We start from the raw sequence: 144,179 nt of genomic DNA, 5'->3' as shown, positions 1-144,179 counted from the left end.
CCTATCTCTACAAATACAACTATATTAGGACCTTCTAAATATTATACAAATATTTTAAGAAGAATACTATCTTACTACTATAAGTTGAGTTTTTATTTTTGAAAAAAAATTGATCACAAGCTTAATCCATGATATTTGTTAAAAATTAATAAATATTTATATTAATACTAATCAATAGTTGGTATAAGTCATACATTAAATAAATAAGCAATTTTTATTAATAGAATAAATGTAACATAAAAAATATGAATATGAATATTATATTTTAAGATTTTAATATTATAGTAAAATATTAATAAAATGATAAAATGTTTTTTAAAAAATTAATAAACATATAATAAGCATTTTAATGAACAATTTAATTAAAAGTCTCGATATCATATAAAAGTTTTTTGAGGGAAGATATGTTGTTCCAATTTAAACAGAAAAAGGCTTTCGACTCAAAAAGAATAAAATATTTGTTTAATACTAAGTCATAAAATTCATGTTGACTTTCTAATTTAATTTATTCATTTTGTCAAAAAAATTATTTTACTTTTGAATACTTAATAGATATTTTTCGCTTTTTGTTCCTCATCATCAATCATTGAAGGGTATAACTGAAAAAGCATTCAATACTCTATTTCTAATGTTATAAGTTCCTTGTAATTTGCGTTTGCGTTGGCGCATAAACTGCATTTCTATTTCTAGCTTCTCTGGTTGTGGTGCATATTTTGATGTGACACACTCTTATAAAGAAAATGAAGACAAAGAAATACCAAAAGTGAAGGGACAGAAAATTAAGCCAAAGAAAGAAAAGACTCTCTATTTGCTGAGTGATGTAAATTATTAAATTTCTATTTAAAATAAATAAATGATGAGAAGTAAGTGGTGGAGATATTTAAGTAAATTTAATAAAAAAGATAGAGAAAGAAAGTATATTTAATAATTATGAGAGATATATTTAACCATTAATAAAGTAAAACACCAAAATTAAGCCCATTTGGCCAATAGAGACATGCAACCTGCTCCTAAGAGAAGGGAAATATTTGCCCCTAGTTGGAGCTTCAAATTTTTCTGCAACCTTGGGCTCATAAAATCAGCTGCTAGCAAATCCACCAATGCCATGTAAATCAAAATTCCAGCAGAAGCAGAATTGAAAATCCCTTCAACAGTTAAAGCAGTAGGGCTATTCTCTTTGTACACACTTGACACCCCCATTCCAATTGCTATCCCAATTGGGGTTGTCAGTGAGAAAAAGGTTGCCATAATTGCCATAGACTTGGACTCAAACTTTGCCTGTCACAATTAACATAATTCTATTTTAGCATTGATGCTTATAAAAACATATAGGTGGTGTTTTTAGTTAGTCCCTTAAATTTAGAGTTAGTCATTTTTTTTTATAATCACAAAATAATTTTTTTATCCCTCCTACCTTATTTTTTTGGGTTTAGATGCACAATCTGTAACGGATTTTGACAGGCAAGAGAGACTAAAAAAGTATTTCACGAATTTAAGGAATTGAAAAATATAATTTTAATTTAAAAGTTAAAAAGACATACTCCTAAATTTAAAAAATTAAAAATATATTTAAGCATTTTCTTTTTAACACAGTAACCAACTTTAAAGTTATGTGAATAATTTAATGTCAGAACCAACCGAAAGCATGTCTTTTAAATCACTAGTGACTGTTTGGTCTTTCTCTTTTTCTTTCTTCATGAGCTAAAAAGGTTGGTTAGATGAAAATATAAGGATGTTGTCATCATGGCAATATTTTACAAGCCGGTGTGCTACTTTCCAAACTGGACATAAGACTCCACAGTCCACACTGAACTCAATTTTCTCTTCAGCTTGAAATTTATCACATATTAGTAATTTATCTTATATTAGTAAATGAATTCAACTTCATCTTTCAGTGTTTGTTTTCTAAACTACATGTATCGTTTGATAAGAAAAACAAAGACCTGAAAATTTAGTCCATGTTTATTAATAAGTTTTATCCTGAAAAATACTCATTTATTATTTTGTAAAAAACAATCTAAAAGAAAGTTGGAAAAGAAAAAAGAGATTATTCTTTCAAGATAAAAGTAGGGTCTTAATCATTTTGTAAGGAGCATGTAAGATGTATGAAATTATTATACCAACCAAATAGCAATACCTGAGATATGCAACCACCAAGCCCCATACCCTCAAAAAATTGATGGAAAGACAGGGCCACGAGGAGAGGCTTTATGGTATCAATGCTGCCTGCAGTACCCAATGATATTCCAATGATCACTGAATGGATCACTATTCCTATCTCCAACACCTAGCACACAAACCAATAAACCAAACTGAATATTGCCAACACAAAAAAACTCTAGTCCAACATATATAGGAGTATATAAAAAAAAAGGTACATATCAATAACTAAGGACTTGTTTGATTTTTAGTTAGGAAATTTTGAGCATACATTTAAAAAGTAAAGCCGAAAAAACTTTTTTAGCTTTCAGTTGGATCCCATTATTAATCAAAATTTGCTTCAATTTGTCTTAAAACTCAGAAGAGTTACTTTTGCAGACTCAGTTAGCAAAATAAAGTTCTTTCGAATTTAAGTTTGTAAATTTTAATCCAAACGTGCACTGAGTGATCTTACTTGTGATATGATGCGCTGCCTTATTACATCAGATGTAATTGAACCCTCAGAGGACACAGCTGATCCATGAGCATGACCATGTGTGGCATGTGTATGAACATGTATGTGACCAGAATGTTCATCTCCCATTTCCTCATCATCAGCAGGAACCTGCTTAGAGGGGTTAAAATGTTGCCTATGATAAAACCCTGTGGCAAATGAGTCCACCATTAAGGTCCCTATGGAGGACAACATGGCAACAAATCCAGTGAAGGGAAACTTGCCCCATGGATTTTCCTTAAGGCAAGGTGAAGTTAGGCTCTCATATGCCTCTGGAAGTATGTGCACAAACCCAGTTGCAAGAATCACCCCTGCAGCAAAGGCCTTAACCATGAAGAATATGTCATTCTTGGGGTTAAGTGTTGGGATTCTCTTGCTCAACAATGGGAGGCTCACCCCAAGAGCCCCAGCAACAAGCACAGAAGCAATTGAGCCAATTTTGTAGTGGAGGACTTCAATTGAGTCACTCTTTGTGGCCTCTATTGTGTCACAAGTGCAATCTCCTAAGGCCATGGTTGGTAAAAGGACAAAACAAACATAGAACAAGTTTGAGATGGTGTTTGAACATGCTTGAAAGTTCATCATTCTGATGGGAATTGAATTGGGATTGTCACAATTAAGTGAGTGAAGGAAGCTAGAGAGAGGGTTATGGAACTGTTGGTGCTACTAGCTATAAGTCTTGAGAAATGTTTTCATGATTGTTATTTTAAAGGGGGAAAAGCTAAGTTTGTACATTGACATTATGTTCGTTGGATGGGATCAAAGATCGCAATATATAAAAGACAAAAGGAGAGAAAATAAAAGCCACTCTGAGAGGCTTAAAACTTGAGCATCTTAAACAGCCAATGTCATCATATGTCAAACATAAGTCTCGATAAAAGGCCACACGCATACTCTCTTTTTCTGGAGAACACAGGTATTCTATACGGTAAATTTTGTTCAAGTAGGATTTTTTTTTTTTTTTTTTTTTAAATTTTGACCACAGATATCCTCTTGAAGGCTATCATGCATGTTGGAGTTGGGTAAGATTATTATGAGCAACAAAACTCTTATCAAATTACATAAATAATCTGGTTAAGCTGAAACAATCTAGCTCACATCAGTTAATCTGACACTCTTATATGTTCAAGTCAGATTATTTTGATTATAAAAAAGCATAAACATTTCAATTATTTAGTACATATCATTATTTGGAACCAACCAGATATTAATGGTCTAGTTGAAAGAATTTCAATGGCTCGCAAAGTTGTATATACGTATGATTCTATTTTTACTGAGAGAGACACTTTCCTTATTCAATTATGCTTCAAGTATGATTCTCTTCTGTCATTTGAAACTGTTTATGAAAAAGCATTAGTAAATCATTATACTTTCCTTAAATATGGTTGGTTTATAATGATTCAATTATTATTTAATAAGATATGTAAATTACTTAAGTAATAACTTTATTTTGGCATACTTAAGGAATAACTTTTGTTCAACTAATATTTGAGGTAATGATCAATTAAAATATATACGGTTAGTATTTAAAATAGTTAAATGTTAAAAGCTTTTTTTTAGCACCGAAGGGCATTTTAGTCCTTTGGAGTGATAGATAGAGGTAGAGTCAGAAAAGCAAAAATGGGGTCATAGAATGGAATGACGTGCATCCATAGGGGGAAAAGATGTCGTCTTACCTATAAAAAATAGACTGTGTGGACAATATGTTGTCATGCAAAGCCCATAACATGTGTAATTTACCTAGGATTGGTTCATTCTTGGTCTTAATTTACCTAAGATTGGTTCATTCTTGGTCTTAATTTGGTTAATATGTCGATATTATGTCCTAGCACCTCCAACATCTTGAGCCTCTTCCCCATTATATAAAGCTTCTATTGTTGATTTGATTATTCAGTTATAGAGAAAAAGTTGATGTAGCACGGCTCTTTTTGGATAGCTATTAGAAAAGTTATCATAGCAATTTATTTTTTTCCATTATTTTCACCAAATATTACTTTAAAAAAGATTTTTTTAACGGAGGGAGTTAAGAGATCAAGAAGATTTTCACTAATTGATCATACTAGTATCATATAATTGAATTTGAAAGCATCTTTAACTTAAATTTTCAAGACATTAGGTTTATGGGTTTTTTTTAATTATATATTATTCGACTTGATTATTTATACTAAATATGAGACTTCATATTTACATTTGTTCTCTAATAATTTTTTTAGTGAAATATAAATGAGATTTCTTTTTTGTTAGTTATTTTTTTCATTCTCAAAAAGATATACAAGTGAAAATAAATATCCTCATATTTATTAGAAGTATATGAAAATATATTTTTGAGTATATTTTATTTTTAAAGGAGTCACGTTCTCATGTTTTAAGTATCTCATATTTTCATGGACTGACATTCTTGGTCCTATAGTAATTGTCGTATGACAAGTTCATATGGGAGTCGGGTTGAATGTTGGTAACATTAATTTTTTTTTCCCATAATTTCGCAGAAATGGATGTTATTTTTTACAATAACTATCTATTCGTTATTTTATGTTTCATATTTCTTTTTTCACTTTGATTTTATATTCAACTTGTAATTAAATATATTTTATTTTATTTTCTAAAATTACTAAATGCTAATTAAATGTGTTCATGGGAATAATATTCCTATGGCATAATATTTTTAAGAATGTGATTTTTGATAATGTTAAAATTTCTCCCATCCACTGTTCTTCTTTTTTAATAGTTTTAATATTTTTAAAATTACAAATTTTTAGATGGTTATTCATAATTGCAGGATGGAACCTGGCTTGAAGAACGTGAAAGAGGGGTGGAAACGATGGATTTGCTCTCATCCAGTGATCACTATTCCTTATACGAAAATGGATGGTTCACAGCTTCCCAGAGGTATAGTATCAAAGCAAAGTGCTCCACAACGTCTATGTTTCTTTCATTTTCTTTTTAATTATAATTTAATTAAATTCACTTAAACATATTAAAGTTTAAAAACTACTTTCTCTTTTGATTAAAAAAGAAACAAGTATAGACCAAAAACACTCTATACATTAGGATTGTACAAAACTTGATCCAACCTGATAAAAACTGTTTTGACCCAAAGATTTTAAGCGATGTATGAATTGAACCCAAGAGAAAAAGGAACAGAAAGACAAACATATTGGAAATCTATCCTTAAGTTGGGTTAGGAGCAGATTAAGCCTCAGGTTCTCCTTTATTTGCTCCTTAAGTTATTATTTAGCAGGATTGTTCTAGTTCGACTTTTGTTGACACACATGATAGAATTTTATGATGTTAAGGATCAAGTTTTTGAGTCTAAAAATTGTTTAGCTTAAAATTTAGAGTCTGGTAAGAGATGCACACAACGTGCCTCAATTCAACCTATATGGAGTATGGACACCCCTACATATACATGTAACTTTATTTTATATTCAGTTTTATATTCAGTGGTTCATAAACTATTATATCATGCAATCACCCTTAAACAATAACTCATCTTTTGATTGGGTTGTGTTGTGTCCTAATTTGGTTCGTCAATATTAATTATGTCTTTGCTAACCCAATATCTCACACTTCATGTTCATTATAAAAAACTTTTATGGCATAAATATTTTTTTCCCTTCAAATTTGGGTCTAGTTTCCTGTTTGGTTTTCTAAATTTAAAAGGATTCTTTTTGTCTTCCTAATTTCAAAAGAGTCCCTTTTGATCCTACAGTGTTATTTTTTGTAATCATTTTGGACTCCCGATAAGGACTACAAGGCTATTTTTTTCCAAATTATGAAAATGAAAATAATGACTTTTAAATTTTGGAGACTAAAAAAACTTGGCCCAAATTTGAGAAATCAAAAGATGTTAAGTCAATTTTTTTTTTATTATTCAATTAGTATTGAGTTAAAGCAGAAAAAATAAAGCATCTGCTTATAAAATGAGTCAAGTATCATAAAACATATATCTAAATTTGCATTTCACCACACTTCATGATTTACTTAAATACTTACAAAAACCTACTAATAAAAGTAAGATTAAATAGTTCATTTTGATATATAGAATATATTTATGATTTATTTGAATTTATCTTTTAACACGAGTAGTTGTATAAATATTTAAAATAACTTATAAAAATCATTTATAATATGTTCATAAGTTGTCGTCAACTTATTTTAACAAGTTTTTCGGTATAAATGATGAAAACAACTAAATCTTATAGGAAAATAGTTTAACTCTATTTCATTTTTTATTATAAAATGAAATTACGAGTAAATGCTTACATAATAAATACTTATGCAATTAATAGTCCTTAAGTTATTCTATAAGTTACAACAAATTTACTAATTTTTGTAATATATCTTTATAATTTTAAAAAAAGTTTAAATTACTCCATAGATCTCTGAACTATTTAAAAAAATTTAATTAGTTAACTATTTAAAAAAATTAAATAGTTCCTTTAATTATTTTTTTAATTGAATTCTTAAATTTGTATTTGCTTTTAAATTAAGTCCTTCCATCTAACTGTAGTTATATAAAATTAATTGTTTGAGACAGTTGTGTGAATTCACAACAAGATTATTGTAGAGTGGAGCCTCGAGCGGAAAGACTTATAAAATAATATTTAAGTTGAATGAACTTGTACGGATGATAATACATGTTAAAGAACTAGATTGAGAATACTTGATTTAGAACATGTAGAGGTGACAATATTATATTTAAGGATTAATTATGCTTTAATAGTTATTTTTTGTCATGTCAAATAGACGAAATGATTTAATTAAAAAAATCAATGACTCATTTTTTTTAAATAGCTCAAAGACATAATTAAAAATTGTCAAATAGTTAAAAAATTTACGAAATAATTTAACTTTTTGATTTTTTTAATTAACTCTTAATATTTCTAAAATTTTAATTGAGTTCTTACTCATCAATAGTAGTTAAAATTCTATTAACTTAAATTATAAGAATCCATTTGAATATGTGTGTGGGTTTTGCTAATATATATCCTTATTTTTTAATATGTTAATAAATGTTTGTGGAATTTGTTAATATATATATATATTCTTATTTTTTTATATGAGTATGTTAGAATATCTTAAAATGCACCAATAAAATAATTTGCTAACACATTCATACTATAAATAATAGTGTATCCTTCAAAAAAAATTGTTATTAATTTCTATAAAGCAAAAATAGTCACATATATTAATAACAAAAAGACCTCATATCTTGGTAAAAAAGATTTAATGTAAATTTCTCTTAAATTTAATTTAAATCTCACTTGCTGTTGCACCATTCTTGCAAAAGTTAACATGTAATGAAAAGATGCCTCATTAAAAATTTAAAGTATTAATACGATATATATATATATATAAAGTAAACATAGCTTTATATAGTGGGAGTGATGTATGAGATGTTGGAGTGGCAAAGACATAATGTCGGCATATTAACAAATCTAGCTAAGATACATATGAATCATTTTATTTAATGAAAATGGTATCACCTCTTTTATTTTATTAATGTTGTATATTACATTATTATTGCACACATCTAATTAAACATGATATTCCTAAATGAGTTTAACTTAGTTGGTTAAACAAAATGTGTAAATTATTATAAATATTTTAATATTATTTTGGATTTCTATGGATAAAAAAATATAAGACCAATTTAGGCAATTTAAAACTAATAAATTTTAAGTTATCATAATTCATAATATAAATGAATATCATTTATTATAGTAAATGAAAAAATAAGTGTTAATATAACATTTATTTAACGGAAATTATATAAATTAAACAACATAGAAATTAATTCACTGGGTCCATTATTAGTAAGGGAGATGAGCAAAATTTACATGAGATTTTATCTCATGGCTGTCATTGTGCTTCTTACTTCTAAGTTAGTCTATCATATTATTGTTGAAATTTTATATTTGAATAATTAATATAAACTAATATTATAAGATAATTATATTAATTATTTATTATTAGCATAATTTATTTTATTTTTTCAAATTAAGTATGTTAGATTACTAAATAAGATGATATGAATTTAAATAAACATATATAAGTGTTGATCCATTGAGGAGGTTAATATATTATAAGAAGACTATGATATCTCAATATACTAAGCCATCACACATAGTTTCTCTTCTCTCATTTGATGAGCTACAAAGGTCTTGTTGTTGAATAAAGAGACTTCAATTCAGAAAGAATCTCAAGGCTGCTAGCTATATTATTCATTATATTATTCATTGGTTGTTCATGATTCATATTGTTAAAAAATACTTAAATCAAGAACAACTACAAATTCAAGTATTAATCATAATTCTTATCTTTAATAATCAAATATGTCATAGATCTTAGGACCTTTGGTAAATTGTTCTAGGTTTACACTTAGGACCTTTGGTAAATTGTTCTAGGTTTGCACTTACATTCTTTTATTCTTTTGACTTTTTTTTATGATTTTTAATTTCACATGAGAACTAGATAAATCTTTATTTCAATCATTGCAGTCACTCTTTTTATTTTATTTGTTGGGAAATGAGCCCCAATAAATAAGTATGAAAGCTATAATTGTAAATCACAGATAAATCTATGAAAGAATTGGTTTATACATTCCTCTTAATCTCAACATTAGGAATTATTTTTTTCCTTATCTTTTTTAGAAAATCCTCTAAAGTTTCGACGAAAAAAGGTTAAATAATTTTTATTTTAGTTTTCCCATAAAGAACAAAGAATAGTAAAATAAGGATTAAAGATTAAGATTTCTAACCATTAGTATCAGAAGATGTCCTCATTGTTTGGTGTTTAGGATTCAAGTTTTTCAATTTGATACCTGGATAGTATTTTTTTTTTCTTGAATTGATCCAGCTATGAATACGGTTTCGGCATCGAAAGCTTTTCTTTTACATTCCTAATAAGTCGTAAGGGACTGATACAATATTTGAAGTTTTTTTATAAAGGGGCTATATACGGTGGTAATTTGTTTTTTTCCAGGGATGTGCGATTCCTTTTTTTTTTTTTTATGTTATATTAATTAAAAAAAGGAAAGAATTAAAAAAGGGTTTGATGAAGGATTGAATCTTTTACAGATTATTTTTGTACCATCCAATCTTATAAATATTATATTGAATCAGGTAGGTGGATTATGCATATGGAAAACATATTTGCCATTGGGAAATTTATTGTTTTTTTTTCCATCGCATAAAGCATGTTAATTTTCCATGAAGATTGCTTCCACCTTTTATTTACAAAAGACAATTAGTCATTCTGTATAGCAACTATTTTATGAAATATCAGTGAATATTCTCTTACGAGATTTACGATTTGGTAAGTATATATCGTTTATATGTAATCACAAATCTGTGAAAGTGTTTTTCGTGATTGATAAAAATATATCCAGTATATTGTTGATTCTATCTTGTAATCTTGGAAATTTAGTTCGTGGTGTTTTTCTTACTGCATCCCACGAAAAAAAATATTTAAGATAAATATTTTTCTCTTGAATTTCCTTTTTTTTCTATGATTTCAGTATTAAGAAATTGACGTTAATGGATTATGATATATCACATTAATTTATAATAAGGTTATTTGTGATCACCTCAATGATTTGGGGTGAAATTGAAAATAGTTTTTGAGATATATCTCTCACTTAAAGACGGTTAGATGATGATGTGTGATCTTTGGATTGTGATGCATATATACAATTTTGGGTTTTGCACTTACCTATAAAACTTGTATAAATTTAAGACCTTTTATTTTAATTAAATTGTCTAATATTTTTTGTTGAATTAAATGAAATAATATGTTGTCAAAGTAACATTTGTTGTGTAGGTTAATTTGATTGAATTTACATAGATGATGCGAGAAATTATTTATGCGAATTGTGCTCGGCCTAAAGTAAGACGTAATTTAGACAGATAACTACATGTTTGCAATGGTAAACATGTAATGATTATAAGAATTGATTTTTCTTGTGAATAATGAACTATCCAAAGATAGTCATTATTTGACCGGATTTATTACCTAGTTAATTTTCCATACGAACAATGGAGTGTCCAAAGACAATCATTGTTTGATAGGACTTATCACCAATGTTTGATCATTATGTTGAGAGAGCACCACTTGCAGTTAGACCTTTCAATTCAAAGATTGGAGAATTAATGGGGTGTTAGACATCTTGTTTGAGTCTTTAAATTTACCATAAAGATAAATTATGCATTGTATGTTTATTGTTCTCTCATTAGTAGTTGTTGCTTCCACTCTTATTTTCACAACTAATATTTTTGGAATCTCAAACCAATTTTTTTTAAGGAATCAGTTGAGTATATTCTCAATTGCATGGGATTGGACGAAAAACTCTAATAGGGTTTTATTTATCATGTGCTAGATCAAACTAGGTTGTTCTTTATCGTGATCCTAGACCAAATCAAGTCATTCTTAGAATAAGAAGAGGAATAGAGTTGATGATATATATTGCATAAAGTTGTTCTCAATTAGAGAAGAAATAGAAGTGTAGGATAAGAAATCTACTTATTACTTTTGTAAAAAGGTTGGACATATGAAGTAAACTTTTCCCAAGTGCACTGTTTTGTATGTGAAGAAGGATAAATTTCTCATTTTGTGTTTGTTCTAAAGTTAATTTAGTTTTCCTATCCAAGGATAATTAGTGGGTAGATTCTGATGCTATTACTCCCATAAGTATGTTTTTGCAAGGTTGTTTATGGAGTCATTTGCCAAGTGATGCTGAAAGAATAATCTATATGAGACAATGACAATAAAGTTGCAATTGAAGTTATAGGAACTTTAAGATTACTTTTAAAGACTTATTATTTGGATTTAGTTGAGATGTGTTGCATATAGTCTGTTAGACAAAATTTAATTTCTAGGGAGATATGTGAATAATCATGGTATGTGACATTAAAAGGTAGTAAAGTGCATAATGTGTTATTTGAAGAGAACAAGAAATTACATGTTTACATATCGAAAGTCTAAAAATTTAGAGATCATAAGGTATTTTGACTCTGATTTTGTGGGATGCCTAAATAGTACAAACTCCACATTAAGATAAATCTTTAACCATGATGGTGGAGTTAATATCTTGCTAAGGCATCAAATCATATTATATGATTACTAAATTTTGTCATTGGCTTACGTATTGTTACAAACATCATGAGGTCATTAAGTAGTTATTGTGACAATAACTCAGTAGTGTTATACTTCAACAATAATAGGAGTTCGAGTAGGTCAAGATTATTGACATAAAGTATTCTTTTTGTTAAAGAAAGAATTTAGAAAATAAATATTTTTTTATAGAACATATATAGGAAAAGACAATATGCTAGCCCACTAACTAATAGTTGACACTTAAATCTGATCATATGTATTGCCCGTATGGTCTTATTTTAGTTGTTGCCTTGGTTTAATGAGAGTTTTTATGTTCTATGTTTGGATTCAGATTTCATGTATTTGATTTTCCACATAAATAAAGATTACAATTTATAAGTTTATTATGAAACTTGTTTATTTACGTGCAATATTTAAATTGTACTTAAGGATTTAAGATTGATTTCGCTATGGACTTAAGTTGGACCAATTGCAAATAGACATCATTGAGATCACATTGCATGTAATTTCCATGTTGTTCATCCATATTAATCTATGTCATTGACTGTATTAATGTGGTGGTCATTGGGGTCTAATCACATTTGTTGTAGTGATGAAAGCCATAGTGATTCCATTATTGATATATGAGATAGAACAGATTGTTAATGTGGAAGTTTAAAGATAAATAGCATACAAATGTGCGCCTAAAGAATTATGATATAACTGTTATAATATGTAGCCCAAGTAGAAAATTATTGGATTTTCTATTCCAATAATTAGTGTAAGCTTATATTATAAGACAATTATATGAGCTATTTATCATTAGTGAGCTTTATTTTATGTGGTCAAACTAACTGAACCCATTAGATTACTAAATAAGATGTTATGGGTTTAAATGAACATGTCAGTGTTGGTTCATTAGAGGATAATGAAAAACCTATTAGGTTAACACGCTATAAGAAGGTTATGATTTCCAATATACTGAGTCGTCACACATAGTTTCTCTTTTCCCCATTTGAAGAGTTACAAAAGGTTCTATTATGGAATAAAGAGGCTTTGGTTGAAGAGGAGTCATAAGGCCGCTAACTACATTATTCATCAGTTGTTTGTGATTCAACAATTGTCAAATAATGCTTAGATTGGAAACAACTACAGATCTAGGTATTTATCTTAATTCTTATCCTTGATAATCAAACATGTTGTAGATCTTAGGACCTTCGGTAAATCGCTTTAGGTCGACACTTACATTTTTAGCTTCCACATAAAGAATAAATAATATTGAAATAAGGACTAAAGATTAAGATTTCTAACTATTACCTACGTACAAGGCTAAGAAAACATGACTTCTTGAAGAAAAAAAAACACTTATGACATGTTTGTCGGGAGATAAATTGGATAAAACTCACACTGCAATTGGTCCTTTGCATGTTTTGTTCTCCTCTCTAGTTAGGTGGATGCAAATTCTTAAATACAACTATAAGTTGTATCACAAAAAATCCTTGTTTGTATGTTAGGAAAATAGTTACAAGGCATAAATTTATATCACTTAGTCTTAGACATTTGATTAGGAAATTTAATGAAATTGTGTGATGAATGGTGTCATGACATGAGCCTTGAATTAGTACCAAAAAAGAAGCGAATGTGCAAAATCCGCTGAAAATGTTGATTATTGTGGTTGTGATGTTCTTCAGGTTGAATACAATAGTGAGAGTGAGATAGACTAAAAGATTAGCTAAGGTGCTAATGGCTCTAAATTTCTCAAAAGTTTCATTTCCTAGCAATTAGTCATGCCATTCAAAAGATACAACTAAAAAGTAAAAACACCCCCCCCCACACACACACAGAACACTGGCAATAACCAAGCCAAAAAACCTACTGCAATAAATTATAAGAATGCATATCACATCCATGTGTATAGATGTATGGAGAGAGAGTGAGAGCAGGGATCCACTTAGAGTTACTCCTCATCCTCACGTTCATTCTATTAAAATCTAATTATTGTAACAAGTAGCTAATCTTAATCATCAAATCTAAAAAAAAATGAATGGTGAGGATAAGGAGTTATTCTTGGGGTAAATGAATATCCTCTTACACACACACACACACAAATGAATAAACTATTGCCTTATGGCACTCCATCATAACATAAATTTATACAACATCAGAGCAACAAAAATTTCTTTAAAACATGCATATAAATGTAAATAACTCTATACAGATAAACTACCTAGACTTTGAGTTGGTTAACATTATACAAGATGCTAAGAAAGAAACAACATACAGAATCATGTATTCTCATCTAGGTACACAAATCCACGAAGTCTCCAAAGACACGAGATTACCTCTTAGCCATCTGCTTCCCACTATGTCAGATACGGGATCATCACAGGCACGAACCACACGTGCAACAGTGCAAGGGTAAGCTTACCAAAAATAAGCATACTAAAATGGAATAAAACTTAACAATTAAAGCATACACAATTACCATCATAAATAGAACATAATATTCAAAAATCATACATAAAGCATAAATTTTATAGTTTTCATGACAGGACATCTCATAAGAATCATTAGTTCATCAACCATCACTTAAAGATTCAATCATCATACACTATCAATCAATCAATCCTCATCACCATGATTTAACCATCATCCATCATCATCATCATCATCATCAATGATTGAGCATTTTTAGTTTAGTATTTTTTTTTCTATTCTTCATAGCTTATTTGACCTCTCTTTGACTTATATTTTCTCACCTTAACTCAATTTTGGTCTTAGGAAAATGATTGAGCTCAATTGATAATTGTGGCTTATTTTTGGATTTTTGTGCTTGCTTTATATATTTGTCTTGTGTAAGGCCTATAAGACACTAAAGAACTCCAAATGGTGCGTGTGAGTAATCCCTAGAAAGCTAAGAAAAATATCTTTAATATTGTCACAATAAGCTTGGGCCAATTATGCCATTTTGAGGGCCAAATTGGGCTTGGAAGTCAGAACCTCTGCACTTAAATAATAGGGCTGTGAATTTGGGCTTTGTTTTGTATAATTAGTTTAATTAGATTAAATGAGCCTAATCAAGGCCCATCTCTTCCTTCTGGGTAGTAACTGTATATATTAGTGGAAGTTAGTTAGTTAGTTACTTCATTTTGTACAAAAACAAATTTAGTTACTTGTTGTGCAAGCTTTATGATTAAAATCTTTTCTCTCTTTTTCTCTCAATTTCTCTTCATTCTTCTCCCTCTTTTCACTTTTGTTCTTCCTTTTTCTTGCACAAATTTCATAGCTTTTCCACTGGTGATGATCATGGAAGGCTAAACACTCAATCAATCCAAGGATCCACTCTAAGCAAGGCTGAATTTGAGTTCTGGTTTAGTATTTCAATTCTGTGTGAATGTTCATCTCTTTCTTCAATCTTATTTTCTACTTTCATGATTATGAATAGGTTTAGGATTGAAAACAAATTAGATTATGGATTCATTTCTTAATTTTGAAATTTAATCACAGGTTGTTTGGATGATATTCCAACCTAATTTGTGATCTCAATGAATTTAGGGATTAATGCGATTGAACTAACTCTAATGACATTGATTGAACCTTCACAACTTGATCATTCTTTGCAGAACTATGATAATTCGATTAGCATTGGTTTGGTGAATTGGATTGATGATTTCGAATTTTTTTTACAACCTATTTGTGCAATTTTATTTGTGTTCTACAACTAAAACTCTATTTCAATTTAGATTTTGCATTTTTGTTAGGTGTTTTCGCATTTCTTTCAAGTTCCTACAAACTATTTGTTGAAATTTCCCTTGTTGTTTATAAGTGAATTAAAGTACTAGAGCGATTCAACAGTCATTATCAATCAGTCAATCAATCATCACCATGATTCAACCATCAAACACCATCATCATCAGTTCATCCATCATCGACATCAAAGATAGACTCGACTCTATGGAGATTTTCACCACATGAGCGATTAACCCAAATGCACCCCTTAACATAGTCATCTTCCTGACCTTTGAAGAGACCCCGATTTAATCCTATAGAGGACTTGTAGTTTTATTGAAAATAGATAAACGTGGATAGTGGCTTATCTCAGTAAGGTATGCATTAACCTTAAACCTCGTTAAGAGTTTACCCACCCATCTATTCTATAGGCCTCTTCGAGACTAACCACCATGAAAACCTTCACCACTAGGTTAAAGGCCTACCAAGCACCCACAACTTATGTGCCTACACAAAACCAATAATTACACTTAGATTCCTTGAGGTTTTGAGATCTCACAAACCCAAGTTTTACCATCCACAACATTTCATCCCATATGTACCAAAAGAGTCTCTAAACCCCTTGGAAGGTAGTTCTATATACTTTAGCACACCATTTCAAATCAAAGCATAGAGGTGATATTAGGGAAGATATCTCACTAGGAGAGACCCATGGGTCACTTTAGTGAAGCGGTGTTCTAGCATGGAACTCACCCTCCCAAGTATACCATTTTCTTTTCAAAAAAAAAAAAAAAACCGTCCCAAAGACCATAGTTAACCCTTCCACCATGTAAGGATGGTTACAAGGAAAGATTATCCTCCATTATCATCGTCTTATCAACATCAATCCATTCATCTCATTAAACAATATTCATATCATCATCAAGAAATCAAACAACACAACTCAAGACATTCATCAATTAACATAATTACCTCACCATCAATATAATCATCAAAACTATAACAATATTTCATCAAATTATCATATCATAAATTCATCAATAATTCATTAAGATCTCAAAACCCTTGAAGTTCCTTCAATTATGAATAACGAGAATCCTTTTCAATACCAAATTAAGAGCATTTCATACTACAATAATTAAAACATACAATTGTATCATCACTTCAACAATTAGCATTTATAAGTCCTTATGTACATACATTTACTCAAACATAACACAATCATCTTATAGTAGTTCATAAAACAATGTTAATTACATTTGTGTTCCATTTGGGAAATCATATTTAAATATGTAAGATAAAACTAATTTCACTTTAAGTTTTGTGCTTAAGCCCCAAAAATATCATGCTTAAGCATCGCACTTAAGTGCCAGCTGCCTACAACCATCCCCTTGTTACACTTAAACACCACCCTAGGTGTTTTTAAGTGCGACAGGTCTGCAAGGTCGCATATTCCTGCAAAATCTCTTCCAAAGGATCCCAATTGAACTCTAACTCAAAATCTTTCATTGTTAACACAAATATCAAATTAAAACACATCTAACGGACATATATCAACAGACAACAATCAAACTCATTAAACATAAAATAAAGATGGTTTAAGCTTCCCTTACCTTTACAAACCTAGGATTTAACTTTGAGAAGGAGAAAGTTAAAAAAAGATGACTTTGGATCCAAGATAAGGGTTTTCCTTCACTCTTACAATAGCACACACCAGCAGCAACACCCAAACCCCAAAAACAAGTAGAATCAACATCAAAACTTCAAATATGAGCACTTTTATGAGCTCTCAAAGGTGCTCATGGAAGAAAAACGAAAATGAAAAATAAGAGGGGAAAGAAGAGAGTTTCTTACTACTGACTAGCCCACAAACTCAAAAGAAACACAATCGCAAGGTACCTTGAGCAAGGGAGATAAAAATCTCAAGCTTTCAAATGGAGGGTTCAATTGAAGAGGAAGAAGGGAGTGAAAATGAGAGTGTTTTAGAATTGGTTCAGATTTATGAAAGGTTTGTGAGGGTCATAAGACTATGTAACTTCCCTTTCCTCACATCCCATACTTTTCTGAACTCACCACCCTTTTTCATGACCCAAGACCCATCCACATAAGTTCAAACACTTTAAAACTCATCAAAACACTCATACAATATGTCATATACATAAACATAACAGACCATCATCTCATAATGCACTTAAATTAAATTTAATTACTCTTGCAATCTAATTAAAGACACTTAATTAAGCATTATGAAAAAACACAGTGTTACAACTTGCATAGTGTAACACCCTGAAAATTAGAACTCATATTATAGAAAGTTTTGCGTTGTGTGATCTATAGAAATATAATTGACATTGAAAATTAATTACAATGAGAATTTAACTCAAGTAGTTAATTTAAAATTTTCAATTATACATATGTTATTTTATATGATAAGTTTAGTAGGAATTAGAATTGCATTAGAACATGATTTTTACACCGAGTAAAATTACATTATGCAAGCTTAAACATTCTAAATTCACATTCTGTAGATTTACTCTGTATATGATTAATTGTGTTTACTCCTTGATCTATCTAATTAGCACCATTGTCTAGGTTAATTAGCTAGATTTTTACTTTTTTTGGTAAAAGCAAAGTTTCCTTTTATGCCTAATCCTATCTTAACCATCTATGGCAACATTTTCAAAAGTGAAACTAGCCAAAAAAATGGCTAGAGTTGCACGACCCACTTCACTCTTTCTTCTTCCATCATATTTCCCCTCAATCAAAGTGACTTGGTGACATGAGGAGGCTTAGGAACCAATGGGCACTTGAGACCCTTACATCTAGGGTTGTCCTAGACTTCCTTAACACTCCAAGTTCACTTCATTTGTGCCTAGATTACTATCATTTTAATTTTGGTCTTGGATGAGCTTTAGAGAAAAAGAAGAGAGTGCTTGCTAGGACTGCTTGTTTTCTGAGTTTTGAGCTTCAAGTCCTTCATCCTCCACCATTTTCATGCTTCAAGCCAAGGTATGGAGGAGTTATGTTTCTTGCTCTTGCTTGTTCATGGAGTATTCTCCATTAGATGTGTTGTAGGAGCATAGGAAGTTAGCTCTCCATAAATCAACACTTTAGGTCCTTTCTTTTACATGTGTGGAAACATGTTTGACATGATTGGGGTCTTATTTGGGTTGATTTGGAACCCATTGAAAATGAAAAACTACATTTTTGAAGCTCTGGGAGGTCGTGACCTTAAGTGAAGAGTTGTTCACGATTAAGCGAGATGACCAGTAGGGAAAATGGGCTATTCTTTTTCAAGCTTAAGCGTTGTTTGAGTCAGGCTTAAGTGTGACCAAGCCTAAGCGTAGGCTGGACCAAGCATAAGCAAGATGACCTACAAGGGAAAATGAACTACTGGATTTCAAGCTCAAGCATGGAGTAAGCCAAGCTTAAGTATAGGCAGAGCCAGGCTTAAGCATGAAACCTTGTAGAATGTGTATGAATGGCTTCCAAATGGATTTCAATTGGAATTTTCATAGTGTATAAGAATTATGAGATGCATAAATAGGTTTTTAAGGGTATGTTAGGAGAATCTACCTTTACTAAGTATTTATGAGTTAAGAGTTGAATGAATTTAAGTATGAATTCATTGCACTTTAATTGATATTATTGAATTGTTATTGACTGAATTAAAGACCAGGATGACTTGTGATTCTCAGGAAAATATTGTGATGGAAACCTTGATTGGTGTGCGCTTGTATAATGACTTTGAAAATTATTGGTGTGACTAAAGATTATGAAATCCTTGAGAGGGGATCAAAATGACTCAATGCATAGGTGCATTTGTAGAAACTAGAATTCAATTCTAGTATTAATAAAGATTCATTGTGATGAACAATGAATAAAGATTTAACAAGAGTGTGAATCTAATAAATTAATTGAACTTAGTAAACTTTAGATACCCTTGCACATTGGAGTACATTATTATGAAGTGGACTTAGAATAAGCCTTAAGTCATTTTCTTGGAGAACATAAATTACGATAAACCCCACTTAATATTAAGAGAAGAAAGGCTTGCATAAAACTTAATAAAACGTGGGTTGGGACATGGATACAATTCCTGGAAATGTGTGAGAATGCCTTGGGCATTTGCTTGTGGTTTGTGATGTGTTTGAGATTATTTAATGTCTTGGTTGGAGGAAAAGAAGGAGAAGTCTTCTTTTCCTTAACGATGTGAGGATCATGGTGGATACACTATACCCATGAATGCATGACAAATTGGGTGCCACTTAGAGAGGACGCGTGGAAGTAGTCACATGGGAAGTTATGCTTATGTTAACTGTGAATGATGAGAGGTGGTGTTGGAATAATCACCTAGTGTGGTGATTCTTTATCTTTGTGTTAAGGAGTCAAAGGAGAGGCTTCAAGCTCATATTCTGTTCTCCAACCACCCTAAGTACATGTGATTGAAGAATACCACAAATATTAATAGAGATAATTCGAGTGAGGAGGTTTGTTAAGGAGTTAGTCCTCAGAGATTGGATGACCAGATAGATTGTTACCTGAGGGATTAATCACTGGCTAGTTGTTTCATGGGGGTGTGATGTTGAGTTTGTGGTCATGTTTCCACAGTCCCGACTTAGCAATCCCAAAAAATGCGTGAAATATCAACAATCACACAGAAAAAGGGTTGATCGTCCACTGGAGTTGTGAAATATCAATAATCAAAGATAAGAACTTTTTCATAAATAAAGAGCTTTATCACAAGTTCAGAAAGATATATGCACTGGTGTCGTCCACTGATAAGGAAAACCAAGTTTGATCAAAATAAATGTTGATCGTCCAGTAAATATAAAGCAATATTTTCAAAAAGGTTTCAGATAAACACTTGATGAGAAAATAGTGACAAAGTAGGCTAAGAGAATACTTAATAAAATTGTTTAAGAGAGACATAGAAATACTTGATTTATTTTGATTCACTTAAACAAAGCAATGTTGGTTCTTCTTTAGGCAACTGTAAAGGGTTCCACTAATCAAAACTTTGATTACAAAATAAGTATTCAATCATGTCACTCCTAGCTATACAAGTATTCTTCTAGCCACTTTTGGCACACCGTTAGACTCCCCTTGAATCTAAGAACACCTAAGTATTGTTTAACACTAAGTCACTCCTGGCTTTCATAAACAAAATTTTGAATGAATACAATGATTCAACAACACTCAAAGAGTGAATAAACAATTTTAGCTCAAATACAAATAACTTTTTTTAGCAAAAGATAGACAATATAATCTCAAGTGTATTGTCAGGTGATTTCGTAGAGTTTCGCTTCAAAGATTTTGTTTGTTTCTTTAATGATTTTTCTATTTTTTGCTTTCGAGTACAAATTTCCTTTTATAGATTTCAATGAAGGATCCCTTATGGGATTAGCGTTGAGTCTTGATATGACCGTTGTCTCACATTTGGAGACGAGCCAATGTGGCACGCTTTGATTATAAAGGAAAGGAATAATAGTACAAACAACAACATGTGCTCTTATTCCACGTCGAAGGCGCCTATAGAAGAATATTATGTAAATAATTTTTATTCTCTTCTATTTTATCCTTTCCTTAAATTCAAATGTTAAAAATTCAAATAAAGAGAGACAAAATTGAATTTCGTAAAAAAAGATTGTGCACTTTTGTTTGTGTCTAACATGGTCTTTTCATACTTGGTTGGATGTCACTTTTAAGAGTATAAAATGAGTAGGTAAGTGATATATATTAATTAGATGCGAGTAATAAACAAATCAGTGTATAAACATTGGTTTTCACAATAAGTGGACGCGATTGGTTTTACAACGCATTAGACACTAGATATATTAACAAAATGTTTTTCACTTTAAGTTTGAACTCAACTTACTAGAGTTGTAGATGTTGATATAATAACGATTAAGCTCTTTTACAAATATGGTCTTGTGCACCTAACAACAACTAATTAGTTTATCAATAATTTATACTTTTGTAAACATCAAAACTAAGGTGTGGTAGGTCGTCCAATTTAGTGGATCATCCAAACCTAACAATGCAAGTCATAACCATGTTAGTGAGAACCCTAACCCTATCATTGTACCGTGACAAAAGGTATATTCTGAATAGTCATCTATCTTAAATGTGTAAGACCACTAAGTTTTGGATGTTCCAGTGGCAGCGGGCCCAAGATACGATGAAATAAAAATTAGTTAAACATGAGTCAAGTGACAAGTGAAACTGTGAAAGGACTACCTTATGGTGGTTATCGCATCTGTGTTTGTGACCCGAAGGTCATTTATGTGTGGTTTTAGAGGAGATGGGTGACTCACTCCATACACTCTTTTGTTTTTCAGAGGAAGATAAAGGACTTGATGTCAACAATAAAGATCAGGTGAAAAAGTTACAATGAGCACTAAGGAGGTGATTGTACATGTTCCAGAAAAATAAGGATCCATTGAGGATTCCTTGAGAGTTTTGAAATGGGTATAAAGGGTTGGGTTTTCATTGAGTCATTACTCTGAGTTGTAGTTTTTTCTTGTACAAAAGAGGGTAGATTAGGTTTTAATCTTATTTTGTTATCATTATTTTGTATGTGACTCAAATGTATTAAGTACCTAATTTCAGGAATGTAAACATGTATTATAGTTGTATAGTGTAGTTGTTTAATGAGGTATTATCGAGAATGTACAAATGAGCTTTTATTGTTTTATATTAGTTTAATGGAAATCAAGTATTTTATAAATTAAATTATTTCTTATTGAAAGATATGATGTTGATGGACACCTTATTTGACTTATAATGGGTATTATCTCAATATGACTTTTTTTATAAAGATCCCAAGTGATGACTTTTTAAAGAAAAGGAAATAAAGTTATTCATGATTTAGAAAAAAGGTAGTTGGAAAATTTGTCTTAAGTAACTTTTTTATTCCATAATTTTGAAAAAAAAAATTAAGAAAAATTATAATAGTAACGAAAAGTGTTACACAAACGCTTAGAGAATACTGGTTGTAACAGCTTGTGGAGGCTTCAACAAAGAAAGAATATGACAATTGAGTGCTTGGTCCAAGTGGAGAAAGCCTACAGGTACAGGAACTGGACGTAGCCTAAGTTGAGTGAACCAATATAATTCCTTGGTGTGATTGTTTTCTTCCCTTCTACTTCTTGTTTATTTATGTTTTGTTTGCTTAATATTTGTTTATTAAAAACCTTGTTTTGAAAATTTTAAACTTTATTTTTTATCAAAAGGTTTTCATAAAACTATTTTATTATTCAGAAGCAACATCTACATTGAGAAAGGAAAGTAAAAAACAAAAATTGTTGTATAACAGAAATTGTAGCTTTGAGAGTATGTTCTGAAGCAATAGAACACAAGATTACTTGGAATTATTTACCTTAAAATATTATTTTATCCATGTACTTATAAAGGAAAAAAATTATACTCTTGTAAGTCATCTGATTTTCAAGCACGAAGCTTGAGAAGTAGAAATAAGAAGCAAGTGTGCTTTCGCAAAAAAAAAAAAAAAGAATAGCCTGATCGTTTATTGTGTCACTATTCAACCCCCTTCTAGTGATTGAATGATTCACTTCAGTAGGTATCAGAGCTTAACATTTGTGAGTTGAGCACGCCTAATAGTGTAGGATGAAAGATCCTGAAGAAGTGATGGCTAACACAAGCACAAGAGTATTCATATTAGAACTCTAGAAGGAGCATCCACAAATAGACTTCCAAGCTTTGATGCAAGAGAAGACTATTACTTGAAAGACAAAATGAAGTTCTTCGTTGAGCCTCAGTACATGGACATATGGAAAATTGTCCAAGAATGTCCATATATTCCAACGAAGAGAAATGCATAAAGAGTAATGCAAGAAAAACCTAAGGCCGAATGGAGTCCATATGAGAAGTAGAGATATCTTTTCAACTCCCGAGCCAAATATTTTCTTCTATATGCACTCAATAGAAGTGAGTAAGATAAACTTGTTAGCTGAGACAAAACAAATATGGGATACACTACGAATGACCCATGAAGGGACTAAGTGAAGGAATAAAAAATAAAAATCTTAACACAACAGTATGAGTTGTTGTTAGATCCTTGGCAAGCATACCAAGTTGCACAAATTGTATAAAATGAAAGTCCAAGTATCGTATCCACAGGGATTCGTGTAATACTCAACAAAATAGCAATGTTCACTATCTATGACTATCAGAAGAATGATTTAATTGGAATGCAAATAATGTAAAAAGCAAGAACATGAAGAAACATGAAATTAAAGAGCAAAAGAACAAGAAACTCTTTTTGGTAATTTTTACAATCACTTGGAATGTAGTAAAAAGTGGTAAAATAACAAAGAATAAAAGAGTTGGGGTTGATTTCACTAAACCACCCCCTCATGCATGCAAAGATCACTCTGCTAGTTCAAAGTCCAATTATTATCATCAACTCACAAAAATACTCAATTCCTAATCCATTTCTAAGTTCATTGGCATTTCCCAATAACAATTCAAACCACAACATCAAGCAAAGGGTGATCAAGCCCAAGCAAGCATTAATGCATAGAAGAGAACACTTAATAATAAACAATAAACATAGATTAATAACCAAAATGTATACACAAAGATGGGGAGCAAGGGTAGAGCTTCCTAGCCTCCACCATAAGCCCTAAATAGTCTCCCCAACCAAATTTGTCTTCAAATCCTTAAAAATTTCCTTTAAATAGGCTCTGACATGTGCTGATTTGAAAATTGTCACGTGCAATCTGGTGCTTAAGCATAATTTTTTCCATGCTTAAGTGCCACTTTACTACTGAAAATTTGAGTCTATGAAGCATGGGGCTTAAGCCCCCACAATAGCCATGCCTAAGCTTGACATGGAATGTCATGCTTAAGCCTCAAAAAAGTCATGCTCAAGCCCCAAGTGATGTGTAGTTCTTCAAGATTTTCTTGCTTTGGTCCCACCATTAGCTATTGCTTAAGTCCTCTTGCTTCTTTATTCAAAATAAACAAAAAATTAAGATGAGAAATTACCAAAATATGCATGTTAAGGTTATTCTAATTTATTTACATATTAAATGTTAAAAAGGGCAAATAAAGTTTAGAAGCCCTAAAATACTAAGATAATTGCCTCAAAATCAGTCAAACAAGGTTCACTAGGTAATTATCAATTGTTTAAGATGGAAGAAGCCAAATCTATTAATGAGATGTTCAGTAGATTTACAATGATCATAATATAAGTATTACTCCCTCAAATAAATTTTTTGTACTAGTCACTGGGTACAACTTTATTATTGTACTCTTTAAAAAAAACTTTATTAATGTAAATGTCTAAGATTTTTGTTGAAAGTAAGATATTTTCATAGCTGGAAGTCACAAGACTATCCTCAAGACGTATAGATCACTCAGGTGGATTATGTCTCTTCCAATTAAGTCTTCTCCATGCACAAGGTCTAAGAATAAATCTATGTCAGCAATTTTTTTAATGTAACATTCTTCTTTTTTTTGTCTAGACCACAAGTATTCCCTGTCGGATAGGACAACTACATGTAACTCTCCCTCTATGTAATTAACATAACTGCATTCAGCAAGACCACTAGTTAAGTTGAAATAATATCTCACAACAATTGATCCACGTGACATGCTTGGTGGTATATATGTAACATTTTCATTACAGAGTATATTGATGAGATAACATATGTCAATACCATGGTTTCATAATAAAATAAAAACTTACTATCGAAGATACTTTGTCCATTACGTCTTTTATTTGGTTAATTTATTTTGTGTGTGATAATGGCGTCAATGGGATTTGGATATAAGAGCTTATACAAATGACCTAAACTTCTATTATTAGGCCGACTCTAGTGATTGAATTATATAAGTGGCAGTAATTTTTAATACTAATAAGAAATGAAACAAGAGAGCAAATTTCCATTTAATTTCTCTTTTTTGTCCCTTAAAATGTGATTCAAAGTAGAGAAAAGTTTCGAGAAAAGAAACCAGAAAAAACACTTCAGAAGCTTAGAATTCCTCAGCTTTTAAGGAGTATGCATCTCTTTAAAGTTAATTGCATTAAATGAAACCTAATTAGACATTCCTTGGCATTTTCATGGTAGCAAGCTCACACGCTATCTCTTTGTTTTGAGACTGAGTCTTGTCTGGAGTAGAATGCATCTCAATATATAAATGTCCACAATTTCTTATCCTTAAATATCCTACAAGTGAAATTATCTACATCAAAAATTAAAATTTGTAGTAATTAATTGCAAATAGTTTCTTATATTGTTATGCAAAAGCCCAAATATTGTGACCACGAATGAGACAAATTTCATTTTGATGCTTTATCCTACATATTTAGATAGTACATTGCATTATTTTATTAAAAAGAGATGCTGCAATCTTGTTTCTCTACTTCTGTCCACTGTTAAACTTCACGAGACCTCAGATGCAAAATCATGTTTTGCAACCATGTTTTCTTTCACATTATCATACATCACAAAAAAGTCAAAAACATTAAAGCCAAAACATGAAAATAGACAAATTCCAAATAACCATAAGGGAATAAAAAAAGTAAAAAAAAAAAAAAAACAGAGAGAGAGAGAGAGAGAGAGAGAGAAATTCCCAAGGTGCTTATGAAAAAAGGAAATTTAATTGTCCATTAGGAACGTTCGAAGAAGCTGCCGTGAAAACCAGAATAATAGTTAAGATTAGAGAATGCATATAAACATTCAAGTTTGAAAATACAGAAGACTTTCATGTAAGAGTAATGATTCAAAGATGACATATGTCTGGGTTTCCATTTAGAGAGTGTTCAATTACATTTTGTTACAAGTAAATAGCCACTTTACTCCTTAAACTTTCTCACTGTATTCAAATCAGTCCATGTACTCAAAACACACCATCTCAGGTCCTTGTCACTAACATGACTTACTGTTTGATAGTTTGAGGACTTAAATGACCATTCGCTCATTACATTTTTTACTTCTAGATAAGTTTGCACTCTTAACAAAAATGCACACACCAATGGATTTCGAAGTAATAAGTTTCTAAACTTTTCAGAATGAAAATCGACAAACCATTTTTTGTTCTAACTATATGCAGTCAAGTGAGATGAAAACATCCAAATCATTGGGATATACTATTTTATAACAGAATTGCAAAAAATGTGGATAATGTACTGTTTCAGGTTATATCATAGTCAAAATAGGTATACAAGTTCTTTGACAAGTGAAAGGAACTATATGTGTGGCCTATGTATCAAGTAGAAAATGGAATCAGGTGTACATATCTGACCAACAATAGTCCAAAAGAATTTGGAAATAGGTAAAGATTTCTACAGAACAATTTATGTCGTTTTACCATTTCTAAATAAAATTTTATTAAAGAACAAATTAGTGTCCAATCCTAAGTCATAAACTGAGTTTCAAACATTCGAATGGAAATTGCCAATACAAAACCAATATAGTACAAGTCTAGAAGAGATTATAGAATGTCCCCTTTAAATAAGGGTGATCCATAATAAGGTCCAACCATTATATGAGAAAAAAGAAAGACAAGATTCAATTCTGTTCAACAACTATTAAAATTAATTTCAGAAGATTACCGCATATAGATCATCTGTATTTGGCTATAAGCTTACCAAACATAGGAATCCCCATTTCCTCCAACAACAAAGTGTGCAACTTGAACAATTTTGCATCCCTGCCTTTCTATATACACTCTTGTCCTTGAAGAAAAACCATTTTATGCTATGGATCAAATTCTTTATATTTATACCTAACCTATTAAACACTAATGTATACATAATAACCTATGAAACATTAAGTGCTAGCTCATACATAGCTATGAACATGTAGCTAGACCATCTTGTGGTAGCAAACTCCTTTCTTGATCCAATGTGTCCCTAACTGCCTTGTAAAAGGCTATCCATGAAGAAGAGTATGCATCAACAGGACCCCACAAAAAGGTAGGATTTGGACTTGCAGGGCATGCAGTAACCAAATCCAAAACTGAAACTGGTTTAATATTCTGAGGGAAATTGAATGCCAAATTATCAACTTTGTGTTCATAAATTTTTCCATTTCTGTCCAATTTGTACCTTGAGGTGCCCTGAAACTCTCCTTTGGCCTCCCAAGGAACCCGTGGCACACCCCTAAGGTTCCACCTGACCAATATCACATTCTCTGATGGCTGCCACACCCTGTACACATCAAGTGCTATCTCACGGAACAAGATTTTGCCATGAAACCTCAACGCCCAGAAGACCAATTTGTACTTCTCAATCCCAGTAAATGTGTTCAAGGGATCCATGAATGTTATGTCATCCCTGAAATGACCAAATTTCAATGAAAACCTCTTTAAAAAGCTAAAGCATTCAGAAAAAGACAAAGGATAAAACTCAGATACATTACATCTATAACAATTATAGCTATGTTTGGATTACTATTGGAATTTCATTGGAGGGTATTCAACGTACTTTTGGAGAAGGAACTCTATTGTATCTTTTACTCTCAACTTTCTTTTGGACTTTTACTCTGTATAAGCTCACCAAACATACACTATAATAGCAATACTCTCTTTTGGTCTCTATATTTTCTTGGATCTTTTTGTCCCTTAACTGATATTGCAAATCATTCCACTATTCTGTTTCAACCTCCCACTCAATTAATTTTCTTTAATTGAACTACTCAATATAAAAAAAAAAAAGAAAATTGCACTAACTGCATATAAAGTCCAATTCTAAACAATAAAGTGTGGACAGACAGACACTAGTGTAAACAATTACATTTGAGATTTGGCTCCTCTAAAGTTAAAGAGGGTAACGTATCTAATCTCAGTGTTGATGAATTAATAGTTAATGGTCTAACATGTTTATGATTTATTATGCATATGCACTTAATATCAACTGTTGATTTTTTCTTTAACGACTGAGATTACTTATTTTAACTCTGGAGCTAATTGTTCAAGGGCCCTTACTTTTGATATTATTTTCCTATCAAATTCGTTTTTATATCAAGCTAATCACAACCAAATTTAGTTACCAAAACAAAGACAATGGTTGCCAAGATTAAATGACAAGTTTAATTGAAAAATGGTCCTAAGTCTTAACACAATCCTAGAAACTGTATTTGAATTTTGTTTCTTGTCCAAATAAGAAAGAAAAAACAGCACAGAGAAGAGAAATTGAAGACAAATATGGTCACATGGGGTGAGAAAGAATGAAACAATACCTATAAATGTCATAATTGAGGTCTTTGACGAAGACCAAAGGAAGGTCCTCACGGATGGTCCTGACAGCAAGGCCAAGGTTGAGGTAGAATTCATCCTTTGGCTGTTGCTGCTGCTTGTCTTGTGGTGTGCTGACCTGTGCAGCTTGTGCAGTTTGGAGAGAAGAAGAGGAGCATGTGGTGGAAGATATAGGAAACTGAGAAGTGGGTTTTTGAGGTGAGAGAGTTTGGTGAAGGTTTGCTTTGTCTTTGTTGGATTTGGATTGAGCTAAAAGTGAAGGTTGGAGGTTGGGGAGAAGAAAAGCCATGGCCTTAATGGTTTGCAGAGATATTATTATTGTTAGCTTTTTTTCATTTGTGTGCTTGTGTCTGAGAGATAGAGAGAGAGAAGAAGAGAAGAGATTTGAGTTTGTGTTGTTCTGTTTTGTGTCTGTGAGCTGTTTCTGGTGCTGATGCAAATTGAGGCTGTTGTTAACTTAGTATTTTGTGTTTGAGTGGCTTCGAACATGGCCATGAAATTTAGATGAATAGAAACAAATGTTGCCAATTTTGCGTATTGACCCCCTTGCGTTTTATAATATTGCATTTTATTGGCCAAAACACAAAAGGTTAAATGAACAATCTTCTTCTTTTTTTCAGTTTGCTATTTTATCTTTTAAAAAATTTAAATTTTATTTTTTTATTTTTTTTAAATTTATTTGGTCTTTATCTTATCTTTTATATAGTTTGATCTTTTATTTTTTATTTTTCAGTTTAATTCTTCAATTTATTTAAGATTAACTTTGTTAATTATTTTTTCAGTTTTCTCTCCTTTTTCTTCACTTCATTTTTTAAATATATATATATATATATATATATATATATATATATATATATATATTCTTAAATGATTAACCATGTTAATTTTAAATAAATTAAAAAATAAAACTGAACCAAAACAAATTCACAAAATAAATTTTAAAAAAAATAAAAGATTAAACTGAAATAAAAAAATAACATAAAAACCATTAGACTTTTTAAAAATATAAGATTGAATAGGAAAAAAAAAACACCAAATAAATGGTTTGGCCACAAAAGCATGTTCTTATAACTTATAAGTAGTGTTGTTAGTCGTAACTCGTAACTACTTAGCAAAGACTAAGGAGGGATATATTGAGATTGTACACGGCCCACGTGCGCATTTATTTACCGAGTTATACCAATTCTTGCCTTATTTATTAGATAATTTTATTTAAAAATATATTATTATATCAAAAATTAGTATATAAATTATATTTATAAAAATTTATATTATTTTAAAATTATTTAATACTCCATTAATATACATTAAAATTGAAATAAGATATGTTTTTAAATATATAAAAACATGAACTAATAATTTGATTATCTATTTATAATTTCTCAATTTTAACAAAATATTGTACAAACAATCAAGAGAATACATATTTATAATTTAATTGTTTTTTCTTTGACAAAATTTATAATTTAATGATAGGATTAAAAAAATCACACTAATTAATGATGTGTGTACCGTAAGAGATGCTCATCTTAATCATATAATCATTTCTATAAAAAAAATCATATAATCATATATAAATAATTAAAGTTGTTGAAAGTGTGAATAAAAACCATTCATTAAATAAAGATGGACATATTGAAAGTTGAATAATATACCAATGGTAATTAAAGAAATATATATATAAAATATGTCTTGAGGTTTAAGTTAGATATGGTGTCAAATTTAGTAGCATTGTTTGCTCATGATTCATTAATATGTAGATTTTCTCAATATCTTACCCCCTTTTCATTCATAAAAAATATTTTATTTAAATATATATATAATCTTTATCATTATTTTGATTATATGTGCTTTCTTTCTTTAGTTGATATGCTTAGAGACACACGTTTTGGATGAGCTAGATATATAATCACACATAAATACTGCATTTTGGATCCATATATATAAGTGCTAGTTCTTTAGGACGGCTCAAGCACTCCATAAGTAGTAAACATAATATCATAAATACTTATTTATGCGCGCAGCCACGTAAGTTAAACCTAACAAACCTTCTCGAAATCTTTAAACGTGATTCACAAAGTTTGTGATTAAACCAATATAGGTTTAAAAATTACTTTTATATGGTAGTACAATTTAATAATTAACCCATTTTAAAATATGGTCGATTAATACTACACGTGATAAACGTTATGTTATTATTATTGTAATTTTATTCTTTTGAGAGCGTAGGTTACACGTAAAAAGGGTAGCAACACATTTCTATCTCTAAATCCTTATCCCGTAATTAAATAAAAAATGAGGGTTCATCCCAAGTTTTTACGATCAGTTCAAAGGTACTTTTAAGGAAGGAACACGTACATTTTTCACCATCATAATATCATTCTAGTACTTGTACAATTAGTTATGTTCACATATTACAGAACTAATTTCAATTAACGGTTATATTTGACCGTTGCTTGCTAATTCAAATCGTCTTTTTGCTTCTTTGTCTATATAAATTAATTTAATCTGCAATATATGTGATCAAAGTGTTGGACATTTTAGTGTAATTGATCTCTTTATTATGTTAAAATAAGAGTGCACGCTTGTTTTAATGTAATAACGAGATATTCGGTTTAGGCAAAGGTTGGAAATTACATGGAAGTTACTAAAACATCCATCAACGGTTGGAAGTTACATGGAAGTTACTAAAACTTCCATCAACGGCAGTTTTTAAAAAGATAAAACTTCCATTAACCGCCAACAGTTTTTATAAAAATAAAACTTCCAACAACCGCCAATAACCACCTGTTCTTTGATCATAAATAATCATTCCGGCTCAGAAAGCATAACGGTGTGAAAAAACATACAAGAACAAAACAAAACTCTTGAATTATAATCTTCTGATTTTATCCGATTGAACAATTTTGGTTGAACTCCGAAATTTGATTCAATTTGAAAGTGTTATACACGACTTCAGATTTATCCAGTATCATCTCGATTTTCAAATTAACCAACACAAAGCACTACATAAAATGTTAAATTCAAACTTCAACACTGGAAACTTGTATCCTTATTCATACTTCGAGAAACAAGAATTAGGTTTTGCTCCTTTCTTTACTAGGACATCATCATAAGTATTGTTATTGTTTTATGTATGAGACTAATTTAGGTAAGGTTAAGATTAGTAAACCTTTATTTTTGTTTTGGATTTAGTCCTTAAATTTATTATTAAAAAAAAAAGAGGGATCAAATTATACTGATGTAACTTTGATAACTATTACATTATTTTTATAACTTGATATAAAATGTAATCTTTATTGATCCAATTATTGAATTATATTTACAAATTATCAAGATCGTTGTGTCAAATTTTGTCAAAATTGAACAACAAAAAGAAGATAATCAAATAATTCATATTTTAGTATATTTTGAAATGTTTATATTAATTAATTTTAATCTATCCAAACAAGATAACAAATAATTTTGAAATAATATAAATTTTTGCATATATGATTTATGTGAAATAAACTTTCAATCCAACGGTGAGTTTTAAGAAAACATCATTCAATTAAAAGTTATAAAATTATGTAATAGTTATCAAAGTTACGCACATATAATTTGATCATTCTTCATACAAATATATTTTATAAAATATTATAAAATCATATATTTTAGTATGTTTATTGTATTTTCCCCTATATCCATTCTATATAAAGAAGAGAGTGTGTTTTGGTATACACATTTCATACTCACTTTATCTCTATGACTACATTTATAAATTATTATTTTATCCTTATACCTTTACAAATCATTCGTTAATTTTTATTATCTTTCTTTATATTTAAAAAAATATATGAAAAAACAGTTAGACACGGAATGTCGGTTTTCCTTAGTTAACGTATAAAATGAATGGTATTTAATAATAATAATAATAATAATAATAATAATAATAATAATAATACACAAAATCAACGACTAAAACAAAACTTTTGTAAAGTTAAAAGCTAAAATGACTTACACTTTTTTAATCTCTAATTCTAAAGTGAATATTTACTATTTTACCAATAATATTACACAAAGTATGCACTTTGATATTTTCCTTGGATGTGTGTCGTTTATTATATGTCCAACTCTTGTTGGTTTTTCGCCTTCTCTCCTATTCAAAGGTGGAACATTTTCTTCTAATTCGTTTTCTTGACTTTGATACTTTAGTGCTTAGAAATTAAAATAATTCACATGTTTGAAATTCTTTTTTGATTTCGTGTTGTGGATCAACAAATCATCAAAAGGAGTGGTGGATATAATATTTGAAGCACGAAATTCTGCTCTACAGTTCATACGAGGAAACAAAATCTACATCATTAAACAGAATAGCCACTTTTTTGTTCTAAATTAGACAGAGTCAAGACATGCATGAATTTGATGTTTTGCCCAAAAGCTAAACATCCCACAACAGATTTCGTGAATCATTTTGTTTAAAAAGTAAAGAACGTGTTCTTTTTTTTTTAACAGCAACAAATAATTTTATTAAAAGATCCAGTTGAAACATAAAGACTGTGTTCTTTGATTTAAAGGAGGAAAGAAAAGAATCTGAAATAGTCAAATTCAAACACGTTCTATAACTATTATTATCCTAAAGATAAAAGTAAATAATGTTTCAACGAGTGGTGTTGAGTAGAAAAAGTATTCCTCAAATATGAAATAAATAAACACACACTTCTGATTTGAGAGTTTCTTCGACTAAATTGTATAACTACTCCCCAAATTCCAAAAAAGCTATCTTATGCTAAAATGTCAAAGAAAGTGCTAGTAACGCTTTTAAATATATTTTTTCATTGGTTAAAATTCACATGAATCCTACTAGTTTACGAATGAGATTCATCAAATAAAGAATGAAATCCATGTAAATTTCACTTAATAAGAAAAAAAATGTGTTAAAAAAGAGTGTGTGTTATTAGCAATTTAGCATTTCTTATTGTGAAATAACTGTCATTGATTTGTTGATGTGAGGGGTGGGCTCCGGTTGCATGCTGTGTATTGGATTGAAGGGTAAGATGCATAGCATGCTAATGCTGTTTTAGATAAGGTTTCGTAGTATTGAAAATGAAATGACAAAATAAACAAAAATGTAGCAGAGGGAAGAATACAAAGAGGGTCCTTCCCCAAAGGAATTCTGAAGTGGATATTCTTCAAGGTTCTGAATTCTTTTCAAGAGCCAATACAAAAGAGGGAGCACATTCCTTTTCTGGATACCACGTATTATAGCATCTTCCTTTCTTTTGTTATAGCATCTTTTTCTTTCTTATAGGTTCTAATGGAACTCTATTGTTATTTAATGGTACCCAAGAAAGAACGAGAGAACAATATAATTTATAAGAGTACAATTATATGAACCTATTTCAATAAACATCTCTTAATAAAAAATCCTTACATAAATTTAAATTAAAATAAACTTATACATCTCAACTTTTTCATAAACTCATTCGTGCAAATTTTCCGCAAACTCTAATAATAAACCTTGGCAATTTTAAGGTAGAAAAAAAGTCTTGAACAATGGGATATTACAATAGAAAAGTTCTGGTGAGTTAGAAACTAATTAGGGTAATAGGGTGTGTTTGGTACGAAGTTTGAACACCTAAATTGAGATCGACCCTCATGAAAAGTTATGTTTGCTTGTTTGACAAACAATTTTTTCAGTTTGGTTGAGGTGACTTTCACCCAAACTAAGATTTACCTTAAAACTACTCTCTTCCTTTTCCCTTGAACTTAGAAAACTTCAAACATAGATTAAGTTATATTAAACAACTGAACATAAGTTTACAAAGTTCAACCATACTACACTTCCATAACCGTAATCCAAACACACGCTTAGTAGTCCATCTCCTAGCACATTCAACGTCAAAACTCAAAACTGCATCCAATTCTTGAATTGGATGTAACTAGGGACACCTTATCTCTTGGGCCAAGTATACATGTGTTTTTAAATTGTAGTTTTGGATCAGGTGTCAAGCTTCAGATTTTTCGTATTGAAATTGCCTCCAGCATTGATATTGTACAACATAATTTGTTTAAGCAAAAGGACTTTAACCAGGACCATTACATAATCATGATCTCTTTGTAAACTTAGCTAATGCGACAAATATTTTGATTAATAAGAAATCACCTCATGCAACCAACTTAGCCATGATTTTGAAATGTCCTATGTGCCAATATATGAACAGAGCTAGTCCCTACTTTACAGTTCTACACAGTACGGATGAAAAATGAGTTATCAGCACAATTCTTTATTACTTGAATTTCGTAAATAAAACTCACAAGTGAATCAAAATCTCTTAACCAGAAACAGGGCTAGTGACAGTTCTCTAATCAAATGTCATCTGTTCTGCCTCTTGTCTAATGGACTCAAACAATGGAGAAGAGAGGTAGCGCTCTCCAGAACTAGGGAACACCACCTGCAGCAACAAAAATTATTAGAAGATGGATTAATGAGGATTCATGATACAGATATGATTAAATTTTAATACATCTGTCCCCAGTGATATGACTAAAGACCCTTGTCACCAGATCAATGCACATGAAGGTTCAAGTATTGTCCGTGGTGTGTGCCATTATAAAAACATACAATGCACCATGCTTTTCCAAGTAATATATACAGAATAATGACATGAAGTTGTAGGGTACTTTAATTGAATGCTAAACAATATATCATAATCATAATACATGTCAATCAAGAATCCAGATAAGTAGGCCTACAACGATGAGTTTGTCAGCATTTTCTGGCCTCTTTCCCAGTTTAATTGCTGCTGCTGCTGCTGCTCCAGATGAAATCCCTACCTATTAGAAGTGAAAACAGTTTACAGTCAGCATAACTAGATAGAAATAGTTGAATAGCATTGAAGTTCCACAGTTATACACATAATGGCCAAAAGAAAAATATCGTAATACAATATTTTAATTTTTTAAAAAAATGGAATATAGCTGTAGCCATACCAGCAAACCTTCTTTCAGGGCTAACAGCTTAGCAGTTTCTATAGCTTCCTCACTTGATACCTGAAAAATATTAACAGATAGAAAACCAAGGGTCAAATCCTTCCACAGAAAAATAATCATAAGGAAAGTTCCAGAAAATTATTTGCAGTTTTATGTTTTATAAGAATTTATAACCTTCAGTGAACATCTAAATAATGAAAACAAATGTATAAAATTTGTTTGAATCTCATTTACATTTGACAAAGGGCTAGGAAAAAATGAGATGATCTTAGTGAATTGCTTGAGTGATTTGAACTTGGCAGGCTGTATTTGTATGCCTCAAAGAATAAGCACATCCTATATTTACAAGAGTGAAAAATAGGAAGGAAAATATTTACGATCCAAAATTTTCAATCCTTCATTTAAACCTATTCTTTGTTATTTTTTACAATATAAATTTTATAATCCTAATACTTCATTCACATTACTAAACACTAGTTCAAACACCATCACAGCTAACACTTTCGCATCTCTATATAATCAATGTGAGACCTCACAACAGTTCCCCACAAGCTGGTGAATGGATATATTCCTGGATTGCAGCTGACATTCTGAAACTTTTAAGTGACATGCCTACTAATTGAAAATTTGAGAAAACAAATGTAGTAGCAATCAAAACACTATTTAATTTCTACTTTATGAAGCAGCAAACAATCTCATTTTTGTTTTGTCATGTTGAACTAGATTGTGAATAATACAAATAAAAGATTTATTAACAGTCTCATGGGAACGCATTTTATCCAAAGTAATTCAAAAATTCCTTGTGCCATGGCTTGAAACTCAGCCTCTACACTTGACCAAGCCACAAAGTTTAGTTTTTCAATCCTCTAAGTTTGTAGGTTCCCAAAAAGAAACATATAGTAGCTGGAGTTTGACCTCCTATTTATAACCAAGCCATCATAACAAGTGTCAGTATACGGTATACCCATCCATGGATAAATCCTCAACCCTTCTTGAATAACAACCAACTTTCAGGGGTAGTTTTAAGATATTGAAAAATTCAGTATACTCTTTCTAGGTGCCTTTCCTACATATCATGTATAAATTGACTAACAACTACAATAGCAGTGGCTAAATTTGGTTTGTCCTAGACAAGTAAATTAATCTTCCAGTATGTCTCTGACAGCCTTATAACCAATATGACTTTCTGTTAGAAACCAAGAAATGAAATAGCAAAGAAAAGAAAGAATTTTATTGAATAGGATGAGAAGAACAGAAAACGGGAGAGATAACTCTCCTCCAAGGGTTTCCCCTTCACAAAGGATTTCCCCTTTCACAAAGAGCTACTGCTCAATCTACAAATTAGCAGATCTCCCTCTCTCCTATCCATCCTACCCTATTTATATCTAATAATGCCCTCTAACTAACTAACTAACTCATTAACAGACTAATTATCTTTACTAATCTTTCCTTCTCCTTATATCCTAACAATACACCCCTCCTAAAAATTGACCTTGTCCTCAAGGTTGGAATTTGAAAACTGGAACTACACACCGAAATGACACACATCCTCAAGTTTTCCCCAATTGCTGGAAGACAATTGCACTCATTATAGCTTAACTGGGAATGACCTACTTCCTTGCATGCGGGTAGAGGTGGAGGTTGGGATGAAAGCAAATTCTGATTGGACCTCCATGGCTGATGCAGCAATCTTTTTCCACCTCTTCTCTATAATCATGTCATCAGCTAAACCGGCATCCAAGTTTAGTGGTATAAATCTTGCCACCCATTTTAAACTCCAAGTTTCTGGTTGGAAATGTGGAAGCTGGATCCCATGGCTCATCTTCATCACCATGATCTTCATCTGCCTTTCCAGATAGCATTTCGGTGCTTTCCTGCCATAGGCTTGGGATCTTCCAATTAAATCCCAGAATGAGTTTGGTTGGCATATTATCCAATTTTCTGCTCCTCTTTTATGTATCACATATCTACAACCCATTTAACCCTGACCCATTATGTAAAAAGTTGGACATACTTGGTAGAATTCCAAAACTTCCCTTTCCTCTTTCTCATCCTTCAGAACTCAATCATTTATATGAGCCTCTTTGCTGTCCCTCCATGGGGATCAACTATGAACCTGCTGGCCACTTCATGCAAACTCAAATCCGGTGGCTTCGATAGTGGTGGGGATGAGGGTGAACTCCCAGGAAGTTGAATCATCATGACTGTCTCTGTACCTCCCTTCTGCCTTGGCTCCATTGTCAAGCTATCATCCATAGACACAACAAAATTTAACGCTAAAAGCTCACCCAGCAAGTTGACATTCCAAGATTCCAGCACCATCGATGTTCCAACCACCTTCATGAGCGATTTATGCTTCATCATAACAATCTTTGTATGGAAATCTGAATCTTGAAAACAATGAGGCTTGGTTGCATCACCAGCTTCAACTTCCTTCTTGATCAAATCTGTTATTGGGTTATCAAGAAAACCGTCTTCGCACCCACATTCGTCACTCTATTTTCCTTGTGCTTCTCCCTCTTTATCAATGGATCAACTTCTTCCTCCATAACCTTTTCAATCTTTGTTTCTCTTGCTAATTTTGCTTCATCATCTTTGGTTTCTTCTCCACCACAACGGGTGTGGTTCTTGATTATTGAACCTTCTTTACTTCTGTTTTCTGATTTCAAGAACTGCAATGGGTCACTGTCACACTCAAAACTGCTACCCTTTAAATCAGTTCCCCCTTCTATGCTTCTATCAAAGCTGGGTAGTTCCACCTTTCTTGTCAAAGAACTAGCCTTAGCTCCACTGCATTCTGACCCACTTCCGTCCATGCTATTTCATTCAATATCTTGCGCACATGTGTTTCAGCTCTGAAATGTTGGTCCTCTCTTTCAGGAACTCTATAGAAGTCTCCCTTTTTTGATGTGGGTTTCCATTTCAATTTGCTCTTCTTGATTCAAGATACTCAATCTTTCAAAGACATGGTTACCATAGCGATCTATGAATCTTTTGATCAAAGATGTGGAAAATGACTCCCAATCTGAATCTGGGCTCTTTTGGCTCCAAATGTATAACCAATGTGTCACAGCACCCTCCATTCTCATTTTTGTGGAAGATCGCATCTTTAGATTTGAAAACCTGATGACTAGAAGGGTGATCAGTTACACCCTTTCTTGGAAGGTGAATAACCAAGGACAACACACTTGACACTAAGTATGCCAAACTTACTGTGATGCTGTTTGCAAAAATGAACAAAAAGCATTTGAGCAGATTGTATTAACTGAGCAGTCTTGAGTTATACCCACTCAGCAGACTGTATTCACATACATCTAAAATGAATACATATATCTACAAGAACAATAAAGGGGAAAGATTATTTCATATGATCCTAAATTTCCAACGCTTTGTTAACCCCTATTTTTTGTTGTTTTTTCAAACAGTGACTGTTTCATGATCGTAATACTTACGATGTAACACTAAATACTATCTCTATTTTCAACACAACAAGCATTAACAGTTCTGTATCTCCATAATTTATAGGAGACCTTATAACGTTTATCCTTCCACTACAATATATGATAATCTATAAGAATCATAACACTCATGTAACCAATTCCATTGGCAATTACACAACTTTCAACAGAATTGTAGTACTAAAATCCAATATATCTATAGTAACCTGAAGAATTTCATCAAGCAGATTCACATCCAGCACAGCAGGAACAATACCAGCACCAATTCCCTGAATCAGATGCCCTCCTTTTACACATTCATGCAACATGTCCAGTTAGTATAGCATTAGCATAATTCAGATGTCAGTCTGAAAGTAAAATACTAAGTGGTGTACTGCCTCACAAAGTTGAAAAGAAAGGAATACCAAATGAAATTTGCCTCAAAAAGTTGATAGGGGAAAAAATTAATGCTCTTAAAAAATATCAGGAACGAAATCATAATTTTATTTGTGATAGAAGTAATGATGCATAAATGGCATCACTCTCTATAAATGATACCAAAGAATATTAGTAAAACGTTCCTAATCCAATTAAATAGATGAAGAATGTGAGAGGCAGTAGGCTTTAAATAGTCCACTGTGAGCACAATTTAAAGGGACAACTCACTGAACTCAGTCAATTGCACCAACTGTTGGCTGGGTCATGGGTGTTCTAACATACTAACTAAGATACATACTGGCTTACAATCTGAAGATCATTTGAAATGCAGATATAAAAAGTCAACAAGAGATTAAAATCTTATGAAGTGACCACATAGAAGATTTTGATGATTTCAAAAGGTAAAAGAGTTGAAGTGATGTTGTAGACGTTACACATGGAGAGAAAATGGGACAAGAAAGAGCAATAAGATAGGTACACCATTTACAAAGTCAGTAACATACCTGGCTGGCCTCCACTCAAGACTGCACTTTCAACTGGTTCCACTCCATAAACCTTGATGAAAACACACAGCATTAGCAATGAAAGTAATTACATGCATTTAGACTCTCCTCCATTCACAGACAAGTGTTCACAAGAACAGGAACCTTGATTTTTGGGTTTCTCTCCTTGAGGAATTTCCCTGCACCTGTTATTGTACCACCAGTTCCTATACCTGCTACAAGGGCATCAACTTTACCTCCAGAATCTGTCCATATCTCAGGGCCAGTGGTTTCATAGTGAATCTACAAGAACACGACAGATTTGTCATCAGAAGATCACATACTATATCTCAATACATTCAAGATAAATTACCTTTGGGTTTGCAGGATTTTCAAATTGATGAGGCATGAAAGCATCAGGTGTCTCCCTCAGCAGCTCCTCAGCCTTTTGAAGACTACCTTTGAAGCCCTTAGCAGGATCAGTGAGATGCAGCTCAGCTCCCAAAGCACGGAGCACAACTCTCCGCTCGAGACTCATTGAAGCCGGCATTGCTAGGATTAGCCTATAACCTTTAAGTGCTGCAATGAATGCCAATCCAATGCCAGTGTTTCCACTAGTAGTCTCAACAAGCACAGTCTTCCACCAGTTTAATTTAACCATGTCCACAACCATAAAAAAAAAAGAAAAAACCTCATTGATTATTTGGGGGAAAATGGCACAAAAACTATGGGTAAAATTTCTCAATAAATACTTGTAGGAGAAGAGAATAAAAGGGTAAAGCAAATTAAATTTCTTCCATAAGTTAAAATTAGCTTATACAAAAGTTAAAATCGGCTTTTGGAGAAGTTAAACGAGAGGACTTCTATAAATTAACTTATGCATAAGCTAATTTTAACTTATGGGAGAAACTGAATTCAATTTACCATATTGTTTTTTTCTCAAATACTTACTGAGAAATTTATCCAAAGAGGACCTAAATTCATAAATAGTGTCATGCTAGAGTTCTATTACCAACCTTTCCTGGTGTAATCAGTCCCTTGTCCTCAGCATCCTTGATCATACTTAATGCTAACCTGCACCCCAAATGAAACAGTTAGAAATTCTATTTCTAAATAAAGTCCCAATGATAGTAAGGCATACCGATAGAACAGTATAGCCAGCCTCTTTAGCATTTCACAAAGAAAAATCACTTCACCAACATCTATTCCCATTACACAACGATAATGCAGGAAATTTTCAAACATCTTAAACATAGAAAAGAAACAATGCATCATTATTTATGACAGAGAAAAACAGTAAACTCCTTTGCACCTGTCTTTGACACTTGAGCAGGGTTCCATTGATTCCAACTTGGCAGCAATGCGGGCCACACAACCTTCCACAACTTTGTTCAGATACACCATTGGAGTGTTTCCAATTAGCTTCACAAAGCAAGAACTAAGGGTGAAGCAATTATGTTCATAACCAGAAGAGCTAAAAGAGAAAGAAAGAAAAATTACTTCAGTAACATCTTGTTTTATTGCACACTCCATTTCGATGTTATCTTGGTATAGATAAGCACTTGAAAATCGGATTTTGATGGTACAAACTGGATTGTGAGAACGAATCCGAGTCTGAAAGTAAAGTTGAAAGAGAATCACAGCAGAGTGAATATTATTAACAAGTTGGTATGTTGAACATGAAAATACTGGTACTTACAACTTACAAGAATTTAGCTACAACAAGAGGAGCTTCCTTCTTTGCTTGAAATAGATCTTGTTTCACTCTACTTCGGACCTGAGGTTCAACACGGTTTGATAATGCACACTTGTCATTTCCAACTTTTTCATTTTTATATTTACTTGTAATTTTATTTTATTTTATTCTTTGGTTTCAAAGAGAAAACTTGTAATTTAATTTAAGCGTATTTAATTTAAATTAAACGCAATTAATAAAATATGTGAATATGTCAATAGAAAAATTAGGAAATATAAATCTTCAACATAATTAATAATTATTACTTTAGAATTGTTATTTCCAACCTACTTTTAATTATTTACTTAAAAATTAACTACTTGTTAAATGCAAACTTTATTTCAAAATATCCTTTGCTCACTTAAGTTGATTAGGGTTTTTCTTATTATAGTTTTCCTAGTGTTTAGCTCCTTGTAACATCCCATTTTTTTCGTAAATAAAATTTTAGAGAATAATGATGTTTTATACTTAAATAAATAAATAAAAATAGATATAATAAAATAATGATTTGAGAGAAACTAAAAAGGATATTTTATTATTCATTTGATGGAGAATAAAATAGAGTTTCTTTTTTTATAAAATAATAAAAATAAATAAATAGAGTAAAAAATAGGTTGTGAATACCCCTAGCTATAAATAGCAAGCTAGGTCAGTTTTGAGACTGACTCCTCTACTTCTTAATTTCTCTCTCTTCCTCTCTCAAAACCCTCTTTTTTTCTCGCAGACCACCAAACCTGTCTTAGAAAAATGACGATCTCGGACCCATTCACCGTTGAATCGTTGTGAAATTTAAACAACATGTTCGCAACCCAATTCCGAGCATTCTCACCGTTGGGAATTTCGGTATCATGTCTGAACAAACAGAAATACCCCTCGCATTGTAGTCTTTTCCTTTCCCACAGAAACCCAGAGTTGTCTCGGTAAAATTATGATCCCGGTTTCGTTAACCGCTGGATTGTCGTGAAAATTTTCTATGTTGTGAGAAATTCAATTGCGCACACCTTCACCATTGGGATTTGCGAAATAATATTTGTGGAGGGACAAAAAGGAATCGCACGAAGATAGTACAAATGGAGGCTTCAATCTCTTCTCATTCTCTCTAACGTTTGAGAACCCTATCAGAGCAACCAGAGGAAGAAATTGAGGTAAGGGATGAGTTATTCACAATTGGGGATTAGTGAGAACATGTGTAGGGATCCTTAGAGGATTAAATTGGGGTTTTATTTTGAGATGTTTATTAAATTGTAATTTTTCCTTTATAATTATAAATAAAATATTGATGTTCTGATGAGAATTGCTTGATAAATTGTGCTCTTGATATTTGTATATTTTGACCTATGATTTTGATATAATTGTGTAATATTATTTGAGGGGTTTTAGTCCCCAGGTTGTGATAGTCTTTTGTATAAATTGTTATATTGAGGATATGAAATGATGATTCAAATTATGAGTATGTGGTGAATTGAACATGTGATGAATGACGGAATACATGTATATTGACATGTGTATTGTGTTGTGAGTTATGAATTGTGCAATCACACAACTGTAAGACCCTTTAAGGGCGATGAGTATTGTGATGGGATCCATTGTGGAAACCCGACGAGTTTAATCACAAGTGCGACGAGTTAAAATGATTTTGAAAATAATTGAGTAGTTGTGTGTATTGCATAGTTCATAGGTAAAGTGAATATGATTCATGAGGTGTGATAACATGCTATTTTGAGATTATACCATTGTAATTGAGATCGAGTGTATGTGATAAACTGAGTATGCACGTGATTGAGATGTTGTGTCTATTGAGATGTTGTGTGCATTGAGTTGTAAACTATGGATTGTACAATCACACGACTTTAAGACCCTTTAAGGGCGGTGAGTTAATTATAAGACCCTTTAAGGGCGGTGAGTTAATTATAAGATCCTTTAAGGGCGGTGAGTTAATGTTAAGACCCTTTAAGGGCGACGAGTTAAAACTATTTTGAGAACAATTGAGGAGTCGTGTGTTTTGTACAGTTCATAGATAGAGTCTGTGTGCTAAAATATTTTTTGGATTGGACCTGAATAAGGAGGGAGAGGACTCTTCGGAGTGTAGGCCTTGGGGGTCACACGGTTTGAGTGCTCCTTTAAGCCTATGTTGATCCCATATGGTTGGAGCATTCTCGTAAAACACTGTGACCCTGACTGGTCTCCCTATGATATTACCTAGTGAGAGTGACTTGACTTGCTAGTGTGTGGTTTGTCTTGTCATGTACTCCTAGGCACCCGACGAGGTTTTTCACTGACATGGTACCACATTGCATATAGGCTTGAGTCTTAGCATAATTGTTGCATACGCTTGCTAATTGTTTATTATGAAATTGATGTGTTATTATGTCTTGATCGGAGTGTTTGATTCTTGTGTATTGTGATTGATGATTAAAAGGTGTGATTGATGATTGAAAAGTGAATTTTGAATGACAAAGTGATGAAATAATGTGAGATGTGCTAAGTAAATTGTATTTGGCTACTATATGTTGTCTTGTTTCTCTCTAGTAGTTAGGAATGTGATAACACACTCCCGGTTTGCTGTTTATGTTTGGATCCTGTGATAATCTTGAACTTTGTGTTCAGGGGAGCAGATGAATAGGTGGATGACTATGAAGAACCTCATGCTAGAGGACACAGGAACACAACGCTCTGATAGGATGTGACATTAGGATATAGGTTCTATATTAATTGTATGAAGCTTAGACGGCCTTGTTTGAGTCAAGATGACTTTATTATTTATTTGAACAAGTTTGAATATGATGTAGAAGAAAGTGAATGTGAGCCTTTTACCCCTTTGAAAGGCTTGTATTTAAAAATGTTTTAAAAATACTTTCAATTAATATTTAAATTTTTATTTCTTTATTAGTATATATGTGAGGGGTAGAGGGTGTCACATTACTTGTTTGGGCCTCATTCGGATTCATCTGTATTATCACATTAATATTAAGTAGTTTGTGACCCATGTAATGTTCGATTATAAAAATGAAATCATTGAAAAGTTTATATATTATTAATAATAATATTATAAAAATTATTTTACAGAATATAAATAGATTTCGTGTAAAATTTATCAAACAGTGATTATGTTGATATTAATTACATTGAATATTTAGTAAAAAAAAATATATTTTTAGCTCTTCAATTTGATTTGAGTTGTGTGTAATTTTGGTTTTAATGTTTTTTCAAACCAAATTAAGTAAATATGCTTTTGAGTATCATTAATTTGTTTTGCCTAGTAAAATATATAGATTTGCAAGATATTTATACTTCTTTTCACATACGGAAATATGAAATTCAGACTCATATGACAAGCTATGGTTATGAAAGAATCACTAATAAAATTCCACATCTAGAAGCCCATTTACTCAGAAATTTAGACAAAAATGGAATTGTGATCATTTTTTTCTACTCAAAATTTTCATAAATTAAAAGGTAAACTAAGTTTTTAGTCCTTGGACCTTTTCAAATTTTGGGTTTTAGTTTCCAAACAAAAATTTGATTGATCAAAGTTTCTAAATTTCTGTGTTGTTATAACTTTTAGTCTTTTCCATTAGAGTGCATTGTTAAGTGATTATTGAAAACCATCATGTGTCTTTTTTTAGTTATTTATTATGGTTCATTTTCTTGTGGCTAAAAGCAGCTAGAAATTGCTTCTCCAACATCTGCAATCCTTCACCCTCACATTAAACCAAAACCATAATCACATTCTCCAAGTCTTCTATGCTACAGAAGCTTTAATACTCTTTATGTTGCTCATAATCATATTCTCCATTACAAGACCAAGTATGTGAAACTGGACTATTTTTTGTAATTGAAAGACATTCAACAAGTTATTGGTCATTCAACAAGTTAGGATTTCACATGTTAGGTCCTGACATAGAGAACGTGATTATGAGTAGAAGAAAGTGCACTATAGAAGCCAAGTGTATACTTAAGAGACATTGCTAAAGTAAAAGATGGCCTAAACCAAAGAATAGGTACCTAATCTTCAAGATGATGTATTGAATGAATTGCATTAGTTTTCCTTAAGACTAATAAATAATTTATAAATCATGTATGTTAATTTTAAACAAAAAGAAAATTTGTTATTTATTGAATACATTATCTTAAATTACAGACATCTATATTCTCCTATAGGTCATCTTTTAATTTAAGTTCATGAAATATATGTTTAGCTTCTACAACAATCGTGCTATCATCCTCATTGTTATAGATGCTTAGCTTCTAAAGTACTATTTCCCTAGCTCATAATCACATAGGACCAAGAATGTGAAGTTGGACCATTTTTTGGGTCTGGAAAGGCATTCAACATATTGTTGGTTGTTGAACATGTTAGAATTTTACTTTCTTGGTCCTAGCATGAAGAACATGATTATGAGCAAAGGAAGTGCACTATAGAAGCCAAGCATCTACACCAATGAGAATGGTGCCATGATTGTTGTAGAAGCTAAACTTATACCTCATGACTTTTGATGGATTAAAGATGGCCTAAACCACATTATAGGTACTTGTTCTTCAAGATGATGTATTGAATGAATAACATTGATTTTCTTGAAGATAATAATAATAATTTATAAAGTTTGTACGTTAATTTTAAACTGAAAGAAAATTGTTTTTATTCATTAATACATCATCTTAAATTACAAGCATCTATACTCTAGTCTTAGTCATCCTTTAATCTAAGTTCATGAAGAATAAGTTTAGCTTCTTCAACAATCTAGCTCATGATCATGTTCTCCATGCTAGGACCAAGCATGTGAAATTGGACTATTTTTTGTGTGGAAAGGCATTTAACATCTTGTTCGTTGTTTTAACATATGTGTAGAAGTTAAGCTTATACTTCACAAACTTTGCTAGATTAAAAGATGGTCTAAACTATTTTTTCATGAAGACAATAATAATACTAATAATTTATAAATGTATGCCTAAACTAAAGTATAAATATTTGTTCTTTTCCGTAGACAATACTAATAATTTATATGTTAAATTACTATTTAGGTCTTTTAATTTATTTTCAATATTCAATTAGATCCTCTATTTATTAAGTGGTTTAGTTAAGTCTTTTAATTATTTAAAATAATTCAATAAGATATTTTATGTCAATTAAGTGTTAATGTTAACAATATTTATACTTAATTGACAAAAAGATCCCAACTGAATCATTTTAAATAATTAAAAGATCTGATTAAATCACTTAATAATTAGATGACCAAATTAAATATTAAAAAATAAATTAAAGAATCTAAACAATATTCCTTATTCTCTGCAATGGCTCAAGAGGGATTGAGAAAGTCTCTCTCATCAAAAGAGATAAAATTGAAGTCCCTCTCGTCAAAAGAGATGTGTCTTGCCTTTAGCCCATTCGTGCATAATCTATATATTAATGGTAGACTTCGTATTCGTATTAGAGAAGATCTTCTAAGCAAAGCATAACAAAAGGTTGATGAACTTAATACACAAAACTGTTTTACATTTTTTATAACTTATACGGGTTATAATTGGATTATTGTTCGAAAAAATTTAATCACATGCAATTATCTCTATTAATTTCATTCTTAACCTAACACAAAATAATATAAGTAACATTCCAATTAACCTTTTATATAATCTCCATTATGTTTTTATTTTCTACTTTATTTTTTAATTACAAAACTATCTTCTTTTGTTCCATTTTTAATTGTATATTGTTTCTAATCCTTTTAAAAAAAATTGAAATAAATAATTAATCTTTTTCCTATTTTTAAGACTTAGATCCGGTCTCCGATCCTTATAAAAGGATATTAGGTTAAATATAATATTAATCTTTCAATTTTGTTTAATTCCAAATTTTAATCCATCAATTTTTAAATAAAAATAGTTGATCCCTCTATTTTAGAGATAATTAATCTTCTTATTTTACAAGATATCAACAAAAACAATTTAGTAAAACATAAATAAAATTGAAAAGTGGACTAAATTAACATTTAAAAAAATATAAGGATCAAAATTAAGATTTTTTTAAAATAAAATGACCAAATATATTTATTTGAAAATATGAGAACTATAATCATATTTTTTAAAAAAAAGTAGAGAAACCAAACATTTTTATTTTAAAAATAATAAAATCAAAATTGTTTTTAAATAAAAAATATTTAAAAAAATAATAATATTTAAGTACTAAAATAAATTTTATATTTAAAAATATAGGATTATCACAATAATGTAAAACTTTATTTCCATTCACATATAAAAAATAATCTATTGAAGAAAATAATTCAATTCTCTTCACGAACAAATAAGACTGCAAACAATAACACAACATGAGCCGATTTAGTCTACGGTGGCCTCTAACACAAGACAAATGGGAATAATTTTATTAAATATACTAACATAATAAAAATTAAAATTTTCAACGCAAAATAGAAAAAAATTATTCGTATATTAAACAAAATATTTTCATCAAAAAGTAAAAGGAAAAAACACTCGAAAGGGAATTTTAAAGGAACAATTGAAAATATAGGAACATCTGAATGCACAAGCCTAAGAAAAATAAATGGCCAATGCCAGAATCTCAGTTCCAAATCGTTCTCGGCAACGTACAGCACTGAAAGCGCCATGGGTTAGGCGAATCAGAGACTCTAATTTGTTGCCTTTTCCCTGAAAATGAAATTCAATTAAATGAAAAAATAAAATCGAAAATTGAACACAAAAAATTGAAGGTACAAAAAAAAAATGGCTCTGCAAAAATAGATGGCATCAACGAACTCGATTTAGCTCTCATAGTTTGATGGTATGTATAAATTGGTCATCACTGCCCCAAAAATCGAGAGAAGAAAAGAAAAATCAAAGCTTGGAACAAAAAATAGAGAGAAATTTTAGGGATAATCTGCAGGGGTTTTGGAAATCTTTAATGAAGAGAGATTGAAAGTTGTGACTGAACGAATTGTAGAAAGAAAGAGAATGCTGGGAATAAATAGGGAATAGCAGCAAAACCCTAATTTTTCTAATTCATGAAATTACGATTATGTCCAATATGTTTTGGGCCATAAGGCCCACGACATACAATCGACGCCTCTGCTTTACACTTTACAACCCGTAGAATCCCCACACAATAAATACTAGTGCTAGAAAATATTGTAATTAAATTAGGATTTTAATTTCTACAAACGTGTTTGATAAATATTTTTTTGTATCTACAATTACTTAATTGGATAAAATAAAAATCACTCTATTATTTTTTTAATGAATGAAAAAATATTTAATATGACTTAAATTTAAAAATAATAATGATATTTTAAATAGAATAAGATTTATTAGAACATAAAATAAAATAAATTTAATTTGGATTTTAAAAAATTATAATAATAAAAATAAATAATGTTTTTCAGTTTAAATTTAAAAAAATAAATGTTATAATCAATTATTATTATTATTATTATTAGGAAAAACACAAATGTTAATACATCAGGGTGTCTATATTTTTAGTGAGCTAAATTTGTTATGTCGTAACATTTTATCTTATTGTGTATTAACATTTATATTTATTAGTATAATATGAGAAAAAAAATTAAATTATTAAATAAAGAATAACATAAAAAAAGTAGAAATAAGTAAAAATAAATTAATACTTCAAAATTAAGATACATGTCAAATGTGTTAATAAAACAAACTATATACACTAAATGAACATTTTCAAAATGTGTCCCACCTTTCACCAACTGTAGATAGATCTTATAACTTTTTTCTTTCTATAATTTTACATCATTCATTTGCTTTGTATCATACAAGAATATTGAAGTTCAATTTAAAAATCAAAGTTATATCTTCAAGTTCTTGTAATTCCACCTTTTTGTATTTAAGAGTCTGAAGTGTAAACGACACACAAATATAAAGCAGAAAATAATAAGTGTGTGTTACTTATTACTGGTTCAATTCTTCCACTCCAAGTTATACAACTCAAAGCTTACAAAAATGTTACTCAAAAATTTTCATGAGAGAGCTGTGATAAAAAAGGAAGGATGTTGTTGACCACTTGAACACTATTAAAATCCTTCTTCTCTACATAAAAATACAAAAAAAAAAAAAACCTTCTTTTGCTTTGGCCATTCTTTCATTGTGCTTACCTAAAATAGATCTGTGAATATTTTTATTTTCCAAGGAAATGGTTTTGTTAACCAATCATGCATCACACACATAAAATTATAATATAAAAAAAGCAAATTAAGTAAAGGCCAATTTATGACAAAATTAAATATAAAAAATAACTTGATTGGAAGATAGTCTTCTAAAGAATTTAGAGAGTTCAAATCCTTTAACTTACTCTAAATCTCTTCATCTTCATTAAGTAAAGGCCAATTTATGACAAAATTAAATATAAAAAATAACTTGATTGGAAGATAGTCTTTTGAAGAATTTAGAGAGCTCAAACAAACCCTTTAACTTGCTCTAAATCTCTTTGTCTTCATCATATAATACTAAATGATGGTTATTAGTATATTCAACACAATAAAAAACGTTTTGAAAAAACATGAAGCATTACACAACCCGAATGGACAAATTTGATTAACATTAAAAAAATTAAAAATTAAAGTTTTAAAATCAAAATTTGTTTTAAATTTTACAAATATCTAAAATCAAAATGAGTTTCAAAATTAAATTATTCAATCTTAAAATCAAGTATCCTCAAGGAAGCTAGTGGAGCGGGAGGTGAATATCAAGAGTGGTCGTAGTCAAGGAAAATCTAGAGTTCACAGATCGCCTTGGTCCAAATTAAGTCGTTATACTCTGCTAACAAAGATTTGAGGCCAAGTACTAGAGGAATTTTGTAGCACCAAGTTGATCTAGTTGTCGACTAAGAATCGACCTCCACCTGGAGCAAACAAATCCAAGTATTGCTTATATCATTGAGTCGCTGGTCATAACACTAAAGATTGCACTATCCTTAAAGACAAAATAGGAAATTGATCCAAAAGAGGCACCAATAGATGTTCGCCAAAGACCCATCACATGATCAGGACAATGAAAGGGAGCAAGATAGAAGCCGAGAACGCAACAAGACTCATGAGACAACAAAAGCACAATGTCATAACGAGAATCCCCACCCGAAACTTGGCTTCAAGGGTTTACCTCATGTTCTACTTCCTTATTTATGCAAATATCTTTGCTAAGTCTTTTGCGTGAAAGGTGGTGCTTGTTTTTTTAACCACCATGTCATCTACATAGACTTTCAGGTTCCTTCTGAGTTCGTTCATGAATATCTTGTCCATCAGCCTCTAATAAGTTGCTCTAACATTCTTAAGACCGATTGGCATAACCAAAAAGAAATAGTTAGTCATATTAGTCATGAACACAACCTTCTCCTTATCCTCCTTCAACATCGTAGTCAGGTTATACCCAAAATATGCACCTAAAAAGTTGAGGATATAGGAAATTTGGATGCTCCGTCAACTAGGCGATCCATACTCAGAAGCGAGTACGAGTCTTTAGGGCAGGCTTTGTTTAGATCTATGTAGTTGGTGCACACCCTTCACTTCCCATTATATTTCTTTACCATTATCACATTAGCTAACCATGTGGTGTATTGCACTTCTTTGATGAATCTTGCATTCAAGAGTTTCCTTGCTTCTTCAACCATAGTCTTTCCTTTTTTAGGGTTGAGTTTCCACATTCTTTGCACGAATGGTCTAGCCTTTGGACAGATGGCTAGCCTGTGACCATGGAACTCGAGATCGATTCCTAGCATGTCTGATGCTAACTATGCAAAGAGGTTGGCGTTTTTTGTCAATACTTGGGCTATGGATTTCTACCTTCGTACTCATTTGGCATCCTAATTTGGTGTACAAAGATGGTTTTTTACCGACTTGGAAAGGATTCGCTTCTTTAGTGGGCTTTACCTTCAACTCTACCTTTCTTAAGTCGAGCGTTGTTTTACCTAAGTTGTTGTTGATAGAGGTGCATGCTACTAGCTTTACTTGCAGTTCTACCACCTTCTTTCCTATAGAAATATTAAGGCCTGCAACGTTACATTCCAATGTCTTTATCTGGTAGACTCTAACAGCGTTAGTTTTGTCATCCTTACTTAAAAACTTCATCACCAAATAGGAAGTCAAAATGATGCTCCTTAACTCGTTGAGCAAATGACATCCTATTAATATATTATAAAAGGTTAAAGCATCGACTCTAAGGTACTTGATCATGATTGACTTTGACCCCCTTCCATCTCCAAAAAGGGTTAGCAAGTACGCATATTCTATCGTGTCAGTTGTCTCTCCTATGAAACCTATGAGTTGCTCCAGGAATGACTTAATATGGCTTTCTAGTATGCCTAGTTGTTTAAAGGTCAACTAGTATAGGACATCGACCGAGCTCCCATTATCAAGTAGAACTTTGCACACTAAGTTAGCAACCTCTATCTTGACTACCATGGGATCATTGTGACATCACTCTATCCCCTCAAAATCCATGTTTGTGAAAGTCATTAGGGGGTAGGCTCCTTGTGACCTCATTTTTGGCCACGACTAAGTTGACAGACTTATGATCAATCATAAGTGTTACACATGAGCCATATTGGGCCTTGATCAATCATTAGTGTTTCTCTTAGGCCTTGGTTAATGATAAGTGTGTTTTGGGACACTGGAGAATCAAAGGATCAGATTCACAAGAAGTTTCTTTAAAGGATCATATGCAGTTGAAAGAGCTTCAAATTTGCTACCTTTTATTTTTTTTATTGAAAACAATATAATATTGGTCTATTGTGTGTCGCAGTGTATAAGAAGCAGTGCCTGCAACATGTCATCTTCCATTTTGGTGAATCAAATTTTTCTTTACAGCATTATCTGAAATTTCAACACACCCTATTCAGCTAAGTTCAGAAAAGCTAGAGCCCTACCATAGGGTAATAAGCTAAGAGGTATGAATTTGACTAAAAAAAACTAACTTTATTGAACATTGGGTCCTAGTATGACTACGGTAACCAAAGCATTGACAAATACAGGCTTCAAACTTAACCTACCAAAGGAGTTACTTTTTGAACTTAATTTTAGGCATAAGTATCCTCTTGTAACATTAACCTGCCAAAGGAGTTCTTTTTTGTATAGTGATCTTCACAAATGAAAAAAAATCATATGATATGGAGTTAGTTAAAAAAGGTGCAATTAACAAAAGAATATCACTCAAATTATCATCAAGAGCACTCTTTGTTCAAAATGTCAACCCGTTAAATGATTTTGAACACCAAAGACACTTACCCTCAACCTGTTTCATCTCTCAATCCCTTCTCAACAAGGCTTGTGTCTCGGAATGCAAAATTTGCACATCGGCTGCTTCACTTACATGAGCATAATGCTATTTAAGGTGTTCATGCTTTTATGGTGCACTGTGCGATAAAAGTAAAAGAAAACCTGTCATCCTAAAAAAATGATTGGTCAATTGAAGAAGAAGGACAAGGATAAGAAGAGTACAAAGGTGAAACAAGTCGTTGACATAAACTCATCTAGGTTTGATTCTTATTTTCAATTTACTTGAAATTTAGTTGAATTTGTTCTAAAAGAAAAACATATGTGTTATACTTTCGGATTCAATTGTTAAAGGCTTATAATATAACAAATACACATACATACATATATAGTGATTTTGGTATGAATATAAGGAGTATTAACCCCTTAATAGATATAGTGTTAGGTGTTTTGAAATTTCAGTTTATGTGTTCGCTTCATTATTTACTTAACCCTTTTAAAATATTTATTTTTTTTCCTATTAAGTTATATATGAAATGTATTTAATAATAACCCCTATATGTCTCCCTCCCTCAATAATATATTTTTTTTGGCTGAATGAGTAGAAAGATACAATAAATTACATAAAATGAAGACAGAAACAAGGCCAAATATAACAAATGATGTAATAAAAAATATAAAAAAGATAAGAAGAAAAATAAAACGAACAAGAGATATATTTGCACTGTGGAATCTTTTTATTTGATATGTCTGTAATTGTTAGTACAAAACAAATGATTTTCAAATGTTTTTATTAATATTCATTTCAACTGTAATTATTAGCAATGTGAAGACAATTCGCAACGCCAACATGAATGATAACAATTCATGTAAATCTCCAATTGTTGAACCAACCCCAAAGAAGTTTAAGGTGAGCCTTCTTTTTGTTTCACTACAAAATGATTTTTTTTAACATAACAAATATTGTGATCCAAACTAGTTGTGTCCCAATCCAGTTTGGGTAGTCAAATTACTATAGGTGAACAACCCAGTGTGTTCTTCACTCCGACAACTAAAAAAGAAGCAAAAATCATTGATTGAATCTTATAGGTTTCAGCAACAACCCAAAAGTTACTGGTGAAGAAAAAACAATTGGGTTGAATGAAGAGGACTTCAAGAAAAAATTGTTTTCATAAACAATCACTAGGAAGAAGTTTGGATTTTCCCCAGTTATGAATCATTTCCATAATGTAATTTTTGATGGCATGAAGAAGGTTGCTAAAATCACAAATGTATTAACAACCATTTAATAAGTAGAACATCTCATAACTATTTAAGTACATTTCCACATCATGCAATGAATGTTGTCTTCATTTTTATAATTGATTATTTTTTGTCACCTAAATTGCAATGGATCCCCAAGTTGTTCAGACCTCCCCTAGGGATGATGATTGACCAAATTCAAGCAATAATAGTAACATATTATTGGGACGAACAAAGATGAAAATAGGAATGGGTAAATCCTTATCTATGAGTTTGTTTAAATTATTTTGAAAATAAGTTGTTACTCACTTTAATATTGTTATGAATTGTGCCACAGTCAAGAGATCCTTGTGACAACAGATGTAGATTAAGTAGGTTATAGAAAGACCTTGAAGACTTGTTTTATCAAGAAAAGAGATGGATCAAGAGGTAAAATGATACAACTAGTTATAAACTTTGTAACATCTACATTTGTCCTTTAAATTCATACAACATATTAAAAAATTCAACTGGAACTTCTATTTAATTTTTGTTTAATAAGTTCTTAACCTCCTAGCCATCCATCTCAGAAACAAGGATAGGTCAATTCATTCATATCCTAATTTCTAGTATTTACTAACCCATGTTGCGATAAGAATTATCTAGCTTTACTAAATCATTTGAGTAATTAGTTTCTTAAAACAATGTTAAAATGTGTTTCCATATCCCATTAATTTGGAATAGGATGGTGTCATGGTCCAGAAGTTATCATCAGTCACTACAACCACAAATTTTTAGGAAAAGTTGACTATCTCTTTAAGGTAATATATATTCAACAGTCCCAATATGAATACAAGTTATTATTTACAATTACAAATGACTTATCTAATGTACTAAACATGGTTTCCTTTATATCTTTGTTCCTATTAATGACACCAAGAAGCTCCCTTATCATAATTTTCTAACTCTATATACAAACATTTTTATTTTTTACCAAATGAGACACACAAATGTTAATAAAATAATATAATTGCTATAACTCGACTATGTATTATGATTAATAATGTTTACTCTCATTCTTGTTCTTGTAGAAATGATTATGGCATTTGGGTGTCTAAATGGATGATAGCCTGCAGTTGGACTCAAGATTATCACATTGATGTAAACTTTGTATTTGCCCTATCCATGATTTGTCAATTGATATTAATTGACATTTAAACCCTTGGTATGTATCCCTAATTTAATGGTTCCATTTCAGGTGGATGATTCACGTAGAATGAAGCTTGCACTGTACTTGTGTTCAAAAAACACAACAACATGAAGGATAAGGTCATCCAACTATCAGTGGCAAACTGGCACATTTGGAGGAAAAGAAGAAAAATCTCGAGCTTCCCAATTGACACTTAATTTCCACAACTTTGATTTTGGTTTTCATTTTTTGTGTTTTTTTTGTGGTGAGAGCGACCATATTGTGGTTGTAGGATACTTTATTTGATTACCACTTTTATTTTGGCTTGCTATTTTTACAAACTCTTAGCCCTAGTTCATCTGGTTCATAGACCTATTTTTGAATTGTTTGTCATTGTTGTGATTGCTACTATTATAGAATTTTCATAGATCTATTTGATGATGTTTTTCTAGTCATATCATTTGCAACATATGGTTTTTTTGCTGGTGGATTTGGGTTACTATTAAATTTGATTTTTGATATATCACTATAGCCGCAATAAATTAAAATGGGAACCTAAGATCATACAATTTTTTAACTTAGTACTCATTAACAATTGCCACCGACTCCTAAATTAAAGATAACAACTTAATCATGAACACATCAAACAAAATAACAGCTTAATCATCCTTAAATATGCATTCGTGACTAGAAGACAAATTCAAATTATTCCACTTGGAGGAAGTTACACTTCCAAATAAGTCGTAACTCCAAGGATGACTCCCACAATAGTCTTCCTTTTCATTAAGTAAATCCCCTGTGAGTTGTGCATTTGGTCTTCTTCATCTTCACATTCGATTGATTCAATTGGTGTTGTTGGGTCGCCTACCACTTTTGCAATTGCCTCAGCATGTGGTTATGCTTGGTTGTCTTCCAAAGAGGCATAGATCTCTGCACATGAAACATAAGGTTTTTTTTTAACCATAAAAAACATGTTATGCACATCACTATCATCACAAAGGTTGTAAGGGGTATACTTCAAACGACCACCAATGGCAGATATTGGGCATCGCCACTAAAAGGCAAATACATGTTATGGATTGTTGTTGGAAATCTAGCTTCCAATCACCTCCTTAAGCTCATGTAGACTAATGTTATTAGGAATTGTAAAAGACTTGGTGTTACCACTTATGAATGTAACACCATCTTCGGGATTCATGACGATTTCCCCTAAAAAATGAAATAAAACAAAGCTCGTAGTGTGATCCATACAGGTGTAAGTGAAACAAACTCTTAGGCTCAACACCTCCTTCAAAAATGGAAATGGATGAATGTGGATCATGTTGAACAAGAAAGCTTAGTATATATACTAAAACACAAGTTAGCTAAGAAAGTAGTTATGATGTTAAATAAAATAAAATGTATAAAGCATTACAACTTCATTCAATGTTCCACAACCTTAAAGATATATACAACTAAAATACTATAATAAATACACTTTAACATTTTAAAAAAATTCAAATATTATAGTACTAGTAAAAAAAATTATATTTAATTACAACACATAATTGATATATATTAATGCACTTTCACTTTCATTTGTCCATAGTATCCCTTATTGCATGTTGTTTAATAATTTGTCATTAAACTTTCCCCACTACTGTCTCCAAATCTAAATTATTTTCATTTGAGTATAAAGATGAAAGATCATGCATTCATACACAAACATAAGAACTACACCACCATTTTCAAAAGACCAAATCTGAACTACAACGCACAACAACATAATATCAAATTAAAAAAAAATAATAAAGTCTTTCAACAAAGTTACATGACAATACAATAACAACTTAAAAATAAATGAATGAATCTTGCAACCAATATGCATGTCATGAACAACACAAGTAACTTCATTTTCTTGCAACCAACATACATGCCATGAACAACACAAGAAACTTAATATGCCTAACAATCTTCACAATAATTCATTATATAATCATGACTACCTAACAATGTACTAAACAATTTGTGGAACAAATCACTCCATCTACAAACCCTTCACAACTAGTTCAAACCCTAAACCCAAAACGAAAGATTATTACATAGTGAATCATCATTTGAAAGGAGTAACATTTCATTCGAAAAGAGGACATTGTAACATATATGCTTCCAATGAAACCCTTACAATAATGTCATACGAACTTCATTGTATAGAATACTTAACAAAACAAAAGTAGCTAAAGGAAAATAACTTATGCGAATGAATAAACTCCACTAGAGAAAGTACATTGCTTCTTCCTTCAGCGTGCCTGAATGGTACAACTACGCTTACGGTGACCAATCACATAAACAAAAGGTGTCCCCCACCACTATGCTGAATTAGACCCACACAGAGAAGAACGGAGAAAATGATTGTCAATGAGTTGGAAAATGGAACTAGAGTAATAGCAACAACAGAGCTTCATCTATGTTGCAATTGTTTGAGACAACCTAACATGAAGCATAACACTCGTATAATGCTTTAGTCAAGGAACCACAACACCCTTCAATGTTGCGCAAACAAAAAAATTCAAAAATCATGTTACTTTTTAATTGAAAGTACCAAAATTTCCCTACATAACATCTCTTGTCCCCGACTGATTAAAAGCCCCACCTAATAATCAAACACACATGTGGCATGACATGGTTGGTCCATATCAAACACTTACTGGTGCCCGCTAACCATAACATGAGCCAAAGGAAAGACCACCAAAAAAAGGAAGAAAGAGAAGAGGCTAAATGCAAAAAAAAAAAAAAGAAAAATCAAAAATCGGATGAATAAAAATAAAAAAGAATATGCAGTCACGTATAATTGTTAAAGCCTAAAAGGTATCCCACGTTGCTCTAAAGATTAATGGGAAATGGAAAAAGATTAATGGAAGTCATTTTAAACCATTGTATCATTTAACTAATTCATATATTACATTGCACTTCAAAGAAAAAAGTTCGTTGCAAAATAAATTAGGGACAAAATTGTATAAAAATTGTGTGCACCAAAAGAAAATATTTTCTTTATATTGTTATAGATTATTATTATAAATTTTTTTTACCACATTAAAAGATGTCACCTCTGGTAACATCACATTGATTCTTTTCATATAATTTTGATTAAGATTGAGTTGGTTGAGAAATGAAAATTAAGCATATTTACGGGTTCTAAAGCCCAATCACTCCACCAAAATTGATTGGTTGTGTTGATTGTCTCATCAAGCTAGACCTATTTTTGGGTGTTTTTTTTTAAATACATCTCTCTCCTATCTCTCTCCTACTTTTTCTCACTCTACACTACTTTGTAATTTAATTCCCAATATACACTACCTAGTACTTTCTCTCTCCTTTTTGCTTTTTTTAATTTAAAATATTATAAAATATAAATATTATATTATATAATTTTTTAATTGGTTTTAAAATTACTTATTTATTAAATTAAAATTTTTTATTTTTTTATTTTTTTAAAGAAAATGATATTATTAAATATAATTATTTTTGTTTATGTCATTAAACAAAAATAATTATATTTAATAATATCATTTTCTTTAAAAAAATAAAAAACAAAATTATAAAATTTAATTTAATAAATAAGTAATTTTAAAACCAAATAAAAAATTATATAATATAATATTTATATTTTATAATATTTTAAATTAAAAAAAAATAAAAAGAAAAAAGAAAGTTGCAAGTAGTGTATATTGAAAATTAAATAACAAAGTATTATAGATTAAAAAAAAACAGAAAAGAGAATACGAAGAAAAACAAACCCTATTTTTGCCAAACTTGATTATATGATTTAGTGGTAGTTATTTTTGCATTTTAAGATTATTCATGCACCTTTTAAACCTTTCAGAATGTAAATTACATTCCAAATTAGATACAGGAAGCAATTATGGAGGGCACGAAGCAATTGCCTGTACTAGCATGTGTATAAAATCAAATATCATCACGTGCATATAATTAGTTGATAACATTCATGGGAGTCTCAACTGCATAAGGTATGCGCACTTCCAATTTCTTATAAAATCACATCAAAATACATAAATCATCAAGATTTAAATAAATGATCAATAAGTAACAGTATAAATGAATTAACACACCTTCCTTATTAACAACACAAAAGAAACTAGTACAATTTTTTAAAAATGTATGTAAAAGAATAAAGTAGAAATCAATATAGATATATAAGAAAAGATATTTAAAATCATAAAAGAAATATATATATATATATATATATATATATATATATATATATTTGAAGATGAGGAGAAAAATACACACACTCTAGAGAGAAAAGAAAAAAAAAATCTTATGAATCACACAATTATTTTTATTCCCTATGTTACATATAGGTATTTATATACAAATCACTTATATTAGATAGCATAACATAAACTTAGTATATATCTAATAGAGCTAACCACTAAACACATGATTTAATATTTTGAATTTAAAAACTTAGAAGTTAAATTTGACACTTGTTATTTTTTAACAGATAATTGATTAAGAGATAACTTTAAGAAAAATATAATCTAATTTAGCTTCTTGTTTCTTTCTTATATATATTTATTGAAAAAATATACAAACATGATTTCAAACTAAAGGAACAAGATGCTTTGGCTTAGTTAGACTTGAGAGCATATTCCCTTATCAACTCATCAATGTTGCAGTCAAGGTTTATACTCTTTTGTTTGTATTTGCCGCGCGTCTTTTATAAAAGTCAGTCATTTTTCTGCATATATACTATATACTATGCACTATTTCTAATTTTTTAAATATATTTTGTAAATTATATTATATGATTCGTGATATATTAATAAAATCCTATTTATATATTCATTTTAAAATACATATAAAATATGTTAATAAAATTTTATTTGTTATTAATAAAATTATTTAACTCGTTCAACAAGAAATTATCCGTATATAGAGTTGATAAAGACTGTGATTAGATATTAATTATAATATATATACATATATTCTTATTGAATGATTTTAATAATTATCAGTAACTTAAAAAATTTAATTAATATCTTTAATATAATACCCATAATTTATATATAAATTTTAAATGTATTTTAAAATGAACGTGTAAATAGCTTTTAAAATATATAATTTACAAAATATATTAAAAAAATACATAGAAAATATATTTCTAAAATTTCCCGTTTAGTTAGTTGGTTACATATTATTATTTTATTTACATAAACAAAAGGTAATAAGAGAAACTATATTTTTTTTATTTAGCATATTTTTATAAGATCAAATATTTATAAAAGAGAAACTAATTATATCATTTCCTTATTAGAAGGAACAAATTAACACTAATGAAGATAATTTTTTCTTTATACTTTTCCACTTATCAATTATATATTGATTGTGTATAAGAATGAGGTGTAATATCTCTCTACACAAAAATATCTCCAAACTTAATAACATTCTACGCCATCACGAATCATAAAGAAATTGACGTCCGCAATATAATATTTGACCAAATGGGGTAGGCACTTTTGGTTATGGATGAAATCTTCAATATTCTTTGGATTTAATTACGGTTAAAGGAACAAATATGTAAAATGAGAAAACCAAAATATTTTTATTGTTAATTTAAATTAAATTATAATTTTAACCTACTTTGAACTAAAGATAAATTTACCCATAGGATGCATTTGGTACAAGAAAAAAAAAAATCATGTTCCAGAACCATGATTCTTTTTTTTTTCTTTAACAGAACCAACTCATTATTAAATCATTCCAATATGACTCAACCATACAATTTGGATGATGAAAAACATGAGGACTAGCAAAATCTCTAGATGCCCTAACCAAATAATAAGTCACTAGATTAGCTTGCCTTGGAATAAAACAGACTTTGTAGTCTGGTTCAGAATGTAGCAACGTTTGACACTTATTAATGATGCTACTAAACTCATTAATCTCCAGTTTCTTCCTCCTGATTCTTAAGACTTATTAATTCGAGAAAATGATTCTTATGAATAACTCAAATAAGTTTAAATTATCATATTTATTCATAAAAATATTTATATATATTTCTGAAGAATCAATAACTCATTTATTTTTAATAGAAATTTTTTATAAACTTTAATTATTTACCATATTAAATAATATACTAAGAGTAATATATAGTGTTTTTACCGCAATAAAACTTATTCTCAACCTAAAAAAAGTAAGATTCTCACCTTACTAGCCTCGAATAGGAACAGTTTTGTAGAAAACCTAAGAAAAATGCACTCCGAAAAATAATATATCCTCATAATGCCATTTTTTAAATAATACACCAAACACGAGAAACAAACGTTTATATTTTAGATTCATGAAAAACTGAAGTCTTCTTATACGAAACACTCCCTTATTTGTTTTCATTAGAAGAATCAAATCCTCTTAATATATTTTACCGTAAAAGCGTAGTCATTGCATCACACACACATTGGCTAAAGACAATCTCAACAATATGTTTTTCACATTCTATTTCCGCCATCACCATTTCTCTCTTTGCTTCTGATCAAATTACTCTATCATCACATTTATAACTTTTTATATATCTCCTACTCTAATGGAATATATACCCCATTTGAGTATCAAGAGTATCATTTTGCAAAAACAAAGCAATTATTTGAGTACTTATATAGTTATATTCTAACATTCATATTCTTTTACCCCCTACCCTGTGCACCCACCAAAAAAATATTCTGAGAAAAACATAGTATATTTCTAATTATTTTGAGCCAACTAAATGATGAATCATAACATAGAAAGTATCATTGAGGGGTAGCAAGTATAAACACCATTGCCAATGGCATATAATCACACCATGGTATTGTGCTCTGGCCTATGAGTGAACTCAAAATCTATGTGCACAAAAGCCCTTTCAACTTCTGGAAGCTGCTCTAGCTTCACTTGGAGTGTCTCACCAATGTTGTGTGCTTGGTGGAGAAGCATGTCTTCTGGCAACACAATGTCAACTTCCACAAAGTAATGTGCACCAAAGGTGTATGCTCTAACAGTATCTATGTGCTTGATCTGCTCATGGTGATTCCATATGAGGTAAGTTAACTTGGCCAGAAAATCAGGTGGTGCTGTTCTTCCGATGAGTGAACCAACATTCTCAATGACAGTCTTGGTCCATGTATTAATTGTATACAATGCTATCTGCATTACACATTCAGGATATCATAATTAGTAGTTCAATCAAGCAGTTGGCTTGATGTAACACCAACAATCAATTAACATAAAGACCTCCCTTCAAGATTTTGAAATGGCACATACAAGGAGATTATGGCCATTGAAGTACAATAGAGAAAAACAACTCAAAGGTAAATACGTTTTTAGTCCTTGAAAATGTAACAAATTTTTATTCAATGTAGGGACTAAAACAAAAATCCATGATATTTTCAAGGACCAAAAATATATTTAGATCTCAATGCAAAAAAAAAAAAAAACACTTGTTGAATATGTGAATCTAACTAGAAAATCAAAGTACGATCAAGGGAGAGAATAAAAAAAGCATGCTCGCAATTATCTGTGAAAACAAAATAATGAAAACCAAAGGCAAGCACTAAGCTGTAGTTAAGAACTCACAACAATAGCTCCTGTTGGATCAATCCACCAGTAGAACTTGACAGCTAGAACAGCAGCAGCTAATCCAACAGAATTAGTAATAACATCAAATAAGTGATCCTGTGCATATGCTCTAATGATTTCATTTTTAAATCTTCGACAGTAGACCATAAGAATGAACTTCACTACAGTCACAAACACCATAATCCCCATCATCCAATGCAGTTTTGCTGGATCCATGTCGGGCTTGACCTTTAAGAAAAAGAATGACATGAAAAATTAAAAGCATGTGTCAAGGTAATAATTACATTTGCAGGAAAATTGAAAAAAGAACTACTTAAATTGCTATAGCTAAAACAAAAGACTAGAATTAGTTTGGATAAAGTTTTCAACAAGCACTTATAGGAAAAGAAAATAAGGAGGTAAAATGAATCAAATTTCTTCAAAAATTAAAAATAACTTATGCACCTCAATTGTTTAAGAAGTTAAATGAGAGGGATTAAAAAAAATTGGGGTGGACAAGTTAATCATAACTTGTGGAAGAAATTTGATTCATTTTATCTTATTTTCTTCTCCTTTGAATACTTCTTGAAGAGTTTATCAAAACATTTCCTAAATTCAAAATCTTAAACAAAAAGAAAACATGTGTTGAACCCAAATTTGGGGATCAAATGAACAAACAAAGAACAAAAAGCATATCTCAATTACCTTGGAAATAAGTTGTCGACCAGATTCAATCAAAATCTGCAGCCCCAAGGTGGCCATCACTGATGCAAAAACAATGATACCCTGCCCAGGAAATCTTATTAGTATGTAGCTGTATTAAGCAACCATGTAATGGCTGTTTTGAAAATATCTAAAACAACCAGCTACTTTCATTTTCACTCTCAGGATATTATGAAACTTAGCATTAGACTGCATTTACTAAAACTTTATAGGACTAAATCACCTTGTGCAGTTTAAATTATATTAAACCTTACCACAGGTTGCATGCGCTTCTTTCCAATTGGATAGCGATATTGGTTTGGGTTTTTCATGGCATGAGCAGTAAACCACAATATGAAGCCTGACAAGAGATCCAAGAGAGAATCCATGGTTGAAGCAATGACTGCCAATGATCTGCTCGCAACTGATGCATAAACCTTTGCTACAAACAGCACCAAGTTACATATATTTGACACATGAACAGCAATCCTCTCACTCTTAGCTAGTTGCTTCAGTTCATCCTGAGAACCATTGAGCACGTTTTTTTAGAATAATTCTCTCAAGATATACATTAATCATTCATCTCCATGTGTTTAAGACTTTGAATCGATCATGTTTAATGGGAAATCATAAAATTTTCACTGAGATATTGTTGTCAAAACAGGTTAGTGATGCTTCATGTATGAAAAATTATATGTAAATAATGGTGATAGAACAATCTACCTCAGTAAGAGTTCCTGGGAAACCACCCGTTTCAGTCATTGTCTCCATCTCATTAAATCCTTCAAGGAGACTCTCCTGTTTCTTATAATATTCTGCCACTTTGCGTTGCTTCCCTACAATACAAGTTCACGGTGGGCTATAGAGTAAGTAGTCAAATCAACAACATAAAATATAGCCAACTAATTCCTGAGGCAAAAAAAAAAAAAAAACCAAACAACTTCAGAAACTAGATCATGGAAGCCACATATCATGCATGTAAGTAATAAACACGTTGAACTTGACATTCCCATTAAACTTGATCATCTCAAATGCATGGAATTATTCCAAACTAACAAATACAAGCACCAATGATGCACATTCACAATGAAAGGATCTTCCTTTATGTAAACATTCCCAGTTTCCCACCATGGCCTACAATAAATAACAAATAAAGACTAATAATAACACCACTGCTCTGACTTCTTCGGTGTTCACTAGCATCACCACTAAGAGCGAAACAGTCACCCAAAGCAAAGACATTAAAGTTCAAAGCTTGAACATTCAAAGGAAAACTGGATTTGCAGAATTCAACACATGCATAATAACCACAGAGACCAAAACAGACCCACTACAAAAAAAATAAAAAATAGAGACTTTATCACTTTAGAAATCAAAGAATGAGCAAAGACACACACTGAAATTGCACAAACCAACATACATTCACTCACAATAACAAAACCAGACCCATAAAAAAGTCCAAAAAGAAAAGGAGCTAGTTGCACTAACACTGGGATATCCCTCCCTTTTTAAAGCCTACAATCCTTAATTGTTTAAAACACATTACACTGTGTATCAAGCGATCAATTTTCAAGAAATGTCACATTCCTGTTTCCACACAATTCAACACATCACCACTATAAACAAACCATAGCCATTTGCACAAAACAGAAACTTTAGACATTCACAAGAAGAAAAATTAGAATTAGGTGACCAATGGCTTACTGGGCTTGCACACCTAAACACATAACATGCAGAAACAATAAAAGGGAAAAGAGAATGACTCACTGGGCTTGCGGAGAAGGCCGCGGAAAGTGAATGAACGGTGCTGTTGATGATGATCATGCGTTTGGTTTGGCAAACGAAACTCCTCCACGTTAAGTCTCCACGAAGCATTAGCAGCATCTTCCTCCGATGACACCGGAAGCGGTTCCCTCCGACGGTGTCTGCCGTCGCTCTCCGCCATGCTCGTTCCCTGAAAACAACTTTGAGGGATGGAATAATGATAAATATTAGTGTTCTGAGAGAATGAGAAGAGAAGAAGAGAAGTAATAACTTTGTTGTTTTTTTTTAATCCTAGGGCTGTATGTATTTGTAGTATGGAGTGGAAAACAAATTTCCAATACAATCGAAATCATTATTTACATTATCTTATTTTTAAGTTATTTTAAAATATTATTTTGAGTTATTTTGTGTGGTTAATTATTTAATAATTTAACATTGAAATTATAAATTACCAAATCCAATTTATATGTAACAACTTTTTAAGTTTAATTTCAAACATAAGATCCCCTGGGATTATTTCTTACCAAATATTTTAAATTTCAAGAAAATATATAATAAAATTTCACTTAGAAAATTAATTAATTATTTGATCATATTAAATTATCTAATTTAATTAATTCTGAAATATTAAAATAATTTCTTTAACTGACGTTAAAACACTTTTTGTATGATCATTTGTAGGTTTAATATTAAGATGATAATATATATTAACATAGTAGACATCGTTAATTATTATGATAATCTCATGTAAAAAAATTATTAAATCTCTTCTTGAGAATTTTAATCATTAGAAAATTTTAATTGAGTCCGTTTAATGATCACATTCACATGTAACTCATTCGTATATATAAATTAATCAATGAAATATATTAATATTTATCCAATAAATATTATCACATAAATATTAATCTATTTGGATTATTGGTGTTCTATTTATAATAATTCTATGATCAAGAACAATTTATTTTAAAGTTAAAAAAATTTGTTTCTCATTATCATAATCTTCATTATGATAACAAGTCTTTAATTTTAAACAAAAATATTATCAAAACTATTTAATCAAATTGTAAAAGATGACAATGAAAACAATATAATATTTTATTTTTAAAACTGAAATTGATTACATGATGACTTAAATAGTGAACATACAAATTCATCCCCAATAGAACACTTATTGCATAGATGAGGAAAAGTACAATGTGGGTGTCTAAGTTAAAGCATGTGGTGGAGCCTAAGTTGTATTTAGTGCGAGCAAGGTTCATATGTCAAGAATCAAGATCATCATTTAGAAAAAAAATGAAATAAATAAATAAATTTATCCTAAATTACTCTTTTGACCTCTTTATTTTTTATTAATTTGAGCGACTTAGTCTCCAATTATTAAAATATTCAATAAGATCCTCTAATTGTCAAAATTATATTTTTAAATAAAATTTCATATTAAAGTCTTATAAATAGAAAAAAAGAAGTAATTAAACTAGAAGTTATACTAAAAATAACTAATTAAATTCTCTGGTGGAGATTAATAATTATCAAAACCAATAAATATTTGACACTAATTATGCGGTGACCTAAATAATACATTTTTGTTGTTTCATAATCGATGCTAGAGTGGTGATGATGTCTCCATTTCTCATTGGACTAGGCTATAGTGAAAAAAGACAAAAGGTTCTACTTTGCATATATTAAAGTACTATATTAAATATTTTCATATAAAAATTAAGTTGAAAAAAATTTAAAAATGGAAGGATTAAAGTAATTTAGCCTTGATTTTATTTGAATTAAAAAATGGAAGGTTCCACTGTTGCAATGAATTTAATACTTTATATAATTGAATAGTTTAATAATTAATAATGTAACTTATAAATAAAATAATATGTTAACATATCATTAAAGATGATCGATCAAATTACACTAGTGTAAATTTAACAACTATTACATTATTTATAACTTTCATCTGAATAATATTTTATTAAAATTCATTGTTGGAATGAAAGTTCCTTTCACATAAGTCACATATACAAAATTTTATATTAATCCAAAATTATTTGTTACATCGTTTATATAAATTAAGATTAACATAGTATAAACATTTCAAAATATACTAAAATATGGATGATTTGATGATCTTCTGGTTGATGTTCAATTTTTGACAAATTTTGACACAAACGATGTTGATAATATGTAGATATAATTCAACGGTTGAATCATTAAAAATCATATTTTATATCAAATTATAAAGATGGTGTAATAGTTGTCAAAGTTATACCGGTGTAATTTGATCTCTCTTCATCATTAAATGTCATTAAGTTAACCAACATGTCATTAGTTTGAGTAGAACTAAGCACAATAAGCTTATATCTCTTAAGTGAATTCAAACCTTATAAATAGAAAAAATATGATGGGATGGAACATCTAATTAAAGGTAGTTGGCCAGAGTTTTTGATAAAAATTAATCATTTATCAAGTTGATAAATTTTTCGCACAAAACATGATGATCTAAAAAATATCATTAAATTAATTTGGGCTTTTTAATTTATTTTAAACAAGTAATTTAATTTTTACTATATAAAATATGGAATGTTTATCTATTAATAATTGTCATTATTATTATTATTATCATCCTATGTTTTTTGTGTATATCAAACTAACATGGTTTAATTACTTTTTTGTCATCTAAATTATTTTTTAGTGTCAATTTGGTCATGTTATTATTTAAAGGTTCAATTAGGTCATGTGTAAAGTTAATCCAACGATGAGTCAGACCAAAGAAAAAATTAAGAGAGTTTTTTGGATAAATGATCTTTTTGTGATGCGAACCTGAGTAGGAGCGGATCGTTTGATACAGGCTACGGAGGTTTTGGATGACGCCACTTCTGGTGAAGGAAGATAAGTCAGGGTAAACGCCACTTCCGGTGAAGGAAGATAAGTCAGGATAGACGCCACTTCCGGTGAAGGAAGATAAGTCTGGGTAGACGCCACAAGGATTACCTTGATAAGTCTGATAATTGGTTCAACAAGGAACCCGGAGAGAAACTCTCACCAAATTTTATGAAAATGTCAAAAGTTTTTTTTATTCAAAACAAAAACCAATACTTATAGTGTAGCTGAACAAAAAGATAAAAATAGACATGGGCCTTCTAAACAGTTTGGGCCAAAATTAGAATAAAAATAAATTATAACTAAATACTTATTTAACTTGAGCTTTCAAATTAGTTTGGGCCTTCAGCAACAATTAATAGTCTTAATAGTGTCTCTGCCTCTGGGCCTTCATCCTTCTCCACTCGGGGGCTTTGTCCTTCTCCACTTGGGCCTTCGTCCTTCTCCACTTGGGCCTTTAGCCTGTATTAGGCCAGTTTCATGATTCTCATCATTCCCTCCTTCTTGGAAAACATTTGTCCTCAAATGTCCAGGATCATCACCGAGTTCAAGTACCACTTCCTTCCTTTTCTTGTTGGCTTGCTTGGCATAGTTTTCATTCTTCTTTGCAATTTGCACCTTCACTTGGTCATACAATCTTTTCACATACTCAACTTTGGCATGTGCATCCTTTCGTTGAGTCTCTTGGGGATTGCTTTTGTAAGTTGGCCTGTTAGGCAATGAAGCTCCGGGGAGGAGATCAACTTGATGTTCTATGCCTCTTGAAGGTGGTAGTCCATGAGGAATCTCCTTAGGAAAGACATTTTTAAATTCCTGCAATAATGGTTGAACACTAGGAGAAATAGAAATAGTAAACTCATTAGAATTATCAGTAGAAATTTTACTGTCTTTGCAATACTGTAGATTGAGTGGTTCATGAGTAGGTAACACTTTCCTCACTTCACTCGCCTCTGCAAAATAATTAAATTTTCTCTCATGTGTATCACTCTCTCTCTTATGTGTATCACTCTTTTCCTCGGGTGTATCACTCTTCTTTTTCATATTCCTTTGTGGTGCCTCACTATTTTCTTTCTCTTGTTCTCTCTTTTCTCCCATTCTGATTTGGTCATCACACACTTCTCTAGGGGATAGAGGTTTAAGAGTAAATGAGGAAGATTTGGCTATTCGTCTGTAGGGCTCTTCTTTGTTACGGTTCAACAAACGTTGCATTTGTGTAGTCCACGAGTCCAGAAATAAGCGTTGAGATTCGTCCAGTTGATGATATACACCACCATTGTCACCAGCTCTTGCCATGATTAAGGAACAAAGAATTTTGCAGTAAATTAAAAAAAATTCAGGACCTCACCACACTCTACTCACGTGTTTCTCTCTTTGATGGTAGTTCACTCGTGTTTGATGCTCTCAATATAGGCTTTTGTGTGATGTTTTCACTCTTGCCTTTTACCACTCACTCCCTCTTAAGTTCCTGGATGGACCGAATTAGACACACAAGGTAATATAAAATAAAAGGAAAGACAATATAATTATCAGAGTAACAGATTTGATTTGGGATAACAACTTGGACTTGATTTGGATAACAGATTGGACTTGATTTGGATAACAGATTGGATTTGATTTGGATAACAGATTAGATTTGGATAAATTTTGTTGATTTGATTTGATTTGGATAATAGATCAGATTTGGATAACAAATTAGATTTAATTTGGATAACAGATATGATAACAAATAAGATAATAGATAGGATAACAGATAAGATAACAGATATGACAAGTAAACTTCAAATGCTCATAACTTTTGCTACGGTTGTCTGTTTGAGGCCCACTATATATCAAAACGCTCAGAATTCAGAGGAGAATCTAGATAAGGGGATTTGTTCCACGATTTTCTTTCAAAAAAAACACCTCTAAATGCCTCAATTTCGTGTTCAAAGATCAAACACCCACTTTTTTTTTTTCAAAATTTTTGCAACTTTTTTTTGACACAAAGTGTGAAAGACACAAGAAACAAGAACAAGAACGTGACAAGAACAAGAACAAGAACGAAACAAGATGTAAACAAGAACGCAAATAACAGAACACAAGACGCAAACAAGAACGAAACAAGATGTAAACAAAACGCAAATAACAGAACACAAGACGCAAACAAGAACCAAACAAGACGTAAACAAAAACGCAAATAACAGAACAAGGACAAAACACGAACCTGGACAAATTACAAAGAAAAATAATAGGATAGGATAGAACCTGTATCAAGAGCCGAAGCTCTGATACCAGATGATGCGAACTTGAGTAGGAGCGGATCGTTTGATACAGGTTACGGAGGTTTTGGATGACGCCACTTCTGGTGAAGGAAGATAAGTCAGGGTAAACGCCACTTCCGGTGAAGGAAGATAAGTCAGGGTAGACGCCACTTCCGGTGAAGGAAGATAAGTCTGGGTAGACGCCACAAGGATTACCTTGATAAGTCTGATAATTGGTTCAACAAGGAACCCGGAGAGAAACTCTCACCAAATTTTATGAAAATGTCAAAAGTTTTTTTTATTCAAAACAAAAACCAATACTTATAGTGTAGCTGAACAAAAAGATAAAAATAGACATGGGCCTTCTAGACAGTTTGGGCCAAAATTAGAATAAAAATAAATTATAACTAAATACTTATTTAACTTGAGCCTTCAAATTAGTTTGGGCCTTCAGCAACAATTAATAGTCTTAATAGTGTCTCTGCCTCTGGGCCTTCATCCTTCTCCACTCGGGGGCTTTGTCCTTCTCCACTTGGGCCTTCGTCCTTCTCCACTTGGGCCTTTAGCCTGTATTAGGCCAGTTTCATGATTCTCATCATTTTGTCATTGAATGTATAAATCAATGATAATTTAGTCCTTAAAATAACAAATTTTTTGATTTAGTCCCCGAATATATAAAAAATACGACAATGTCTAAAGTTTTGTGCGGTGGTGATTTCAACATCTCATACATACCTAAAAAAATCAGAAAAAACTATGATCTACACATCGTTGTATCCACATTTGCCATATATTGGATCCTCCCTATTGCATATTATTCTTCAATATCCCTTTTTTAAGTTTTTTTTTTGTTTCTTCGTCATTTCTCTTTACTTCTTCATTTTATCTCTCCTCTTTCTTTTGTTATTTTTTGCCAGAAGAAGATAAGAGACAATCTATTTTGCTCGCCATCATATATTTAAAATATGATGAAGGATCATGATTCAAGTGTAAATAACATTATTGTAATCAATCAAATGATTGAGCATAAATGATTAATATGTTAAAGTTAAGGTTGAATCGTTTGGATAATACATGAGTTCAATTATTGGTGGAAAGAATTGCTGATCGGGCTTTACTTATCTAAAATTCACCAAAAAGTAAAAAAGTTATGGATAAAAAGTAAAGTTATTTTAGCATGTTACATCAAGTCAATAACGGAATGTAAAAATTATAAGTTTTTCAAAAAGTTGAAGATAAAATATATCAAATTAATTTGTTGGGAATAAAATTTGTTGGGAGTCCAAAGAGAAGTGGAATGATTTTTGTATGTTCATAGGCTGGAAGGCAATATATATCGGGTTGGGAAGGAGCACGAAAATGATAAAGAAATCAAAATAACACATGACAATTAAAGTATTTTAATAATAAATGATAAAGAGTTAAAACCAAATTAATATAGACAAACAAAAATCATGAGATTTTTCTAATTGGGTCAGACTAAACTTTGGGACATTAAAATCGTCATCTATTCAATAAACTTTTCAAATTCAAATAATTAGGTTAGTGTTCTGTGTCTTACATGACTATTTAATTTCACACTTTACACATTATAGGAGTAAATTTTTTATATTATTTTAAATTTTTAATATATTATTAATTATTTAGTTTAAATTTTAATAAATACATATTAGTAGGTATGTCAATAAATTATATATATTTTTATTGCACATGCACCAAAAAATTCTTTTTACTAATAGTGTTATCTTAGGTAGGATTCTCTTCACTTTAGTGGTGTTTTACATGTCTATTTTTTATTTTCTTTTTAAAAAAATTATATAGTTCATCTTTTTGTTTACACAATTGACTTGGGATAACAAAAGTTGAGTAAAATTGTTTAATTATAATATATTTAACAATTAATTTGTTTGCATGAATTAAAATTATAAAAAAGAAAAATGAGAGAATTATTTTGATGATAATAAAAGACTTGAGATTTAATATATAGAAAAATTTATTTATATATTTTCAATTTTAAAAAATTGAAATATTAAACACACTACCATGTAAAAATATTAATATAACGACACATATTCTTTGACATATTATTTTATACAAAATGGGGTATGTGCGTAGAGAGCGGGAGAAAAAAGTTATCTAGCATTGACTTAAGATTTTTTTTTAAAGTCTTTTACCCATCTTAATAATTGAAATTATAAAAATTAAAATAATGTTAGCATACAAACTAATTCAAATACTAAGATATATATTTTTTAAAGTAGTCAACGAAATAGAAAAGAGGTAGAAGATTATTTTATAGAAAGAAAATAAAACAAATAAAATTTTAAAAAATAATAAAAGAAATACATCTGGAGAAAAAAAGAAAGAACTAAGGGATTTTATTGGATTAGAATTTTAAAAGATTATTTTAGCATAAAAAGGTCTTGTGAATTTTTAAGATTATGTAGGTATTGATCTGATTTCTTATGATAGTTTAGATTTTAATGGGTTTATATCATAAGATTTGAAAGGATTATATGAATTTTTAAAAACCCATTCAAAATTACAAGAGTTAATGAAAAAAATAATAAAAAATGATGAGATTTGAATAAAAAAAAGTAAAATCAAAATAATTTTTTTTATCTTTTAATAGCTATATTGATTCTAGCTTTATGTTATCCTATATTAACATTTTTTTCAATAACATTTTCTCATTCTCACTTTTGGATTTAAATCATAAATTTAAAATTATACATTGATTTTCTAATTTTTTTAATAATTATAATTATTTTATGATAAATCTAGTGGCATATTTAAATGGGATGCAATAATAAGCATATATTATAAGGGATTAGTGAGGGTGAAAAATTGATATGAGTTATGAGTTATGTGGATAACAAAATTAAATGTGACAATCACGAAAATATTATATCAAACAAGTCATGGGCATAATCAGTATAAAAAAAATATGGTTAGTCTTAACACATAAATATTAATTTAATTTAGAAAATAAAAAGACAAGTGTAAAGGAAGGAATATATTTGACTTTTTTTATTCCAAAAGAATAGGAGAATTACATATGACACATTAAAGAGTATTATAGAGAAAAGAAGGTATGAGAGAAAAGAAAGATGGGTAGCCAATAGAAAAAAAAATCTAGCAAAATTTCAAGGATTTTAGTAAGATTGTTTGATAGATGTTTTATACTAAAAAGTCTAATGAAATCCATTGAAATCATTCTTAAAAATTAATCCATGGAAATTTGTATATTTTGAATACTCAGAATTTTTATAAGTTATAAAAAAAACATTGAATATCATCAAATTTTGTTATCTTTCTTAAAAATCTTATAAGTCTTAATTGAATAATACAAGACTTATTTATACTATTTAAGAATCTTCATTCAATACCATAAGACTTTTTTTATAAAAAACAAACTTTTTTATTTAATTCATAATATGCAATGAAACAAATTGATATCAATTCATAAAATAAAAATTCATCAAACAAATTTATGTATTAATATCTGAGTATTAATTAAATTTATTAATGTTTATATTATTAATTAATTAGAATATTGTAGTCATGATTGATTATCATAATTAAATATTAAAAAAAATAATTATCTTAATTATCATAAATGATAAATAGATTTTTATGAATTTAAAATAAAATAAATAAGTTTAATAATTTTGGAAGGAATAAATGAGATTGTCAAGTAACGTCTCCTTAGAACAAAATCTTTATATATATATATATATATATATATATAATCTTCAAATTTTTTTTACAAAAACTAATAAAACATTTTGTAAAATATTCCAATAGTCCTATTTACACGCGCGTAGGGGCAAATAGAACGATTTGCACTACATTGTACCCGCATTATCTGATCTCACGTGTTCAAAGACTCATGTATCTTGCTAACTACTTTAATTTAGGGATGACAATAGGTAATGTCGGGGATGGATAAGTTAGTTTTACATATTAGTCCAATCACCGATAAATTTATTGATTTTTAAAATAATTACGTTAAAACTATTTTACAAAAACTATTTTACACCGTCTGTAGATAATAAACTTATGTTATAAACTATAAAGAATATATTGTAATTAGTTTAAGAGATTTGAATTTGAATTAAAAAAATAGAAGTTAAAAATGACACGTGTTATTTTTCAATAGAGAATTGATTAAGGAATTTAACTTTAAAAAAAATATATACTCTAATTTATTATATAAATAAATAAATTTAGATTTTGATGTAGATGTAGATTAATTTTCAAACTTAGTAATTTTATTATATAAAAAGTGAATGAGGTCCAAACTGAAAGAACAAGAAGTTTGATTCCGTTGACGCGATCAATTAATTCATCAATGCTGAAATGCATTATCAAGGTTTCTATTCTTTTGTTTGCTTTTGCCGTATGTTTCTTACAGAAGTCATTGTCCTTTACCTGTATTTATATCCCTCAATGTTCCACACGGGTGGTTAGCTAAACTTACAGAAGAAATTGATGTGCATATTTGACTATATGGTGCACTTCCATGCACGTAAAATTTGATTTTGGATGGAAACATTATTTGGATTTAGCTATTCTAAAATTAGCACATACCCAAAAAAATGAAAAGGTAAAAATATATTTATTATTGATGTTATAACTTTAATTTATTTTAAATTTACGGTGAATTTATTCTTATTTTCTTAATTTACACGTCTGTGTTCAACTTATTAGAGGATTCAAATCCTCTTCACATATAGTATTCAGAAAAGGAAAAAAAAAATCCTCTTCAAATATTTTCTCCCATTCTTTTATGTTATAATTTTTTATGTTCTAATAAAAAGTTTAGTAAACTCCAAAGATTTGGTTTAATGAAATAAAAACAAGTCTCATAGAATACATCACATATTTAAACTTTCACTCATCTCTTTAAAATAAGAAAAGTATAAATTATTTTATAAATACTCTTTAAAGTTAGAGACTTTATCTATCTTAGACTAAGGCTAAATCATCATCTCCTCCCCCTAATTCTCTTTTTGTAAATAAATAAATAAATAAAAACTAGGTAGTCATTGTACCTTATACATGATAAAAGACAGTCACACAAGTTTTTCATATTTCAGTTTCCCCACCTACCTTGCACTCCTCTTTATTAATCCCCCTTCCGTTCTTATCAAACTTCTCATCATATATATTATTTTCTATTTCCTTTCTATCCCCCACTCCGGCAGTGTATATACCCATTTTAAGTATCAAAGCATCATTTTCCGAAAACTAGCAATTATTTGAGTACTTATATTTCAACATTATATTTTCTTACACCCTACCCTGTGTACCTAAAAAATTGTGGTGTGAAAAAAATACTTAATTATTTTGAGTCAACCAAATAGGAAGAGTATCATTAAGAGGTATCAGCAACTATAAACATCAGAAAGAAACTTTGCTATTTGGCTTAAATAAAACAACTAAGAGAATTAGCAAAGCTAAGCTATGCCATCTTTGTCCCATGGCATATCATCACACCATGGTCTTGTGCTCTGGCCTGTGAGTGAACTCAAAATCTATGTGAACGAAAGCCCTTTCAACTTCTGGAAGCTGCTCCAGCTTCTCTTGGAGTGTCTCACCAATGTTGTGTGCTTGGTGGAGAAGCATGTCTTCAGGTAACACAATGTCAACTTCCACAAAGTAATGTGCACCAAAGGTGTATGCTCTAACAGTATCTATGTGCTTGATCTGTTCATGGTGATTCCATATGAGGAAAGTTAACTTGGCTAGAAAATCAGGTGGTGCTGTCCTTCCTATGAGTGACCAAACATTCTCAATGACAGTCTTGGCCCATGTATTGATTGTATACAATGCTATCTGCATTACACATTCAGGATATCATCATTAGTAGTTCAATCAAGCAGTTGGCTTGATGTAACAAGCAAACAATTATGTAACACAAAGATCACCATTCAAGATTTTGTAGAATAATGAAGAAAAGCAAAATAAAGGGTAAATATGTTTAGTCCCTTAAAATATCATGATTTTTTATTCAATCTCTAAAACTTTTCTTACATTTAATAAAAAAATGTGATTTTAGTATCTCACTAAACATGTAGTGAGGGACTAAAAGCACATCATTTTGTTACATGTAGGGACTAGAAATGAATACATTTTTTAAATAAACTAATCAGAAAATCACTTGTTGAATATGTGAACCTAATCAGAAAATCATAGCACAGTTAAGAGAAGAAAACAAGGGTCAACTTGATCTGAGAATACGTTTTTGCATATAATAACAAAAAAATGCTACCTTGTAAAAACAAAGTAAAAGCAAGGTGGTATGTTTGCAATTATTTGTGAAAAACAGAAAAAGAAAACCAAAGACAGGCACCAAGATGTACTTATGAACTCACAATAATAGCTCCTGTTGGATCAATCCACCAGTAGAACTTGACAGCTAGCACAGCAGCAGCTAATCCAACAGAATTAGTAATGACATCAAAAAAGTGATCTTGTGCATATGCTCTAACAATTTCATTTTTGAATCTTCGACAGTAGACCATAAGAATGAACTTCACTACAGTCACACACACCATAATTCCGATCATCCAATGAAGTTTCGTTGGATCCATATCAGGCTTAGACTGTAACAAAAAGAATGACATGAGAAATTAAAAGTATGCGCCGTGGTAATAATTACAGGAAAATAAAAAAAAAGTTACTTAAAACTGCCACACCACAAAATAATAATTAAGAGTTAGTCGGGACTCTGGATAAACTTTTTAACACTTAAGGAGAAGAAAATACAAAGGTAAAATGAACCAAATTTCTTCATTAAAAAATAACATACGTACCTCAACCTTTTGAGAAGTTAGATGAGAGAGCATCTTAAATGGTTGGTTCAATAAGTTGATTTTAACTTGTGAAAGAAGTTTGATTCATTTTATCTTTCTTATCCTATAAGTACTTCTTGATAAGTTTATCCAAATGTTGAACCTAAATTTGGGGATCTACTAAACAAACAAGAACAAAAGTTTATCTCACTTGCCTTGAAAATAAGTTCTCGGGCAGATTCAATCAAAATCTGCAACCCCAAGGTTGCCATCACTGATGCAAAAACAATGATACCCTGCACAGGAAATCGTATCAGCATGTAGCTTCATTAAGCAACCATGCAATGGCTACTTTGACAATATCCCAATTATTGCCAATTATTTACTAAAACTTTATAGGACTCAATCAACTTGTGCTATTGAAACTGTAAAGAAAAAATTAAACCTTACCACTGGTTGCATGCGTTTCTTTCCAATTGGATAGTGATATTGATTTGGGTTTTTCATGGCATGAGCAGTAAACCACAATATGAACCCTGACAAGAGGTCCAAGAGAGAATCCATGGTTGAGGCAATGACTGCTAATGATCTGCTCGCAATTGAAGCATAAACCTTTGCTGCAAACAGCACCAAGTTACACATATTTGACACATGAACAGCCATCCTCTCACTCTTGGCTAGTTGCTTCATTTCATCCTGAGAAACATTTAGCATGTACATTTAGTAGCGTTCTCTTCATAGATTTAAGCAAATCAGTCATCCGCATGTGTTTGAGATGATGAAGTTTAATGGAAAATCATAATTTTTTATTTTTTTACTGAGATTATAGTCAAAACCAGTTAGTGCTGCTCCATGTATGACAAATTATAAGTAAATCATTGTAATAGAACAATCAACCTCAGTGAGAGATCCTGGGAAACCACCCGTTTCAGTCATAGTCTCCATCTCATTAAATCCTTCAAGGAGTCTCTCCTGCTTGTTGTAATATTCTGCCACTTTGCGCTGCTTCCCTAAAACACAAGTTAAAGCGGGAATAAAGAGTAAGTAGGTAAATCCACATTCCAGAATATATGAATTTAACTGAAACATCTTGATGATGAATTTAAATGCTAAAATTTTTAATTTTGGTTATCTTTTCTGAATTCCTCAAGTTAATTAATAATCAATAATGTCAAAATTTTCAAAACACTGTTCACCAACCTTTTATAAATTGAAGATTTTAAATTTTTAAACATTATGTAGTTAACTATCTACTTTATCTTTTGAGACGAAATAATAGAGGGTATAAAAAATATATCTGAAAAGCAAATAGGATCCAGTTTCGAGTCATTAGAGAAAGCATTAACAATTTCTGATTATGTATGGAATCAAGTACAATAGATTCTAAAAAGAAAAGAATTATATGATATGAGGAATGAAGTATCTTCTGTAATAGTAACCGTGTAGATATGAAAAGGACGGATCATTATCATCAAAATCCCCATGTACTTTTGATCAAAAGAATGGAACTATACCAATGTAGTAAACTAATCAGTTCAAGCACCAAGATGCACATTCACAATAAAAGGCTCTGTCTTTATGCAAAGATTCCCACCATGGCATACAATAAATAACAACAAACAAAGACTAATAACAACACCACTTCTTCAGCTTTCACAATTCAAAGCATCACCAAGAAGAGCAAAACACACCCATCACACAAAACAGAGACTTCAAAGTTCAAACGTTCAAAGGAAGTCTGAATTAGCAGAATTCAAGACATGCATGACAACCACAGAGACCAAAACAGACCCATTACACAAAATAGATACTTTATCACTTTAGACATCAAAGAGTGAGCAAAGACACACTGGAATTGCACAAACCAACACACCATCACTCAGAACAAAAACAGACCCATCACAATTCAAACACCATCACTATAAAAAAAAACAATAACCATTACACAAAAAAGAAGACCCATCACACAAAACAGAGACTTAAAGTTCAAACATTCAAAGGATGTCTGAATTAGCAGAATCCAACACATGCATGATAACAAGTTAACAACAGAGAGCAAAACAGACCCATTACACAAAATACCGACTTTATCACTTTAACCAAAAAAGAAAACAAGAAAGTTTAAAAGGGTAAACAAAGGTACATTGGGTTTGCACAAAGCAAAAAACCAGCACTCAGAACAAAATCAGACCCATCACAATTCAACACGTCACCACTGTAAACAAACCACACCCATTACACAAAACAGAAATTTAAGACATTCAAAGAAAGAAAAGGAGGAAAAAGGTGAAGAATGGCTAACTGGGTTTGCACAACTCAACACAAAAAAAGAAAAGAAACGTTTCAACTTTCAACAGAAAAAAAGAAGGAAGAAAGAATGTCTCACTGGGTTCACGAAGAAAGCCACGGAAAGTGAAGGATTGATGATTTTGATGATCATTTGTTTGGTTTGGCAAACGAAACTCTTTCACGTTAAGTCTCCACGAAGCTTTTGTAGCCTCTTTCTCCGGCGACACCAGAAGCGGTTCTCTCCGGCGGGGTCCTCCGCCACTGTCCGCCATGATAAGTTTTCTCAAGGTTTTGGTTTTAGTTTCGGTTTTGGTTTGATGCAATGCGAGTGATAATAATCACCTTCTTACTTATAGGGTGAAACTGAACGGGAAAAGAACTGTGTATATATAAACTAAGATAATTCTAAAAAACACTTTCCGTGTGGCTGAAGTGTTTGAAGGATGTGTAAAGGATTTAATAGAATTTGGTATTTATGGGAGTGAAGGTGTACATATAGGTCTTTGTAAATAATTTTCAGTTGATAGATAGTTGATAGATAATAGCTGAAAACTTGTAAATAATGTTAAAAATAAATTATAATTTATACATAAAAATTAAAAAATAATTATGTATAATATTTTTTATAAATAATTAATTACTTGTCAATATATTATTCGAGTGTCAGTTAGAACCGTGTTTACATTGTCTGTTTATGTTGTGTAGATATTGTTGTGTGTCTCGGACATTCAAACAAGATGTCACGTATATTTTTGGGTCAAAAATAATATATCATCTAAAAAATGTAAAAAATAAAAATAAATTGAAATTGTAGTTCATACGTGGCAACATGTGGACCATGTGTTCTTCCTAGATTGAATCTTCGTGTGACCAGAATCACTAGAACTAGGTGAACTATAAATTGTGGAGTGGATAAATACTATGCTGGATGCTTGTTTCGGTTAGGCTAGCGTGGCTAGGAGTCATATATAATTTTTAAAAAGAAAGAGCCTTGTAATTTAAAAATAAATAAAAATGAAAAATATTTTTATTGAATTAATTAAAGAGAAATGATAAAGATATTCCGTCAAACACTAAAATTCTCTATATTTTTCGTTAAAATCTATCATATATATATATATATATATATATATATATATATAAAAAGAAAGATCAAATTACACCCGATGTAACTTTAATAATTAAAACATAATTTTTATAATTTGATATAAAATATTATTCTTATTGATCCAACCTTTGATTCATATCTATATATTATTAAGATTATTTGTGTCAAATTTTTTATAAAATTGAACAATAATAAGAAAATAATCAAATGATTCATATTTTAGTATATTTTAAAATATTTATATTTCATCAATTTTAATCTATATAAATGGGGTAGCAAATGATTTTGGATTAATATGAAAATTTACATATGTGATTCATGTGAAATAAACTTTAAATTCATGTGTAATAGTTGTTAAAATTACACATGTGTAATTTGATCCCCCCCCCCCCCTCTCTGTATATCTATTATCTATATAAAATATAAATGAAAATAATCAAATTATATTAGTGTAACTTTAACAACTATTACATCATCTTTATAACTTAATATAAAATGAATTTTTTATTGATTCAACTACTGAATTATATTTATTTCAACAACAACAACAAGGAGGTAATCAAATGTTCCATATTTTAATATATTTTAAAATGTTTATATTACATTGATTTTAATCTATTTCAACGAAGTAACAAATGATTTTGAATTAATATGAAAGTTTGTTGATTTCTATCATAATTATTTTTTAAGTCATATTAACGACAATTGAACAACAATGTAAAAATGTTTTATATTGACAATGTATAACCATTATACTAATTATTTTTCTTATTCGTAAGAATTGAAGTATTTACAATAATTTATACATATTATTCAATCAAGTGAGCTAGATTCCTTAGTTATTGTCATTAGTATTTTAGTAAATTTATTTTGATATAATTAAATTTCATTATAAATAGATTTTTTAGTATATAATATAAATTATATTATAATAAATAAATATATTTAAATAGATAAATTAGAAACCAAACCTAATGAATATTTTTAAGAAGTCTAATTGTTTATCAATTATACAATAATTTATTAATAGAATGTTTCCTCATGTAGGAATTAATGTTGAATTAACATGTCATGCAATTTTGATATTTTATCACTAAAATATAATTAAGTTTGAGGTTTTATTCCTCAATATAAATTCAAGTATTTTTTAACACAAAAATGTTTTTGAAAGTTATTTTCTTTTTAATTTAACAAATGTAATTAAATTTAATTTAAATTTGTTAATGCAGGTTGACACATGTGATTGTGATTAAGGATCCAGAATAAATTTTTACCTTCCCCATAAGTGTGGGTTTAAATACCCTCGATGTCACTTTCCTTGCACTTAGGGACTAGTTGAGTAGTAGCAGTGGAATTGCTTGCGGTTCAAGCCTAGACAATAATCCTTTAGATGGGTTTCTGTTCACAACCTCAACATGTCATGGGGAGTGTCTTTCTATTCTACCATATCTAGTTAGAAAAAAAAATTTAATTGAAATTTGGCCTAAATTGCTAATAAGGTCTAACCCAATTGGTAGATAGACTGAATTCTTTGAACATGATGACAGAGATTCGATTACATAGTCATAGGTGTGGAGAAAATTTTGTTGGAAGAAACAAAATTCACTTTGGTAATCATTATACCTAGAGGGTTAATTCTATGACGTCTGAATTGTGAGGATACCTAACTTCCAGCAAAGAAGAAGTTGGGCCTAAATTTAAATTTTGATCTTAATGTAAAACGAATTATATTTTTTAGCCAAATTAAATTTTAATACAATTATAATCTTAGTTAAATTCAATTTAAGTTTAACTTCTAAATTTTGAATTTGAGTTTTTAAGTTTAAAATTTTATAAGCCATATCATTAAAATAATGTATCATGATTTTATAATTTTCTTAATTTTTAAAGTTTAATCTTTTTAATATATTTTATATAATAAAATAAGATACCTGTTGATAATAATAAAATGCATATACATTACTGATAATGAAAATATATATTATTTTTCATTTAGATTATTTATAAATGTTACTTAAATTTTAAAATTCTCACGCCCCAGTCAATATAAATCTTTAGATTAATTTGAAGTAACTAAAATAAAATGTTTATATTAAAAATATTTATTACTTTAGAATATAATAAATATGTTTTTAAAACAAAAATTTACTATTTTTAACAAAAATGTTTAGTTGCATTGAAAATACACTTAAAATCATTTTCAAAAGCTAATAACACCACCCATTATCTTATTAAAGTTATCAAGATTACTTTATTCAATTAAAAATTGTTGTTGATGGGATAAACTTAATAAGAATCAAGCCTAATGAATTACTTGGTTGAGACAATCTATTAAAGCTAAACTAACGCTTGTTATTTCTTAATTTTAAAATAAGATTTTGATTTCTGGATATACACTATGTCAGAAGAAAATCCAAGGGATACTGGTGGAAACTTTCTACCACCTTACTTGTCGTCTTTCTGAGGGAATAAGTTACTGAAAGGAAACTGCAAATCGTTCCCATCTTTTTCGTTGGATGTCTCTATCTCAAATCTTTGTTTCTTTATGATGTATGTGCCAATTGCACTCCCCTGAAGTGTTACCAATGTAAAGGCTTATATCAAAATCATATATATATATATATATATATATATATATATGAGTCAAGTAATGTAAAAGATATTATACTATTGATTAATATTTGTTTTTTTAATAATTATTATATAAATGAAAAGATTTTAATTACTACATATGTGAAATGATCATATATAACAATATTTTACATTGATTGCTTACTCATGCTATTTTTGTATCATTTTTTCACAATATTTTTTTTTTCTTTTTACTATATTCTTCATTACATCTTTTATTTATTGTTTATTTTTTTATTATTAAATTTTTTGTGAATGAGAGTTAAAAATGCTCTCATTTAAAATAATTATTCTATTTATACAGTATATGAAGAGGAATTAAGCATACGATATGAAATGAAAAATTGATGTAAATATGGAAATCCAATAATTAATTGAACCTAATATTTGTGTGCCAATTACATCCCATATATAATTAACTTTCCGCCAGCTGCAACAGATTTCACCAAATAAAGGAAAGGGTTTATATATGTTAATATCATACGTGAGACGTGTCCCGTAAAAACAGATTCATACGTTAGATGTGACCGGGGCTAGTCATCATAAAAAGAGTTCAATTTTGAATAAGAATAAACAAATAATAAACAGTGTGATTTTTATATTGATTTTGTAGAAACTTGCATTCTTAACTCAATAGTAATTATTGCCGTAAAAAAACTCAATAGTAATTATTTAAGATATGATTTTAAAATAATTGTTATGAAAATTAATAATTTTATTATAATTTTAAGTTTATAACTTATGACATTTAAAAAACATAATTAATATATTTTAATTAAAATTTCATAAAAATAGTAATATTTTAGGACTCCTTTTTTTCTCTCAAAATTTTCTTACTTTTTTATTTTGCTACTCTTTTTTTTTTATTTGTCTCTTTGTTATGAAACATGTAATGGTGAAAATTTAATGTTGAAATGACATCACTCTTATTAATGTTGAAATGACATTACAACTATATAGCTGAAAACAGACTCGATGATATCCCTCAGAATATCCATTTCTAAAAAATAAATAAGTGTCGATGGCTATTTTAAAATCAGTTAAAATATAATTTTTTATCTATATTTTTGTATTTCAATTTAATCCCTTAAGTTTATTTTATTTGAGTCCTTTAAAGAGAAATCAAGTTGATTTTTCAATTAATTTAGTACACTAATTTTGTCAACTTCATAATGACAAATGTGAAAAAATGCAACGTTCAAATGGATGTTTGTTATGCAACCAAAATTAAATATCAATACAAAAAAAAGAAATAACAAAGACCAATTTGATTTAACATAAACATTTTAAAAAACTAAAGTGAAATTTTATTAAACTTAAAGAATCAAATTAGAAAAAAAATAAGAAATCAAAATTCTATTTTTAACCTCTAAGATTCAAATAAAAAACATTGTGCTGGATTGTTTTGAGCTGAGGACGTAACCCACATGGGAGATAGATTAGTACATTAAATTGTTGTTACACGTGATAGTAGTTACATAGGTGCGTGAGGCCCCTAGTGTGTTAGGAAAATGATGTATCTGATCTTTGTTATTGAATAAAAATCAGCTTGTTAAAAAAAACAAAAATAGATTCAATCAAATAAAATATTCAAAGTAGAATTTTGCATCAAAACTTAAAAATTTATGAAGATTAAACTTGTTAAAGTCACTTACTAAATTTAAATTCGAAACAGTGAGATAAATGTATAACTCTTCTATAGTTTAATTAAAGTGAAGATTTGGATAAAAAATTCCACTTTCCATCATGTTTTTAATTTCTTTTGTTTTTTGTTTATTAGTTTTTCATTTCTTTTATTTAACTATTATTTTAACTTGTGCATTGTATAGGATAAATATTTTTATATATAATTAAAATTCATAATAAATATATATTTTTGAATATCCATATATAGAGATAATATTATAACTAAAACTTATAATAAATAAATATTTTTAATATATAAATTTTATTATAAATTTACAATAAATAATTTAAATTATAATATGATAATTTTTAATATTTGACTCTAAATAAACAATTCAAATTTATTTTACAGATAGAGATAAAAGGAGGTTAGTTTGAGATAATTGACAGGGAAAATAATGGTTAACTGCATGTGAGGCTGTTGTACGCTTTTCCAAATGAGAGAATAGAAATAATATTCACAGAAAAAAAAAAAGTGAACTCACCCTTTAAGTTTTGTATTTTAATTTATTAATACTATAGAAGTAGAAATATATTTATATTAAATTAATTTGACTTATATTCCAAAATTATTTCATCAATGTGGACGAGGAATTTGGTCCCCCTCTGTTTTGTTCTATTGGCATGTCTCAGTTTTGTGTGGTTGTGATTTGAGTTTTATATATACCCAGAAAAATCCCAGAAAAACTATAATCTATACTTTTATCTACCCCCCTATGTTTTATATATGGGTGCAGGATGATGTGATTCAAGTGTCAACAAAATCGCGAAAGATTTGGATTAATTTTTTTCATTTTTAAAAATTTAAATCAAAATTCAATTTGATAAAAAAAAATCCACTTTTATGTTTTAAATTTTTATGCTTTCTGTTTATTAGTTTTTTTTATTTATATGTAATATTATTGAGTTAAATTGACTTATGAATATTCCTTAATTATTTCATCAGTGTGGACGAGTAATATGGTCCCCTACTGCTATGTTTTCTTGGTATGTCTACACAGTTTTGTCCGTTTGTGTTTTCAGTTCTTTACATTCTTAGAATAAAATCACAAAAACTATAATCTATATATTGATCTATTCCCACTCATCAGTATATATTTTATATATGGTGGAGAATGATGGTTCAAGACTTCAAGTGTGCCAACAATATGATAATTGCCTGTAAATCAACTACGTACTCTTTATTTTTTATTTATTAATTTATCTTTTTGGTTGAGGTAATGTGCAGAACTTTCTAGTCTTGATTTTTATGTATTTATATTCCTTTTAGCAAAATCAAACTTTTGCCAATTGCATTAAGGCCAATTATGGTTCCGCCATTGATGAGAAAAACAAATATCTCACTGTCTAGCGTTTAGAAATACAACAACATATTAAAATTGTGTTTAACATCTAAAATAAATTAACATTTACTTGATTTGAGTTTGATATATCAAACTGAGTTAATTAAATATATCACGCTCAAGTTTGTCAGTCCACTAGGCCTAAATTCTTGCTTTCAAGGTTCTTAGTCTGGTTTTATTTGAAAACATTTGTTTATTGAGTTTTTTTATTGACCTAGATTGATTATTAAAATCCTCCACAAATCATTGTTGCTAGCCCTAATAGTGCTTGAAGAGTTTACAAGATATATATAGAACACAAATTCATGTTCTTCACTCTTCGACCTTGAACCTTGTCTTTTTAACCTTTTTATTCTATTTTTAGCTTTAACTTGACTTGTGTTGAGAATACTTTAGTTGTTGGTTTTGTCTCATCAAAACTCATCTCATAAGAACTTCTTTAGATAGCTTGTTGAATGCTTGGAAGCTCCACAATTAGTGTTGGAAAAAATAATAGTAGTAAAAGAATGCAGAAACGTGACATTCTTCCATTAATTTAAAATTTTAAAAATGAAACAGTATAATAATACAAATAAAATAATATATTTTTTCATTAATTTTTGTATGGAAAAGAAGATTGTTTTGAGTCTCACTTGGGAGCCAAAAATTAATGAAAAAATACATTATTTTAATATTCATGAAACAATACATTGTTTTCATGTTTATTAAGTGTTACAAATTTTTGTGTCCAATGATCAGTATTGTATTTCTTACCTTAAACACAAAATATGTTTTAATTTAAATGTGTCCAATGTGACAAAGAGGGATTAAGTTCAATATTTTTTCAAGTTAAACTTAGCTTCAACATTCTATAAATGAATTGCATCCAATGTTTTATATGAAAATCCAGAATGTGTTGTGTTTTAATTCGTCCGATAAATAAAGAAAACTTACATTCAATTTCTATTTACACGTAAGTTTTATTTTGTCCAAAAGGTTGTACATGTGAGATGTGCTCTAATGGATGATGGTTCATTCAAAAGTTTCATCTAACTCTATATTCCCTCTACCTTTTTTTAATTTGCCTAACATTTGAATTTCAAGTATTTGATACAAGGCAAGATAAGCATGATCATTGATGAAAATTGTCTTCTACAAGCCATTTTTTTACAAGTAGTGGAGACAAGATGAACGTTGCTAAGAAAGGACTGTATGTTATCATTTTTCTGTCACCCCACTAGAATTGGACACATGAAAAGCAACCACGTGCCATGTTCTTAAACCGAAATGGACTCACATTCTCATAAAGGTTACCTTTCCAGTGAAGCCTATATATTCCAAGATTAAAGCTTTGAAGAAAGAGATGAGTTATGAAGCATTCAATAGAACAATAACATCCTAATACAAAGCTCTCAACTTAATTATCAGATGAAACATTCTGCAACAGAAAGCTCAATCCTTTGCTTAGCAGAGTTACATGTTATTGCGTTGTAATTGCATATCCTTACTTTGTGAGTTGGTTTCTTTGTAAACCATTCAAACATCTCTTGCTTCATAAAGCAAATAATTGATTTGTGACCAAATTAAGAATACTTGGGTTATTAATCTCAAGGGAAAATTAATTTTGTATCAAAAGTAACTTACAAAATATTTGTTGTAAATTAGGAGTGGTAGTCAAGAATATCTGTTTCTAATCATTCATTGATTAGTGGAACCCTTCTTAGGTTGAAGGAGTATTGGACATGACTCAAGTTTAAAAAATCAGTATAAAACAAGTGTTATATTCTAATGTATTTTTCCCTTTCCTCACGTTATTATCTTTGGACGAAACGATTTCAAATTCAGTTTGAAAACTCTTATCATTTACAAAAAAAGATGTCAAAAAGAAAATTTTAAAACATACACATTATTCAAGCATCCCTTTCTAGTGTGTTTTGTTTATTTTAGAGGCGGGGAAAGATGACATGGATGCATTTTCTAATGATTTGGGATTTCTTTTTTCTTAGATAAGATAAGATTCTACATAATCTAATCAGTTGTTCAAATTAGGATAATTTTAAATTTCTTTATGTTTTGATGGGATAAGATTATGCTTAACAAAATCTTTAATTTTGAGATTTAGAATAAGTTTTAGATAAGATCTTATATATTAGGATTCAATTAGGATTTCTTATTGATGTTTGTAGCCTTTGAAAAAGGTAGTTTACTATTGGAATGAAATCATCAAAAACTATTTCTTTAGAAAACTTTTGTTGTTGGTTAAGGAGGAGATCAGTCAAGGACAAGTATGCTTCTTATCTTCAAGATATATATCACAAAGTGTTTACCGTGTCTAGACATGTGACTTGATCCTTCACGAATGGCCCATAACACTATACCACCTTCAACAATGGCTACTAAAAAAATCTAGACCCAATCCTCATGCCATTTATCTTGTTTTACGAATAATTTTTTTTTGCAATGACCTTAAATAACAACCAAATAAGATGGTAACACAAGACAAAATGTATCTAATCCAATATCAACATTCAACACCATACTCACACACCACCAATGAACAAAGTAAGAATCAATTTATATAATCACAATAAGAGAATAAAAAAACCAATTCACTCAAGAACATCATGTTACAACTAAGAAATAAAAATCAAAATAAGGGTTGACATTTGATGTGAATTTTCATCTTAAGAGTTAGCAACCTAGAGAGAAAGAAAATGCCATTTACTATTTACAGTCCTTTTTTTTACTTTGCACACCCCCTTTTTTGAATTACCTCATACACACACTCCCCACATCTCTTTCGCCCTCCTATATACCTCTTCCAAAAAAATCACCCTACTCTTGTTTACCCTATAAAACTCCCTTCCAATAAATCACACATTTTTCCCATATACCCTAGTAACACAATCCCCTTTGAGTTTGACCAAACGATATTAATGTTGATAAGTCCACTCCACTCTCATCATGTCATTAGCCCTTGTTTGAGGAAGAGGGACACCGTGATGACAATGTTGAGGCCAACAAGATTTTTTTTTCACAAATGCTTTGGATTCGTTCTACACACTATAGTGTGAATGGCTAGGGATTGTGAAGGATGCATATTGGCCTATGCTTTAGGTCATTTCATGCATTGTGCCTCTCGCTTAGGGTTTTCAATAAAAAAAAGTGAGGTAGCGAATTGGAGGTCAGGGATGTTAGACTAGAAGGTTATTAGAGTTGAAGATCAATGAAGAAGTAAACCCCAAGTCTATTTAGCAAATCATTAAATATTAAAAGGAGATAACTAAGGTTGGAGATCGCGAATGAGATTGAAGATGAGGTGCTAGTACTCGTATCCAAGTCTTGAGCCCAAATGAAGGTTGGATTAGAGTAAAAAAAAAAAACAAGTATGAATGAGTGTATATGAAAAATTGGGGGAGCTAGAGGAGAGAGGGGGATAAATGAAGGGAGTGTGTTTAAAAGGATAATGAAGGATCTTTTTTATTTTTAACACCACCATAATGAAGGATAATGAAGGGAGTGTGTTTAAAAAAGATTGGAAGTAGCAGTGTACAAATAAAAAGGGGAGTGTGGATAGTAACTGCAAAAAAAAAAAAACAATCCCATCTAGTTTGGACCTATGCGACCTTAGATCTGAAAAAAAATTGTATAACCCAAGTACTAAATCTAACTAATTTTCCGCTAGTGTAATTAATCTAATACTATTCCACTAATTTAATTAATTTTAATCTAACTCTCACCTCCTTCTGAATTAAACTCTCAACTAATTATTTTAAATATGTCATATAATCCCTAAATTTTCATGAGACATCCTTTTTCAAATTCGAGCTTATCAATTTTATCTTAATTCACATACAAATTGTCAACATCTAAATCCTTGATGTTTTACAAAACTAAATAATCACAGGTTCTTTTAATTATTTGAGCTATCTGAAATACTATTTCACAATTAGTTGCAAACACAAATATATATTGAATTAATAATTTAATCCTTAAAAGTAACAATTTATTTAATTTTTGTAACAAGGAAAGCTAAAAAAAGAGATCAAGGATAAAGGAGCACGACTGAAACCCTATTTAATTAAACTAATAATCTACTAACCTAATTAGTTTAATTAGTTACTTCCATAGTCATTTTTAAAACAGGTCATATTAAATTATACTTTTTATAAAATAGCTTTTTAATGTTGATATCTTTACTAAAATTAGTAGAATATTGAGGAAGAGTTCGTTTTAATTCAAATGCTTTTTTATGTGATTGATTGAAAATTAATAATTTGGTGGTTCTAACTTTTCATTTACATGGTGCTTGATTTATTGAATTAAAGTGTGATAAATAAAAAGCAAATGAAAAGGGATGAAAAAAGAGTGAAAAGTGAGATTATTTGATAGTGATGAAAGCAATATGAAAATGAATCAAAGATTTGAATTAAAGTGATTTAATAAAAAGTATTTTTTACATTTTCAATTTTACCCATGTATTTTCATTTTTTTCTAGAACATTTTTTTTTACTTTTACAATTATACGTTAGTCTTCATTTATAGAAAAAAAAGGAAGGTGCATAACCAATTGTGTAAAAATGCGTAATTGAAGAAGATAAATTTGACACAGGTGTTGTGTTAAAAAAAAAAGGTTATTCGATTATGCTTTCAGTACCATATTTGATTATGAAAGAAAGAATATTCAATTATATTTTCAGTACCATATTTTATTATGGAAGGAATGATTGTTGATTTTGCTTTCAATACCATATTCGATTATGAAAGGAAGTATATTCGATTATGTTAAGCATGCAACATAATTGATTTTCGATTTTCTAAGGAACATGGTTAAGTGATTCTCGTTGGCATTAGTTAGGCTACACCAATTCATTTCATGTCACAAGATAAAGGGCAACTTTGGAAACAGATGAAAGTTACAAGATCTATGTACACTTTCAATATATTTCATATTATTTTTGGAGTGAAATTAAAATGCATGGGACCCCATTTTTCAATAAATTTGATCCTTCATTTTACTTTAGTGATAATATAAAACTCTTATTTTTATTTATTTTCTTATATTAGTGATAATATAAAACTCTTATTTGTATTTAACACATAATTTTCATGATTCTTCCTGATTTAGATGTGAAATTATTAAATTTTGTGATTTTTAATAAATTTTAAATCATCATATAGTGATATAGAGAGTGTTAAAAATAGAGTGTCAAATTTAGGTTATTTTTATTTTTTATCCTTCAAATTTAAATTTATATTTTTTAGTCCCCAATTTGAGAATTCTTGTTTTAGTTCCCATAAAAAAATTGTTGCAAATTATGTATAAAAGCTGCCAAAAATCAGTTAAGAGGGAATTTTTTTTTTATATTGAAGGATAAAAAAGTAAATTTAATTTTGGAATCGAAAACAAAAATACCCAAATTTAAGGAAAAAAGGTAAAATCAAAATAAAATATATAAGTTATTTTTCCTAAAAATAAAATAAAATCCAAGCTTTATTATTCTCTCTCTTCTCCATGGCCATGGTAAGTAGTGTCCAATTCTGAGTGAGCCAAAACCAAAACTCACCTTTCGCATCCCTCAGCTCTCCATCCCATTCGGAACCAAATTTCAGTTCCACCCAAAACCCTAATTTTCTTTCTCTCCCGCACCTAGATCTTCAGGTTTTAGGCACCTTCCGCCATGGTAAGTGTTTTGCCTTCGCTTCCGATTTCTTTTTTTTTTTTATTCGTGGCTCAATTTTTTACTACACGGTTCCACAAATTCTCAATCTTTGCTTTATTTATTTTTTAATTTTGTTATTTATTCATGTACAATTAATTTTTTGCTATCGTAACTTTTGAGTCTCCCTTTTAATCGGTTTGATTTTTTTTCTTTTTTATTTTGAATTTAACTACTTTGATGTTGTAATAATTGATGAGATACTCAAACTGAGATGTGTAAAATTAAATGATTTGTTCTTGGTGTATTTATGCTGTTTATTATGATATGGGGCATGATAATATATGCTAATTAATTGTTCTGGTTTGAGCTACAGCACAAATTGGGAAGAGGTCATCGGGACAAACTCCAGCAGTTCATAACAATAACTGGAGCCAGGTGATCTCATAGTTGCCTATGATTTAGTTGCTTCATTTGATTGTTTTAAATTGTGATTGTGCCGTGGTTTCTGAAATAATATATAATTGAGGGCAAATGTGAATGCAGTTGTGGTTATATATGGTTCCAAAACCTCAATATTGCAGCCTCAATTGTGGTTGCAGACCACAAGTAGAAACTATGCTTAATTTGACTTCACACGTCCTTAGGGTGCATGTGACGGTTTGTCATTTGCATTTGAAACTCTGAATTTTACTTTTATTATATTATATATATATGTGTGTGTGTGTGTGTGTGTGTGTTACAAATTATGAAAGATATCCACTTAGTTGTGTTGTGTGTGTGGAATTTGGATGGGGTTGGGGTGGTGGGAGAGAGTTAGGATCTATGTAAGTTTCTGTTTTTGATCTGAAATTTTTTGTAGTTCCTTGGATTGATTACTTTGTCTGATATTCACAGACGAGTATGTGATCTTTCTGGGAAGGATTATATTTTCTACATCAATTATGATTTGCTTCAGATGCCTTGTTGATACTTAATGTATTTTATCTGGTTTATGTGTTGCTTCAGCTGGATATTTTTTTTTTGTGGGTGAAATTTTTCGAATTTATATGATGCATGTCAATTGCATCTTTAACTTCTGACATATTTGAAAACTATTTTTGTATTGTCAGTGAGAAAATAGCACTGCAGGCTCTGAAGGCTAGTGATTGGCATCTTGAAGGAGCATTTGATTTCTTTTACAACCAACCCCAGCTTAAAACATTTACTGATTCTAGGCACTTGGAGGAGCTATACAATAGATATAAAGGTTAGCAATGAAGGTGAAAATAACATCGAGACACTGATAGCTTTTAAAATAGTCTGATAAGCACAAAAACCAACTGGTCCGGAAACATGAAAAACAATTAAAAAAAATTACAGTATTATACGTATGAAATGCTTATCAACTATGGCATAATTTTTCTATCCAGTGAGGTTTCACCCTGGTGAATAACAAGTAAATTTGTCTATGTAATTTATTGTTATTTTGAGAGAGAATGGGTGTTTCATCCCTATTTCCAATATATTACTGCTTGTCAATTAAACTTGGAAGCATTCTAATTCCCCAATGTAGTTGTTCCTTTGTATGAGAATAAGGTATGTTGGATATGAGATCCAATAACTTTTACATGTGAGCCTACATTAAAGAAGATAATCAATGCCATTTTTATTTTGGCTGAGATGCATATATGAACATTACTAGTTGTTTATTTCTAAGTTGTTCGATAATACCTGTTGATAAGTGGCTATCATTTATCAAAACAATGTAACATTATGCCTGTCTGCTAATCCTGTATTGCACTAATTTCTATACAGATGCATATGTTGATATGATTTTGGCAGATGGCATCACTGTCCTTTGCAATGATATCCAGGTTATTGTTTCTGAATGCAAATTAAAGTGTCTTGATTCATTTATCTTTATAGTTTATATTTCTTCACCTGTATGTATTCACGGAGCCTGTTGTGAAGATGTGAACAGTACTTGCAAGTTACAAGCAATAATTCCGGAGATTTTGATTGCAATTTGTGCTGAATTGCTGTAGGACTTTTGGAATTGGATTATTTCAAGGCATCCAATTAGGGGAGAGATTTATTACTGTTCCTCAGAATAAATGAGAGTAGTTGAGAAGATAAAGAGAAAAGAAGAAGAAAACACAGAGTTCATACCTTGGGTTCTTAGGCATAACACCTAAGAGATGCATGATGTATCTTGACATCACAGGTTTTTGTCTTAGAAATGAACTTTATTTATTCTTGGAGTATAGCTTTGACTGGGATTAATTGAGACATTGGGACGTGTAGTTCAAAACTTAAGACACAAGTTTAATGTTAAAAAGATGGAAGGAATACAATAGGAATATATTAATATGTGATTAAGGGGGATTGGAAATGTAAATTACTAAAGGGGTTTGCGAATGCCTAGGATAGGAGTGTCATTTTGGGCGGTGATTAGGAAGAAGTAAAAGAGAAGTTTGATTCTTTTGAATGGAATGGAATCAAATGTATTTCAAGATGTTTCATTTTGTTTCATCTTATTTTAAATAATTCAAATAATGAAACTTAGTATTATTCCCTTTAGTTCCACTTTATTTCATCTCTTTTCATCAATTTAAACATAATTACTGAATTCTTCCAAGAAGAATAAGAGTCAAATCTTAATACAAGAAAAATAAAGGTTGGTTATCTCCACATGAAAATGAATGTGTGATATGTGGTACTCGTTTCCTGTATCAGGTTTATGTTGGTTAGATCATCTCAGTTTCGTAGGTCTTGATACACATATGGAATTCTGATGTTTAAGTATCTTATCTATCTATCATGTGTTCTTGAGTTTTAATTCATTCATAAGGTTAAGATCATTTTTGTTCGAAGTGTAATTGTTGCTTGATGCTTCTTTTCCTTTGCAGGTGGATCCTCAAGATATAGTAATGGTATGAATATGTTTTAAACAATATTTCCTTTCTAAATCATGCATAAGTGCTGGGGCTATTTATTCTTTCCTTTATTAATATGATCCTATGTGTCAGGTTATACTTTAGAAAACTGCTATTTAAACAGCGATTACCCAAGTTACAAACACCTATTAAATGAGAATGATTTATCTTGAAAACTAAAGATACAGGGGCTGCTAACCTTAGTTGGAAGTAATTATGGTTAGTCAAGGGTTCTTTTCTTTTCATCAGAGTTAGATATACATGGATAGTAAGTTATAATAGATGGCATACGGAGATGTCTACATTGGTTTCACCATCAGTCAGTCATTTCCTTAGTGTAGAAGCTCTAAATTTATATGAGCTCTGACAAATATTAACCATAGCAAGATAAGATTCTCTTTAATGAAAGAAATAATGAACAATAATGCTCTGACTTATCTGTGTAAGTGGGTGATGATTTGTCCCTATATGACGACATATGCAATATTTGTAAATGATGACTTTGCAATTTAAATGAATAGTCATTGAACATAAAAATTTACATCTGTTTACACTTCCTACTGTTACTGTGAACTTGGCTGCACAATGAGAGTGTTTAGATGACAAGGGAATGCTTTAGGTAACTGGGAATGTTGAAATTTTTGCAGTTAGTTCTTTCATGGCACATGAAGGCTGGAACCATGTGTGAATTTTCCAAGAAGGAGTTTATTGAAGGTTTACAGTCTTTGGGGTGGGTATTTTTTTGTGATTTTGAAATGAATTTTCTTTCTATAATGATTAAGTCTCAGTTGAAGACCTTATAAAATTGTTGCAGGATTGATTCTCTGGATAAGTTCCGTGAAAAGATACCATATATGCGCTCTGAGCTGAAAGATGAACGTATGGGCAACAGTATTCAGACTACAGCTCAAAACTAGTTTTAGTCATACAATTTATAATTCACTTCACTAGAAATTATCTCCAGCAATTTTTGATAAGCTCCCTGAAATATATTCACTGTTTTTGATTGTCCAGAGAAATTCCGCGAGATATATAACTTTGCTTTTGGCTGGGCAAAAGAGAAGGTTTGCATTCATGTCTACTTGTTGGTTCCTCTGCTCCTCTGTAATGTAGCTCAAGTGCTTAACTAATATGCATGGTTGTACGTGATAAACTAAGGCTATGACCTAATTTAAATGATGCATTTAGACGTAATACAATATCTACTAGTTCATACGTAAGAGATACACACTGTGATGGAACAGGGAAGATCTGGGAAACTGAGTCAAATTATAACAAATTTGATTAATTGATTACTGAATTTGAGTTATTCTTAAAAATTGTTTTTTTGTGTTCCTTTAGTTTGGAATTTTTGGTAGTATGTTGAATGAAATTGAAAGTTTGAAACAGGGCTTGAGATCTTTCTTATGTAGTCAATCACACTCATTAAGTGTTTCAATTTCTTTTTTCTTGCTTCTGAGGTTCAAGATGCTGTGTAGTATTTGATTGCTAGTCTACTCGTGTTCTGCTTCTGGTATATGTTTTTATTTGGTTAATTAAAAAATTTGGTCCCTGCACCTATATATTTTTATTTTAATCCTACATAAAAACCCAGTTACAAATCGACCTTGCTGTTATAATTTTGGCAAAGTAGGGACTGATTTGTAAACATTTTTTTTTATGTGGAGAACCAAATTGTAGAGGTTTTTTTTTTATTAATGTTGGGACCAAAACAATTTTTTTTATCATCAAATATAAGGATTAGTTTAGTTTAATTTTTTATCATTGTTCATTTTCAATGTCTGGTGATGGTAATTGGTTATATTCATTCTAGTTATATGCAGAACATTCATTACTAGTGATGATCTATCCAATTCTTGTGGATATGCTAGAGTTGCTTCATGTTCTTCATCAGTTTTCAAAAATTAAAATACCATATTGAAGAGTCTATCTTATGTTGACAATACTGTATTAATGACTTTAAAGTCTGTCTTAGGATCATGGGGTTTGTATTTCATTGACTACTAATAGTATGCATTATGTTAAAGTTGTCTGCATAATGGTGCAAAATATTGGAAATATGGGGTGCTAAAGGGGTTAGTGTTCTGACTCTTGAAAGGAAGGAACATCAAAGTAGGATGCAAATGATTTATTTGTCTCCAATAAATGATTTGATGCTTGTGTGTTTTGGTATACATTGGTAATTGTGAGATCTATGACTATGACTTGAGCATCTAGGGTTGAGTGTAAATTTACTGTTGATTTTAGTACTGTTTTGATTCTTTCTTTTTGAATGCATAATTACCATGCAACAGTAATTTTGCAAGTTAATTTTTGCAGGGTCAAAAATCTCTTGCATTGGATACAGCTATTGGTATGTGGCAATTATTATTTGCTGAGAAGCAGTGGCCACTTGTTGATCATTGGTGCCAGTTCTTGCAGGTAATTTACTTGATTGTTTTTCATATACACCTTTTTAACTTTCTCGATTATGTTTGAAGCTTTCTTATTAGGATGGCTTTCAGTGGGAGATCAGATATCTGCTAATACTCAATCATTTTACTTAAATTGATAATTTTGATACTACATACTCAGGCTCGGCATAACAAAGCAATATCTAGGGACACATGGTCTCAGCTTTTGGAGTTTGCAAAGGTAAAATAATAAACAATTAATGGTGTCCTCATAATGTGGATTTACACTTCCTGTCTTGATAGGGATTTATTGTTGCATGACTACATCTATATTTATGCTTGGTCTATCTTGTGTACTCCTATATATGCCTGCCTAGAATGATAACAAAGAAAAGTAAATCTGGCTATCTGTCTTTTATTCTGTTTTTCGCATTTTGTCTGTGTATGATCATCTTGAACATGGTGGCTAGTTATAGTATCCAAGCTACTTCATTTTAAATCATTAAAAGGTGTTCTTTCTATTGTGACTGCTGGGATTTATTGTAGGGTTATCGCCCTTTCTATTTGTTTTGGGTATGAAGTGGTTGAGCCAAACAGGAAATAAACTGGAATATGAATATTTCCACGCGAATATTATAAAGGTTAAAACTCTTGAAATGACAATAAAAAATTCTCTAGACCCCTAACTTTTCAATAGAAACCTTGATCAACATGATCACATTTTACATCGATGGTTGCTGTTGTAATATCCATGCTTAAAAGTTTGTGATGTAAAAAATTTATTTTTCTTTCATTCTTCCTTGGTTTTACTGTAATTCTTGGAAAAATAAAAAGATATTGAATGCTAAATGTTAGTGTTTTTAGTACCTGATCAGCTGGATATGGGGAAAGATGTTTTCAATAGTACTGCAAGTGCTTTTTCCTTCTACCCCCAACCCTAAAAAAATAGCCAAAATATAAATAGCATCTATTGAGTTTGGCTTTTAGTGTTTAGTGTATTGAGATTATTTTAAGCCATGTCAGATGTAAAACGTCAACTTCATTTTCTGGTCACCCACATATAGATTGAGAACAACTCCTGTTTGCTTGTACTGTTTTATCAAATGGCAATGTTGGTGGATGTTTTCATGGTATTTTCATGATAGTATGCTGTTTGGCTTTATGAAGTAACACAAAAACCACTAATATTTTTCATACTCTTTGCAGACTGTTGGCTCAAATTTATCTGATTATGATGCCGAAGGTGCTTGGCCATATCTTATTGATGAATTTGTGGAATATCTGAACGAGAATGGCATCATCCAAAATGGCCTGATCAATGATTCTAGTCTAAAATGGTGATGCATTCAGATCTCAATAAATTGCTCTTTAAGAGAATTTGATAAGCCTCTTGTGATGAGTTGTGCTATTCTGTGATTGAACTCCTCTTTGTTATTAAGTGGGATTCAGTCTAAATTAGATTCTAGAGCAAACTCATTCTTGTTGACAAGTAGTTGCATCATTTGTGAGATTGTTGATATGGCATATGAATTTCCTTGGGTATTGTGGAATTAGTAATGGGAGCCTACTAATTCCACGGTGTTATAGTTTCTGGTCTCTTTTAATTTAATAATTAATTCTTGAACGATGATGTCTTGTTAGAAGATAAGAGACTTATGTAATTGTTGTTAGCTGTCCTTGTTTCTGGTCTACTTTCATCTTGTAAAATATGTGGCACCAAGTTATTAAAACATTCATGAAATAGAGAAGGGGAAAAAATAACTATTATGTGGGTCTGTTTTCCTTTGAACTATTTAGAAGCAATACCTTGCATATCGGTTCTATATGCTCCTACAATATGATATGTTGTTTATTTGAATATTTAAAAATTTCTGTCATCTTAAAATTTGGAGAATTCTGAAAATATTAGTACAAGTCATCATGGGACAGTGTGGGAGGATATATTTTTTTCCCATTTATTATTATGGTAGTTCGGAATAGGATGGTTTATATTTTCAGAATTTTGATGAATTTTACTTAGTTGGGAGTTGCATGCTTGTTCAAGTGTTTTTTTTTTCTTCCGGGAATTTGATCTTAGATGGGATTTTTGCATGTATAATTATGGCCGTGTATAATTTTGAGAAAGGCTTAATTATGTTTAGTTTCTCAAATTGGAAGTCTGTCTTTTTTAGTTCAAATTATAATTTTTTTCCCTTGAATTTGCGGAATGATTTTTTAGTCTCTTCTAATGATTTTTTTGTGGTTTTGATGCACAATTGGTGATAGTTTTTTTTACTGCAAGGACTAGAACCTTTTTTGAATTTGAGAGGGAGTTAAAAAGTGCAAATTTTAATTTTGGGGACCAATAAAGACATATCTCCAAATTTGATGAACTAAACACACATTTAAGCCTCTGAGAAATTGTAAATATAGTGGTTTAATTAGTTCTAGTTAAAGAGGCTGCCACATAGGTCAATTTAGGTAACGTAATTCCATGGGTGAATTTAGGGATTAAGGGCGATTTTAAGTCTTTGGGTTACTAAAACATAAGTAATATCATGTATTGTTTATTTTTTATTTTTGCGTTGTGTCTAGGTGGTAGGAAAAGTTGCTCAAAATTAAGCTCTATGCCTTGTGTACTGATAAAAAAAAAAAGCTCTGTTTTGTGTAAGATACGGCTGCTCATGAATAAAAAACAATTTTATTTACATCAACAAACAGCAATCAACCATTGCAAAAAAATGGTAAAAACGGTAATGAACATTGAAGAATAAAAAGATTAGATTCAAGTACTCAAAATCACGCCATTTTCAAACTCGTAATACTACTCAAAGTTAAAAACAAAGTCACAAAAGTAATTAAAAAATCACACTCAAACTCGAATGCGGTGAATAAGGCATTAAACCCAATTTCCCGTCAAAGAGAGATAAGAGATTTGAACGTGCAGACTTGACTTGATCTGCACAAAGGATCAGGACAAACATGACGAGATAGAGCGTCGCGAACTTGAGATCATTGCCGTGAGCGAGACAAATTCAGAGCATTGTAAGGTGAAGAACGAGAATGTTGCGAGAGGAAGAGTGAGATCGTCGCACGGTAGAGAGAACAAGGGGTTGAGAGGGTGATTTCCACAAGAGAATGTTTTATAAGAATATTTGAATCTTAATTTTAATCACAACTATAATTAACTTTTAATCAAGAATTAAATATTTAAATTTAGATTAATGATAGTAAGAATTAGAACTATTTTCTAGAAGTATAAAATGTATTAAATTATCTAGAATGGAAATATTTTTTTATTGTGAAAATAAATTACAGAAAATAATCTTTAAATTCTTTGGCGTCACCCTGTTACTTCTTCCTCTTGGGTTTTTCAGCTTGCTCCTGTTTTTTACTGCCTTCTCCTTGCACAAATGCTTAAGCATTTTCTGGTTCAAGGTGTTCTGTGAAAAGATTTATTTTTGCAAAATATATCAGTATGATTTATTAGTGGTATAGTGATAATGGTAGCTCTATTTTACTTTTATTCAAGAATGGTGGGACAATAATTCGTGAACGTGGCTTTTGCCCACCATATATATTTTATTACAGTTTTCACTTTAATATTTAGTCTTCTAATAATACAATACAACTTGTAAGAATTTTGGAATTGGGAACCCAAAAGTGAGAAAAACATATGAGAGAGTCGATTGGATGCATGTGTAATTTTAATCAGCAATTAAATTTGTATCTTCTATTTTCTCTCACTCCTCACAATAAAACACTCCTCTCACCTGATATGCCATATATATATATATATATTAAAATGGATCAAATTACATAGATATAACTTTGATAACTATTATATCATTTTATAATTTTTAACTAAATAATATTTTCTTAAAATTCATTGTTTGATTGAAAATTTATTTCACATAAGTCACATATACTAAATTGCATATTAATCCAAAATCATTTGTTACCTCGTTTATATAGATTAAAATTGGCGTAATAAAAAAAATTGACACAAATAATTTTGATAATACATAGATACAATTCATTGGTTGGATAAATAAAAATCACCTTTTACATCAAGTTTTTTTTTTCTCTCTACTTAAAATATTCTTCAACCTAGATAAATTTTAATTTTCTTTTACACTTTTTGTGAATTAGTATATCCCTTGGTCGAAAGCCAAGGATTAATCGTTTGAGCTAGAGGTCTATTTAAGAGATTGATTCTTTCCAACAAATATTATTTCATACGCATGAATCAACAATCAAATTCATGATCACATATTTAAGGAACAAGATTATCTATCAATTATGCTTGTTGGTATTTTCTTCTTATACTTGGACATGCATGCACCGAATTACTAAAATAAAACATATATAAAATTTAACACATTGGGACGATTTTTTTTAAAGCAAGTGCACAATTTGCTCTTAATTCACAGTGATGAACAATTTTCCTGAAATCACATTAGTATGTAGATTATTATGGTTGAATTATAGTATTTTATTATAATAATTTTAATTTAAATGTATTTTATACGGATGCTTTTTTCCTAACTAAAATAATTTATTGAATATTTTATTTTATGAATATTGAGTATGAAAAATTAAAATAAACGGGGATGAATATTTTCATGAAAGTATGAAGAAGAGAAATTTACACTTAACTGATCATATAAAATACAAGAGGGTGAATTTTATATATATATATATATTTTACACTAAATTCAAGGATAAACTTTTTTTATACCAAATATCAGAATATACAATCTAGTCTAACAATTCTAACCACAGTCCGATTGAATCGAATTGCTTTGGTACAAAAATATAAAGTTATAGAGGATATTAACTTTTGTCTCCTTATATTACTAAATTTTAAAACTTAGTGTATAAGTACATTAGAGTTTAACTATGCAGAAATTAAAACATAAACTTACATTACATGAGAAAACTAATACAAAGCTCTTGGCACTTGTTTGCCTTACAAAACATAAGAAAGATACATAAACATAAATGGAAATCCCATACATTGGGTACTACAAACTATATTAGTCTTTCTCCAATTAAGCAAGTAGCTCCAAGCTCCAAGCTCCAAGCTTCTCTACCAGCATCCACTTGCTAACATGTAAAAACATGAAAACTAAAGGGATGAGACATAATGTCTTAGTGAGTGCTTTAAGGGCTCTACGCTGACTCTTTATTCTAGAGATCCTTCTCTTAACTCTCATGGCTTCTCTAGTGTTTTCTTAATACTGAAACTCATAACTATTACACCATAATATCAACATTGTTGTTCTCCTAAGGTTATATCTTGATTTTTACTTAAACATTTTGAATTGGCCTCCTATGCATAGTCTAAGTCCACTAGTGGGCTAAGGCACCAAAACATCATTCTTTTTCCCTTGACCCCTCACTAGAGTCTAACTTCACTATAACATTGGATGAAAATGTGTGTAACCTTTCCTTTACTCTAATTTGCCCAACTTCGACTTACATCACCTCTTTCTCTAAGGCATATCATCTAACATACCTCTATAGGTAAATTTACATTAACTTTCTATTGGTATAACCCCTCTCCTACCCCTAAAGGTAGTTTTAGCTACACACGTCCTCATCTAAAGTATAGATCCACCTTACATCCCTCACCTAATAACTACACTTATGATTCCTCATATGCTCTAACATAAGAAACATGCACTCATGCATCATACACTTTTTGTAACATAAAACCATATTTAACAATTACTACATTATTAACATAAATTTTACTCCAATCTTATATGGTTAAACTTTTAACTATTTATGGCCTCATATCCTTCGCCATGAGAAGTTGACATCGTATCATCCTTCTCTGGTCTGAGGAGTTGACCTCGCATTATCCTCCCCCATTTTGAGGAGCTGACTATACTTTATGCCTTCTTATCTCATGTAGATGTTATTTCCTATTTTATAAAAACTTTTTATAGAAAACATTTTTGTGAACCTTCCAAAAAACACATCTCACATTGATGACCTAGGGGATCCAACCCTTTTGCACACTGTGGTATGCCAAGCGTGCGGCTCTCGAACATGACTGGTACCAGTGAAGGAATCACCCTTTGTCATTGAGTGGATACTTTTTCTAAAAGCCTTTCTTAAAACTAAATTCTTTTCTTGAAGACCTTTATTGTAACTTAGGGAAAACTCCAATCTAACTTACTATGGGAAACACTACCCACCTGACTTGCTAAGAGACATAGGTATCACCTTAAGTGTCTTAGGTATCTTTTATTAGAGAAGAGGTTCATCGTTGCATACACATAGTCCTAAGCATAAGACACAATTTTAGAAATACACTACTAACTATACTACCAATACCATCAATAGCCCTACTTCATAGCATCAAACAATCAAAGATTATATATAAGGAACCAAGCATAGGGAACAAATAGTTCAATATAAGTTTTAACTATCCTCGAACAACTCTTTGGGTTATAAATATGTTTTTCTGCTACCCACACTCGCCCAACGAGCATTGCTCAGCTAACCAGCAAACTCCCTTGGGAACTTGTTCGCGCAACTAGCTATCTTCCTTGGGTGCTTGCTTGCCTAGCGAGTTCTGCGATTTTGCAGAATTGCAATTTTATGAGACCTGAACAAAAAGGATCAACAAAGGGGAAAACAAGCACAAGCAAGGTGTCAATGGAGCTAGGGAGAGGCATTCACACTATGGAGGTCTCGTGTAAAAGCTCTTGGCACTGGGTCTCTAATCTGTGCTCCTTCTCCCTCTTCCTCTTAATTCTCTTTAACTCCTTCTTTGTTGTTTTCCTCTTTCTCTCTCTAACTCTCCTTCCCTATCTCTATAAAATCATGTGGTGTGTGTGTTTGTTAGGCCTTCTGGATCCTATTATCTTATTTTCATAAAATCCTATAACGAAGTAATTGTCATTGATAATGACCAAGAGTATCCCTTAACCATTAATTATAACAACTATCCCTTAAAGTATTTCTTTTGATTATTATTTCTAAAGTTCATAAATTTGGGATGTTAGAAAGGTGAACAAAATTGAGGAATAAATTTGTTTTGCCATGGTTTTCTTGCTCGTCAACAAAGTGCATATTTTCCAAGGAGTTTAAAATCGATGCTCAATCCTTGTTAAATAGTAAAGACACAGAGAAATTTTAGGTTTGTTTTGCAAACATATATGTAAGAAGCACCTAATTAGTGTAAGGTATATTAATAAAAGGGCATAGAATTTGATTTCACTGTATTATGCATTTACATAGTATAAATAATAAAGGTGAAAGCTTTTTAATTATATGATAATACTCTATTGAATGAAAGTGTAAACAGTCCCCGTCTCAATAATTACATAGTAGTTTCTTAATAATGGTTTGGTAGAAAAGTATACAAAATCAATTATGTGAATATACGTGTAATTACTCTTGTGTAAGTATTTTCATGTAATTATGTCTTTTTGTTTCTTGGTGTGAGTGAATTGCTCATAGGATGTGGTTTAATTAAAAATCACAGTGTTAGATTATATTGTTGTCTGTGATCGAATTGATCATGGAGTGTGATTTGATTATACATCACAATGCTAATTTATTTATTCTTTTATGAGTGAAGTGTTGTCTTAAGAATCAGGTTCCATGTGATTAGTTATTGGTAAGTGTTGCCCGCAGATTTTTCTGAGGGAGATATTTTTGTTGTGATTTAATCCTTTTAAGAAAAAGAATAAATAATTGATCGTTGGAATTTATTTTTTGTCTCAAGTACTGAGTTTTATAAAAAAATTATTTAATTAGATTTAATTCTTAAAGTTAGTAGAAAAATATTTTTGGATGCGAGAAAAATATATTTTCACAGTGCAGTGCATGGTGTTTGTTACACCGTGTAAATACACAATGTAAACCCCTTTTTTCTACAATCATTGCAAATCTCAACTCACCAATAAGGGGGAAGGACTGACCATGCATGCCAACACTCTCCCCCAATCACCTCTTTTCTTTCTTTTCAAAAATATTTGAACACTGAATGCTCTCTTCTCTCACTTCTCTTCAGCTGAACCAGGGCCAAGAAAGTAAGCTAAACACTTTCCTCTCCACCTCCCAAATTCGTGAAACACCAAGCCAAGGGTGATCACACCAAATTTTTTTCAACACAAGCACTTGTTGTGTGCAAGGCCAAGAGCTTGCAACCTAGACCTTCTTTCATTTTTGTGAACTGAAACTCAGTGGTAAGGGAAATCTTTGTGTTGAACTCAGCCCCCATGGTGGCCTTTGGGAGGAGGCAACCATGCTGTATTGATCCTCCATTGCATTGCATGCATCAAAAGTGTATTTCTTTAAGTTGTTTTTTTCACTATTTTACAAAACTGAGATGTTTTCATTTGCATGCATGCCTTCTCTTTGAAGTACTTGAGAAACCCTAAAAAATGGAGGTTGTATAATGTGATGGATAAAAACTTTGTCATTCGAAAACTTTGAAGGCATTTCTTAAATAGATATCAATGGACGATATGTTTTGTCCAAGGGATTTGAAATCACTTTATGCTTAAAAACCAGTTCAAAAAACTTGGACAGAATAATGTAGAAGTAAACTATAGAAAAAAAAAACTAGTTATATAAAAGCAGTAAATAAAACACATAGGTTTTATATTGGTTCCCCCCAACTCTTGAACTACGTCCAGTTTTTCTTTAAAACTTGAAGGGTTCTACTAATTGATAACTGTTATATATAGGTATATTTTGGGATTAAGTTATGTAGGAATTGTTAATTTGTCTCTCTTAATTCTTCCTTTTTATGTGAATAATTGAGATTTTAACATCATTTAAGTTTTTGTGCAGAAAGTGTTGAAAGCTTGTGAATTTATAGTGCTTGGTGACTAATTGGTGCAGAAAAACAAAGTAAATCCCAAAGAAGTAAAATTGAAAATCTAAAGTTGCTCGCTCAACGTGTCTCAAGCGCTTAGCGCAACGCAATTGCTTAGCGGGTAAAACACACTTAGTGCTAAGAACTATGGAGAAATCTGGAACGTGAAGGACCGCTTAGCGCGAGTCAATCACACTTAACACGAAGGTTGCATGAAAACCAAGCTAAATTGCACCAATAAAAGAAGGAGAGAGAAGAAGGAAAAAACACACAGAAAATTCAAAAGAATAAAATTCCTTACATAAGGCAAAGACTAGAAGCAGGAGAAACAATTATTAAGAGTCATTCGTTCCCTCTATTCCCTTTCTCAATTACCCTTTTTTCTAAATATTATCCTCTTGCAATTTTAAAGCCTCTCATGACAATGAGAGGCTAAAACCCCTTTTTGTTAGGAACTTAGTAGCTAACTGTTCTTGATATAATTTCTCTTCCTATCTATTTATGAATATTACTTTTTTATTATCATTTTTTGTGCTTAATTCTATTGTTTGTGGCTTGATCATTCATTTGCATAGTAGTTTTAGGGATAACATTGGAAAGTGTTATTCTCTAATAGAATTGGGAAAATGTATCTAAATAATTCATCACTATGGATAAGTTGATTTTGTTTAGCCTGTTATACATCTCTATTCTCAATGCAATTTAACTATTTTATCTCTTTAAGGGATTTGGAAGAGAAAATAGATAAATTAGACTCTTTCACTTGGGGGATCATGATTAGAGTATATGAGTAGATGCAAGTGAAAATTGGAATAAACATAAATAGAGAAAAATCATTAACATTACATCAAGAGTAGCTCTCATAGGCTAAGCCTCCAACATTTCATCTTCTAAATTATCTTCTGCAATAATATTGACTTCTCTCATTTTTTCTATTTTAATTATTTAATTTACTTTTATGTTTGTTTTCTCTCATGTTTATTTTAATATCATTTTATGCCAATTTATTTTACTATTATTTTCCAAACCTTTTAAATTGATTTATTTATTGCTTGAAAATTATATATTCACCTACCTAAGTAGAAACAAAGTTCATGTGAATTCGACACTCGGACTTCCATTTTACTTTATTATTTGAGATAAATTGATGCATTTGCCGATCGATCCAACACTAATCAATTCTTTGATTACAACTAAGTATTCTCTATGTCACTTCTAGCTACAATGAGTACTTTTTAGGCCACTCGTGACACTACCCCTAATCTCCCCCTAAGATTAAGACTCAAGTATTTTTTGTCACTAAATCACTCATGACTTTCATGAACAGTAGATGTTTGATAGAAAATGTATTCTAATCACTCAAAGAGTGTTTACACAATAAGCTCGAATACAATGAAACTTGCTAACTTAGTGGAGCTAAGGTTCACTTAATTCGCTCAAGTTTCTTTCATCCAATTAAATTGACAAAGTTACAACACTTTTTTCGTTTTGACTTAGATGATTCTCTAGTGATTCGACCACTTTATCACAAACATTTTCAAGTTTTATATAGACTTTAGAGCTTCGATCCATTAAGAAATCTCAATTAGTTATTGTCTAATAGCTTGAGTGCTTTATAGGAGACACATTATTATGTAGAAAGAGTATGGGGACTATAAACATCTTTTACAATAAATCTTTAAAGAAGTACAAGTGGTCAATATTGTCTTATGCTCAAAGGTAACTTTCAACATACAATTCAAATACAATATTAACAACATAGGATAAAAGAAATTAAGAATATCACAAATATTCAAGACAATAGTGATAATTTAATCATCACAATTCAAGAGTTTATATATAAGGCATGGTTGTCACTATTATTGCCAAAAAAATTAGTCACAATTGATTACTATTTTTAATTACCAATATTTTTATCAGCGAAGTATTTTTTAATTGAGATAATAATGCACACATAATCTTTGTTTAAATGTTAAAATGAACATCACTTTAAGAAATACATATTAATTCAAAGCCACTGGCGCACCATGTGGCCCTAACAAAAAGCCTCTCTCTGAACTACCACCGCCAAAATCAAATCGCGAATCACACAACCCATCAACACTAACCTTTCTGTTATCCTGCCATCACCACGGTGTGATGCATGCCACTCTTGCAGCCGCATGAATTGCCGGCGTCTCACTGTTGCGTGCAATCGTTGTGGACTTGAGAAACTCCATCATTGCTTCCTCTACACCCTAATCTGAAACCCTTTTTTTTTTCCTTTCGTCATTTCAATATGTGACTTCCTGTTCAGATTACAACAAGTTTGCCGGTGATTGGAGGCTTGGAGAAGAAGGGAGGAGGTTTGAGGCTATTAATGGGTTTGGGATGGTGAAAGACAAGGGAGGAGGAAGAAAAAGGAACAAGATGGAGAAAAAAAAAAAAACATATAATTTGTAGCGGTTTGTAGTCACTAATGTTTTACTTTCATTAACAACCTTAAGTTTATCGAGAGAGAGAGAGGGATTATTTTAATCTTTTTTAAAACATAAAACACTAAAATAATTTTTTTTAAAAACAATCAAAAGATCAAATTAAAAAAAATATAAAGAATCAAATAGTTTGGCCTAAAACAAATGCTATAGTAGGAAAGAATAACATTATCATTTAATGACATAAATAAATTAATATTTATTTCTAAATGCATTAAATGACCTTTTAAATGTTGAGTTTTTAACTGTTTTTTTTTTGTTTCCGGTAATTTTGCTTATGGTGGAAATACAAAATATCAACTAAATATTTTTTTAATGTTAGAACCTTTTATTTTCTTTGATAATTAAATTTTAAACAACATGATAGCAACGATATTAAAATTTGGGAGATTAATATGTTTATTAAGTGTTAAAGGGTTACATGCGTTCAATAATATGGGTGAAGGTAATGTATTCTATAACGTAGACGCAAAAACAACTCAACTGGACATGGACATGGACATGCATCCAATTGGTTAAAATTAGACTGTCCAAAGATTTTTTTTTAAACTAAACTTAGTGCCCAACGCGCTATTAATGAAACTTGGACCCAAAAGTTTTGTGAAAACTAGCATTCAATATGCTAGACCTTTTATTGTCCAATGGATAAATTTTCTACAAGGGTGATGATTTTTATAAAAACAAAAAGAAATCCTTGATATATTTTATGGAGTGTGTTGGCAATCTCATACAAAAATTTCTCAAACTTTTTGATGTGTTGGTCATCAATATTTTTTCACTTACAAGTTTCATTTGGCTCTAATAAAATTTTAGTGCATCATTAATTCGATCAACAAGCATATTCAATAGTGTATGAAGGAAGCATGGGAAAAATGAAGGGAAACATATCTTTGGACAAAGGATCCACAAAAGAATAAAGAATATGATGCCATTTGTAATTATTTTGCATTATATTTATTTTATTATAAGTTAAGAGTTAAAACATGGGTTAAACATAGTTTAAGAGAGAAGAGACTTGTAGGCCCAATAGGAGGCCCATGACCTGTTATATAACTATAAAAGTTTCCCCCATCACTCAACCCTCAACAAACACACACTTGGAAAAGAGAAGTGCTTGGAAAAGGAGAAAGGAGTACAAGGGAGAAAGATCAAGGAAGACTCACACATACTCACACTCGTCTAGTGAGTGCTTGTTATTCATCCCATTCCCCTCTTCTTCTCTTGAACATGAATTGTGTTGTTTGATTTGGGAAAAGTGGGTTTGAACCCTAACTTATATATATTTGGGAATTTCTATTGAAATGCATGATTCATTAGTTGGTTGGTGTTAGTTTGATGTTTAAATGATACATAAATCAATCATGGCGCATTTGTGTGGCTTGGGGGACAATTGAGAAGTCATTAATGATGAAAGAGTTATGGAATTGTAACTTGCCACATTGGCATAAAGAAAGGACCTCAAGCTCAACATGAGATTTTCTCATGCTCATCGCAAGGAAGGTAACAACAAACTGACTCTTCTTTTTTCTCTCAATTGTGTGCCTTTCAATTCTCTTCTTCTTCTTCACTGTTCACTCGTATCTATTTTGGGTTGGAGGGTTTTGGAGGTTTGGCATCATGTGGTGGGGGAAGTGTGATGGGGGTGCATGTGTTAAGTTGCTTTTGATTTGTGTCATTTTGCCATGAACTTTGTTATTGTTTATTTTAATTTTTATGGTTTTAGGTTGATGGGGTTTTGCAACTTTGGTGGTGTCACCTAGTGGGGAAATTGAGATGAAGCATGATAAGTTGATTTGGTTTCATGAGGTTTCATAGTAAAATTTTAGATGAAATTGGAATGACGAAAGATAAGGAAGGAGAAATGAGGAAGAAGGGAGTAGAAGAGAGGGAAGATGGAGGAAAAAAAATCTTACATTTTGTGGTAACTTTTAGCCGTCAATACTTTTATTTCATTAATGACGTTAAATTTACATTGACGGGAAAAACCATTTTGGTCATTTTTAAAACATAAATGATTAAAATGAGCTTTTTAAAAGATAAAAGATTAAATTGAACAAAAATAAATAAATGACCAAATAGGTCATTTGGCCATTTATTTTATTATATCAAAAATATTTTTTAACATATTAGGACTTTTCATGTAAAAAAAACATATCAAAACTTTAAATGAAAATATACATGTTATACTTACATTTTGTTACATATAACTAATTGCACAACTTTTTAATTTTATGGAACTTGTATTTTAATTTGTACATTATGTGTAAAGGCAAATATAATAAGAAGGGGGGTTGGATTGTGATTTGAAAAAAATTTCACAAGCCTTTTTCTCAAAATAAAGCTATTGTTTGAAGAGTTCAAAACTAGAAATTTTCACAAACACCCAATTAGACAATACTTAACAAATTTTGCAAACAATTTTAAAGACTAATTCAAATTCAAACCCTTGATCAGTTAACATGTATGAGAAATGAATCAAACACATATAGTTTTATCCTAGTTTGTCCCTACCACGTAAGCATTTACATAGAGTATGCTGGAAGAAGAGAGGGAATACATATTTCAAATTTTGAAATCCGCCACTCTTCAAAGCTTCTTGTATTTGTAGTCAATTTCAAAAAGTGTGTGTCATCTGAAAAAGGTGTTCGTTGGTGCATTAAATCCACCTCAAGTCCATGTTGATACACCACTCTGCTTGTCTCCCTTGAGACACACTCCAGTAATGGTGAAATCACTTTAGCGATGAGCACGTCTGTCCACAACATGTAGTGTGTCTTTTGAGAGAAAGAGAGAGGTTAATTTTTTTATTGTTCTCTTACTTCCTTTGCCTTCGACAGATCCTAGAATGTTGTTCAAACATTCTCTGTAAAATGAATCTCAACACATAACAATTAATTTAGTCTTAAATGCTTACTAAAACTTAACATTTGTATGCTTTCGTTTGATCTATCAAATGCATTCATCTCATGACATATAGGATGTAGCTTTTAAACTTTATAATTATTTGCATCTAATTAAAATTATTAAGGGTCCTAATTCATCTTATGGCTCAATAATTTGCAATAACTAAAAGGACCAAATTGGCAAAACTAAATCCTAGAAGATTAAAATATTTGGGATCATTTATGAATCATTCATGGTGCATTAGAAAAAGCTTAGGTAACTGTTGATGGGGCTGGAATTGCAAAATCACGGAGAAAATGCATTGCAATAAATTGCAAGTTGCCTTAAGCCAAAAAAATTTTCTTAAGCAACTTTAGGATAGACTTTGGTCTAGAAATTTGGACAAAATTGGCTTAAGTGAATTTCGGACAACATATAAGGTCGGGAGGTTTGGGCAAAATTTCTTAAGCCCAAAAAAATTGTTTAAACGAAAATTGGGTAGTAAGTAGTTATGCAAAGTTGAAAGTATATCATTTTGCATTACTTGGGTAAATAGAAAACTTAAGAATCTTAACAACTTACTACCCAAATTTCTCATTCTCAACCTAAGTCTTGGGGTAAATAGAAAAGTTATAGGTAATCTTCTTACCTTTTGAATGAGACAAGAATCAATGCAGTTGAATTAGTATATATAACTCTAGATATCATATTTTTGACCTACCACGGTCGTAGACAAGTAATGCAAAATGAGGGAGATAACATGCAAGAAACTTAAGAAATGAGATGTATATCATAATATTAATTAGATAATTGTTGAAAAGGTGTAAATAGTAGAGAATTAGTATGAGTTGGTTAGTGTATGACTTAGTCAAATCGTTAAAGGATAAATCCTTTCGAAGGGGAGAAGTTGGATGAGGTCCCAACTTGTCGGCTCGTGGTGTTGTTAAAGCTTGTGAATGAATGAGTTGTTGGATTGTATTGTTGTTAAACCTTGTGAATGAATGAGATGACCCTAATGAATGTTATTTTGTCACAATGAATCATTCATTGAGATTGGTTGTTGTTGATGGAACTTAAGACCTTAAGGCATGTAAATTGGAAGATTAAACAGGAACTGAGGCTTAGATGGATCTCTAGTCTAGTGTTGGAAATATTGATATGGATGTGTTGCACATGCATTTATGCATGAATTGATTCCGTAGTTGTAGTTGTAGTTGTGTTATAAGTGGGCACGTAAATTAAAAGATTAACTAGAGTTAAGCCTTAGATAGATCCCCAACCATTTGTTGAAAATGGTGGGGTTGAGAAATTGAAAAGGGTCGAGGCTTAACAAAAAAAATTCTTATTTTATAAGAAACAAAATGCTATTTAAGCCTAAAAGAATTTACCAAAATCATTATAGCTTAACTGACCAGCCATACCCAAGTGCCACGCTAAATTGTTGAGATCCTATATTCTTATTTCTGATCTTAGTTAAGCCGCACTTCAACCTTCGATGTCTTCTGTAATTTTATCTAAGCATCCAAAAATAACTCATTTCCAGCCATGTGAATATACAAATAAAACTCAAATTTAACCAAACCATTGAGGACCATATACCAAATCACTATAGCTTTGGAAATTAACACGAAAATTAGCCGCTAAGAAAACCAAACTTAACCAACAAAGTAAACTCATTTGGAAATGAACATTGTTCAAGAACAATTAGATCAAAGCTCAATGCAACACCAAGGATGCCACAAAACCCTCTTATTTTGAAACCTATCCTATATTAAGCCTCTACAGGAGCAAGAGCTCGCAGCTCTCATTGTACCTTAATCCACTGTTGGCTGAAACCCAACCATAATAATAATATAAAGCACAAACTTCAAAGGAACGAATGATTTTTGCTCAAGCATCATCAAGAGCAAGGACACCAGGGAGTTGCTTTCCCTCAAGAAGCTCTAAGCTGGCACCACCACCAGTGGAGATGTGGCTCATCTTGTCTGCAAGTCCAACCTTCTCCACAGCGGCAACGGAGTCACCTCCTCCAATGATGGTTGTCACTCCCTTCCCACTCAGCTCTGCCAGTTTCTTGGCTATAGCCTGTGCACAAAAAGGGTAGAGTCTTCAGTTACTAGTGATCAAGTACATCAAATTTTATAGAAGTTTCAAGTATCAGATTTTAAAGCATCAAAGAGCTTTTCATTAGTGCATGTAATGCTCTGAAGTTTTACAGTTGCACATCTATCAAAGAGCTTCTCAGAGTTTAACATATGCATGATATAGTTTCAGATAAATGCATATCTTTTTCTAAAACAGATGTAGTATATTATATTATACTAATACCACTATGGCAGTATCATTTTCTAACCTACAACAGAAGCATGAAATAAGTAAAAGAAAATAGATAAAAATTGTCGTCCTATGTTAGTCCCAGCATGAAACTTCCCATTGTAGATTGTCAAAGACTCTAATGCATTTCTCTCACATTGGGCAAATTAAAAGGAAGATAACTGATTTTCAATTGTAAATAAATTTTGTTTAACTTTTTTTTCACAGTTTGATCCATGAATAATGGCCCAAATCTGAAGACTTGAGTACAAGTGATGTAACCAGGCTTATAAAGAAGAATCCAATATTTGGACTGGAAGTACTTTACAGTGAGACAGTCTTGCAAAATCTTTCAAAAGCAATGGATGATTTATTATTTTATTATTCTTACCTCTGTTCCTGTGGCAAACTTATCAAACTCAAAAACACCCATTGGTCCATTCCAAATAATGGTCTGAGTCGTATCCAATGCTTCACCAAATGTCTTGATGGAATCAGGACCAATATCCAACCCCATCCACCCATCTGGGATGCTTGATGCCGGCACAGTCTGAAAACATATAAACAAAGGTTCAAGTATATATCTCAACCATTTGAAACACTACTATTGAGGACAGGATCATAAAGCTATTGAAAGTGTCATGTTAATATTTCCTTCATTAAAAAATGCAAAATAATTAACAATGCATCCATAGAATGACAAATAGTATGTTTGCGGTGCATTAAAGGTGATTAACTTTCCACATTCAAAGTAACTCCAATCTGCTTTCGGATTTTCATATAAAATACACAACTTTTTGTATACTCACCGCAGAACCAAACATTCCATAAACCCAACTCTAATGAAAAGCAGTACCTTGCTGTTAGCATCAGCAGCAAACTTGTCTGCTATGACAACATCAGTTGGAAGCAACAAAGAAACCCCTTTAGCCTTGGCCTTTTCAAGAAGTGTAGTTGCAAGGCTAAGCTTGTCTTCCTCCACAAGAGATGACCCAACTGAATAACCCTGAGCCTTGTAAAAGGTAAAGATCATTCCTCCACCAAGCAAGAGAACATTAACTTTCTCCAACAAGGATTCAATAACTCCAATCTTGGAAGACACCTTCGATCCACCGACAATAGCAGCAAATGGTCTCTTGGGGTTTGACACAGCCCCAACTAGATAATCAAGCTCCTGAAACAATTAAAAATACATCAGATCAATCAACTGTATAAATTACATAATTACCCAATATATATATAATGAAGCTAACAATTACTTCCTACAAACCTTCTGCATTAGGAATCCTGCAACAGAGGGCTTCAAGTATTTGGCAACTCCTTCTGTAGAAGCATGAGCTCTGTGGGCAGTGCCAAATGCATCATTCACATAGAGATCAGCTAGAGAAGCCAACTTCTTTGCAAATTCAGGATCATTCTTCTCTTCCTCCTTGTAGAACCTCACATTCTCTAGAAGCAAAACACCACCTTCTGGAAGTTGTGTAACCAACTTTTCAACTTCCTCCCCAATAGAGTCATTGGCCATCGTAACCTGTAATCAAGAGAAAATGACACAGTGAATAAGCAGAAAATCAAGCAAACGAAAAGGGGGTGGAAGGAATGCCAAAACAAAACAAAATGGAGCAGCTTAGAAGGCACACCTCAATTCCAAGAAGTTGAGACAGCCTTGGCACAAGAGGCTTCAAACTGTATTTAGGTGTTACACCTTTTGGACGTCCCTGAAAACAGCATAGTCAAGGCAAAATCACTTTTCAAGTCACTACTACTCACCACACTTTTCTGACATTCATGGTCTTAATAGAATAATAGTAACTCCTCTACTAATACACCCAAAAGAAAAGGTTAAAAAAAAATAAAAGAATGACAACCCAACAACTATATTAGTTAGAAAACATTCCATTTAACTTGCTATTTTTTACAGATCTCATTAAAGCAAACTGAACCAATCACAGTAAACCCAATTTCAATAGAAAGGCATGTCACCCCAACTGGGATCAACAAAAATCAAACTCAAAACCATAAAAGGAGATCCTTTCATCCCAATAGAGACAAATGGACAAAATAATTATAGTAGTAATAACCATCGTTATGTGTAACTATTAATTTTCCTTTTCTCCTATTTCAGTTTCAAATCCTGAAAAGATAAAAATGTTACAGTGAAAGACATCGTTTTCTCAGTTTCTATTAATAAAACACACATACAGATACACAATACCCAATCTAACAAAATCCTACAAAAGTAACATAACATCAAATTCAACCAAACAAAAACCTAGACTCCAAATTATTCCTAGACTAAAACAAAACACACCCAAACACCTATCAATAAAACAAACATACACATAGCCAAAACCCAATCCAATGCAAACCCACAATAGTAGCACAACTTCAAACCCAACCAAAAACCAAACCCAGATTCCAAATAATTGTTAAACTAAAATAAAACATACCCAGATACCTAAAAAACATGAAAATGGTTTATAAACAGCATACCAAATGGCTAGAAAGGATCACTTTAGCACCATAACCAGTCAAGTACTTGATGGTGGGAACAGCAGCACGGACTCTAGTGTCATCGGTGATGTTAAGGTTGTCATCCAAAGGCACGTTCAGATCGACCCTCACGAATACCCTCTTCCCCTTCAAATCACCCTCCTTCAACGTTCCCACGCTCCTCTTAGTCGCCATTTATTCGCAAACCTGCGCAAACCCAAATCCAAAAACGAGAAAGGGATCAGGACCCAGATGAGGAAACGCAGAAAAGATTCAAACTTTGGAGGCGACACTCACAACAACGCAAACGGGTTTGGTGGAAATATCGGTGTAGTGTGGCAACCAGCAAGAGATCAGGTTCGGGGAGTGAAGAAACGTTCTAGAAAGATTTATAGAGAGAGGTTTGTGGTACTCGTGTGTACGACACGTGTGAGGGGGTTTTGTGTTATTATTAATTACTCTGTTTGGGGAACCTTTTTTCTCTGGGTGGCACGGTGGGCGCAGTGGAACTGAATCTGTGGACCTGAAGTTGAGAGTTACTTGCTAGCAAACATGGCAGTATTGTTAGCCCAACGTTTTTTGCCCCTTTTTGGGTCCATTGTTGATGAATTTGACACTCCCAATTAAGAGTGCATCTTAAAAAATCATTAATTAAAATTTTAATAGTTTTAATATTTCAGGTGAAACTATTCTCTTTTAATTTATAATTTATAATAATTATAAATCTTAGTCCTATACAAATTTTTATAGCAATTTATCACTTTTAGAAAGTTTTTGTAGAAATTTAGCGGAAAGTCTTTTAAGATATTAGTGTTAAGAATAAAAACTTAATTTTTAGGTTTAAATGTAATTTTACTAATCATATTTCTTAAAATTTATAATTTCAATCCTTTTATTTTAAGTCTTATATTTTTTGTAAAATATATGATTTTGATCCTTTTATTAAATTCGAATAAGCTGATATGACTGTATTTAGTAGTATAACACAATTATTTTATGTTATAATCAATATTAATCTCTTAACAATTAATGTTAATAAAAACTTATTGATATAAAATATAGTAATGTAACTTAATAAACATCTAAAAATAAATCAAATGATATAGAAGTTGTCTTTTATAAATAATCTAACAAGTATCAACTATTAAACTTCTAATCAAAATATTAATTTAGTAACTATTAAAAAAATTCTCTTTTAGTTTTTTAATTAATCCCATCAAGACACAGTTAATATTTGTATAATCTTTATTAGAGACTATGAATACATATATAATGTAAGTATTTATCTCTTAATATAATTTATTTCATATTTAAAGCCAACCAAATCAAATTTTGAATCACTTCAATAATTTAGTAACTTGTGACAATGATTGTTATTTTTAAGCCAATTTAACTGAATACTTTTCTTATAAAACAAATCCCGTGAATACTTGTATCTAAAACAATTGATGAATAACTAGGAGGGCAAGCGAAAAAAGCATGCAACGTACATAAAGGGAATTTTCGTAAATATTAAGAGTGAACGAGTCATTAGACACAGTAAAATAAACTAATTTTAGGTAAAATTTAATTGTCATGTTAAAAATTTAAATCCTGAAATTATTATTCTAGATAGGGTTTCACTTAAATTATTCATTATTCAAAATTAATCTCATAACATATTTAGTTGGGTTTAAATTTTAAAATATTCATTTATATTTTATAATTTCCTCAAAAAATTAAAATGATGATTTTTTTTAAAATAAATTGAATCAAATATGCAGTTAATTCAAATATATTTTTAGAGACCCTGATTAAAAAAACATTATATGAAAAAAACCGACAGGGACAAACTGGGGAAATTCACAAAGGGATATTCCCTTCAGCATCTTTTTCTGTATTCTTCTACGGTTCTACGTTGAACTTCGGAAGTTAACAAAAAAGAAAATCTAGTGCTTGTGATTAGCTGCTTTAATCTAAAGGCAATTGGGTGAAGACTCTCATACTTTCGTTATGACTCATGTTCCATGTTTTCATGACGCATGATCCTTAATATAATTTCTGTCGGTTTCTTAAAGGAGAAAATTTTAGGAGCTGGATATGATTATCATAGGTGATACATGCAGGCGGATTTAAAATATTTGGGATATAAAAAAAATTAGAAGTTAATTAAAACTTGTTAGTTGAAAACTAAAAATTGTTAACTTGCTAATTTTTATATTAGGAGTGTTTGATAAAATTAAGGCTGCAATTTTGGTCTCCTGATTTGGTAGATCAGCAATTTTTATCCCCTAGTTTTTAATTAATGGTAAAATTGAGTCCCTGGTATCACTAATTTGTGATTTTGGTATTTTTGTCTATTTGCAATCATTGACCTTACCCTCCAAAAGTTGACCACGTAATTTTTTAGTACCACACTTATGTGTTTGTTATTAGTGAATAATTGTGATTAGAATGTTAATTAAGTTTATTTTTTAAATAATGAAAAACCAGAAATGATGTTGCAGAGGTCCTTTCCGTTGTTGCAAACCCTAATTTCTTCACCGTTACTACCCACAACCCACACCTCCATTGTTGCAGCAACAACATTGAAACCATTCAACCCATTGTGATAAAAAAAAAAAAAAAAAAAACCATAAGAATGATGAAGAGAAAATATAAACACGGACCCAGAAATTAAAAGTTTCAAACATAAGATTCACAAAAATCACAAACTTTAAAGACCCATTTGCAGGTACAACCTTGCGTTCTCACCGTTCGTGATTGATGATTTTAAAATTACAATTTTTGCTTTGATTCACAGATTTTGAACACGGTGACGAAGAGGGGGATGTTGTAGTCAGAGGATATCAGCAAGAAACACAAGAAAACCCGAGATTTGCAAGGGTTAAGGATGACCTTTATCCTCTTTTAAAAATAGGGAAAATAAAGATACTACACTACGGAAATGAGAAGGCAAAATATTGTGGAAGTGTATTTGCTTTATTAATCTCGGGGAGATTTATTCCGGTAGACCACAAGCCACCACATAAGAGAACTTTGATATCACAATTTAACCCAAAACCTTAAAGCTCAAGTTTATGGGTTTTCTCCTCACTTATATGGTGTTCAACTTTTCCACTTCTACCCGATGTAAGACTTCATCTCACACTTATACTCCAACCATCTCCCCTTCAAGTGTGAGTCTCTTCCACATGGTAAGATTCAGTGGTCTCCCCCTCTAGTAGAAGTCATTATCATCTACAAGTATAGCCATTAGAGCCCACATGCTCTAGCTACATCTTACTCGTCTAAGTCGGTCCAAGTCGAACCAACGGTTCTAATACCAGTTGTTAGGGGAAATTCGAGGGGAGTAAACACTGGGGAGATTTACTCCGGTAGACCATGAGCCACCACATAAGAGAACTTGACACCACACTTTAACCTAAAACCTTAAGGCTCAGGTTTATGGGTTTCTCCTCACTTATATGGTGCTCAACTTTTTTTCCTCCATGATCCTTGGTTAGTTTCAAACCATACTCAACCGGTGTGTTAACAGAATTACAATTTGTCATTTGAAACCTGTCCAATATTTCTTGCACATACTTCTTTTGAGAAATAAAGATTCCATCAGCAGATTGCACAACTTCAATGCCCAAAAAATAATGCAACATGCCAAGATCAGTCATATCAAATTTAATCATCATGGACTTCTTAAATTTGTCAAACATGGCAACATCATTCCCAGTAAAAATAAGATCATCCACGTATACACATACAATGAGCATTTTTCCACCATTAGTAATTTTAACAAAAAGTGTGTGCTCATAAGGACATTTCAGAAATCCTTCTCTCAAAAAATAAGTTTCAATATGACTATACCAAGCCTGTGGTGCTTGTTTTAGTCCATAAAGAAACTTTCTCAATTTATACACTTTATGATCATTTCTGATCTTAATGTAACCGAGAGGTTGATCAACAAATACCTGCTCTTCCAAGTCTTCGTGCAAGAATGCTGATTTCCCATCCAACTGGAAGATGGGCCATGATTTTTGTGCTGCTAAAGCAATCACCAATCTAATTGTATTATGCCTCGCCACCGAAGCAAAGACTTCTTTGTAGTCAATCCCGAACTCTTGTTTGTAGCCTTTTGCTACCAACCGCGCCTTGAATTTTTCAACTTCGCCATTCTCTTTCAGTTTGGTCTTGTAAATCCACTTCACACCAATTGTCTTTTGACCTTTGGGAAGCTCCATCAACTCCCAAGTGTTGTTCTTTTTTATGGCTGCAATTTCAGCATCCATTGCCTTTCGCCATTTGGATTCTTTAACAACATCTTCAAAAGCTATTGGATCACAATCTAAAAATAGTGTAAAATATGTATGCGGATCTTCATATTGGGGAAGTCCATATACCTTAAAATCAGCCATCCAAGCATGTCTTTGCTTAACACGTTGAAATGTGTGGGTTGTCTATTGGTTGTTGCTCAATTGTTGCGGGTTGCACATTCACTGAGGGTTGCAGCCTTTCTTCTATATTACCTCCATCAAAATCAACTTGTATGTGTTGTTGAACACTATCTTTATCACAAATCCAAAACCGCCCTTCATCAAAAATCACATCACGACTAATGACAATTTTCTTGGTGATAGGATTATACAATTTGTAAGCTTTTGACTGTTCACTAACACCAAGAAAAATGCTTTTTTCTCCTTTGTCATCTAGCTTTCTTCTCTTTTGATCCGGAATGTGAGCATAGGCAACACACCCAAAAATTTGGAAATGATCTACTGCTGGTCTTTCCCCGCTCCATGCTTCCTCTGGTGTCATATTTTGAACAACAAGTGTGGGACTTCTATTCAAAATATGAATGCTCCAGTTGACAGCTTCAGGCTAGAAAGTTTTGGAAACTCCACTCCTTGTCAAAATACTCCGCACCATGTTCTTAATTGTACAATTTTTCCTCTCGCACACACCATTTTGTTGAGGTGTGTAAACAGTTGTAAATTTCCTTTTGATTCCATGGGTCTCTAAAAAATTTGTGAATTCATGTGAGTTGAATTCTCCACCACAATCCATGCGAAGTACTTTAATTGGGTTGTCAACTTCTTTCTCAACAAGCACTTTAAAATTTTTAAATGAAGCAAGTGCTTCAGATTTTTCCTGCAAAAAATACACCCATGTTTTGCGGCTAAGATCATCAATAAAAGTGATCAGATAGATATCTTTTACCACCATTTAAAGATGGATTTATTGGCCCGCAAATGTCAAAATACACCAACTCCAATGCCTTTTTTGCTCGCCATGATTTTCCTTGTGGAAATGGATTACAGTGTTGTTTGCTAACTACACATTCTTCACAAACTTCAGAGGAAGTTGTGATTTAAGGAAGACCTGTCACCATATTTTTCTGCCACAAAGTCTTCAACCCACCGAAGTTCAAGTGACCATAACGAAAGTGCCAAAGCCAAGCGTCATCTTTCAATTTGGTTGAGAAGCACGAGTGACTGGTGCTGTGGAGATAAAGTGGGAACATGCGATTTGGCGTCATGTTAACTTGAGCAATTAAGTCTAACTTTTCATCTCCGATTTGACATACGTCGTCTTTCATAGAAATTTCATATCCCTTCTCTTGTAGTTGACCCACACTAAGCAAGATGGTTTTTAAATTTGGAACAAACAAAATATTGTGAGTTGAATTCTCTTTGGCATGGAGTGTTACCATTCCTTTTCCCAGGACAGAGATAGTGGAGTTATCGCCAAACTTGACTGTATTGCGAAAAGTCTCATCTAACTCAGAGAACACCTCCTTGTCTCCACACATATGGTTGCTACAACCAGTGTCTAAATACCACAAATTTTGTTGAGTTTCTTCCTTTACATGGCATACCATCAAAAAAGACACTTCCTGTTCCTTTTCCTTTTCTGCAAAGTTAGTTCTCTCTCCATTGTCTTTGTTCATATTAGTCCAACATTCTGATTGATAATGACCATACCTGTGACAACGGTAGCATTCAACATTTGACTTATCTCTGTGAGTTGTTGAATGGTTGCCCCCTCTGCCTCTTCCTCTTATTTGGAATCGATTCTCATGGTGTTGTTGATGTTCTTGTTGGTTGCCACGTTCTTATTGGCTGCCACGATCATTGCTTCCTTGACCTCTGCCTCTATTGCCTCTACCTTTGCCTTATCCTATTTTCCCTTTTGATGTGGGATGATTTTCGATTGAGACTTTCAATGCTTTCTCCTTTGTCTCCTGCTGGTTAATTTTCTTCTCTTGAACCAATAAGGAACTTTGCAGCTGATCAAGTGAAAGTTCCTCAATGTCATGAGCTTCTTCGATAGCACAAGCAACAAAATTGAATTTTGTAGTCAATGATCGAAGAATCTTCTCAACTACAATGGTGTCCTCCGTATTATCACCATGGATTTGCATCTTGTTGACGATTGTCATCGTTCGTAAAAAATAGTCTGTGACTGATTCTCTTGATTTCATTCATAGTGTTTCAAACTCCAAACGAAGTGTTTGAAGTTGCTGCCTCTTTGCTCGTGTAGAACCTTGGTATTTCTTCTTCATGGAATCCTAAATGTCCTTGGACGTATCCTTGCAAAGGATAGTTTCAAAGATTGGGCGATCAATTACTTGGAAAAGATAATTCTTTACCTTGAGATCCTTCAAACGCAGCCCTTCTATTTCTGTTTTTTGTGCATCTGTCATTGTCATGTTGGCCTCTCCTACGGGAATTCCATCAGATACAACTTGCCAATACTCCTTAGACCTTAAGAAGTTTTCCATCAACAGGCTCAATGGTCATAATGACCATCAAAACGAGGAATGGCAGGTTGCACGAAATTATCTGTGGCCATTGTCCTCTGTTGTTGCTGCAAAACAGAAAATAAAGTGAAGAAATAATGACTTACTCTCTACTGCACTTCCCAGTGTCTCCCCTAACCTTTTGGTGTTCACAACTCTCACATTTCCCTTTGTACACTCAGAAAATAAACCTAGCTCAGATGTCACTGTTAAAAATAGGGAAAATAAAGATACTGCACTACTAAAATGAGAAGGCAAAATATTGTGGAAGTGTATTTGCTTTATTAATCCATAGCCTATTTATAGGCAATACAGTAAATAACCAATATATAATCACTATCCTACTAACAATAACCAATTACTTAAAAATAGGAAGAAACACAAGTCATTGACTCTTCCACCTGCCATAACAACTTAAAACTAGGAACAGAATAACATAAAATAGATTCTCATGGACTTGGTCAAACAATACTGTCTCAATTTATTTAACATCCTTTCTATTAGCGCCACCTCAACCTTTGTTGAACCCTAACCTTGTTTTCATTTTCTTCTTCTTTGCCTTTGTTATGGCGGTGGTGATGAGAACGAGCAAGAGCATGATGACGCAGTCGACAACAAGCCATGCACCGGGAAGGCTTCTTCTAAGGAGGAAGCAAGGGCTTGAGGTGATTTGGGAATTTTTTTTGGTAATTAATATCAATTAGTCATTAACCCGCACCTAACCAACTAACCAATGCAAGACCCACACATGAGTATAGCCGAAGTATCAAAATCACAAATTAATACAATTAGAGGACCTAATTTTATCATTAAGAACTAGATGGATGAAAATGGTTGATTTGTGAAATCAGCAGATAAAAATTACAATTTAACCTGAAATTAATAGTTAATAAGTTTAGAAATGTAAGAAAGAAATATAAAAGAATATATTTATATGGGAAATTAAATTAAGAAAATATAACACAAAATACTTCAAATGCTCAATTAAATTGCACATAATCGATTGGCAGCCAGAAGCAATGACCTTGTTGCAAGACTCAAATGCAACAATGGCAAATGCGAACTAGATGGACTCAAAAGCATATAATAAAACCTACATAGATAATCTTAAACATATTTAACTTCTCTATCAAAAAAATTCTTCATCTTCAATCTCTGAAACATAAACCCTAGCCTCGACAACCTTTTCATATCATCTAAGAACTCACCGACAGAAGAAAGGATCCTTACCATGGAGTTACCACTATCCACATCGACTATGAACCTTCAATCCATGTAGAGCATTTCTCTGATATCAATGAACTGGAGAAACTAGGTCTCAAACTCAACGAGACTCTACTATTCTATGGTGTAAGACTATTCTTTAATGAGCCTCAAACCATCTACCCAGAACTCATCAGAATGTTCTGGAGGAATGCTGAGTTTTTTATCATTAAGGCCACTGTGTCCAAGGTTCTTGGAGTTCAGGTAACCTTGTCCAATGACACCATTGCCAAGGCCACTGGATGCATTCATGAAGGCAACACTTATCATTAAGGTTAGAAGAAGGCCTATGACTCCTATGTAACTAGAGCTTTGTACAAGGAGAATGCAGAAAAGGTCGGTGAATAGAATACAATAGTCTATAATATGATGTGTGAAAGGGTAAAGATTTGGCTTAACATCCTCAATAAGAGTGACCTTCATAAGGCTGGGTCAAAGACAACTTTCTCCGATTTACATAAGTTTATCCTCTTCTATCTAATGGAAAACTTCCTGTTTATTTGCCACACACTATTTATATTAACATCCTCTACAATCTGGGGTGTTTGGGAGGATTGGGAAATATATACTATGCTGCCCTAATGAACAAGATTCTTTAGGATCAAGGAGATTATCACGTGTTTGATAAGATGGATAAGGACTCCAAGCACATCATCACAATCAAAGGTTTTGTTGTTGCTAAGCAACAAAATTTCAGCAAAACCAACCTTAAGGCTATGAAGGTTGTGATCGAACAATCTTTGAAAAAAGTGCCTTAAATGGACGAGGAAGCTATCAACAGGAGAGAACCAAAAAGGCTTGTTAAAGCTATCGCTAATGAAGATAAGAACCTATGTAGCTTTGGCATTCCCAGGAAGGTTCAGAAGATCATAAGTAAACAACAAAAGAATAAAAAGACAAGAGAATAGTCTCAAAGGGAAGAAAATGAGGAATAATTAATGGCCAGAGAACACAAAACCAAAAAGAAGCATAAGTTGGCTGGTTTTTCCTCCACTACTCATCTAGTAACCAGTGGTCCAAAGAAGAAGGTTGAAGTAAACAAAACCACTCAGAAGCTAAGGGATTTGAGTGAAACCGAGGATGAAGGTGATGATACTCCAGTTGCTTTAAGGAAGATGAAATCAACTATTAAAAAAAAAACCTTCTCCTACACCCAAGAGGGATAAAGTAACCAGACAACCAATTATCCCTTTTGAGGTTCCAAAGAGAGTAAAAATAAGAGTCACCAAGGCTAATCCCAAAATATTGGAAAAGGAATGGATCCCTCCCTCACCTCCATCATCATCCAGTAATGAGAACAATGATGACCCTATCTCTCAAGTGCAGACTTCTCCACCTACTACAACCAAGCAACATCTACCTCTATATCCAATCCACTTGGAAAGATTCACACTTTATTGGAAAAAGAAGACACCTCTAGCAAATGCATAAAGATTTCCTTTGGAATTCCTTAAAGGTAACTTTCAAAGTATATCATCATCTACTTTTTTTGATTTAGTCTAAGGAGAGCCCATCCTATGAGAGTCTTCTTCTGTGTCTACTCCAAAATAGATGAGATTTGACTATGAACACACTTCATTTGAAGCCTTCAAGGCTTTATCCTCAAAATCTATAGTCCATCTTGAGCCCCCACGATAGGCACACCAAGTTCACTCAAATTTTATTGAGATGCAACCACATTGGTTGGCACTTGATACACAACAATGTGTTTGTCCATCAACTGAAGTATCCCAAAAAAAAGCATGGAGAAACTTTATGAGGTTGAAAGATCAAAAGAGCACCCAGAACATTGTTAATGAGGTCATCATTGTTCTCACTAACACTAGAGTCATGGACAAGACCTCAACTGCATCCAAAGCAGCTCAAGCTTATGAGGCTATCATTCAATCGAAAGAACTTGTGTCTAAGAAGTCTAAAACCTCAAATGAAGCTACCTTTGTTTATGTCAGGTGTTGTTGTTGCTCCTACTATCGTCCAACCACCACCACCTGCCATTGAACCACCCCTCTTATCCTTTATTCTTGCCTCTATTGAACCCACACCTCTACCACTATCTTCACCACCACCTATGTAGCCTCCTCCACCACCTCAAGTTTAATAGTGACCATGATGTCCTATCATCATTTCTTTCTTTGAACCCTTAGCCTTTTTGTTTATAACAAAAGAGGAGAGAAGGTAAAAAAATTGATCTTGTAAATCGCAACTCTTGATTAATGAAAGTGGTCTTTGGAGTATTCTAGTGTTTAATGTTGTTGTTTATTTTGTTGTTTCTACACACACATTTCATGATTAGTCTTCATACTCATCTCATCATTATGTGTTAAAGTTGTTGAACTTAAGGGGAGTTTATACATACATACATACATACATACATACATACATACATACATATATATATATATATATATATATATATATATATATATATGTATGCTCTATTACATAACTCATAATCATGCCTTACTATATCTATCTTATCTTGATTATGATTTATCTTTTAGTCAAAATATCTATTGTTTGTAATCATCAAAAGGGGGAAGATTGTTAGATCTAGACAATCCATTATCCAGTAAACGACCTATCATACATTGGATTTTAATGATTACAAAAGTATAGATTGTTGATAATCTAATGAGTTGTGGTTAAGTGAACATGATCTATCAACCATGTCCACTTATTGTGAAAAACAATGTTTACACATTGTGTTGTTCTTACTTGTGTCCACTGGACTTAAATCACTTATACACTTATTTTATATTCTCATAAGTGACGTCCAACAAGGTACTAGAGGACAATGTTAGCCACAAAGGAAAGTGTGCATTCTTGCTTTTCGAATTTTAGCTTTACAACTCTTTATTTGAATTTCTAACATTTGAAATTTAAGGAGAGGCAAAATAGAAGGGAATAGAAAGAATTTGCAGAATATTCCTCAAGGGTCGCTTTCGTCATGGAAGAGGAGCACATACGTTTTCTATACTTTTATTCCTATCCTTGACATTCAAAGTATGCCACATGTTTTTTTTTAGACATTGTACTATCCATCAATAGACGACCTAGACATCTCTTAAGGTTTTGATGAAAAATAAATATATAAATTTGTATTAACCATTTTGTTATATGTAAGTCAACAGGTTTGATGACTGGAAGTAACGCCAGGTGAGACTTATACATTAGTGGATACCTCGTCTATTGGAAATATGAAGTACTCGTCTAGTCCATCCAAACATCGATTGAAAATATGTATTCTTATTTGACTATCAATTTATGCCAGTTTATATGATTCTATTTGAAAGGAATAAATTTGCAAATCAATCTTATATTTCCTTTTTTGAATCTAATTGCCATATCGAGCTATGTATGACAAATATGGAAAGTTATTATCCTAACGCAGAGTATCTGTCTATTTCAAGAAACAAGATCAAGCTGCACAATGGTCATATTATTCGATCCCCAAGATACTATCCATAATTATGAGCCTCTCTTTACATATAAATACGACATCAAGGATTAAAGAACTACAATGAAGAACACAAACAAAAAAAGAAGAGAAAAGAAAAGCATTTATTGAGAAACACATTGAGTTTAAGAGAGTCCATCCTTTGTGATATACAAAGTACTTGTGAGAAATTAGAGCTACATTATAAATTCACTCGTTAAGTGTTATAAAGAATCTTTGATTCTATATCAAACTTTTTTCTATGAAATCCAGAAGTAGCTTAATGACAAAACAATACTTGGGTGTTCTTAAATTTAGGAAGAGTCTAAGGGTTGTGCTAGTAGTGACCTTAAGAATACTTGTAAGGCAAAAGTGACAGAAAAGAATACTAGTTGTAATCAACTTTGATTAGTGGAATCCTTTACTGGTTGGTAAAAGAGAACTAGACGTAGCTCTGGCTAAGTGAGCTAGCATAAAATGAAGTATTTTTCTTGCTTTTCTTTAGCTTACCAAAGTATCTCAAAGTCCATTATTGATACATTTTGCACACAAGGTTTTTACTGAAAAATAAGTTTTATACATCATTGGATGATAATCCACTTTTACTCACTAGACGAGGGTTTTATAAACTTGTTTATCATAAACATCTTCCATTTAAAAGGCTTTATACTTTGACTAACACACTATTCAACCCCCCTTATAGTGTGATTTATTGTATTTTAGTTTTTGCCTCCAATTATGAGACAATGGTCATATCAAGGATCAACACTAATCCTGTAACAGATTCTACACTGAAGTCTATAAAATGTGTCTCTTGCTAAAGAAAAGAAGTAGAAAAATTATTGAGTGGAAAACGAACACAAGTTTTCTGAAGTGAAACTCTGGTAAATTAATGGACGACACACTCAACACTTAATCTTTTTATCTTTTGCTAAGTAAAGTTATTTGTATTAAGCTGAAGTGTTTATCCACTCTTTGAGTGTTGATGAATCATTGTATTCATTCTAACTTTTGTTTGTGAAATCCAGGAGTGACTTAGTGTTAAACAATACTTGGGTGTTCTTAAATCCAAGGGGAGTCTAATGGTGTGCCATGAGCGATGTAGAGAATACTTGTATAGCCATGAGTAGTCGGATAAAATACTTGTTTGTAATCAAAGTTTTGATTAGTGGAACCTTTTACAAAACTGTAAAAGAGAACTGGACATAGCTCTATTTGTGTGAACTAGTATAAATCAATTGTTTCTACTTCTCTTAAGCTATTTAATTGAGTATTCTTCTAAGCTTATCTTGACACATTTTCTTACTAAGTGTTTACTCGAAAAACCTTTATGAAAATCCTATTTTATTATTACTGGATGATCAAATTTTGTTTTTCATCAAAACTTTGTTTTGAACTCAGTAGAAGACATTGTTACATTTGTCTTATTATATTGTTGATAAAAGTCATTATTTCCAAAAAGTTATTATCTTTGATTAATACACTATTCAATCCCCTTTCTAGTGTAACTATTGATATTTCACAAAGAAATTGTTCTTTGTTTCCCATTTTTCCAAACTCGCCATTGTTTTCAAGCTTTCTTCGACAAAAATGGTTTTCAAACCACCACATTCAATGATCCTACAAATTGGAAATCCTAAATCTCCAACCACTAACTTTGTCATTCAATCCAATTTTAACTTTCATGGTGCAATTCAACTCTCTATTGATGTCTAACAACACCATGGAGGGAATATAGAATTTATGAACCAAAACACTACTCTCCCACACATCAAATTCCATTACTTTATCAAGCACAACTGCACAGGCCACAAACCACCGGTGCAAACACCTTCACACTAGGCACCAAAACTATTGTTTTTAAGGTAGGTTAAAATAGTATTTTCATAATATATTATAATTTTAATATTTTTTAACCAAACAAATATCTAGTATCTTTTTTTATTAGTTAACAAATATTCAATTGCTACTTTTTAATCTACATTTTTCAATTATTTCTTTTATATCCAATGGTCCAAAATAAGGATACAATTGTGTTTTAACTAATAAAAAAATAGTGATTCCTTGGTGAACCACCTATTTGAAGGTTCACCCTAGAATTTTTCATTAGTTAGTGTATGTAATTAGAGACTTGATACAATGGTAAATTGATATTGTTTAAGAAATATCTTCTTTTTTAAAGAAGACAAACTTAACTCGTATCATTGATAATAAAATGATAAATACAAGTAGGCATAGAATTAAACAAAGTGGGACTAGCATAGTCAATGGATGTCCTTGCTAACACATGAACCACCATATTCACTTGTTGCCTAAGAAACTTGACCTTAAAGTTGCACTAGGAGAGAAGCAAAGTCTTACACTCAATTAGAATAAAGCCCACCTCAAATACATTAGCAACTTCAGTGAGCACACGATCTACTATAGATTTGCAATCCATTTCAAAGATGACGGAAGGGAGGCTTAATTGTACTACCCACGATAAAGCATGTAGAAGGCCCAAAGCTTCACCCTAGATAAGATCAAAACCAACAACGGAAAATATAGTCTTTGTTGGCACAAATTTACCTTTATGATCTCTAATACATATCCCCCAACCAATTGAGTTACCTTGACTCCAAAATGTTGCATCCACATTGCATTTATAAGCATCCAACTCTAAAGCTTCCCAAGTCACCACACTATGAGGTTGGTTATGATTTCGGTCTAAATCTGACACTACTTTAGCAAGCTTCCATTTCGTGAGCATTTGCACATCTCTATCAACTACTTGATCAACATCAAAGTTTTAGTTTTGCTAATATTTTGCCTTTTTGGAAAACCAAGTACTCCACTTGAGCATGACAACTCTGGCATACTCCTCAATATTAATATTAAGCAATACAAAAAACATAGTTGCTTAAAATTGTGACAACTATCCAAAGCAGAGTTAATATAGTGTCACAACTGGACTTTCCTCTAGCATTGTTGACTACAGTCGCACCCATAAAACACATGAAAACAACTCTCAAGGTCTCTTTCGCAAAGAACACACAAATATGGGCAATCAATACCTTTGGCTTGGAGTCTCAATCTTATGGTAAGACAATCCCTACAAGCTCTTCTTATCACATTCTTCATGGCAACATCACCATCTGTTATAACTGAAGAAAGACTTTTTCTTTTCATTGCTTCACTAAATTTTTGTATCAATCAAATATAGGTTTCTTCAATCTCATTTGTGACAAGTTCCGTTGCAAAAATAATCGTCTAATTATTATGATTAACACCAAAGAAGACAAAATAAAGGACACAAGTACTTGTTCTTCTTATATGTGGCATCAAACACTAACACATCACTAAAAAAATTATAATTCATCTGGCTTTCACTGTCACACCAAAATAGGCATTTGAGCCTTTTTTTTCATCATCAATAGTATAAGCTACAAACATCAATAGGTCTTTTGAAGACAAATCCTTCAAAAATATTTTAAAGCACCACTTACATTAGTTTTATGTTCGCGTCTTTGTCTACCATGTTGATTATGCATATCTTTTATCACAAAACCCATCTAATCATAACTACCACAATTGTTAGCAATGCACCATAGAAGTGTTAATCCCAACTTTTCTATAATTTTGGATTTGCATTATATCATTTGCAATCATTTTCTTATGAGCTAGAAGCAATGCACATAACTCTTCAGTCAACAAGTTATGATTATGATAAGGATTAAATACTAACACATACCATCGAGTTGTATAAATATGCACTTGAACACAAAACAACGCTTTACAGTCACACCTAATCTTATTTGTTGGCTACCACTTTCTATTTTCTAGATTCAAACCGTAATCACATGTAATACATTTATGCAAGCAATGGAAAGTCTATTGCATGGTTTCCCCATGGCAATTCCTAATAAAATGGCTCTTGCCAATAGAAAACTATTTAACTCTTGAATACCCACAATAAAATAAGTATATGCAGTCTCAAGATATGCAAATTCTAGCCTTTTAACTTCATCAACCTTAATGTTCCACATATCAATGTTGTAGATGTCTAAAATGCCATTAATGATGAAATCATCTTCATTTTCACCCATGTTGATAAACCCGAATTTGATTGTATTTTGATGTGTGTTTTCATGGCAAATTCATGCATTTTGATATGTTTTATTTGTCAAAACTCATGGTTTGAAGTAAATTTTTGAAAGACGGGTACTTAAGAGATTTCATGAGAAAAAATAGCTAAATATCATGAACTTTTGGAGCTAATAAGGAGATCATAGCCATAAAATTTTGTATAATCGCGATAATTTGTTACTTCTGTGGTTTGCCTGCGTCACTTGTCACTTAAAAATTACAGGGATCACCTACCAGATTTAAATCCTAATTGATAATATTATGTCATTAAAGAAAAATAGAAAAAGAAACTCCACAGAGTATTATAAATATGGAATGAGACCTCTCTTTTTGGTGTCTTGTTTTATTGACATTCTTGAGAGTTTTGAGAGAGAAGAGGATCATGAGGGAGTCTCTCAGCTGCAAAGGAGCACAAAGATCACAATTAGGACGAATTCTAGCCAATTCTCCTTCTCTTTTTTATGTTTGAGTTCTTTATTGGGATTTCTAGTTTTGTTATGGTCATAAGAGACTAGTCTCCCTAATATGAGATTCTAATGTAGCCATACTCTTGTACCCCTCTTCTAATTTTAATGAAACCCTTGATGTTTTCCAGTTAATTAAATCCCTTCTTTATTATTTATTGTTAATTTGGAATTGATAACTTCGAATCTTAATCTATTGCATGATGGTGACCATTTTTGTGTAATTAATTGACCTAGGAAGATATTGCTTCTACATAACTTGCATTATCAAACTGGTTATGAGAAATTTTGATAGATTAATTAATTGATCACCCTTGTTTTAAACTTAATCCTTTGACCTAATACAATATTTCTATGATCAATTGAGTATTGATTACGACAAAGAGCATTATTAAACCATGACCAAATGTTGATAATTGGATTTTAAAATACAGTAATTGACAATATTTGGGGTTTTGTTAGAATTAGAATTGAAGGAAATTGGGGTAAGTGTGAAATTACAATCCTAAGCTACTTATTATAATTATTTTCACATCAGTTCTTCTATCTTTGATTCTTATTTATCAAATTGAGCAATTGACCACAACTATCTTTCATTTAATTTAACCTTAATTGCTTAGTTTTAAAAAATTAATTGTTTGGGAACACAATTGATCCTTTGGGTTTGATATCTACACATGTCATCTTCTCCATCCACTTCATTCATGATGATATCTACCAAAATAAAAAAAAAATTCAACATTATCCACTAACACCATAAAATCGTAAAAAATGGAAACACGATATACAATTAAGTGAATTAGGGTTTCACCACCACTCACATTACAACTGCAGACAACACCAAAATGGGAACAAACTATGTTCGCCTTTGGTTGGACAACCTATTACTCAATGCCTATATTTAGATCCACAACAATCGATAGTCACAAGACTTGTATATAACGAGTCAGTCTATTGAACTAATCGCTATCGGCAAGGTTGCCAACAAAAAATGGTAGCAACAAAAAAACAAATCAAACTCAAACTGGGTAGATCCTTTTGTAATAACAAACACCACATCTTTAGCTCTTGCAGAGAAAAAAAATTGCTATCTGTAAATGTATGAATACGTGTTTTTGATGATGGCAAAGTATAAACAAGATTGCTTCAAAAAACATTCAAGGTTAAGAAAACAGAGATTGCTTCAATATTGAATCAACTCAAAAGAACAAGATCAAGTAAATCTAAGATAAGAACTTAGTAAATTTGTTTAAAGAACCTCAAATTTGATTGCTTTAGTTTGGCCTCAACATCTTTAGTATCAAACACTCTTTTATCAAAGACTAAATCAGTTCAAAAAGATATTTTTGAACTAGTAATCGATTACCAAAGAGTTTGTGAAGATATTTTTTACTAACAGCACAAAATTGTTTGAATTTTGATTTGTGTAATCGATTACCAGAATCCTGTAATCGATTACCAGTGAAGAGATTTCAAAAAAAAAACTTTGAAAAGTCATGACTCTTCAGAAATATAACTTTGTAAGAAAAGTTTTTTGAAAAGACACATCTCTTCAAACCATTTTGAGAAGGCACAATGGGCCTATATATATGTGTGTCTGACTTCGAAAAGTAAGAGGGAGATTTTAAAAGGGAACTTAATTGTCAAATACTCTCAAAACAACTATTGGCCAAACACTTGCAAATCAATTGAGTATTCTTCTAAGATCTTCAATTTGTATTATCATCTCTAAAAGAGAGAAATTCTTCTGTACATTCTAAAAATATTGTTGTGATCAAGAGACTGTTTATCTTTTGACTTGTGAGAATCCTGACCACAAGGGAGAAGGATCCTAAGGTGTATTCAGAAGTTGTAAAGAGTTTACAAAGTTAGTGGAAAATCTCAAATGGGTTGCTTGAGAACTGGACGTAAGCACGGGAAGTGACCGAACCAGGATAAAACGAGTTTGTATTTTTTTCTTCCTTTATCTCAATTATTTTATTGTAGATTACTTTGTCTTGCACAGTTAAAAGAACATTATTAAATTGATTGCTTCTTCTTCTTCTGTATTCTGAGTATATCATATATCATTTAAAAGGGGGTTAAAGTTTGTTAGTAAGAAAATTTTAAAAACTTAATTCACTCCCCTTTTAAGTTATTGAGACCACTTGTCCAACACTATCGATAATGGTTTTCGACAATGAGAAATGTGCCTAACATAAGAACAAACAAGAAATCGAGGTCGGGGTATGTGAAAAATGAATGTGAAGCAACAATTTTCTCTAACACTCACACTAGAATTATCTTCTTACCACGTGAACTTTACCTCTTTTAAAAAAAATCAAAAGCAAACTATCTTAATAGGTTTCCCTTTGAAACCACAATCGCTCCTTTTAAAAAGCATATATCTCAACGGCTGGAGAAACCTCTCACATTGTGGGTAACATTGTCTATTCTCCCATGCTAGAAGCTGTCGTACTTGAGAAGCGTGTATTCAAATGACCACTGTGTAAAAAGTTAACTTTTTCAAATTTTAATATATTAAACAAATTTGCTCAATGTTGCTAGTAATTTAAAACCTGCATGACGTGTGAGATTGGACCTTGGACAACGTTAATCTGTGTCAACTACTCTTATGTAGTCCACCTCATTGGAAAGTGCAACAAATTTAAAAATGTTGGAGAGAGAATCCTGTTTCTGGAAGGAGAAAAAAAGAGAAAATTTGTTCAACCAATCCGGGTCACGGGTTGATCGGGTCACCGATTTTATTGAAAACCGATTGAGTCAATGTGGGCGAAACCGGTTAACATGCATTTTTTATCTAATTACTAGTTCAGACCAGTGTAAGAATCAGTTTCCAATCAAATCGATTCAACCGACTAATCTGATTTTTAATAACAATCACACTTCATGCCCTTAATATCAATTATAGAAGAATCCATATTATCATGATGGCACACCCATGAATGGCTAAAAGTCTAAAACCCACACAATAGTATGAAAAGAGAAAAAAGGACATCACAAAGCAAGGACTACACACACATCCTCACATGCACACGCTCGGATACCCCCACATTCTCACACACCATTACCCACACCCACACACATGTACATGCAGATGCACCCACCCACACACTTATACACATTCACCCTCCAAGTGTGCATAATTACATGATATATGATCCACATATAATAATTTGTACAATATTATGTTTTATGCTTATTTCTTTATATCCTATTATTTAATAAATTTTAAATTTCAAATTTTTCTCTTTATTCTTTGTCTCTTTCTCTCTCTTAGTGGTACATTTTATTATATAATTTGTTGTAAGAACATGTTAGAACAAAGGAGAATGTGGATGAAAGTTTGAAAAAAAAAGAGAAAAAAAAAGGCTTCAAGTCCCACATCACTCAGGATAAACACTTGAATAGTGTTTCACTCCCTATATATAGAGAGCTCCTTTCTTCTTTTTTTCCTTGCCCCAGTTGAGAAGCATTTCCTCAACTTTTCTTTCTCCCTCCCATATTTCAGCCGATGCATTTCCGACAAATTTCTCCCTCTTTCTTTCTGTCGCTCTAAAATTTCGGTTGGCTATAATAGTGACTTTTTAAGTCATATTTTTTGGTTGACTATAAGAGTGACTTTTTAAGTCATATTTTCGGTTGACTATAATAGTGACTTTTAAAGTCATACTTTTCGGTTGGCTATTAGAGTGACTTTTCAAGTCATATTTTCGGTTGGCTGTTAGAGTGACTTTTCAAGTCATATTTTTGGGTGGCTTTAGAGTGACTTTTCAAGTCATACAAGAAGGTGTAATTCTAGAAAAGGTTCCCTCAGTGCAGTGGAAATCTTATACAGTGATCTGGGCTATTTTATCCTGGGGACTTCGTGGTTGATAGTTTGCTTGCATATTTTGGCAGTGCTACGAAACGTCTTAAAGAAAGCGACATCGTCCGCGACTCAGCCAGTAATTTTTTTGGTTTGCCATAAGCTATTGTTACAACAATTTTAAGACGTTTCACATCTAATAATTGTTAGAACAAAGGAGAATGTGGATGAAAGTTTGAAAAAAAAAAAGTTTCAAGTCCCACATCGCTCAGGATAAACACTTGAAGAGCGTTTCACTCCCTATATATTGAGAGCTCATTTCTTCTTTTTTTCCTTGCCCCAGTTGAGAAGCATTTCCTCAACTTTTCTTTCTCCCTCCCATATTTCAGCCGATGCATTTCCGGCAAATTTCTCCCTCTTTCTTTCTGTCGCTCTAAAATTTCGGTTGGCTATAATAGTGACTTTTTAAGTCATATTTTTTTATTGGCTATAAGAGTGACTTTTTAAGTCATATTTTCGGTTGGCTGTTAGAGTGACTTTTCAAGTCATATTTTTGGGTGACTTTAGAGTGACTTTTCAAGTCATACAAGAAGGTGTAATTCTAGAAAAGGTTCCCTCAATGCAGTGGAAATCTTATACAGTGATCTGGGCTATTTTATCTTGGGGACTTTGTGGTTGATAGTCTGCTTGCATATTTTTTGGCAGTGCCACGAAACGTCTTAAAGAAAGCGACATTGTCCGCGACTCAGCCAGTAATTTTTTTTATTTGCCACATAAACTATTGTTACAACAGAACATTATATAATTTATTGTACAAACATCATTTCTGTAATTACATTGATTAGTAACAATTCTAACTTAAACATTTGAGTATTTGTTGTGGGTGTGCATCCTCATTCTGGCGGAGAGGATCACACCAAAGCTGGAGAGGAGTTAGTCCAAAGAAGATTTGAAAGTTTTCACTGTTTAAAATGTATCCCTGTTTGAGGTTGTCTTGTTTATTTGCAAATTGCAACATTAATTTTAAACAACCCAGCTGGGAGGTTTACGAATCCCAATTCCTCAACCACAAAAGAGGGTAGGCGTGCAATTCTGACGAAGAAATGGAAGCCTCACAACAGGTGCAGAAGAGAAGAATATTGAGCTACAGCTTGGACCGCCTGAAGATGGTGTAAAGCAAATAAAACTAAAAACTTCCTAAATAGTGACAGAAAATGATGCCACGCATGTCATATAGTAAATGAACAAAAGAACAATGTAGCCACAAAAAAAAAAAGAATAAAATTTATCCTAAAAATATGAATCAGGAAAGGCATAGTTGTTTCCATGTACCAAATGCCACAAAATGCCATTAGATGTTACTGGACGGTTTTTATAGTGAGAAGTGTGCTTCTCTTTTCGTGGTTCCAATTATGTGTGGCAGGCCCATGGTTTGAAAAAGATAGGATGCTTCTTAATTTTGTGGCTTAGGATCTTCTACAGAATATCAAAGTAAGAGAACAATCGTTCAAGGCTGTGACATGAATGCCAGCCAAAGATTTATGCAGCTCGGTTTTTATTTTCTTCTAGAACTCATGGGATCCACTTCTTTTTCAATCATTCAATGCCTTTTTAGTCTGAACTCTTCCACTAAAAGGTCTAGATTCACGAGAATTCATTGGTGTCCACGTTTATTGACAAATTGTAAGTCATGTCATTGGATACAACCAGTGCCAACTCCAAAGGCTAAACTTGGTTCATAGGTTCATATTCAAGAATCAGGAGTTGACATAATATAAAAGCAAAGTGCAAAAAGCTTCTGGCAGCAACTAAAAGATTTATTCGAATTTATGGCTCTCAGCCAGGGTTTACAGTTACACGCAATTTATGTGTGAAGCCAATAATAACTCAAGCATGATAAAATTTACACTAACAGACTCCGAAGGGTCCTACAACATATGCTCTTTTACAAGATTGACAACACCGAAATCTGAGGATGGAAAAATTTTCCAAGCTGAAAATTGTCTTACACGGCAACTGGGACGGCTTCATCGAGAGCAAGGACTCCTGGAAGCTCTTTGCCTTCCAATAACTCCAAACTGGCACCACCACCAGTAGATATGTGGCTCATGACACTAGCAACTCCTACTTTCTCCACAGCTGCAACAGAATCTCCTCCTCCGATAATTGTGGTCACCCCCTTTCCACTGAGATCAGCCAGCTTCTTTGCAATAGCCTGAAAGAAGAGCACAAAATGCAAATTATGTACAGCACACACGTTTATCAGTCAAACAGAATAGAATATGCTGTAGTAACTGCGGATGAAATTTGAATCATCCCTCATCTGACACGTGTATAAATGAACAAGCATATAGTTTACAAGATGCACAATTGACATTAGGAAGGTTAACTCTTACTGCATATTTCTGAGTATGCATTGCTTTAGAGTGGACATTTTTTTATATTGACTGTCAACGTGGTTTAACATGAAACTTGAACTGAATTCCATATGTGGGTGTTCTTGCATACATACCTCTGTACCAACAGCAAACTTGTCAAACTCAAACACTCCCATTGGTCCATTCCATATGATGGTTTGGGTAGTATCCAATGCTTCACTGAATGATTTAACAGAATCTGGACCAATATCCAATCCCATCCAGCCATCAGGGATGGCAGATGCTGGCACGACCTGAAATGGTAAATGCAGAATCTAAGTTATTACTGTAAATGTTTCAGAATGAATGAAAACTTATATTACAAAGGATTGCCTTCCATATCATTAGCATTTCAAGTGGTTCATTCAACCGACCATGGCTTCAGACCAATATCATATCTAAAGGAGCTTAGAAAACAAACCTTGCTGTTTGCATCGGGGGCAAATTTGTCTGCAATCACCACATCACTTGGTAACAAGAGAGACACCCCCTTTTCCTTGGCTTTTGCAAGTAGTGATGTAGCAAGATCCAACTTATCTTCTTCTACAAGGGATGAACCCACTGAAAGACCTTGTGCCTTGTAAAATGTGAAGATCATTCCTCCACCAAGAAGAAGAATGTCAACTTTTTCCAAAAGTGACTCAATCACTCCAATTTTAGATGAGACCTTGGAACCACCAACAATGGCAGCAAATGGCCTTTTGGGGCTTGATACCGCCCCAACAAGGTAATCAAGTTCCTAAAACATGAAAAATGCATGTGAAAAATAGTTATTATGATATTGATTGATCAAATATGCATATAATTTCCTTAAAAAATGAAAAATGGCATTTCCTTGAAGAGTAATTGACATTTGACATGAACTTTTATTTCCCACCAAGTGATCAAACTTGTTAATATTATAGGATGACTTGCAATAAAAGTGATAATAATGAAGTTCAGGAGCCTTATCGAGATAGTTTGCAGAACTTTTGAGTTAGCTGATGATAACAATGTAGTAAAAGAGAAGAGAAGAGATAAACACACCTTTTGCAAAAGAAAACCAGCAACAGATGGCTTCAGGTATTTAGTAACACCCTCTGTTGATGCATGTGCCCTGTGAGCAGTACCAAATGCATCATTCACAAACAGATCTGCCAGAGAGGCAAGCTTTTTTGCATGCTCGGGATCATTCTTTTCTTCCTCCTTGTAAAACCTCACATTTTCTAGAAGAAGAACACCTCCATCTGGAAGAGAAGCCACCAACTTTTCTACTTCTGGACCAATACTGTCTTCAGCCTTGACAACCTGCAAGTTATCCATATTAAAACACATAAAGACAAGTCAAGGACATAGTAATTAACCACCAAAAATCACAACACTCAAAATGTCTCTCTTCCTACATATTCATTGATGATCAACACATAAACATACCTGGATACCAATGAGCTCAGAAAGCCGGGGCACAAGAGGTGCCAAGCTGTATTTGGGAGTGACACCCTTCGGCCTCCCCTGGAAATTTCATCATAAGTTGCAAAAATTCAGCTTACAAGTTCAAACCATAATAGTTAATGCAAATCTACTCTTACATCCACATCAAGAGAGCCTATCGCTACATTGCCAAAACTATAACAAAACTAAATTGTTCCAACTGTCCAAACATTACTACATTTGACTACAAATCTCACAACTAAAATAAGAAATTGGATTGTTCTACATATAGCAGCACCCTTGTTGCCCCTGATTGATCCCTCCAAAGTAACCACCTTCATAGACACAGACCCAAAACCTTAATCTAAGCGAAGAAAATAAATTAAGTTGCTTAATCTACAAACCAAGTTGCTTAAAAAAAAAAAAAAGAATTTTTCCCCTTTCAAAATATATATATAAAAAAAAACTCTGAAGTAAATAAATTGTAGTCGCGGTTTCATCACAGTTATTGATATAGATGGAAATTGAGGGCAAATGCGGCTGCAATTGAGGTCGCGAAGACCCCAATATACAATATGATCTAAAATACTAATTATGTTACAAATTTTGAACAGATACTCAGATACAAGTTGATTCCGGACTGAAGTTATGAACTCACTAACAAGTAAAATTCTTGTACCAATTTGTATAGAACTCTCGAGAAGCTAATGCATAATCTAGAAGTAGGACCCACCAAAATTGGTGATTTCCAACAAATTTCAACCAATCAGATAGAGCATTAGAAAGTGAGTGTCAAAGATAGTGTTGCTAGCATTCCTCGTGCATTATTACGAGGCCAATGCTAGAGATAAGAATGAGAATGCAGAAAAGTGTGAAAGACATACCAAGTGGCTGGAGAGAATAACTTTGGCGCCGTTTTGGATTAGGTGTTTGATGGTGGGAATGGCGGCGCGAATTCTGGTGTCGTCGGTGATGTTCTGGTTGTCGTCGAGCGGGACGTTGAGGTCGGCCCTGACGAAGACCTTCTTCCCCTTCAGGTCCGCCGCGCTCAGCTCCCCCACGCTCTTCTTCGCCATCGACACCACCCCCCTCGCGCCCTTTCCTCCTCTCACCGCTGCGACGCGCGCTGCGACATTCGCCGCGAGCAGCGGGTCCGCTGCGGCGAAGCCAAGGCGGCGCGCGAGCGGGCGCGAGCGGAGGGAGGAGGAGAGCTGCACGCGCGAGGGGGAGGCGGAGGTGGCGGAGGAGGAGGAGGCCGGGGTGGTGGAGTGGAGGAGAGAGAAAGTTGTGGGGGCTGCGGCTGAGGCCATTGTAGAGAGAGAGAGAGAGTGTGTATGGAGTTAACTGGAGTTGGTTTGGAGGTTTTTATTGTTTGGTGGAAGAGAGAGGTGATGAAAGGATGAGGACGTGGAGGACAACGCGGGAACGATTGGGTGTGGTGAGAGGATTTTGGATTTCTCTTATCGTTCAGGAGAGGTTCAAGATCTTCCTTGCTTTTCACTCATGTATTTCACCACCTATACGCCCAAACTTTCTCTTGCAATATATAAATTTATCTATCAAATTGTGAGTTTTGGTTTTTTTAAAAAAAAAAAATAGGAAGGTAATCCTATTCAAGCCTTTTGAGACTATCATGGTAAAAAAAAAATTAAGTGTTTAATGTAGTTATATATCATGACTTGAACTCTAACTTTTACTTAAGCTAGAATAATCTCGTGTAAGGTGATTTATGCATTTGATAGTAGTTTTGATCAATTTGATTTATTTTATGTCTTGTTAATTTGATGTGCATTGTAAGGATTTTATTTTATTTTTAAAATTATTAATGTTATTTTGGATTTGACTGATAATGTAATGTAGTCAGATGACATTAACAGAAAAAAATAGTTAATGGTATCATATGATGATTATTTACTATTTGAAATTACAAAAATAATGATTGAAATTATTAATGCATGCTTTTGTTAATGTCAAAAGTTAAATGATTTTTTTAAAAGTAATATATCTTGATAGTTGAAAGTTATGAAACTAATATTTTGAAGAAGTAGAATATTAATTAAGAAACAACTCATTTTTTCACATATGTTACTTTATTCGCATGGCGAAATGGAAATTATGATATATGCTTAAAAAGGTCCAAATTATTAGCAGCTTATATCATACCTTAATAGATTGCTCAACTAGAATACCTTGATTGCTTTTCTAGACCTATTCTTTAAATCTTAGCTTTTTTTTCTTCTTATTTCTCATCAACAATTTTTTCTTTGACTATCATACATTTGTCATCACATTCTTTCTTCCAATTCATGTAGTCTTTCTCTTTCTCATTTCTCTTCTTTTCAACAACTCTTTAGAATTTAGAAATTTCAATTGACTAAGACACTTCTCCAACTCTTTTCTTTTAGAATCATCAAGATTTCCAATAACATTTTTGATTACTTGTTCAAAAGATATAAAGGATTTGATCAACTCCATAGTTTGTTGTACCACTTGGTCAACTATGTTAGCCTTAAAACAATAGTCAAGGTGAAGAGGATGTTTCATTGCAACCTTAATATTAAAGTTAATCTCCTCATCATTCACTCTTATAGTGATTTGTCCTTTGGTTACATGTATGAGCATATGACTAGCAGTATGGAAGGACAATCAATATCCTTCATATCTAGGATTACAAAGTTAGTTAGAAAGACATATTTATCCTACTAATTAAGACATGCACTTCTCCAAATTTTTCCTTTCAACATCATCAAGATTTTCAATAGCATTTACAATCACTTGTTCAAAAGGTGTAAAGGATGTGATCAACTCCATAATTTGGTACACCACTTGGTCAACTATATCAGCCTTAATGCTCTATTTAGTTGCAGAGAAATGGGAGAGAAAAGGAAGGATGAAATTATTTTTATTATTTGGGATATACTTTTAAAAGTGGTGGGACTCTTTTGTACTACTTCTCACCTATTTTCACTCATCTCCTTATCTCTTCTTTATTTTGCTTCAATTAAACACCTTTCGTTTACACTTTATTTCTAACATATTTCAATTCACTTTTTATTTTATTTTCTTCTATCTTATTCTTTCCTTTCTACGAGACATGACATAAAAATAATAATCAAGGTGGAGAGGATGTTTCATTACATCCTTAATATTAAAGTTAAAATCCTCATCATTCACCCTCTCAATTATTTGTCATTTGGTTACATCAATGAGCATGTGATTGTAGTATGAAAGAATAGTTAGTATACCCTTCTATATCTAGGACAACAAAGTTAGTTGGAAGGACATATTTATCCTCCTTCAAAATGAGATATTCAATGATTTCATTAGATTGAAGTCTTCCTTCATTAAGTTTCATGAAAATTAAATACGACATGAGATTAATGTTAGCTCATAAGTCACACAAGGTTTTACACACCAAGATATTCCACAAAGCACAAGAAAGAGTACAACTCCTTGGATAAGAAAGCTTAGGAGTCAACTCTTTATACAACATTACAACTTTCCTTGAATTGGATTGTTACTCTATATTCTCCTCACAAATTTGTCTTGTGAGTTAAGAGTTTCTTCATGAACTTGGCATATATGGGCAATTTCTCCAAACTTTAGCAAAAGGAATCCAAATTTGGAGCTCCTTCATAATGTCCAAGAATTTATCATATTACATATCTTTCTTTTTGGTCTCCTTGAAATGAAGATAAGGAAGCTTAAAATATGTAGGCAATTCTTGCTTCTTAACTCCATGATAAAAAGGTTTATTGCTTTACTACTTAATTAGAGACTTTTTTCACTTGTTTATTTCTCTCCATTCTTTATTTCTTTTTCAAATTTTTCATTTTCTTTCTACATTACATTATTCTCTCAATTCTAATTCTTTATTATTTCAATCTCTCATCTCCAAGACATCATAAACTACACTTCAGTTTCTTTTCTTTCACCAATAAGATTTTTTTTCTATGCCATTATCATTTGTCCACTCCTTGTAAAGATAGCCTTGCATTGCTCCTTAGTATATAGTTGAGAATCCCACATGAGTTTGTTCACTTTAGCTCTTGAAAAGTTGCCCTATGCTATGCTTATATAAAAACTTAAACACCAAAA

At 31.4% G+C, this 144,179-nt stretch overlaps 8 protein-coding genes, 2 long non-coding RNA genes and 1 other non-coding gene across 13 annotated transcripts; 2 read left to right on the top strand and 9 right to left on the bottom strand.

Annotated features, from left to right (window-relative positions):
• Nucleotides 1-903: 903 nt before the first annotated feature.
• LOC114388454 (zinc transporter 1-like) lies at nucleotides 904-3,478 on the bottom strand. Its single transcript, XM_028348949.1, has 3 exons — nucleotides 2,615-3,478; nucleotides 2,138-2,287; nucleotides 904-1,278 (listed from the first exon to the last, which is right to left on the bottom strand). Exons 1-3 carry the CDS (start codon nucleotides 3,236-3,238, stop codon nucleotides 973-975), a joined length of 1,080 nt encoding a protein of 359 aa, XP_028204750.1. The 5' UTR covers nucleotides 3,239-3,478; the 3' UTR covers nucleotides 904-972.
• A 1,859-nt stretch (nucleotides 3,479-5,337) lies between these two features.
• On the top strand, nucleotides 5,338-22,212 carry LOC114388457. The gene is made up of 2 exons (XR_003661491.1): nucleotides 5,338-5,542; nucleotides 21,820-22,212. It is a non-coding gene; the product is annotated as an uncharacterized LOC114388457 (long non-coding RNA).
• A 4,664-nt stretch (nucleotides 22,213-26,876) lies between these two features.
• LOC114388456 lies at nucleotides 26,877-29,222 on the bottom strand. The gene is made up of 2 exons (XM_028348953.1): nucleotides 28,690-29,222; nucleotides 26,877-27,785 (listed from the first exon to the last, which is right to left on the bottom strand). Exons 1-2 carry the CDS (start codon nucleotides 28,992-28,994, stop codon nucleotides 27,302-27,304), a joined length of 789 nt encoding a protein of 262 aa, XP_028204754.1. The 5' UTR covers nucleotides 28,995-29,222; the 3' UTR covers nucleotides 26,877-27,301.
• Nucleotides 29,223-34,687: 5,465 nt separating this feature from the next.
• On the bottom strand, nucleotides 34,688-41,845 carry LOC114388455 (cysteine synthase-like). Of its 3 annotated transcripts, none has more exons than XM_028348950.1 (11): nucleotides 41,734-41,845; nucleotides 41,535-41,648; nucleotides 41,347-41,456; nucleotides 41,051-41,108; nucleotides 40,408-40,671; nucleotides 40,200-40,337; nucleotides 40,056-40,107; nucleotides 39,342-39,421; nucleotides 35,678-35,737; nucleotides 35,441-35,521; nucleotides 34,688-35,139 (listed from the first exon to the last, which is right to left on the bottom strand). In XM_028348950.1, the coding sequence occupies exons 2-11, from the start codon at nucleotides 41,565-41,567 to the stop codon at nucleotides 35,050-35,052; spliced, it is 966 nt and encodes a 321-aa protein (XP_028204751.1). In that variant the 5' UTR covers nucleotides 41,568-41,648; nucleotides 41,734-41,845; the 3' UTR covers nucleotides 34,688-35,049. The 3 variants fall into 3 exon arrangements, 2 of the variants coding, with proteins under 2 accessions (XP_028204751.1, XP_028204753.1); XM_028348952.1 differs by having other exon boundaries at nucleotides 41,741-41,845; XR_003661490.1 differs by lacking the exon at nucleotides 39,342-39,421.
• A 6,660-nt stretch (nucleotides 41,846-48,505) lies between these two features.
• On the bottom strand, nucleotides 48,506-48,589 carry LOC114388809. The gene has a single exon (XR_003661601.1). It is a non-coding gene; the product is annotated as a small nucleolar RNA snoR116 (small nucleolar RNA).
• Nucleotides 48,590-62,016: 13,427 nt separating this feature from the next.
• Nucleotides 62,017-65,749, bottom strand: LOC114388453 (metal tolerance protein 10-like). The gene is made up of 6 exons (XM_028348948.1): nucleotides 65,476-65,749; nucleotides 64,432-64,544; nucleotides 63,984-64,229; nucleotides 63,712-63,792; nucleotides 63,025-63,255; nucleotides 62,017-62,595 (listed from the first exon to the last, which is right to left on the bottom strand). The coding sequence occupies exons 1-6, from the start codon at nucleotides 65,651-65,653 to the stop codon at nucleotides 62,251-62,253; spliced, it is 1,194 nt and encodes a 397-aa protein (XP_028204749.1). The 5' UTR covers nucleotides 65,654-65,749; the 3' UTR covers nucleotides 62,017-62,250.
• Nucleotides 65,750-75,917: 10,168 nt separating this feature from the next.
• On the bottom strand, nucleotides 75,918-80,121 carry LOC114386540 (metal tolerance protein 10-like). The gene is made up of 6 exons (XM_028346554.1): nucleotides 79,779-80,121; nucleotides 78,290-78,402; nucleotides 77,843-78,088; nucleotides 77,608-77,688; nucleotides 76,973-77,203; nucleotides 75,918-76,433 (listed from the first exon to the last, which is right to left on the bottom strand). Exons 1-6 carry the CDS (start codon nucleotides 79,951-79,953, stop codon nucleotides 76,089-76,091), a joined length of 1,191 nt encoding a protein of 396 aa, XP_028202355.1. The 5' UTR covers nucleotides 79,954-80,121; the 3' UTR covers nucleotides 75,918-76,088.
• An 11,804-nt stretch (nucleotides 80,122-91,925) lies between these two features.
• Nucleotides 91,926-99,191, top strand: LOC114388346 (DCN1-like protein 2). Its single transcript, XM_028348772.1, has 11 exons — nucleotides 91,926-92,112; nucleotides 92,465-92,526; nucleotides 93,201-93,337; nucleotides 93,886-93,944; nucleotides 94,980-95,003; nucleotides 95,654-95,736; nucleotides 95,821-95,885; nucleotides 96,021-96,070; nucleotides 97,326-97,427; nucleotides 97,581-97,640; nucleotides 98,606-99,191. Exons 1-11 carry the CDS (start codon nucleotides 92,110-92,112, stop codon nucleotides 98,738-98,740), a joined length of 780 nt encoding a protein of 259 aa, XP_028204573.1. The 5' UTR covers nucleotides 91,926-92,109; the 3' UTR covers nucleotides 98,741-99,191.
• A 3,011-nt stretch (nucleotides 99,192-102,202) lies between these two features.
• Nucleotides 102,203-105,054, bottom strand: LOC114387527. Its single transcript, XR_003661336.1, has 2 exons — nucleotides 104,075-105,054; nucleotides 102,203-103,967 (listed from the first exon to the last, which is right to left on the bottom strand). It is a non-coding gene; the product is annotated as an uncharacterized LOC114387527 (long non-coding RNA).
• Nucleotides 105,055-113,213: 8,159 nt separating this feature from the next.
• LOC114387282 (phosphoglycerate kinase, cytosolic-like) lies at nucleotides 113,214-116,841 on the bottom strand. The gene is made up of 7 exons (XM_028347434.1): nucleotides 116,684-116,841; nucleotides 116,387-116,593; nucleotides 115,534-115,611; nucleotides 115,164-115,424; nucleotides 114,750-115,067; nucleotides 114,285-114,443; nucleotides 113,214-113,665 (listed from the first exon to the last, which is right to left on the bottom strand). The coding sequence occupies exons 2-7, from the start codon at nucleotides 116,579-116,581 to the stop codon at nucleotides 113,471-113,473; spliced, it is 1,206 nt and encodes a 401-aa protein (XP_028203235.1). The 5' UTR covers nucleotides 116,582-116,593; nucleotides 116,684-116,841; the 3' UTR covers nucleotides 113,214-113,470.
• A 21,212-nt stretch (nucleotides 116,842-138,053) lies between these two features.
• Nucleotides 138,054-141,591, bottom strand: LOC114387053 (phosphoglycerate kinase, cytosolic-like). Its single transcript, XM_028347160.1, has 6 exons — nucleotides 140,966-141,591; nucleotides 140,085-140,162; nucleotides 139,698-139,958; nucleotides 139,093-139,410; nucleotides 138,767-138,925; nucleotides 138,054-138,469 (listed from the first exon to the last, which is right to left on the bottom strand). Exons 1-6 carry the CDS (start codon nucleotides 141,389-141,391, stop codon nucleotides 138,260-138,262), a joined length of 1,452 nt encoding a protein of 483 aa, XP_028202961.1. The 5' UTR covers nucleotides 141,392-141,591; the 3' UTR covers nucleotides 138,054-138,259.
• Between the last annotated feature and the right edge of the window lie 2,588 nt (nucleotides 141,592-144,179).

Source organism: Glycine soja, chromosome 15 (assembly GCF_004193775.1).
Source record: "Glycine soja cultivar W05 chromosome 15, ASM419377v2, whole genome shotgun sequence".
Lineage (NCBI taxonomy): Eukaryota > Viridiplantae > Streptophyta > Magnoliopsida > Fabales > Fabaceae > Glycine > Glycine soja.
Note: the sequence above shows the minus strand (reverse complement) of the source record. Positions and strands in the feature narration are given on the sequence as shown.

Excerpts from the sequence above, each read along its gene's own strand:
- LOC114388455 (XM_028348950.1), bottom strand. The coding sequence starts at position 41,567 with ATGGAGTGTGCAATAAAACAAGATGTTACTGAA. Across the intron at positions 41,109-41,346 it reads TGCTCAAGTGTCAAAGACAG|GTTAGCATTAAGTATGATCA; the intron begins GTGCAAAGGAGT and ends TTTGGGGTGCAG. Across the intron at positions 35,738-39,341 it reads TGCTTGATGAAATTCTTCAG|GTATCAAGTGAGGAAGCTAT; the intron begins GTTACTATAGAT and ends AATATTTTTCAG.
- LOC114386540 (XM_028346554.1), bottom strand. The coding sequence starts at position 79,953 with ATGGCGGACAGTGGCGGAGGACCCCGCCGGAGAGAACCGCTTCTGGTG. Across the intron at positions 78,403-79,778 it reads TGGCTTTCTTCGTGAACCCA|GGAAGCAGCGCAAAGTGGCA; the intron begins GTGAGACATTCT and ends CTTGTGTTTTAG. Across the intron at positions 76,434-76,972 it reads ATCCAACAGGAGCTATTATT|ATAGCATTGTATACAATCAA; the intron begins GTGAGTTCATAA and ends TGTGTAATGCAG.
- LOC114388454 (XM_028348949.1), bottom strand. The coding sequence starts at position 3,238 with ATGATGAACTTTCAAGCATGTTCAAACACCATCTCAAACTTGTTCTAT. Across the intron at positions 2,288-2,614 it reads GGCAGCGCATCATATCACAA|GTGTTGGAGATAGGAATAGT; the intron begins GTAAGATCACTC and ends TTTGTGTGCTAG. Across the intron at positions 1,279-2,137 it reads TTGGTGGTTGCATATCTCAG|GCAAAGTTTGAGTCCAAGTC; the intron begins GTATTGCTATTT and ends TAATTGTGACAG.
- LOC114388453 (XM_028348948.1), bottom strand. The coding sequence starts at position 65,653 with ATGGCGGAGAGCGACGGCAGACACCGTCGGAGGGAACCGCTTCCGGTG. Across the intron at positions 63,793-63,983 it reads AGAAGCGCATGCAACCTGTG|GGTATCATTGTTTTTGCATC; the intron begins GTAAGGTTTAAT and ends TTTCCTGGGCAG. Across the intron at positions 62,596-63,024 it reads ATCCAACAGGAGCTATTGTT|ATAGCATTGTATACAATTAA; the intron begins GTGAGTTCTTAA and ends TGTGTAATGCAG.
- LOC114387282 (XM_028347434.1), bottom strand. The coding sequence starts at position 116,581 with ATGGCGACTAAGAGGAGCGTGGGAACGTTGAAGGAGGGTGATTTGAAG. Across the intron at positions 115,612-116,386 it reads TGATCCTTTCTAGCCATTTG|GGACGTCCAAAAGGTGTAAC; the intron begins GTATGCTGTTTA and ends TGCTGTTTTCAG. Across the intron at positions 113,666-114,284 it reads AGTTTGCCACAGGAACAGAG|GCTATAGCCAAGAAACTGGC; the intron begins GTAAGAATAATA and ends TTTTGTGCACAG.
- LOC114388456 (XM_028348953.1), bottom strand. The coding sequence starts at position 28,994 with ATGGCTTTTCTTCTCCCCAACCTCCAACCTTCACTTTTAGCTCAATCC. Across the intron at positions 27,786-28,689 it reads CTCAATTATGACATTTATAG|GGATGACATAACATTCATGG; the intron begins GTATTGTTTCAT and ends TGGTCATTTCAG.
- LOC114387053 (XM_028347160.1), bottom strand. The coding sequence starts at position 141,391 with ATGGCCTCAGCCGCAGCCCCCACAACTTTCTCTCTCCTCCACTCCACC. Across the intron at positions 139,411-139,697 it reads CTGGTTTTCTTTTGCAAAAG|GAACTTGATTACCTTGTTGG; the intron begins GTGTGTTTATCT and ends TTCATGTTTTAG. Across the intron at positions 138,470-138,766 it reads AGTTTGCTGTTGGTACAGAG|GCTATTGCAAAGAAGCTGGC; the intron begins GTATGTATGCAA and ends CTCTTCTTTCAG.
- LOC114388346 (XM_028348772.1), top strand. Across the intron at positions 95,737-95,820 it reads GAAGGTTTACAGTCTTTGGG|GATTGATTCTCTGGATAAGT; the intron begins GTGGGTATTTTT and ends AAATTGTTGCAG. Across the intron at positions 97,641-98,605 it reads AGCTTTTGGAGTTTGCAAAG|ACTGTTGGCTCAAATTTATC; the intron begins GTAAAATAATAA and ends TACTCTTTGCAG.